Here is a 144179-nt window from a genome sequence, read left to right on the forward strand (position 1 = left end):
ACAAATTACACATTGTAAAATCAAACATGAAAAGCAGTCATACAATCAATACATACATGTGCCATCATGTGTACAAGGAAGCTGCCATTGCTTCTAACTCCCTGGTGCTTTTTACACATATGACTGGCTGGATAAGCAGATGTTTGCCTACCTATATTGCATTGTAAGGTGAACACTATAAAGTAAAACATGTCACAGCAGAGTGTTTCTGGGATTACCCGGAGTGACGCTAAGATTTTCACATTTTAAAAAGCCCAGGTCATTTCTAATTTAAACCACAGCTTTCTATTTTAGGGAGGCTTTGAGAAGTCAAGAATATCCCCGAAGCAAAATATCAGAGATAGTCATTATAATGCTTTGAGTCTCCTAAGATTTTATATCCTTAGATGCCAGACATGGACAGTGCTAAAGTGTAGTTAATATTTCTTTGTTGTTGGGTTTTTGTTTTTTTTGTTTTTTTTTTGGGGGGGGGGTTGAAGCCTGTCAGTATATGGCAGTAGTTTCCAACCTGTTGTCCATGGACCTCCAGTGGTCCCCAAGAACTAAAATGTGGTCTGCGGCCTCACCATTACTACATCATTGTAATGAGAGTGACTCGTCTCAGCAAACCTCCTGACTACTGCTTCTCCTCCTCCTCCCTCCCCCTGAGCGGAGCCATTCCCTATGGCGCCTTGAAGCCCCAGGAAATGTTTTTAAGCCCTGTTCCTGGGGTTATTTGGGGTGCTGACTCAGAAAATTGCATTGGATAGACCACATCAGCTTTAGATTATTAAATACTGTGGGCGAGCACATGGCGACTTCTGGGTGGCATATGTTCTGTATCAGAAACTAGAACTGATGTGGTCTATCCAATGCAGTTTTCTGAATTAGCACCCCAAATAACCAAACGAATCTAAAGGTGCCCAAAAACCAATTTTTAACCCTTTTGGTACTAATGTTGGAGAGTGATCCCTGATCGAAGTGGTCCCTGGTCAAAAAAAAGTTGAGAACTATTGGTCTATGGCTTGTACAGACAACATATTTTGAATATGTAATAGCATTCCTTGATTTCCAGTAGGACATGTATGGATCAAAAGTCCATAGCTGAACACAGCAATGTGCCACAGAAAGTTCTGCCATTAGGCAGGAAAGGAATGCTTATTCTTAAGTGAAAAGTGAACCCAGCTTTTACTGTTATTATTCAGCCTCTACACACAGTGCAAAATAGAGTCTAAAGTGCAAAGATGATAGTACAGACATCAAAACATGATTGGAAGGAGCCTATAATTACAATTGATGAAAATGTCAGCAAGAATGTTGATGTTTCATCCCAGTTCCCTACTGCACCAAAACCCTCCCTCCCCCAAAAACATGTACCAAATTTGAGATGATACAGATGGGAAGAATATGCCTTTTCTTTACACTTGACGCAACCTGGAAGTCATTTGGAGTATATTGCGGTTTCATCTGCATCCTTTCTTATTAAACTGTTGTTTGTGTAGGAGAACTCCCAGAGTTTTACTTTTGAACTGACAACATAACAGGAAGGATGTGGTGAATAGCATAGGATGCTGAAATTGAGGGACAGGAAGGCAGCCACTTTGAGAGAGCCCTTGGACAAAAGACCCAGAGGCAACAAGGATGATGTTAGAGGTTGCTGCACAATCTGGTTCTGCTTGGGAGCTGGTCTGCTTCCAGTAGAGTAAACTTTCATAGATCTCTGCATGTTTTAGAGGAGATCACAAAGGGCTTAATCTTCTCGATTATGAAATATATTCACAAAAGGGTTTTTTAAAACAGCATCCCCTGTTTGCATAAAGGAGTAGACTGGGGATTGTGTGTGTGTATAATGTGTGTGTGTGTGTGTGTATATAAGTATTATGTGTTCAATTTTGACATATAAGATGCACAATTAGGATGCATATGTGAGCATTGGCACTTTGCTATTTCATTTTAAATATCTTTCTGAAATTTGCCCAATCCCGTAATAATTGGATGATCAAATCAGAGTGAATTTTCAGTAGAAGTTTATAATGGTTAAGTGACATTAGATTAATGTGATTTTCCTGAATGTAGGGATGGGCTAATTTCCAAAGCATGGAATGATATAATGTTGGAGTTGGAGTTATTCCCATTGGTACCTCTTTTCCTACTACTACTACTACTACTACTAGTATACTTATATCCCACATTTCTCTCAAACACAATCATACACTAGTCTGATATATTGTTAATTTGTGTTAAATACAATAATATCAACTCATTGTTTTTCTTCTTTTTGATATATATACATAGTATATGTATATGTGTGTGTGTATTTGGTTTTATCATACTTATTTACTGTATTACTATAAGTGCCTTGTTTAACTTACTACATAGAGTTTTATTACATTGTATCAAGCTTTGTTGTTTGGTTCGGTATGGTGATATGGCCTAAGAGCTAATCAATAAAATATAATTTATTATTCTTTATTTTTTCTTTCTAGTTGCTTTCCTGTCAAAGCCACAGGATCCTGTAACGCCAAAGAAGGAAGGAAATGGGAGAAAAAGGAGGAAGGGGAAAGGAAGAAAGAGAGACCCCTGCTTGCGAAAATACAGAGATTATTGTTTTCATGGAGAGTGCAAATACATCAAAGCTCTAAAAGCTCCATCTTGCATGTAAGTCTGTCACAGCACTTCTGTCCTAAGAATGTTTCTGCAGATTAAAAGTTATTCATTTGGATCTTTTTTGTGTTAATATCAGGAACATGCCATCCTTTTTCACTTGCTCATGAAATAGAAATCCAGATATGTCAAAAGCTTCTTTCTAATAAAAAAAACTGGGGTGTGTGTACACCATGGTTCTAGACAGAGGGGCAGGGTCAGTGTTTCAGCATCTGAGGGCCCTTCCAGACAGGCCCTACATCCCAGGATTTGATCCCAGGTTTTCTGTTTATCCCAGATTATCGGGTGGTGTGGACTCATATAATCCAGTTTAAAGCAGAAGATCTGGGATCAAATCCTGGGATATAGGGCCTGTCTGGAGGGGCCCTCATTGAAAGGTGACAGAAAAAGTGGAGATACACACTTTACACAGTAATTACACAGTAAAGCCTATAGTATGAAATCATAAGAATTAGTCCAAAAATAACCCTCATTTTTAATATATAGTAAAGGTAAAGGTTTTCCCTTGACGTTAAGTCTAGTCGAGTCCAACTCTGGGGGTTGGTGCTCATCTCCATTTCTAAGCCAAAGAGCCGGCATTGTCTGTAGATGCCTCCATGTGGCTGGCATGGCTGCATGGAGCGCCGTTACCTTCCTGCCTAAGTGGTACCTATTGATCTACTCACATTTGCATGTTTTTGAACTGCTAGTTGGCAGAATCTGCGGCTAACAACAGGAGTTCACCCCATCTCATAGATTCAAACCACCAACCTTCCAGTCAGCAAGTTCTGCAGTTTAGCGGTTTAACCCACTGTGCCACCGTGGCCCCTTTTCATTGTATAAATATCCAATAAGTGATTAGAGAATTGCAGCCTTGCTGTAATTCTGAGATAAAGAACTACAGTGTGGCAGTACATGGTTCTCAAAGTAAAATTGGAAAATGAGCATTTTAAGAAGTTCACCAAAGGATATGGGTGTTATGAGGAGTGAAGTAAAAGTTGTCACATACTCTTCATTGATGAAATACTGCCTTTTGTCAAAGTCCCCTCCTCTGCCCCCAATACCTTGCAACATCGATCCTGGCACAAGGCCCAAGATCCTGGGCCACACTCACTAAAATATAACAGATACAGTACTTCTAATTGCATTCTTAGCTTGCTGTTCTAGTGCCAGGGTGCCTTCTCAGAGTCATTTGGTGGCCAGAGGATGAGGGTGGCCAGGCAGTGATGTCATTCACCAGAGGACTGCCCAGGCTGCCCAAGCTGGTTGCTGACGCACAACCAGCTGTTGCTACATCCATGGTTCCCTAGCCACCCAATGCCTGGGGGGAGCACCTTGGCAACAGAACCATAAATTAAGGGTGTGGTAGGGTTGTTATGGATCAGTGCTGAATATTGTTCTCTGCACCATCCTTATATAGTATTTGGATGATGCAAAGAACAAGATTATTTACATTGTATTTATGGGGACGGTGCAAAGAACAATATTCAGCACCCTGATACACATGCACATATACATAGGTGTAATTTAGCACTGCCCCTGTGTATGTCACTAACAAGCTTCCAACCTTGATTTTCTTAAAATCAGAATCATGTCTCCTCAGGTATTCAAATATGCAGGCCAGTTTTGCACAGGGGAAGGAGCCTTTTTGGCTATTATCTCATATCAAAAGCATTGCATAAATTAGTATAAAACTGATAAAAATAGAAGGAGAACAAGCAGCTAAATATCTTTTGACAAAAAATGGGCAAAAGCGACCGCATTGTCTGTAGCTTCAATTTTTCCTCTGTACAGGAGGAAGGACATGGCAGGCAGGCATACAGATGTGGAGTTGTTTGTTCTGCTCCGCAGTCGCACGAATCTTTTAGGTAGTGCCATTTTGCCAGGTTGTCTTATGATCTGCCCACTCCACTTCTGAGTCTGTTCAGGGAAATCTAAGTTGCCCATTCTTGGTTAGCCCCTGGAGGAAGACCCTTGTGGGGGGCCATCCAATTGGGATTGCTTGGTTTAGCTGCTTAGAGGGATACTCTTGCTTTAGCCTTTTCAGCTGAAGAGTGGCGTATAAATGTTATAAATGAATACATAAAAGAACCCTGCAACTTTCCAGGTGAGATAGGACTGCAACTTTCAGCATATCTCACTGTTTGCTGTGCTTGAATGTGTTATCCAACAGCCACAGGATGACTGCAGGATTCACACTCTTATTTTAGCAAAGAGCTGCTGTCTGCAGCTGAGTCTTTTATTGTCTTTCCCACCTGCCTACTCAATGCCAGAACAGACACATCATGAATCATTTGGGATGGTAGACAGAGGTTGGTTAATTTTTGGCTCAGAAGAGCAGTGGGCATTTGCTTACTGGAAACTATATTGTCACTCATCACCATCCTGTTTTCCCCTTGGTTTCCTTTATAGTCTTGACTATCAAAGCTTGAAAGTGACCCTGATGAGTGGAATGGGCTGCTTTCGTCTTCCTAATCATGAGCAAGGCAGGCGGGTTTTTCTATTTGGGAAGTTTGCTTCTGTCCCAAAAGAGGACTTGGAATTATTCATACTAAAGAGGACATTAAAAAAGAGAGAGCATGAGTCAATTGTGGTCTCTTTTAAGAATGAAGTTTCCTAACCAAAGGGATGTGAACCAAGAGTCTGGTGGATATAAACCTTTGACTTTAGCTAAAACTTTTAACAACTCAATCTTCACTGAAGTTTGCACACTCATCTTCTCTCTGGGGGCTACAACTTGGCCTGGCTAATGTTACTATAAAAGGATCCATGAACACTAATGATGCTGAATAAACTATGACTAACGAGAATACCAAATTACTTCTGCTCACAGAGCTCATGTCACTTTTGAAGATTGGGGGATTTCAGAGATCAAACACTACCTCAATCACTGCACACCAAATTAACTTTAGTGCCAGAATAGGTTTCTCTGTGGACTATCCTGGATGTGGACTGTTGACCGCTAGTGAAAATCTCATCAGGAGAGTCAAACAGAAGAGGTTCAGTACACAGAGAGGAGGCGGATGTGTGCAATACATTTACGGCCCTTTCACATTGTACAAGGTTCCTACTTCCACATTGTATAGGTTCCTACTTTGCTATGTCTGGCAGATCCCTACTGTGTCTGGCTGACAACTCTAAATGCCTTTTCCTAAGCGTCAGATCCCAGGATCTCATAGAATATTGCCATGGTATGGTAATTAAAGTGGAATCATAGTGCTACAATTGTGTAGTGTGAAAGGGTCCTTATCTGAGAAGAGACCAAATGGTTACCACTTTACTGCCTGGAATGAGTCTTACACCTTGTTTTTTCATTCCTAGATGCCATTCAGGGTACCATGGGGAGAGATGCCATGCTCTTAGTCTTCCAGTGGAAAAACACCGCCACAGTTACGACCACACAACTATACTAGCCGTCACGGCAGTTGTTCTGTCATCCCTGTGTCTTATCATCATTGCTGCATTACTGATGCTCAGGTAAGCTATTTGGTGTGATGGAAAGCTGAGGTGTAGGTGTGCCATCATCTGGAAGTGCAGGTCCCATGAGAAGACTGCAGACTTGAAAGGGGCTTAGAAATATATTAAATAAATAAGAATTGTATCATTTAAATATTAGTCTATCCTTTCTTCTGAGGAGTTCAGAAAGACATAGGTCAGATTCCAGACACTTCCTTTCCCAAGGCACTGTAATAAAATCGTGATACATCTTAATACTATAAGCGAGGAACAGACCTTGACAGCCTTGCACTTTATCCCATGCCCTCATCCTATGGTTACAGCTTTTACTTATCCCATTCCCTGTCCGATTGTTCACAGCCTGGCCACCTTTACACATTTACAGTAGCTTACTGCCATTGGTTGATGAGCACTCTTTCAATTGAGTTTTAAATTGTTGTTTTATATGCTTATATGTTTTATTCAACTGTATTTTTAAATTGTGTTTTATTTTATGTTCTGTTTTTAGCACTTTGTGCCATGTGTAAGCCATCCCGAGTCCCTTTGGGGAAATGGTGGTGGAATGCAAGATGATGATGAGGAGGATGATGATGATGATGATTATTATTATTATTATTATTATTGAAACAAATACAGAGTATGACACAGCAAACGAGATAGATATGCTGGATTTCGTATCACAGAATCACAAGTCGAACACTTCCTAAGCGTTTCGAACTGTGTGGTGTATTATTATTATTATTATTATTATTATTATTATTATTATTATTATTATCTCTTCCTGAGACCACCTAGAAAGTAACACTTTGGGATTTGAACAAAGTTCAGTGCAATCCCTCTGCCCGTTTGTTTTGACTAGTGTTCAGTTGGTCTTTTGGGTACTGCAGGTGAAGTCCTTGTGGCATTTAATTTGGTGTCAACTTTGTAGCAAGTCATGTTTTGGTCTTGCCAGTTGGAGTAGATGGCTTTGAAAATCTCTTCCTGTTCAGCGACTTTGTAGATGGTGTACCAGCCCTTCTATGGTCTTGAGGATAATGCTGAGGTGGCTTGGGCTGGAAGCCAACAAATTAAGGACTGAAGTCCAGTTTTAGTCCAAGGTACTCCACGTCTTGTGACTGGTATCATGCCCAGAAATGCAGGGTTCTCAGTTTCTCATACCAGAAGGGAACAGTAATTCATCTTTTTTTTTTTTTTTGCCTAAGGATAATGTTGTATCAATGTTGCTTTTCCCATTCAGAGTTCAGGTTGTTCTTTATCTTGAACCTCCTTCTCTTTGGCTTTTCCAGGTGCCACAAACAAGGTGTATATGATGTGGAGAGCGAAGAAAAGGTGAAACTGGGCAACACTAGCAACCATTGAGACATACTGGAACTGCAAGGTAATGCTTCAAGTGATGTGTTGGCTAGAAGGGATTACAATGACTTCTGTTCTTTCCTTGCTCCGAAGCAAAACCTTTCTCTTCTGGTAGGCTAAGATAAAATTGGAGATGCTTGTATTATTGGGAGGATGTCAGTCCTTGAGAAGAAATGAATATGTTGGGTAGTTCCCCCCCCTCCCCAAATCTCTGCACTGCATTGCTGATCCCATCACCAGCCATAACATATTTACTGTGGATTTTGGCGATTACCTTCCAAATGATGTGATTTCTTCCCAGTACCTTTATACAGCTCTCTCTTTTTGCTAATGTCTTTTCTGCTGCATCTATGGCAACTGGTTTGTACCTCTTCTGTGATAGAGACTTCTCCTTCTGAGTCACTTTTCTGTTTCCACTTTTGCTTTGGGAAATATTTTTCAGCTCTCTGTCCCCTTTCCTGGAGGCTGCAGATTAAAGTGGTTGTGTCTCTTGAAAACAGATGTTCATTGCCCCACTCTGAGAATGTTATTTTAGTATGGATTTGGGCATAAATGGCAAATTAGGAATAAAATAGTTCCCCAAGACAATCTTTGTATAATATTTCTTTTATCAAGATAAAGTCTTCAGGAAGAATATATAGTTCCATAGGCTGAGAAGACATGCAAGGAATTAACAAAGAGTGATACTTGCCAAATCCTCTTAGATTCCATGGCAATATACTATCTTAGACCTTTGTTTACTCTGCTTGAGTCCTAGTGGCTCAAATTTTAACAGGGTTGTTTAGAGATCCTTGCATTAACAATAACAGTAAGTGTCGTCGAAGGCTTTCATGGCGGGAATCACTGGGTTGCTGTGAGTTTTCCGAGCTGTATGGCCATGTTTCAGAAGCATTCTTCTCTCCTGACGTTTCACCCACATCTATGCCAGGCATCCTCAGAGGTTGTGAGGTCTGTTGACTACCAGTATTTAAAAAAACTCTAAAATCAGGACAGTATATAAAGAACAACACTCAGAAAAACAGGGGAATTCCAGACAGGAAACAATCAGTGCCAGCTAACATCTCCTAACAAATAATAATAATAATAATAATAATAATAATAATAATAATAACAACAACAACAACAACAACAACAACAACAACAACTTAATTTTTATACCCTTCCTCCATCTTCCTGAAGGACTTGGGGCGGCTCACAAGGGGACAAGCCCGAACACAAAAGATTCCCTCACACAGGAAATAGCTAGGCTTTGAAGCTGAAAGGCTTTTCAGTGCTAATCAAGGTGGCCAATTACAACATTCACACTTGCCTCCAACAGACAAGAGTTCTTTCTCCCACCCTGGGCCTTCCACAGATATATAAACCTCCCTTGTCTAGTTTCCAGTATATCTCAAAACCTCCGAAGATGCCTGCCATAGATGTGGGTGAATGTCAGGAGAGAATGCTTTTGGAACATGGCCATACAGCCCGGAAAACTTACAGCAAGACAATAAGAGTAAGAATAGAATGCTTCCCAAGGTTACTGGAATTTAAGCTTTTTAAAATTGAATTTTGTAACATTTGTGTAGTGCATATTGTGTAGTGTTATGCAGTACATATTTAGCTGTGATGTGAACGATCCTTTCCTTATGTTTTAGGATTCAGCAGTGGGAAGATCTACTTCAACAACCCAAAGGATAAAGCTCATTTTGTGGGACACATGTCAAAGTTTAAAGGGAGCTTGTATGAGCGGAAGGAAGTGCTCTTTTCCCAAGGGGATAATGACAGTTATTTGCTTTGTTGAAAAAGCAATTTGCCGTCCCCAAATTGGAAGGATTTTCCAAACAAACCTAAGAGAGACACTTCTCTGCAAAAGGTGCATCCCTGATGTGGAGCCACAGCGTTAGGAGAAAAGCCGGACTTTGCCTTGGCACCATTTTAAAGTGATATCTTCGCAAGCAAAGAAACGACAAACCTGCAAACTGGATTCGACAAGCACCTGCTGAGGATATAACTGTGAAAAGACTTACAATCTGCCGAAGAAGTCTAATTTTCAACTTAATTAAATGGGGAAAATATTTAACAAATATTTCATTTTAAATTATATATTTATTTTAGATACATTGTATATATTATTTATTTAGGGGTTGATCCTGTCTGAAGTCAGAGACAGGAAGATTGTGCAGTGTAACATCCTAATAAATAACCCTTTGTTATACTTGCTGTTACATGAAAACTAATTTTGGGGTGCATGGATTAAAATAGCTGAAAAGCAAGCATTTCTAATAACACTTCCTTATAATGTCTTATGTTTGTGCAGTGTTCTCATGGAGACATTTATGCTTTGTGGGCTCTCTTCTGGACTATTTCCCTGGACAAATCTGTCACAGCTGGAGATAACTTTTGATTTTGCTTAGAGGTTGCCATGAATCAGTTTGGCAGTCTGGTTGCAAACCACATAATGTTTCCTTCTAATTTAAGATGAACCATGCAAGTTATGTATCCAGTGTTCCCGTTTAATTTCTATTGTAAATGCTGATGCCCTAACCATGTTGAATCCTGCACTATCATTTTTTCTAAGCATATAATTTTGTCAGTAGACACGGCAGAGAAAATAGCAACAGCTGCACTTGCCGAATTTTAAGCACATTTTCCACTAAGGTGGCAAAGCTGGGTTGATTCCAAACCACTCCAACGTACATGTGGGGTGAACATTAATAAATGTTCTTTTCTATGAGCAAAGTGCATTCCTCAAAATGGAAACATAGGCCCCTTCTACACTGTCATATAATCCAAATTATCAAATCACAAATTATCAAATCAGATAATCCACGTTATCTGCTTTGAACTGGATTATATGAGTCTACATTGCCATATAATCCAATTCAAATCAGATAATCTGGATTTTATATAGCTGTGTAGAAGGCGCCTTAAATAGTAGGGGAAATCCTTTTTTGTGTACTGCTTATTTTACGTTTTGAGGAATGAACACATACACATTCAAGACTGAATTCCTAGACACAGCTCTCACAAGCTAAATGGGAAATAGACCTTTATCTTGTGTACCACAAATATTGTTGTTTAACTCAAGGTTCTAGAATAGGAGATGACTCCCAATAACTGAATGCAATGCATTTTTTCTTGAAAGGGATGTGAGCAGGGTGTGCGTTAAACAGACATTTAGCTGAGATTCTGATATGAATGGTTTGACTTCATATAAAAACATACTTGTTGACTTTTTAAAAAAGCATTGCTCATTCTCCCTAGAGCAATAGCATCCTGCAGAGAGGAGCTGTTGGCAGCCTTTGCATGTCAGATTTGGGGTGGGGACATCAGAACATCAATGAGATGACTGTAGAGAAACCACCAGGCCCCTTGGGAGTCACTCCCTAAGGAAGAAAAAAAAAACAGGATCTGGGCCTCCTTAATAATTTGGTTGGAAAAGTTGACTGGTGCTGCCAGAGGACTAGAGTCTGCCCTTGAAATAACCAATCTACCAGACACTCACATAGCTTTGCGTTGTGAGTTTTTCGGGCTTCTAACAGACCTCACAACCTCTGAGGATGCCTATCATAGATGTGCGTGAAACGACAGGAGAAAATGCTTCTGAAACATGGCCATACAGCCCTGAAAACTCACAGCAACCTCTCTTAGCTTTCTTCCTCCACAGTATTGAGCAATACTGTTTGTTTATTTATCGTGTCGGAAGCAAATTGAAAATACAGTTATAATGTATAGAAAAACCACAAACAAATTAAAAACTTGGCATTATGCTAGATTTCCTTTGACCAGAAGCTGGCCACTTGGAGTGCCTCTGGTGTCGCTGTGAGAAGATCCTCCGTTGTGCATGTGGCAGGGCTCAGACTGCATTGTAGTAAGCCGTCTGTGGTTTGCTTTTCTCCACACTTGCATGTCGTCAACTCTAGTTATACTGTTGATTTGATTGTTTGAGATACAAAATATGACTAAAACAAACGGGATAAACGGGATGATAAAATATTGCTGTTGCATTGGAAGCTCAGCAAGGTAGAAGGAAGTCTAAATGTTCTTAGGAAGGAATTCCATAATTAAGGTATTGATACAGAGAAAGCTCATCATAAATCTGAAATTTTGGCCCTTTTAAATAAGAAAGTCAGCAAAAATCCTAAATTGGGAGTTTGAAAGGATTGATCAACCTCACATTTTGGGGAGAAAAGACATTCAACAGAACCCTAGCAGAAGATCTGCAGTTCTGGTCTGGCTGAAGTGGCTCAATCTTTTCAAGTAACCTAGCCTGTCAGTAGAGTTGTTTGAAGACTTACAGTTTATTAAGAGGACAAGAAATCTTCCATTTGCTGAGCATGTAAGGGAAGATTAAATACTGCTTTTTTTCTAGGGATAAAAGGGTGCATTTTGAATGCTATTGAAGTATGTTTCTCCATAATAGAAAGCATGTGCTCCCCACTGGGCATTTAGATAAATCTTAATTAGAAAAATAAGGTCAACAGGATGGAAATAGATTAGCGCAGAGAATGTGCTCTGGGGTCAAGAAAGGTGGGGATAAAATAATAATAATAATAATAATAATAATAATAATAATAATAATAATAATGCCTTCTGATCTTCACCTCAGAGTCTTCTCAAAAATGAGAGAAGATTTCTCTCAGCTTTTAAGCCATGGCTTTCCATTTAACTGATTGCTGATGAAACAATGTTGGTCATTGGATCCTGCCTAATAGTATATCTTAACAATACACTAAAGCAGTGGTTCTCAACCTGAATCCCCAGATGTTTTGGCCTTCAACTCCCAGAAATCATAGCAGCTGGTAAACTGGCTGGGATTTCTGGGAGGAGTAGGCCAAAACACCTGGAGACCCACAGGTTGAGAACCACTGCACTAAAGTATTTGCAAGCAAGGTAGGAGGCTTGGTACTGAATTCTCCTAATCTGTGAGTCTGCAACCCCATTGTGGGAGCTGAAATCCAAAACACCTGGAGGACCAAAGGTTGGGAACCACTGATCTAGTAGTAGGGCAAAACTATCCTAACTGTTGGACCAAATTTGTTCTGCACTAACCATCGTGACTGAGTTTGGAAGTGCTTTTACACTTCAGGTTAGAATAATATTATTGCACTTGTTGTCACCTTTGCCTTTGCTCCACCAAGAGGTTGGTTCACCTAGATGAGTCCACAAGAGTCCTTTTCCACCCAGCAGGACAAGCAAACCAGGCTGTCTTGTCAGTCTACTCCCCTGTAAACCAAAAACACAATCTAGGTTTTGTCTATCTCATCAGATCAGTATGATGTTGTTGATATGACAACTTCAGGCAACTCTCTCCAGCTGTTCCAGGGCTATGGGGGATTCTGGTTGAACTCTGTTGTGAAGCTCCCAAACTTCATCTAAGGCCCCTTCTACACAGCTGAATAAAATCCCACATTATCTGCTTTGAACTGGAATATATGGCAGTGTGGACTCAGATAACCCAGTTCAAAGCAGATATTGTGGGATTTTCTGCCTTAATATTCTGGGATATAGGGCGGTGTGGAAAGGTCTTGCTGTATGGCACCCAGGCTCTTGGGCTTGGCAGACATGCCGTTTCTGGTCCACAGCGTTCCTTCCTCACTCCTTGGTGGGGCTTCAGCTCCTGCCCTGTGAGCAGCCAGTGCGGGCATTCCTTGATTAATAGCTTGGTGACATCACCCGCTTAGCCAGTGGTGAGCCCTTCTGAAGCTATCTGGCATTTTATGTTAATGTCAGCTGTGGGCGGTTAACAAAGAGGACTGGTGCTCAAAATCAGTAAAAGCGTATAAAGCCTTCCCCTGTTTCAAACCCTTAAGACACGACAATAGTCAAAGTGTTTAGAAGCCAAGGGTTTTCCATTAGCCTGAGGGAAAGTAAGATAATGATCTCAGTCCACCAACTATCTGTACTGAATCCACATCACTGTTCTCTCATTGGTATTGACAATGTCAGCAGAGAGCGAAGGGGGCTTTTTCCATCCTTCCTCCACAATGTAGAGTTTACATAGAAAGCAGGAGGATTGTTTCAAACAAGTGTGTTAGTTAGAACATATTTCTATGACAGACAGTATCAAATGAGCTGAAGCTCTCTAAAGGGCCAGATTCCAGCACAGAATGATTGGAAGTGGCAATTACTATTAATGCACCTTTAGGTCAACTCTGCCTTATGGTGACTCTTATCATAGGGCATTCTTGCTAAGATTTCTTCAGAGGAGATTTGCCATCGCCTTACTGTTAGACTGAGATAGTATAACTCGCCAGAGGTCACACTGACTTTATACAGAGGCAAAACAAGTAATTAAAATATTTGGAACAGACTATGGCTCCCTGGTGATCAGATCAATATGTGCAGTATGATGCTGGGAAAATCAAATCCACATTATTGTTGAGCCACCGCACCCCCCCCTTCCCAAATTAATTTATACATTTGAAGAACTTAGTACAAAATATATTATGTTATTTTTCTTTTTTAAACCTTTTCTGTTATATCAATGTTTAGCTGTTCTGAAGCTGCTGAAAGCTCCAAGAGGACCCAGCAGCAACTGTACCCCAAACTATATCAAAACAAAACCCATCAATAAATGTACTAAATGTTATTTTTTGTGTAACTTGTATTAATTGTGTGACATATTAATTCCTAAGTTTATAAAGTTAAAATCAATTGTACTGTGAAGGCATCTGTTCCCCCAGTGCCCTCTAGTAACATAAGCTCCTGAGAATGGAAATCTCTGAGCCATCAGGAAATATCCCTTCAGCGATCTTCCAGACCAGATAAAACAATATCTTTTGTATATATGTGAAAGACAGATAATCCCTTTATCATGTGTTTTATACTGTTTACTTGACCGGATGTGTCCAGAGGCTTATACTTCACATGGAAGAGAAGGCTAAAACAAAGATGAATGAATTAGCCCTTTAAAAGGACAGCCAAGTCTCTAGTTATCCAGCATTTCCACCTTTTGTTTTCCATGTCTTGCACCTTTGTCTTTTTTGAACTGGACACTTAAGTTAAGGAATCATCTGCATACACACATAATCATCCTCTTTGGCTTTACGCACTTCACGGGGGTGTCTCTGCAACGGACTGGACCTTTAAACAAACAAGCTGTTCTTCTTCCCACTGTGGGGATCCCGTCCTCCCATCTGTGATGAAATAGAAACCCGCGGCCAATGTCTGCACAGATCCTAGCCGATTTGTTTTTCAGCCAATCGGGGAGGCGTCAGAAGTCTGAATAGCTGTCAAAATGTATACAATGTATTGCATTTATCTGTGAAGATGTGCTTGTACATTTTCAAGTGGTGGCTTGCATCCTTTTTGGCCAAACAGTAAGAAACCTTTGTAGTATGCCTTCAAATCCGGAGTACTTTGTTCTACATCAGGATGATTTGGTTTATCGAAAATTCACCGGGCAAGGACTCTTTAACCGTGATCCTAGCTGAAATCACTACAAGAGGGCCTTGCAAATAAATCTTAGAGGAGACATGTATTTCAGTTAATTTCAGAAATATTCAAACTTCCAAATCTGAGGAAACTCGGATGTAAGGAAGTCCAGGACAAAGTAGTTGAGTTTCATGACTTTGGCTCTACTACAGAACTGTTTTGCATTTAAATGACTGATCTCTCATGAGCATCGATAACAGGACATATAGCAAGGGAAACTCAAAATAAGTGAAATCTCTCCAGATCACTAAAAGAGCAGTGAGAAGATTTCTTTTGCTCACTTTTATCCTTCCCATTCCAATCCTTTTAGCTTACTTGGTAGCCGAGAATCGTGTTTTGTTTTAGTTTCTTCCTCTCTTGTTAGAGTAAAAGGTAAAGGTTTCCCCTTGACATTAAGTCTAGTCGAGTCTGACTCTGGGGGTTGGTGCTCATCTCCATTTCTAAGCCAAAGAGCCAGCATTGTCTAGAAACGCTTCCAAGGTCATGTGGCCGGCATGACTGCATGGAATGCCATTACCTTCCCGCCAAAGCGGTACCTATTGATCTACTTACAGTTGCATGTTTTCAAACTGCTAGGTTGGCAGAAGCTGGGGCTAACAGTGGGAGCTCACCCCGCTCTCCAGATTTGAACTGCCAGCCTTCCGATCAGCAAGTTCTGAAGCTCAGCGGTTTAACCTGCTGCGCCGCTTGGGGCATAGTTTGAGTAGTGTTATTGTGTATCTGTCTCTGTGTGGTTATGTAATGAAAGTTCTCTTTTGTGCTGCAATTGGCATTAGTTTTTAGGATAGAAGCCTGGTTTCCTTTTTTGAATCTGATTTTTGTTATGAAAGTCTAGAGTCATAGATAAGAAGGACCTCCTGTTACAGCATGTAACTGTCCAGTCTCATTTTGAATATGTCCACAGAAAAGGCCTTGCCTGCACTCTAAGCAACTGATTATATTGCCAAAACACTCCAAATAGGTTCCTTATACTGTTCAAACAAAATCTACTCTCCTGCAGGTGATGCTTTCAGTGTATTCATGCCATTCAGGGATTGAAACTTCCAATGTCATTTTACTGTTTCAAAATTGGATCTTTGGATTTGTTTAGACTACTTTTAGGAGTGTTTAAAGAGTACGTGTTTAAAGAGTATGTGTTTTATAATGCTCATTATTATTATTATTATTATTATTATTATTATTATTATTATTGACTCAAGGACACAGTATGACACAGCAAACGAGGTATATATGCTGGATTTCGTATGACAAAATCACAAGTCGAACACTTCCCAAGCATTTAGGACTGTGTGATGTATTTTCGGATGATGCGCGCAGATCCCAGTAAGGTGGCCTTTTGCAGTTGACAGATCGTAATTTTGTCAATGTTTATTGTTTCCAAATGCCGGCTGAGATCTTTCGGCACGGCACCCAGTGCGCCAGTTACCACCGGGACTACCTGTACTGGTTTATGCCAGAGCCTTTGCAGTTCGATCTTTAGGTCTTGATAACGGTTGAATTTTTCTTGTTGTTTTTCATCCATTCGACTGTCACCTGGTATGGCGACATCAATAATCCAAACTTTTTTCTTTTCCACAACCGTGAGGTCTGGTGTATTGTGTTCCAGAACTTCATCAGTCTGGACTCAAAAGTCCCACAATATTTTTGAGTGTTCATTTTCCAATACCTTTGCGATCCCACCAGTTCTTTACTACTGGCAGATGGTATTTGTGACATAAATTCCAGTGAATCATTTGGGCCACATAGTTATGCCTCTGTTTGTAGTTTGTCTGTGTGATTTTCTTATAGCAGCTGAGGATATGATCCATGGTTTCATCCGCTTCCTTGCACAGTATCAATTTTGGGTCATCAGCTGATATTTTATCTTATCCCTAATTGCATTTGTTCTGATGGCTTGCTCCTGGGCTGCAAGAATCAGGCCTTCTGTCTCCTTCTTCAGTGTTCCATTCGTCAGCCATAGCCAGGTCTTCTCCTTATCAACCTTTCCTTCAATTTTGTCAAGGAACTGCTCGTGCAGTGCTTTGTTGTGCCAGCTGTCAGCTCTAGTTTGTAGTGCAGTCTTCTTGTACTGATTCTTTGTCTGCTGTGCTTTGAGAAGTTTTTGATTTTTGACCTCAATCAAAGCAGGTTCTTCACTTTTCTTTACATGTTTCACTTTTCTTTGCACATTTCTTTACATCATCATCATCATCATCATCATCATCATTTGTTTATTGCCTTGGGAGCCCTAGTGGGCTGGGAGGCAATACAGAAATACAGCATGTTTAAAAATTTCTGACCTGATTTGAAAGTGCGATATTGCTGCAAACATGAATCACCCATGAATCAAATCCTTACCAATTAAAAGGGTGGGGATTACCACTGGACGCCTCTTTCAGAGCACAAACAGCCCCAAGCTTTGCTCTTTGAAAGAGCATTTCTCATTGGTACTGACAATTTGAGGAAATTGGCTGTTTATTAAAGAAGGATAGCACAAAGGAACCACACACTTTAGAGGAAAACTTGATACTTCACACAACCATTTGCCACTTTTTGTGTAATTGTAACATATTGCCGTTATGAAATACACTTCACTAAAATTGGGCCTGTCTTTTTGTAAATAAATAAATACAATCTTCAAAAGAAAAAGGTTAAATAATTATAGCAGCTTTGTTGCTTATTACACCTGTATGGAACCAAATAAAACATAAACTGAAATAAATTACAACCTTATTAACAACTGTGGAACAGTTTGTTGGGCCCATAAGGTTTGCTCAGATCCAACAGTTCCTCTCCAGGCAGGCAGAGAGGCCTGCCAGTCAGCCAGCTAGCTAGCTACTTGGTCTAACTGTGTTCATGCCTACGGGACAGTCCAGCATTGTTTAATCACATAGCTCACTATTTTCAGGCACCCATTAATTTTATTGCCTCAAAGGCGCTATGTGGAAAGGGGATCCTGCCTGCAGGAGATTCAGCAATTTGTGCTAGGGTGTGTTCATGGGCATCTCCCCAGAAGCATGTTTTTGTGGGTGAGGAGTATAAGCAGCAAATAGCAAGGTCAGAGTATGCCTCTCTTTCCAAGTTTCCCCTGAACTCAAGTTCACTAGCTGCTGTCTATAGTTGTCTGGGTCATCTATTTTGGACTTCGGTTACCCAGTTTCATTTTGACTCCAAGTTTGTCTTTAATGCTCTGAAGGCACACACCATAATCATATCTACGGATCTTTTTGTAGTAACGGTGAAAGAACTAATTGGCGGCAATTAAAGGATTTTTTTAAGGGGGACTGCATTCCTGCCAAAAATTATTTTAATGTGCCTCAATTATTGTACAGTTAATTCCTTAAACACTGCTGAAAGGGCCACCACTGCCTAAAATAAATTTGGCTGTATTTTATAGACAACTAGCTTGGGGACCCGGCGGTGCCCGGGTTATTAGTAGAGGGCAATGAGTTGTTTTGGATATTATGAATGGGCGGATCTGTGGCCGATGGGGTTTGCAGTGGGAGGCGATTTGGATGAAGGTAGTGCAAATACCATAATCCTTGGTCCATCCTCCCCCAAACCGCTGCAGGGTGTAAAGTGTCATTTGGGATATGTGTGCCAAGTTTGGTTCGATTCTGTCATTTGTGGCAGGTGCAGTGGTCTCAGGAAGTGAGTGAAGGTATTGTAAATCCCATCATGCATGGTCCGGTGTCCCTTAAATCGCAGCAGGAGATAAAGTGGGTGATGAGGGGTATGTGTGCCAAGTTTGGTCTTGATCAGTCATTGGAGTGGGTTGCAGTGGTCTGAGGAAGTGTGTAAAGGTACTGTAAATCCCATCTTCCCTAGTTCGTTGTTCCCTCACACCGCAGGGAAGTGGGCTAGATTGCACCTTTGTGTCCAGTTTGGTACAATTTCGTCATTCATGGGCATCACAGTGGTCTGTGGGAGGTTAATTGGATGAAGGTACTGCAAATCCCATCATCCTTGGTCCATCCCTCCGCAAACCGCACCAAGATGTAAAGTGGGTCACATCGCAGCTGTGTTTCATGTTTGGTACAGTTTCGTCATTCATGCGTATCACAGTGGTCAGTGGAAGGTGAATTGGGTGAAGGTATTGCAAATCCCATCATCCTTGGTCTGGTCTTCTGCAAACTGCAGCAGGACGTGAAGTGGGCCACATTGCACCTGTGTGTCATGTTTGGTAGAGTTTCGTCATTCATGGGTATCACAGTGATCTGTGGGAGGTGAATCGGGTGAAGGTACTGCAAATCCTATAATCCTTTGTCCATCCTCTACCAAAATACTGCAGCAGGTAAAGTATGTCATTTGGGATATGTATACCAAGTTTGGTTCAGTTCTGTCATTCGTGGCAGTTGCAGTGGTCTGAAGAAGTGAGTGAAGGTACTGTAAGTCCCATCATTCTTGGTCTGTCCTCCCCCAAACTGTCCCAGGACGTAAAGGGGGTCATGGGAGTTCTGCCTGCCAAGTTTTGTCCAGTTACGTCACTGGTGGGCATCGCAGTGGTCTGTGGAAGGGAAAGCAATTGAAAGTACTGCATATCCCATCATCCGTGGCCCATCATCCCAAAAACGGCACTAGGGCATAAAATGGGTCATAGGAGTTATGTGTGCCAAGTTTGGGCCAGGTCCGTCATTCCTTGTGGTCAGAGTTGTCTGTGAAAGTGGGAGCCAATCAGAACGCTGTTACATACTCCGCCGCATACAAACATTCACTTTTATTATATAGATAGATATTGGTGTTCTCAGGAGGCACAGTTCTGGTACAAATAATTTCCTATCTGTGAGACCTGTTTTAGAGTACATCTACATTGTAGAATTAACACAATTTGACATCACTTTAATACCCATGGCTTAATGCTAGGGAATAATTGGAGTTGTAGTTTTACAAGGTCTTTAGCCTTCTCTAACAAAAAGAAATGCATTATCAAACTAGGCAGCGGTGAGAGGTGTGGGCTCTTGCAATTCAACAGTATTTGGAATGTCACAGTTTGCCCACCTCTTGGAAAGGACCAGTTTTAATCTTTCATATCCTCCCAAAATGACACAAATGGCTTGCTTTTCCCTGCTCAGTGAAGAAAAGGGAGATGGTGGTAGCAGCAGATAACTTGTTTGTTGGGCGAGTGGGCTCATTAACAAAAGACCCTCCTCATAAATGTATAGCAAAGAAACTTATTTGCACCAGTAGCCAAAAGTGATAAATAGAACAAAAAACACACAGACCAATGTTATCTCTTCCTTGGGAAGCTTTTGTTTGTAGCAAAATAATATGGTTGCACTATTTATTTGTGTTTCCATAACTCAAATAAAGTTCTTTATACTTCCTTCTTTGCTTCCATGCTGGGCTTCTTTTTCATGCAGATACAGTAAACAGCTTTGCTCTCACAGAGCCTCCTCTCACACCAAACTTACACAGGAGCTTCACACAGTAGCTTTACACACAGCAGCCTTCACACTGGGGTTTCACACCAGGCCTTCTCATACTGAGGCCTACTAAGCTACAGGCACATCTGCTTATATTGAACTATAGCTTTTGCTGAATCATTGCATCCATTTAACCCTTTCAGTGCTTAACTCTCATTTTTGTAATTAAAAATACCTAGTTAATTTTTAATATTTCTGACATAGTTAACTCTGGTTCAACTGATATAGTCCTGTCCTCATGCAAAATTAAATAGCACAACATACCACAGTTGAGGATCGTTTCCCTTTACCAAGAAACCAAATGCAAGATCAATCAGGTGAAGCCCATCACACACAGGTAGTGGGGTTTTATTGGACAGGGGGATTCTGGAAAATGTTTAAACTTTTTATAACAGTGTGCAGTAGCCCCAGTCTGGATGAGGCCTATACTTCCTTATGAAATAAAAACACACAGAGTCCTCCATTTGGATGTTGGCATCAGTTTTCTCTCACTGGCATCGGTTTCCCAAGCTTTCAGATATGAATCTTGTCCAGCCTTACCTCAAGATGGCAGAGATGGAACCTGGGACCTTTGCAAGCATAAATTGTCCTGTGATTAGGTTCCCCTACCCATCCTTGCTTTGTCCCAGCCTTGCCTTATTGCCTGCTCTCTTTTGGTGTTTTTCTTGGTACTCTCTGCTTCTTCCTCTGGTCGAAGTTTCTTGCTTCTTCCATCTGCTGATTCAATCAGGAAATACTGTGGCTTGTGACAAATAGGGAATTTCTTTTGCATTTTTGACCCTGCTTCTGCGCTCAAGAAAGAACGTGCCAGAAGATGTGCATCAATAGTGAAGGAGGTTTGAGCTTGCATTCCTGCATATTTTAATGAACTGTGTATCATGCTTGGCAATTGCTGTATTCAGCCTCTGTCCTGGCAGACAAAGAGGGGATCAGCGTCACCAGACTGGAAAATGCTGTTGGAGTTGAGGGTCTCTCCACGCAGTCTACAATGATAAGGTCAGGAGTCAAGCAGTGCATGCCAAAAGAATGGTAAAGCATTCTTCCAGGGTGGCACATTTTGACCTGAAGCAGAACAGAGGGTTCTTTCTTGCCTCTGCTGCACAAGGGCACCTCACCACGCTGAGCCATGGCAACAAGGAGAGCCGGGAGGGAGGGAAGTCTGCATTGCTTTGAGGAGTGTGGCCAAGCTGCAATCAGGTGCTTCTCAGACTTTTAAATTTTCCACTGGTTCTTTTGTTGGACGCTGTCCTGGTACGGAATTTGTTCCCCTGGAACCCTTTGATATTTTGCTGTCTATCTTCTATATCTATATACCGTGTTTCCCCGAAAATATGACAGTGTCTTAAATTAATTTTTTCTCCCAAAGATGTGCTAGGTCTTATTTTCAGGGGATGTCTTATTTTTCCATGAAGAAGAATTCACATTTATTGTTGAACAAAAAAAATGAACATATTATACTATACAGTAGTTGTCATCACAAACCAACATAACCAGACAAACTGTGAATCCTATCAAGAATTTCCTGTTACTACCATTATTTCCATGTACAACTGGTATGTACATTTACCAATCCTGCATGCTCTGGTGTTCTGTTTGGCAGGCGCCAGGCATGCTTCCAAACAAAAACTTTGCTAGGTCTTACTTTTAGGGGAGGCCTTATATTTAGTAATTCAGCAAAACCTTTACTAGGTCTTATTTTCCGAGGATGTCTTATTTTTGGGGAAACAGGGTATATAATAACAGTCAGTGTATGTATGTATATGGGTATGTATGTGGGTATCTGTATATGTGGCAGCTTTCTGATTGGCTCCCACTTCCACAGGCCACTGTGACCACCACGAATGACGGAGCTGGACCAAACTTGGCAGACATAACCCCCATAACCCACTTTACATGCTGGTGCAGTTTAGGGGAGGATGGACCATGGATGATGGGATTTGCAGTAATTTCAATCGCTTCGGCTCCCACAGACCACTGCAACGTCCACCAATCATGGAACTGGACCAAACTTGGAAGACAGAACCTCCATGACCCACTTTACACCCTGGTGCAGTTTGGAGGAGGATGTACCATGGATGATGGGACTTGCAATACCCTCACTCACTTCCAGAGACCACAACTCCCACCAATGACGAATAACGACCAAACTTGACACACTGAGCCCCCATGATCCACTCTACGTTCTGGTGCGGTTTGGAAGAGTTTGGACCATGGATGATAGGACTTCCATATGGGAGTTGTAGTTCACCCACACCCACTGAACCCAGCTGACATTGGATCTCGACTAAACTTGGAACATAGGCAAACAGTGCCTTTTTCAGATTATATGAATGAATGAATGAATGAATGAATGAATGAGAATTTTTTTCTATCCCACCCTATCTCCCCAGTGGGGATTCAGGCTTACACATATAGAGAGGCAAACATTCAATGCCATATAAAAATACAAAATAATATAAACCAAAATATAAGACCCAACGTACAATTATACAAACAACAAAGAGTATCGGATAATTAAACAGACCAACAAATTCATATTATAACCATTTCATATTTAATAGATTTTTAAATTTTAGAGTTTAAAAGATGAAATTAAAAGCCAAATGGTAGTAGAGACTTATATAATGCAGTTCAAAGAAGATAACCTGGGATCAGATTATGGGACAGTATAGAAGGGGCAATAGAGTGGAAGTTTAAAATTAATCATTTAAAACTGTCTGGGTAGGCCTGCCGGTAGAGACTGGTCTTCACTTGTGTCTTAAATTCCGACAGTTGATCTCGCTGTCAGAGCTCTACTGGCAGAGCGTTCCAAGTTTAAATACAAAATTAATTTATATTTCATATATACATTATACAAATAGCCTGTATAATTTAATTAAGACATGATTGCAAAGAGAAAAAAAGGAATGGCAGTATGAGTGGGAATTAAGTTCAGCAGATACTGTCTCTTCTTCTTTCCCTTCAGCAATAGGGCAGTGGCAGTCGATGTGGATGGAGGACCTTTCATCGGCTTCTGGGACCAAGCCTCTGTGCCTGCCTCCTTCTCTCCCTTCGAGGCCAGGGCAGTGGTGTTTGGGAGGAAAGGTAGTAGATCATTGGATGCCAATTTTATTGTTATCTGATGTTGTTAATATTTCAGTTGACATAAAGATGTCTGAATTATAAGAAATTATCCCTCAAGGTAATAGGAAACTCATGTAAAAATGTAATTTTAATACACCTGTAAAAGATAACAGCTGCAATTTTAAGGAGGTTAATTCATCAGAAACAGGTATGAGTAACATGGAAACACATATTAGCAAACTTTAGGTAAAGTAAACTTTAGGCAAAGTAAACACTAAAAAACCAGCTTGACTTCCTGCTTTTGTTCTTTTGTTTTAATTTTAACTTCCATCTCAAAGGCTGCTACAGCTGTGCCATGAAGAGTCCAGCAGGTCTCATATTTGTAAGAGTGGAGTATAGTAATTACTTCGATGAGAGGGTGCAAGGAAAACTCATATGTATGGTAGGAAGTGATGTGAATGATTCATTTATTGGCACCCATTCACTATGAGTCACTATTAAATCAATAGCCCTGAGCAGCAATCGTGGGTACTCTGCAGCTGGGGGAATCTATTTTCCAGATGCCATAAACCAAGATGCTGACCACAGCATTTTTCACGGCTTTTCAAATGCTAGCTGGAAAAAACGCCTTCTGAGGAAATTACAACAGCCCACTTCTCCAACATCCTCCTTGGTGTAAAAGTATGCTCAATGGAAAAAGCAACACCCAACCCGACTCAACACATCCTACACTTGTTTCTGTGCAAAAGGCACAAATGTTTACATTTCTGTCCCTTTTATCTTCAGTTGATACCTGAAGAGTTTAAAAAAAAAACAAGACAAACATAAAGAAGAAGAAAATTGTCAGAGAGCAAGTTCCTGTAAGTTTTCTTTGTGAGGATAGTCCATTAATGGTACATTCATTGCTGAGACTGACTCTTCCTATGCATTGATCTCAACCTAACTGATACACAGATAACTTCTTAGCTGATATGGGACTTATGTATCAGAAGTACTACTTTCACTTGTGTCCTTGTAAACTCATGACTGATATTTTCACTATGCCAACTGAAAATTGTCCTGATCTTGTGGCTCATTTTCAAATACAGCCCTTACTGCAATACAGAAAAGGATTAGAATGTTAATGGTTTCTATATTAGGATATTAGGAACCTATCCAGACTACCACATTTGCCATGATGCAGCATTTCCTATTACTCTTCCTATCACTCTTATTTCCGATATCCAAATAAAGTTTCCTTTGTGCTGCTAATTCCTATCAATGACTGGCTTTTTGTTCTTCCCCAGCTGACTGCAGTAATTTCTTTTGTTCCAGTATATTTTGGTAAATTTTGATAAAGTCATGACGACATTGTATTAAAGTTAGTTTAAAGATGTACATAGAATCCAGATTTTATACTATAGTAGAGTCTCTTATCCAAGATAAATGGACCGGCAGAACATTAGATAAGCGAAAATCTTGGATAATAAGGACAGATTAAGAAAAAAAGCCTCTTAAACATAAAATTACATTAAGATTTTATAAATTACTAGCTGTGCCCGACCACGCATTGCTGTGGCAAAGTGGTGGTGGTATTGGTTAAAAATTATGTAATTTTTATTTGACGTTATTTGTATTTTTTAATTAATTTTATTGTAAGTTATCTTTTTATTTATTATATTTTATTATTTTATTGTATTATTTTAGTTATTTTCTGTTATTATAGTATTTTATTGTATTCATTTTTTAGTGTTTTTAATTTTTTTAGTGTTTTTTTATTATTTTTTATTGGGTTGCTAGGAGACCAAGTTGGAGGAGCTTAGCCTTCTAACTGGCAGCAATTGGATAAAAGCAATTATTCCTCTCTCTCTAATTAGGACCTTATTTTTGTTTTCTTTTTGTTGTATCAACCTAGAGGCGTGGATGATGGGTTGTGTTGTCAAATTTCGAGGTTGGGGGGCCTGTAGTTTTGTTGTTTTGTGGGTCGCCGTGATGCCATCACTCTTTTATATATATAGAAGCACCAAAACATCATATTTTACAAGGACCCCCGGTGGAGTAGTGGGTTAAAGCCTTGTGACTTGAAGGTTGGGCTGCTGATATGCAAGCTGCCAGGTTCGAATCCCACCCGGGGAGAGTGCGGATGAGCTCCCTCTATCAGCTCCAGCTCCATGCGGGGACATGAGAGAAGCCTCCCACAAGGATGGTAAAACATCAAAAACATCCGGACGTGCCCTGGGCAACGTCCTTGCAGACAGCCAATTCTCTCACTCCAGAAACGACTTGCAGTTTCTCAAGTCACTCCTGACATGAAAAAAAATATTTTACAAGAAATTGACAGAAAAAGCAGTTCAATACACAGTAATGTTATGTAGTAATTACTGTATTTACGAATTTAGCACCAAAACATTGCAACATTTACTACAGAAACAATTGTAGCGGAAACCAGATTTCCCCTCTTCCCGGCTTCTCGTGTGTCTGTGCGGACGCAGTGGAAGTAGGAGACAGACAACTGGAGGTTTTTTCCAAAGAAAGCAGTTTACTAAAGTTCCTGCAGCTGCAGAGGTTCATCCCACGCACAACTAGATGCTGAAAAGGGAGAACCCCGCAGACAGGGTCAAGTGTCTATTTATACAATTCAGTGGGTTCAGTTTACGACCGCCCACATATCAAACCATTGGTGCATATTTGTGGTGCAGTATTACATTTCATTACTTTCGTTTCTCTCAAAACACATGATTTCAGGGAAATCATGTGATAACCCATCGGCTGTGTTCCTGGCCTGCTCGTACCTCCTTATATGGCCATTTCCTCCTACCCCTTCATTCCTGCCTTATTCCCCCATTTTTTTTTTTTTTTTTTTTTTTTTTGCGAAGCGTGTATACAAAAGCTGAAGCAAACCAAATGAGCAGACTTATGGGTCCCTCCAATCCCTTCTCGCTTGCAGCCAAGCTATCTTTTCAGTGGAAAATGAGCGCAGAATAGCATTTGTACATAGTTTCATCACCAGAGGTAAACAACACACGAGGATTAAAAATATTAATCAGGTTTTAGAAAGGATATAGTCCACAGTAGAATTCTGATCTAGCCCAGTCATTTGGCTTCTTCCGATGATGGATTTGTTGCTATGGCCAGAGGTGGCCATTCACATACATGTCCAACTTTCAGGTCTTTTCAGTCTTTGGCATAAAGTCAAACTGGGGGTGTGTTTCCTCTTCCTTGATCAAAGGAATAATGTTCAGTTAATTTGAAGAAAGTCTCTTTGTCCAATCAAGTCTCTAGTCTCTAAGAATTGTCTCTGTGTAAAGATAAAGTCTGTAAAGAAAATCTCCATCTCTCACAGGGCTTTAGCTGTCATACCCAGCATACCCAGTGTGTGGCGTGGGGTAGACTTAAACTCCTGCGGGTTTTGGATTCCAAAACAGGCCTTCCAGTAATAATGCCTTATGGATCTCCATTTTGGAAAACAGGCCTCTCAGTAACAATGCCTTATGGATCTCCAATTTAGGAACAGGAGTCCAAAAAAAAGCTGAAAAAGAAAGCAGGAAGACAGTGAGAGAGAATGGGGGAGGGGGAACGGATTACCCATCTGTCGATCATCCTGTTCGGCATCACTTTTGTCTCAGCCAATCTTGTTGAAATCCCTTGTCTCTCCACGGGTGGGGCAGGTAGGCCACTATTCAGCTCCCAAACGACCCCTCCATGGCCTCTTGAGAAATGATTCCTCCATGGGCCTTCTTTCGCGATCTGCAGTAATCCTTTTTACTCTGGTCCTGCTGCAATGGTTAACTTATTTTATTCTTTGTCACATTGCCTCCGTGCTATATCCTCCTTTTGGCTTAAAAAGCAAGGTTGTTAGATGGCATATGAAAAAGTCCCTCATTGTCTCTCAAATCCGGCAAAAATCCGAATTATTTGCAATGTCCCATTACAAAAGGTCCTATCCAGGAGAGTTGGGTCAAAATAGAAAATTGTATGTTGTTGAGTTGGTCAGCCCTTACAGCCTCCAGCCTGATGCCACACTCCATCACAGCCTTAACACTCAGCAACACCTATAGGCCCTCCCAGGCCTCTCAATAAACATGTCTCATAGACTTCTGGGTTTATCCCATACAGGAGTTCAGGACCTGTAGCAAAAAAAAACAATGAGAGGGAAAAGAAGGGGAGAGAAATACTCATCCTTCCAGGCTGTATGGCTCTTGAAGCACTCTCTCTAGTCGTTTCGCTCACATCCACGGCAGGCCTCCTCAGAGGTTGTGCCTTTGACAACACACTCATCTGTCTTGAAATCCAACAAAATCTTTCTTCTCCACATCTTTTTCTTTTCTTTTCCGCAAACGATTTAACAATCGTCTATCCACTTGCTGCAATGCAATCTTCCACTCCAGTCCTGCTGCAGTGTTAAACTTACTCAATTCCCCTTTTACACCGACTCGTTGAACAGATCAAAATTTGTTAGTAACACACGTTGAAAAGCCTCCTGCCGCTTCTCAAATCTGGCAAAATCCAGGCTGGGGGCGATGGAAAAATGCCCCTATTTGCATGATCTAATGTCCCGTTTACAAAAGTCCTAGTCCTTCCTTTCCGTAACCTTTAGAAAGAGTTGGGCCAAAATCACAAAGTCCAGAATCCAAATCTCACAAAATTATTATGAAGCAACATGAGAAGTAGCCAATTATATCATGTCTTTGGTTCTCAAAAGGATAACTTTTTATCACTTGGGCACTAGCTCCCTTTTTGAATAAAATGTCAATCAAAAATTTAAAAATCAATGTCAGTTCTTAATCCTTCTGTGTCAGAAATATGGGATCAATTTTTTTTTCCAAAAATAAATATTATTATTTTTTTTTTCAAAAATAATTTTTTTTTGCACTGCCACCTTGTGACAGTTTTCCATACAAAGTCTCTACAACCAATAACTCCTCTCCTTGTCCTCTCCCTTCAGCATCCATCTCCTTTCCAAAACATTCATTCACATTCCTTCTCCTTCTTCTTGACTCACCAAGATCACCTGTATTCCAAAGTGCTGCAAAAAAGAACCTCCAACATTTCCCTATAACCTGTAAGGGGTTTAAAGTCTGTAGAACAGAAAAAAAAGGGGGAGTAGCCCACAGAGGCTTGAGTTTTCAAAAGTGCACTTGTTCAGGCTCATTTTTTTTTTTGAGATTCAATTTTTGGGCAGATGTCCAGCTCTTATCTGTTGTATCACCATGTTCTCTAAAAACACTGAAGCATTGTTCTTTCAAAACAAGGATTTTTTTTTCTTCAAGCCTAAGACCATTTTTTTTCCAAAAAAAAAATATCTACAGCTTCCGAATTGCTTCTGAACAAATCTACTAACATTGTTTATAACTCTTTATGCATTTTGAATTCAACACATACATCTCATTCACACAAGGTCCACAGGAATTCTGATTAGTGGTTAGTTGTTTAGATAAAGTCACACACTCTCTCTCAGCTCATGAAACATTCTCACCCAGTTGTCCCAAAACAAGTTCAAAGCAAGGATTTAAGTTCCAGGTGAAAGACAGAACCCCAATAATATATATATATATATACACACATTTACATCATCATTTTCTTTCTTTCTTTTTTTCATATTAAATTCACATTACATTTTTAAAACTTCACTAGTTCACAGCGGCTTTCATTGACCTTGGCTGTCCACTGGAATTCCATTATCTTTCTCTGGGCATTTCGCCTGAGTTTAACCAGAATGACAGGGAAGAAACATTCTAACAGACTTATCGTTTTTACCTTGGGCTGTCTGCCAAGATTTTCCCACTATCTTTTTGGCATGAGGCCCAGGTGCAAAGGAAAACTTTTTAAGAAAACAGCCTTTGTTCCTCAGAAATAACAAGGAAAACTTTCTGAGCCTCAACACCACTTTAACAGCCTCCCTCCCTTTTTCTCGCCTCTCTGCAGCTTGTCAGCAAAAGCAAACTAACACAGACCCTCCTCGAATCAGATTTTTTCAACCGTAATAAAACATTTCTAGATATTTGTGCTCAACATTTTTTGTGTAAATCTATAGACTCATTTTTCATTTTCACTTCAATATTACCACGAAACATGCAGAACTTGAAACTCATTATTCCCCACACATGACAAAGAAATCAAACAGTTTTTTTTTTCCTTTCCCCGGGAGTTGCGACTCCTCATGAGCCCTGCACGACTTGGTCTTGGGGCACCCTCACAAGTCTTGTTCTCTGGGGAATTCCTTCTACGGCTCTACTTGCAACTGAGCCGAAATTGTCTAACATACACTGTAATGGGGTGGTGGATTTGAACCCACTGCCTCCCATCCTGCCTAATAGAGGGGACTGCCTTGGACTGGGCACCTGGACACTCAACGGTGTGTGTCAGGAATCACAAGACAGAACCCCTTTATACCTCCCTGGGAACCTTTGTGTCCCTCCCGGCGCTGGTAACTGTGTTCCCTTAGTGTCTCATTTAACCACTATACTTGCCAGATTTCTGTAGACGTCGGACCAACCTTCGCCCCTGGACTTTTCCCTGGATCCTTTTCCTCCTGGCTGGTTTCTTTGGAACCTCGCTGTCGTTGCGGCTCCCACCGTCAGCCGGCGTTGGCATCAGAGGCAAGTACCGCAGCCGGTCTTACAATATTCAGGGGCCCCTTCTCGTCTCACGGTAGTTGCCTCTGGCCCCCACCGCCGAGTTGGGACCGTCCCGCCAACGGGATCCGTCTCCGATCTCCTGGCCCGTCTTATTGTGGAATCACGTCGGGGTCACCAGAAAATGTAGCGGAAACCAGATTTCCCCTCTTCCCGGCTTCTCGTGTGTCTGTGCGGACGCAGTGGAAGTAGGAGACAGACAACTGGAGGTTTTTTCCAAAGAAAGCAGTTTACTAAAGTTCCTGCAGCTGCAGAGGTTCATCCCACGCACAACTAGATGCTGAAAAGGGAGAACCCCGCAGACAGGGTCAAGTGTCTATTTATACAATTCAGTGGGTTCAGTTTACGACCGCCCACATATCAAACCATTGGTGCATATTTGTGGTGCAGTATTACATTTCATTACTTTCGTTTCTCTCAAAACACATGATTTCAGGGAAATCATGTGATAACCCATCGGCTGTGTTCCTGGCCTGCTCGTACCTCCTTATATGGCCATTTCCTCCTACCCCTTCATTCCTGCCTTACAATGACTGTATTATCCAAGGTAAACTGCCTTGGATAATACAGAACCTTGGATAAGTGAAGCTTGGATAAGTGAGACTCTACCGTATATAGCAATAACCAAGCAGAAACAAAGAAGATTTGAGAACCAGAACTGCATAGACTTCAAAGGTTTCCTTTCCTCACAGAGATTTTATAGTATCAACCAAGGGGAAAAGAAGTGCAATTTGTCTATTAATAAAATATTTTAATTTGCCAAATACAGTCTCCAATCTGTCCTTTGTGCTACAGTGCCTTCCAGTTTACTTAGTTAAGCATGGAGGAAGAACTGGAGCGTAAAGGGAGCCATCAGAACTGGGGCGTAAATCCACATGCATGCCAAATGTTTCCCATCTTTTATTTCAAACCAATGCCCAACAATGCTTTTATGGATCACTTCTTGGTCTTATTTCATTTTCTCACTTCACCAAAGGTTCTTTCACACTGCATAATTGTAGCACTGTGATTCCACATTGACTCCCATTGCAACAGCTTTTTTACAGTTTCAGGGGTGACCATTTAGTATTCTCTTCCAAACAGCTCTGGTGCCTCAACAAACTACAAGCACATGAATTCAGTAGGATGTAGCTATGGCAGTTAAACTGGGATCATAATGCTATAATTGTGTTCCAAATACATCTTGAAGGAAATGTCTCTCACCCCCTGTAGAGGGAAAAATATTAAAAGTACAGCGATACCTTGGCTTAAGAGTTTAATTTGTTCCGTATTTGAACTCTTAACTCAAAATGCTCTTATCTAAAAGCAAATTTCCCCATTGAAATACTATTAATCTGTCCCAGCCCCAACCCCCTCCCAATTTTTTGTTATGTGTGTGGCGCAGGCTGGTGAGCAGCCTGCTGCAATAAATCACTCTGACCATGAGGTCATGAGTTCGAGGCCAGCCCGTGGTGGGGTGAGCACCCGTCAATTAAAAAATAAAAAATAGCCCCTGCTCGTTGCTGACCTAGCAACCCGAAAGATAGTTGCATCTATCAAGTAGGAAGTAAGGTACCACTTATAAAGTGGGGAGGCAAATTTAACTAATTTACGACGTTGGAACGAGGAAGTGCCGTCACAGTGGATGATGAAGCAGCTGCTCCCCCCTGTGGCCAGAATCGAACATCCCCTCAGGAGAAGGTTAAATTGCCTCTGCGTCTGTTTCTGTCTCGGTTCTATGTGTATATGGGCATTGAATGTTTGCCCTATATGTATATAATGTGATCTGCCCTGAGTCCCCTTCGGGGTGAGAAGGGCGGAATATAAATACTGCAAATAAATAAATAAATAAATAAGAAAATGTACTTTATAAATAACAAATAAATGTATACATGCACATTCACGTGGAACAATAAAAAAGAAAAATCAACTTCCTCCCTCTCTTGCACTCTCTCCCCCTCTCCTCATGAAGCCAAACATACCAGGAATAAAACCTACACAAAATCAACTAACCCAAAGTTCCTCAAAGCGGACAAGAGCAAAGCGGACAGGAGTCTCCCAAAGGAGACAAGAGTACGAGGCATGGAAGCACATAATATCCCCTGATGGTGCAGTGTGTTAAAGTGCTGAGCTGCTGAACTTCTGGACTGAAAGGCCGCAGGTTTGAATTGGGGGAGTGGAGAGAGCCCCCATTGTTAGCCCCAGCTTCTGCCAACCCAGACGTTCAAAACATGCAAATGTGAGTGCATCAATAGGTACTGCTCCGGCGGGAAGGTAATGCCGCTCCATGCAGTCATCCCACATGACCTTGGAGGAGTTTACGGACAACGCTGGCTCTTTGGCTTAGAAATGGAGATGAGCCCCAACCCCTAGAATCAGACACTACTGAACTTAATGTCAGGGGAAAATCTTTACCCTTTACCTTAACTACCACCAATTCCTTAATACTTTATTTCCCATACCACCATACTTCGCCACAGCAACGCATGGCCGGGCACAGCTAGTAACAAATATAACTGCAACAAGAAAGCAACTACAAGAGGTTTTGCTTCAAATGCATGCCTTTTGTGATTAAATTCTCCTTTTACCATTGGAACGCTCAAATTGTAGTTGTTTGTTTTCAGTTCAATACATGTATTGATGAAAAGCAAGGGCTGGAAAAATTACCTTTTTTTTAGAACTTTTACTTAATAAAGAGATTTGATTAAGACAATTGTTTTTACTAAAAGCCTGAAAACATGCTTCTTGTTTTTTTTAAAAAGAGGTACATTATGGCTGAATTTTAACTGGGAATGACGTATATTTGGGCTATACTGTACAGCATCCCCCAGCTCAGGCTGACTCTGAGCAGGGGCATCACCTAGCACCCAAACAACAGTATCCAATCTCAACCACAATACTCAGCTCTAGCCTGGATTCCCCTACTACGCATGCGCAAGCGCGGGGCATGTGAACGCGAAGGGAACGCCGTCGATTGAACGGCTTGCTCAGCGCGCAGGCGCAGTCTAGTTCAAAGCAGGCAAAATGGCAGCGCCCGTGGATCTTGAGCTGAAAAAGGTATGGGGTGGGGATGGGGAGGGATGAACGAAGCTCAGGCCCAGAGCTGTGTGAGGCCGTTGTCGTTTGAGGCGAGTCTTTTCGGGAGCGGAGCTCCTCAGGTGCTCATGGAAGCACCAGAGGCCCTGTTTGAGCCTTTGCAGTAAAGACGAAGCGCCTTTACCTGGAGTGTGCACAAGGAAACTCAGAGGATCCCTTCAGGATGGGGCCGCCTATCTAGGCCTTAGGAAGGCGGTTTGAGTGTTAGGCGAGAGCAGTGGGAGGCCATTCTCACCTTGAGCAGGTGACTCTCTCTGAGCCACAAAACCAATCCCCTCACGACTCATTCTGCCAAGAAAACCCGGTGTAAACGGCCGCCGTAGGCTTTCATCAACATCAGACTATGGCCCACAATATCTGCTTTGAATTGGCTTATCTGAGTCTACACTCATATAATGTGGGATCTTCTGCCTTGATATTCTGGGATATAGGGCTGTGTGGAAGGGCCCTGAGTCCCCACTGCCATATAATCTGGGATAATATAGGGGCAGTGTGGAAGGGCTCCCAGGCCCCTTCACTGCCATATAATCCAGATTATTAAAGCACATAATTCACATTACCCACTTTGAACTGGATTATCTGAATCTACATTGCCATATAATCCAGTTCAAAGCAGATAATATGGATTTTATATGGCAGTGTTTATATAGCTGTGTAGAAGGGGCCCAGTTCCTTCCTCAGAAATATCAACCTACTTTGAACTGGATTTTCTAAGGGCTCTTCCAGACAGGCCCTTTATCTCAGGATCTGATCCCAGGTTTTCTGTTTATCTCATTTCATCTGGCATTGGGGATTTATTTAATCCAGTTTAAAACAGAAAACCTGGGATCAAATCCTGGGATATAGGGCCTGTCTGGAAGAGCCCTGACTCCACACTGCTTTATAAACAAGTTCAGTGTGGATTTATACAGTTGTGTGGAAGGTGCCCCAGATTATCTGGAAATGTAGACTCCTATAATTCATTTCAAAGCAGATAATCTGGAGCCAGATCTTGGAATACAGGGCAGTGTAGATCCAGCCTGAACCATTCATAAAATCATGATGTTAACAATGAGTATTCCTAATACGCATCAGAAAGTGCACACATGAGCATCACTGGGTATGTACACTAATATAAAATATATTTGCCATATATAAAATATTTGAATGGCTTACCACAAGCAATTCTGCTTGATATCGTGCTGCCTAATAAAGGACTACCCCTTAGAACAGTAGTTCTCAACCTTCCTAATACAGTTCCTCATGTTGTGGTGACCCCCAACCATAAAATTATTTTTGTTGCTATTTCATAACTGCAATTTTGCTATTGTTATGAATCGTAATGTAAATATCTGATATGCAGGATATATTTTCATTCACTGGACCAAATTTGGCACAAATACCTGATACGCCCAGATTTGAATACTTTTGGTGGGAGGATTCGCCATTTGTTTCCAAAAAGGAAGAGAAGGACAGGCGGAGAGATCGTCAGCCTTCTCTGCCAAAGGGAGAGACCATCAGAAATATGTGTTTACTGATGGTCTTTGGTGACCCCTCTGACACCCCTCTCGCGGGGGCCCCAGGCATCCCGAACCCCAGGTTGAGAAATGCTGCTTTAAAACATTGTTGGTCTATAATTAATTGCATAGATTTTGACTTGTGAATTTCATTGAATGTTTCTGTGCAGACAGTATTTTACTGGACAAACAAGATGATTATTGCTATGGCCATTTACCCGAGGATGTGTGGTGGGTAGGACAGCCATTCTTCTTGCTAGTTATATGTGATCATATCTAGAACTGGTTTTGTATGTCACAGTATTACAGCTTCTTGGCAGGGGGTTGGACTGGTTGGCCTGTGAGTTCTCTTCCAACTCTGTGATTCTAAAGGGGGATAGCTGTTGAAGACATGCTGCCGTATGAATGCTGTGTGTAGTGAATACTAGTGCTACAATATGGAACACATTATTTTAAAAAAAGATCACGGGAGGGGTTGAAATTATAACGGCAATATGAGCCTGTCCTGAACTCATTCACATGATAATTCCATCTCTGTTTGACTTGCTGTGGGTCTTCTAGATCTCAGTCAGAAATATATCCTAGCCTTGCTATCTGAGATACTAATTACTGAAGGTTCAGCCTAGAATCATCAGCATGGAAAGCATGTCTGCAATATGCCTTATCATAATTTCTCATAATTAAATGGTGGCCTAAATCATCTTGGTTGTCCTGACTACTGTAACCCCATTTAAGCCTTTTGTTTTATCTAATCAACAGTTAATTCAGTGAGTCTATTTAGGAGTGGCTGGCATTCTGTTAGAGTCATATGCATGTGTAGCTGACCCTTATGCACGTGGATGTCCTTTCATTCCATTCTTCATGCTATGATGAGAGGATAGGAGGAGCATCTGACTACATCCTCAGATCTACTTATGTGACCATTCTGCATCTGGCCTTGGGGAGTTAGCCAGGTGTTTCGTCAATCCTGCCTGCTTTTTGCAAAGCCCAAAATGGCCATTCAGGATGGCTTCAAGGGGTTTAGCCTGCAAAGGAACTATACGACTCAAAGAAACATAGATCTGCATGTGAATATTTTCACAATGCTGAGGGAATGTTGGATTGAGGCCACATTGTGTTAAACATAATGGTAATTGGTGGTGTTGTGGGCTCTTCTGGTTGCCATGGGTAGACTGTGTTTAGAAGCATGAAGGCCCCTACCCAACATTCTGTTCCAATCTCCCAGTATTTTGTAATTAAAAATGTTGACTAACAAATGAAACCAAAAATGGTGTTGTTCTATTTGTCAATGACTGGTTCATGAAGGATAGGGAGTAGATTTGCTGTCCACACTAATTTTGTCCCTGAATCTACCTCTTTACCATATAAGTGAACGATTTGGGGCTGTACTATGGGCAAAATTAAAGCCATCTCCCAAGGAATAATTGACGATTAAAGAAGACTTTCACTCCTGGCTTCCATGTATTTTTAAGCATTGCTTGTAAAAATATGGACTATTAAAATATATGCACTATAAATTATTGTCTTATATTAGTGCCTATATTTTATTTGGTTTATGTAACCTCAATAACCTTTTTTGTTCTGAATATTTGAGATCAGATTTTCACTGAATATGATTGTAATTTTTTCTTCTATTCCACCCATATTTATTATCACACCACAGTTGTGCATGTATTTTATATTATGTATGTAAAAGTAATTCTGCTTTGTCTGTAGAGATTCTTTGATGTTGAGACAAAATACATTGGTAGAATTACCTTGATTTTCTGCTGAAAATAAAATGTATTTGATTCTAGAAATATTTCTGAATAGGTTTTGTTGCAGTATTTACATGATAGCACTGATTTTTGTAAGAATATATAATGGCATGAAAAGGATACAGTGAAAGGATGAGTGTCAACATCCACAATTTTGTCACACTAACCTGATATATTCAAGACAGTAAAATGCATGTTAGACATTACGCTGCACATTGAACGGTTGCAGCTGTGCCATCTTTTACTACTGCTATAATTATACTAACCATGCATTTAGTGGGCAAGTGTGTGTTAACACTGAACCTCCTGAAAACTTATGCTCTTAGCTCATGAAGCTTAGGCTCAGCATGGCTATAGTAGTTTTCCCTTCACAGCAATTAAATGGTGTTAAGTTCCCTCCCTACCTACAGTTGCTGTGTAATGAAAACTTTCTCTGCTTGTTGAATGAAGGGAGGTGACTGGGAGAACACTTCCCTAGCTAAGTAAATATCAATGAATGAGTCAGGCCAGCTGTTTTACTAGAGAGAGATTATAGTAGATGACATAAATATAGGTTGCTTAGGCAGCTATTGGATAATTATTTTTATTTTTGGTGTAATCTTTGATTAATTACGTTGACACATAGTTTGTAATCATTATTTAACTCAAGGCAGAGCAGAGGGAGATGCTAGTTATCTGACTTAATTCCGGTCAGTTGGCAAGAGTTTCTGACTTAATTTCTTTGAACAACATAGCAATTTTTAAAATTACCCTCATTCTCTAAATTAGGTTTCTGAAGAACATGTGGAAGGGGAGACCAGAGTAAGCTGTTGTGGGAAAGAATTTGTGGTATTATACTGATAACAAATACTTGGTCTAATTCTCAGATGTGACCTGTCCCCTTTTTCCTAGAGTGTGGCTTGAGTATTTTGTACTTATTGCTGGTTGCTGGATTTCAGGATTCTTGTAAATATGTGCTAGAAAAATATTCAGTTAGAAACATATTTATTTATGCAAACCTTCCCCGTTTAATCCAAGCTAATATCCGTTTGTTGGATCACATGAAACTGGGAGATAAACTCCAAATTCTATATTTGCAGCTCTTGAGGACACCTGTGCAAGCTTCTGGGCCCCTATTAAAAACTAGACTTTTGTGGTCTTATAATCATAGAAAAGTGTTAGAAGTTAGAAGAAGCAAAATACTTTGATGTCATGTCACTAACAATTTAGGTGCATTGCTACAATATGGTCCCTGGGAGGTGAAAAGCAGCCCCTGCTTTTGATGAAGTTGTACACCCAGACAGAAAAAGTATGTTATTTTATATACTGTATAGTGTAGTTACTTTATATGTTATCCTAGTACTGTGTAAATATTTGTAAGTAAATAAGTAAACTCTAACAAATTAGATCTCACAATCTTGACATCTGCCCACTCCTGCTTTAGTTGAATAAAATGTTCTGCTGACTTACTGAATAACAGGAGTACAAGTTTGTTGTTGACTGTGGCCAAGTCAGTGTCTAGTTATGCTATCCTGTGTCATCAGATCTTGAAAACTCAGTACTATGACTTTTCTCATTGAATCTATTTACCTGAAATGTTGCCTTCTAGTTTTCCTACTGTCTTTTACCTTGCCAAGCATTATTAAGACAGTAATTAAGATATTAAAACACTATAAAGACAATACCTTCTAGTCAATTATGTCTTCTTACTTTGTGTCCAAACTTAGGAACCTTTCCACATAGCCCTATATCCCAGAATATCAAGTTCAATGTCTGCTTTGAACTGGGTTATCTGAGTTCAACCTGACATATATTCCAGTTCAAAGCAGATAATGTGGGATTTTATTCAGATGTGTGGAAGGGGCCTCAGCTTTCCATTGCCATTGATGGCTGAGTGAAAATGTAGAAAATCTTGCTTTCCGCTGAGGCGTAAATTGTAAAAGAGAGTAAAAGTGTTGATTAGGTCAGGAAACATAGGAAAATCATTTCCTACTTCATCTGAGCCCTGTTCACATTGATTCACCATCTTTCTTTCCTCGTTTTCTTTATTCTTTCCATCATGCATGCAGATAAACATAAGTTTTGTTAAATTGGGTTGTGGAAATACTAATACTGTATACTAGTATGTGAGCTTTTTAAAAATCAGTCTGGGAAGGAACCACTTTCTAGTGGAAATGCTCACCTCTTACCAACCAGTACTGCCCACCATTAACTCCTCCCCCTAGTGACACAGCAAATGGTGCTACCTGGAGGAGCAGCCACACATCTAAAAGTCTGGATTTTCTGCAAAACCACAAGGTAAAAGGCAAGGATTTTTGAAATGGTTTGAAGATCAAAGATACACAGTATAAATGAGTGATCATTGACCCTGTGTGTCAGGATTAGAACCCTGAGGGGTGTGTATAATGTTTTTAGCCCGTGTAGACAAGTCCCAAGTTTGGTTTGTTATCCCTGTATAGAAGAGCAGGTCACTGTTGGGAAGAATTAAATAGGAGGCCCCTTTAGACTTTCAGGTATTGTCCAGCCTTTCTGACACCTTTTAACAGTGGGCTGATCACTGGACTCTTTCACTCAGAAGTGGCTAAAAAAGGTAAAAGGACAAACTTTGATGCCTGATGGTGTATTAATGTAACTCTTAAGGCAGGGCAAATTCAGTCTTTGATTGTTTTGCTAACTGTATCTTTATTTGTGTATTTCCCCTATCAGGCATTTACTGAACTTCAAGCTAAGGTCATTGATACTCAGCAAAAGGTGAAACTTGCAGACCTACAGATAGATCAACTGAACAGGACAAAAAAGCATGCACATCTTACTGATACGGAAATTATGACACTGGCTGATGAAACACGAATGTATGAAGGTGTAGGAAGAATGTAAGTAATTATTCTTGTTATAAGTAATGTTGTGAATATTCCGTGTTATAATTGACTTATAAAGTCTCAGGTGGTATTTAATGTTTCCCATTGCAGCTAATGTCAAAATGTGCTATCTTCACTTTTCACACATGCTCAATAAAGGATTCTGGAGTAGTTTACCTTGCCTGTTACAAGGATTAGCTAGAATAGATTATCTTTCTTTCCCATCTCAAGCTGTATTTTGTTATTTACCACAAATATGCTGCTGCCACTCTGTCTTGAAAAATCTGTTTCTTGACTCTTCCTCCACCATACTCCCAAGAGTGATGCTGCTAAAAAAACTTCCAACTAGAAGGGAAAATGAGAGGAGGAAATAAGGTGGATAGTTGTTGAAAGGATTTGTGAAAAGAAGTCCCTTTTTCAGAGGCTTCATTAACTGAACTAAGCCTGTATTAAAATGTGACAAGTCTGTCTTGCATAGTTTAAAATTAATGTTCAAAACATTATTGTGATAATATAAACACAACTTTCACTTCCTTAAGTGTTTCTGAAGTTTATTTTTTATTTGTTGAGAAAGGACATGCAGCGAACTCCTGATGACCTTGATCAATGAACACGTTTTTAATGTTGAATATATAGTTCACCTCTAAAAAACACAGGACATCTATTAAGAATTTAGAGTGTTTTAATGTAGAGTGTTTTAAAATGCTTTACCCAGTTTCAAAGCCGCATATTTCATAATGGCAACATGTTACAATTACAGGAAACATGACAAACAGTTACATGAATTATGAAGTTATCAAGTTTTACTAACCATTTTGAGCCAGAAACACAACTGCAAATGGAAAATATCTCATAAGGTCTTGTGTTAACAGGGTTGTAATCTTGTGAATGCGTGAGCCTAGGGGCTGTTTATGTACTAGGAGAGGGATCTACTGATAATCATTCATAGAATCATAATTGGAAGAGACCACATGGGCAATCTAGTTCAACCCCCTGCCATGTAGGAAAAGCACAAAGTACCCCTGACAGATGGCAATCTGTTCTCTGTGCAAAACCCTCCAAAGAAGAATCTACCACTATTCTCCAAGACAGTGAGTTTCACTATTGAACAGCTCTCATGGTCAAGAAGTCCTTCTTAATGTTCAGGTGGAATCTCTTCCTGTAATTTGAAGCCATTGCTTTGAGTCCATTCAAAACTCTTTCATTTGTAGGAGTTTCATTTGTGGGTGGTTTGTGCTTCAAAGATACAATAATTTCAAATTGGGTCCATCTTTTTGTAACAGCCTATACTTTTCCATCAAAGGGAAGGGTTTGGTGGAAGCATGGAACTAGGGAGCTAAGTGCCACATTTTTTTTTCCTATATAGGTAGATGATGAGGCTAGTTTACAAAGGATGAATGCAGTGTGAGGAGACAGCTCCTAGTTATTTAAAACAATGGGAGAGGGTATTAGTGATGGTGGTGGCAAGTTGATTGGAAGGGAGACTTGAAAAGACAAGTACAGGGGTGGACAACTGTGGAAGGCTAAGGGCTTCATTAGCTTTCCAGGAGAGCTTGGGAGAGCTACTCCCTCTAATTGTACCTGCTTCCCCCCTCCCCAAAAAACAAAACCAGCTTGGCCACAACAAGTGCTCCCCAAACATGTAGGTGAAATTCCCACCTTGTTTTTGGACCTTCAGTTTGAAGCCAACTCGCCCCCCCCAAGCCTCCCCCCCCCTTTTTCTGAATACTTTTGCAAACCTCTGTCTTGACTCTGGGTTGCGGAACAAGGGGTCTTCAAATGTGGTAGAATTGCCTTTTCCATCTAGAGGTCATTTTGGAGCAAAACAACTGGGAGAGAAGGCCTGAAAAATGGCCCTGGTCACTGCGTGTGGCCTGTGGGCTGCATCTGGCTCCCCTCTGAAACATCAGGAGGGAGAGAATTGAAGAATCATGATGTCACAGTCACCAGAAATGAAGACAACAACTTTTCAAAATGTGTGGTAGTTGCTTTCTGCCTCAGAAATAGATTCCCTGTCCCTCTAATTGAAATAGGAATGGACCGATATTCACATGTGGGTCATTTAGGGGCTCTCAGTGTCTGTCTGTGACACTGTGTGGCATTTTAATTTTAATTCATGGAGCACTGTTCTTAGCTTCTGCAGCCGTGCAAGCAGTGGGGTTTGACCCCGAGCAATATAACAGTTATATCCTTGGGCCATCATTGGAAATCCAGAATAAGTCCCTGTAACAGAACAGAGGAAATTGCCTATAACAGTTTTGACATTTCAAGGCAAGAAATGCTGTGGAGCTTTATACGGCAAAGACGATAAGTATTTATTTATCCCGACATTCTGCTAATGATATACATACTCAAATAGTGTCAAAGGAAATGTCTGCAAGTATTCATTCAGAGCATTAGGAATCTAAACTTTCATCATAGGTCTTAAAGTAAAGAGTTGATGTCAGTGCACAAATAGTTTAAGCAGCAAAACTAGACATTGGTGTATGTGAGTGTATCAGGCTACATAACAAGCCTTTCAAAAGACTATGAACTAACAGAATTAAAATGTACTGGCAAGATGCCAAGATCCCGAAGTGTCTCCTGAGCAACAGATACTAGTCGCTTACAATTATACCAATTCATCATCCCCTTCTGTGCATTGCTGGCTTTTCTTATATGAAGCCAAAAATAACTATCCTGGGAGAAAGAGTATTTTTACTTCTCAAGCTTTCTAAGACTAGGGAGGAATGGGTAGACTAAAAGTCTGTACATGGGATATGTTGATGCTTCTGTTCTGCTGTTTGCAGGTACTTGATGGCATGTAATGGAATGTGTGATTTCAGTAGGACTTCATTGCACTCATTTTTCTTACCACATTTTAAAGTAAACTTGCATAAGCCTCCTATAGACTGTTAGGTCCAGTGAACCCTCAAGTATGTGATGATTGTAGCCTTCATATACTCTTGTTTTTGTTTTATTTTTTGATGTACTGAAAGTCATGCCAGGCAACTTGAAGACAACAGCTGCAGGGTCCTTTTTGTATGTCTGAACCAATAAACATGTGCTAGCTGTCTGCCTCCTCTTTGCCCCATTCCCATTGATAATGGTTTTTACAGGCTACCTGTATAGCAAACTGATATTTATAAAATAAACATTGATTCTACTTCAATACTCCATAGCAGCATCATTTCAGTCTAGCGTTTTGTTTAGCATTCAAGTATTTAGTAGAAGTCATTCATTATGAATAACATTGTTTAAATCAAAGTTTGAACTTGTAGTATATGATAAAAAGACAGTGGAATACTAGGCTGGCCCACAAAGGCAGAAAATGACATACAACCCACCGTCCATATCCATTTGGAGGGAATAAGAATTATGCATAAATCAACCAGAGTTATTGGGGTTGGTTTTTTACTAAAATTTCTAGATTTATATATGAGTATGTATAGTAGGACTCATAGTATAATAGTCCCCTCCTTTTCTTATCCTTGAATTGGTTTCACTTACTAGGGTGAACAAACTGTGAGTGTTCTAAGAACTGAATTAATGATAAGGGCCTGGGCTTTAAATGTTATTTCCCAACTGTCAGTGGATATTTTGGTAGACTTTAAGAGGCTATTTTGAGGTGTGGGAATATTATTTTACATATTCTGAAACACTATCTTTAATTTTTCGTTAGATTCTTTAGATGTTTCCAATTCTTTCTGCAGTTGTTAAATGTTTCTTTCTAATCTGCTAGGAGAGCCAGAGTGGTATAGTAGCTTGAGTGTTGGATATTGACATTGGGACAAGAGTTCAAATTCCCACTCAAAACCTCCTACATCATTTGGGAGCTGATAGTATTTCTAGCAATATCCAGGACTGTGTAGCATTATGGAGAGCCTGGTGCAGTGGTTTGAGAGTAGGGTTCAAATTCCCATGCAGTCATGGAAACCCACTGAGTGGCCTTATAAATGTCACACTCTCTCAAAGGAAGGCAAAGCCAAACCCACCTCTGAACAATTCTTGCCAAGAAACCCCCTTGACAGGTTTTCCTTAGCGTCACCATAACTTGGAATTAACTTGATGTCATACGACTAACAAGAACGCTCCGCAAGACCTTAAGAGTTGATTTTAAGAAAGAGTTGTTGAATGCTATATTATGTGAATTGGCAGGACAACAGGCCTCAACTTCTTTTTAAATTGGACCTTTCTAATTCCAAAAGACCTGTTGCAAAAATGTGAGAATCTAACTTAATTGTAATGCGGTATAACAGAGTAGCAAATCTGGGATTCCTGTTCATCCCTCTCTTTGTTTTCCAAAGAATGTCCCCTTTACATTATTACTGTCTGATAGAGGTTAAAGTAAGGGAACAATTTTCAACAGTAAAGTTATCTTGATGACAGCTGCTATTCTTCGTACCCAAAGATACTTCGCCTTAGTCTAACTAACATGTTTTTGTGAGTAATGTCTTAAATTTTATGTTGTAGATCCTATTCATGTTAAAAATGAGGGTTTTTTATGTTAACGTCAAAATCTATGAACTGTTTAAAGAATGAGCTTCAGAAGCAGAAGCCCATTTAAAGAATAAGCTTCTGCGTTTGAAGATTTCTAGCAGATTTGTCTCATTGATTTTAAAATCTTGACCAGATAAAGTTTGGAGAGTGTGGATAAACTGAGGTATACAAAAAGAGTATTGGGTTACATGCAGCCCTGGGAGGCAACCCTGAATTAGAGAATAAGAATAAGAATTATCTTATGAATTAATAACTAGACATAAGGACAGTTCTTGCAGTGAAAAGATGCAAAAAGTGTGGATAGGATCAGTATTTGAAGTGGTGCTTTGTAATTTGTTTTGAAATGGGCTGAAGGTGAGCTGTCTGGTAGCCAGGTGTGAGACTGACACCAAATGATACAAGATGATAAAAATAAGTGATTGCAAGTGTTTCAAAAGAGGCTAGTGTTGTTCAAAGTATGAAATAATTCACATTGGAAGAAAAGAAGTTGTAGTACATTTATGTAGTCATGTAGGGATTAAATTGGCAAGGACAGTAGATCATGACAGAGATGCTATTACTGTACTTGGAAGACTCTGTACCTTGTTACCACCTGGCTCACGAATAGACTCATCCTTTTTATAGATGTGCTTTAAATATAACCATTCCTTGAAATATGTATGGTATGTTGTATATATTTCAGTAGCATTACTCTGATATTTTGGCTGGAGAATCCACTTGTTCTAGTAGGCGTAAACTGAAAATGTGTTTGGAGAGTTACTGGGAAGGTTCCGAATTGCTGCAAAGATATCAATATACATCCGTCTTCATTAGATTAATGTGTAACCATGAAAACATGCTTGGCTGCTTAATGCTAACTGACTGCTTATCTGACTGCGCCATAATAGTAGTTTTAAATTTGCTGGTTTGAGGCCCTGGCAAAAGGTTTGATTTGGTCCACAATCTGGTGAGGACATTGGTGGACTTGTTTGTGCTATTCCAGCATTGTCCCTGCAGGTAGTCCTGTATCTTGTGTGTTGTCCTTCATTTATCCCTTTGGGCATTATGACATATTGTCCAATTAATAAACTCTAATTTTTCTTGCTACAAAAACAAAGAACCCAGAACAATAATTTCCACTTTTCCAGACCTAAATGCTTCCCGGGGAAAGAGTTTGTGTTGATAGATGAGCTGGATGCCTCTTTTACTGTGTTGGGGGAGGGGGGCAAGTTTTGCTACACCATGACAACTTGAGCCTGAGTGAGACAGCATGTTGTTGAATGTGATTTAAATAGTTTTATTGGTTCTGCTGCATTCTCTCGCACTGCTGTGTGCCTCTGTTGCTCCATGGACCTTTTAACAGTGCTGCTATTTTTATTATACAAATAGAAACTATACATAGAAGAATATGTAAAAGATAGTAATGCATATTGAGATGTTTTTAATCGATCCCTGTATTTACTTTCCTTCTACCTCACCTGTTTTTCACATAGCTGCTCATCATTGTAGCATCACAGTTTAGATTTGCTCTCTGCGCAAAATTGATTGCACTAAAATTGTAAATAATCGTACATTGGCACTGAAGACTTAAAATATTACTTTAAGTATCCACTATCAAAGCAGTGGAAATAATAGAGACTAATCACCACTGTGTATATTCCCAAATACATTGAGCTTTGTATAGTGTATTTCATACATGTGTGTCTCCATAACAGTGAACATGATTTTTATCCTGTTTTCAGTATTATGTTGATTGCACCTCTATTACAAAGTCATGTCTTTTGGCTTCAAGAGTATTCACTAAAGCTTTGGTGGTTCATTTGAGTCTAAAGGGCACGTGTGTTTACCCTTACATTCTCCATCCAGGGTTCAAGAGATTAAAATTAGCCACTCTTTAGTAGAGAAATCCAGAGATTAATGATGAACCTGAACAAAAACTTACTGATGTTAATACAGATAGCATGGTCTGTCATAACAGATGGCAATTCTGTGTGCTGTAGTGCCAACTTGTAGGACTTGTCAGCCAAAGGAGTGAAACTGAATATCAGTCTATTGGAATGGAAATCTGTAAAACTGACTTTGTGGAATGTTGAGTCTTAGGTACATCACCCCCTTATGTTCATTCAAACTGACATTGCTGTGAAGGCCTGCATAAACAACCAAGGAGGCATAAAATGTGATAGAACGAACTGAAATTGTCTTGTGAGCCAGTTGTTATCTGTTTTTCATGACATTTCATCTTGTAGTGATGTTCAACACAATAGCTGAGTTTTCAAGCAGGTTAAGAGGCAGAGCGAGGCCAAGTGATGAACAAGTTGGCTGACAATTTTGTTCTCCGCCTGCTGAGAAATAAGACTAGCTGTAAAACACTTGTTAAAATGATTTGAAAAACTGCATTGATCAGGATGAGGCAGGCAACAGAATTAATTCAGGACCAAGGCATATCTTTCTTTCATCAAAAGCTGACTGAATCCTTGCAAACCAGTTGATTAAGAGGGACCTACTAAGAAAACATTAGTAAATATTCTCATGTCCACACCAGTTGTGCTCTTAGGCTTCAGGTAGGTTCACGTAGGGAGATATTATATGTCAGATAGTCTAGACCAAAGCCATACAGAGCTTTATAGGAATAGCCCAACAGTGGAACTAAAGCTTGTAGATATAGATAACAACTTTACATTAAAAAAAACTGGAACTGCAAACAAGGCATTCTATGTAAGCATATCTCAAAAGAAAAAAAATGTTAACAGGCCTTCAAGAATTGATAAGTGAATTGTAAAGCAGATTGCATGTTTTTGAAAAACAAGACTGAGGTTAACTTTTTGCAACATTCTTGATGATGTAGAACCTGATAATGTGACTAATGGTTAAACAATGTTTGTTTAGCATTGCATATCTCAGAAATGTTTTGAATGAGTCCAGAGGCCTGCAATGCAGAGACTTCAGAAACCAAATGAAGCATAAGACATTGTTGCAGGATTTACAAAGAAAAACACAAATCCTTCAGCTTTCCACAAACAGTACTCGTCAGAATGTGGAGGTGTTAAAATCCTAATCTTTCAGGATCTAACTTTACAAATGTTATGAAAACCACTGAACCCCTTCAGAGATACCGCAAGAGGAGTGAGTCAGTTATGACTGGACCTTCTGTGTTATTTGAGCATCCATCATGGAAAACAAATAAACAAACCAAAGAACAAACCTCAGCTATCAGAGCACTAGATATAACTATAAGTACAGTAGAGTCTCACTTATCCAACATTCGCTTATCCAACGCATTTTTGTAGTCAATGTTTTTAATACATTGTGATATTTTGGTGCTAAATCCGTAAATACAGTAATTACTACATAGTATTACTGCTTATTGAACAACTTTTTCTGTCATATTTGTTGTATAACATGTTTTGGTGCTTAATTTGTGAAATCATAACCTAATTTGGTGTTTAATAGGCTTCTCCTTAATCTCTCCTTATTATCCAACATATTCGCTTATCCAACGTTCTGCTGGCCCGTTTATGTTGGATAAGTGAGACTCTACTGTAGCAGTATAGAGAATTTAAAACAGAATAAATACAAGACAGTTGTGGAAAATGCTGAGGGGGAAAGAGAAATGTGGACATTATCTTGATGTTTCTGGTGCATCTTCATTGCTTGATATCGAATCATCTTGTTATCTGTTCTCTTCCTGCCTTTTTACTACTTTCTCTTCTTTCCTTTTCTTAGTACAGCTTTTTAATATTTTTGTTCCCTCTCTTTTTATATTTGTTTTCCAATTTAAAATTAATAAAATACCTTGTTGAAATACTTATCATGGGGAAAAGGTGTCTCAACTAAATCTTTAGCACTTATCCTTGTTTCCACAAGCCAAATTTTTCAAAATCCAATTATTATAGGGACAGAAAGTGAGGTGAAATGTTCTTAACAGGGGCACGGACAGCAAAACAAACACCACAGGGGTGTTAGCCCTTCCCTATGCGATCCAAAACTTGTGTGTGTGTGTTTGTGTGTGTGTGTGTGTGTGCATGCATGCATGCATGTATATGTATGTCTGACTGGAGTTACATTTTAAAAATGTACATGTTTCGACTTACATACAAATTCAACTGAAGAACAAACCTACAGAACCTATCTTGTTCGTAACTTGGGGATTACCTGTATGCATGTGATGATTCTTATCTCTCCCAAGTATTCTGTGCAAATTGAAACATTCAGCAATGCAGTACAAGCAGAAGCCAAAATTACATTATCTGGATCTGTGTCAATTATATCCGACTCAGAGTACATCTGAGCAATTTTATCTGCAAAATGTCATGTGAAAAGTCACAAAAGTTTTTTGAGTGCTCTGCATTCTTTCTGTGTGGAACAGAATGTAGAAGACCCCATACCACTCAAGGCATCTTTGCTGGGTGACACTGTGCCGGTCCAATGGTGGCAAAAAGTACAATTTCCACCATGCTACCATCACTACTGTTTGAAAATAACAGGGACTCCTCTTCTCTGAGAAGAGTTGGGCCTTTGTAGGACAGGCCAGTGCAGAATATCTAACACACCAGAATAGGCTCCCAAGATGAATGTTCCCTCATCAAGAATGTCTTATAAAAATCATAAAGAATTGTGTTTCATTATTTTTATTGTGTTTAGTATGATATGGGCTCTTCTTGCAACCCTCCCTCACCCCCAACTGAAAGATGTACAAACCCATGGAACTGTATATTGTAGCCAGGAGATCTTTCTCATATTTCTGTGTCCCACATGAATGGATTTGCCCAGGAAGCATTTGGTTCTACATGTTTGAGTTAGCTTGGAATATCATTCACTTCTGATTTATTGAAAGCACTTGCAAATTAAACTCATTTAGAATTCTCATCTGCTGAATGAGTTTAATTTGTGGGGAGGGAGGCCAATGTTTACCTCATGTCTACTGAACATTAAAGAGAAACAACATTAATTTAATTTCAAGTGGTTTTTAAAAACAGTTAAATATGAACTTCAATAATAAGGCTAATTGATGCCATACTACCTTTTCAAAGTCAGCCATTTCCTTGTGCCAGTATTATGCTTTCACAAATGCTATTTTAGAGATGTTCTTCTATTTTTTAGAAGGGTGAAGTATGAACAATGGTATAAATCTACCATGTAGTTAAGCGTCTAGCAATGCAAAAATCCTCATTTGGAAGCTGTGTGGTTATTTCTGTTTGCTTAAGTAATGTAATATGTTAGAGTTGTAAACCAGAGCTGCCTCCCTGAGCAAGCTAATGCAAATGAGAGAGATGTTGCTTCGTAGTCTTGGAACAAATAATAATAATAATAAACCTGCAAAAGTATTGGAAAATGAGCACACAAAGATACTGTGGACTTCCGAATCCAGACTGACAAAGTTCTGGAACACAACACACCAGGCATCATAGTTGTGGAAAAGAAAAAGGTTTGAATCATTGATGTCGCCATCCGCATTGACGAAAAACAACAGGAAAAACATCAGTACCTCAAGATTGAACTTCAAAGACTCTGGCAGAAACCAGTACAGGTGGTCCCGGTGGTGATGGGCACATTGGGTGCTGTGCCAAAAGATCTCAGCCGGCATTTGGAAACAATAGACATTGACAAAATTACAATCTGCCAACTGCAAAAGGCCACCCTACTGGGATCTGCGCGCATCATCCGAAAATACATCACACAGTCCTAGACACTTGGGAAGTGTTCGACTTGTGATTTTGTGATACAAAATCCAGCATATCTATCTTGTTTGCTGTGTCATAATAAAATGATGATGATGATGATGATGATGATGATGATGCTTTATTTTTAACCGCCCTCTCTCCCCAAAGGGACTCAGGGCAGCTTCCAAAGTTAAAAAAAAATGGCAAACATTCAATGTCAACTGTTTTTTAAAATTATTTTCTTGCAATAGTTTAGGACATAAAATTTACTGTAAATACCAAATTTTTGCTCCTCTATTATGGAAATTGTGTCATTTTTTAAAAATACAGGAAATAGGATTCCTCATTTATGTCATAATTTATGGGAGGACTCCATATGGGTGTTTTAGATGGAGTTATACTACCCCTGAAAATGCAGGTTTGTAATTTAGAGATATTCCTGGATTCATCCCTGAAATTGAACACCTAGGATAGTTTCAGGTAACCAAGAGTTAGAGTTTGTGTGCCAGCTTGTACTCATTTCTTGAGATGTTGAATCTGGCCACAGTGATGCACACCTTAGTTACATTCTGGATGGATTATTTCAATGTGTTCTATGTAGGTCTGCTTTTGCGGCATTTGTGGAAGCTTTAGCTCAGGGGTCCCCAAAATTTTGAAACAGGGGGCCAGTTCACGGTCCCTCAGACCGTTGGAGGGCCAGACTATAGTTTTTTTAAAAAACTATGAACAAATTCCTATGCAGTGCACACTGTACATATCTTATTTTGAAGTAAAACAAAAAACAAAACAGGAATAAATACAGCCTCAATGTTAATCATAATCATAATAAAAATAATAAAGGTTGGAAGAGACCCCTTGGGCCATTTAGTCCAACCTCCTTCTGCCTTTGTGCACCAAAAGCACTAGCAAAGCACCCCTTAATAATAATTAATTAAATAATAATTAAAATACCATTATAAACAAGCAAAGCTTTGGAAGGCATGCACCAGGCGAGGGAGGAGACGGGAAAGGTGCATGCCTTTCCTTCCTACCCCGCGCTGCACGCACCTTCCTTGGCAGAGGAGGAGGGATCTGCTGCCACAGGGGCCGGATAAATGGCTTCGATGGGCCGCATGTGGCCCCCGGGCCTTAGTTTGGGAACCCCTGCTTTAGCTGATCCAAAGAGTTGAAGCCAGATTATTAACTGGGGCAAGCTCAAAGGAGCACACAACTCTTTTGTTGCAACAGCTCCACTGGCTGCCGCTTTGTTTCCAAGCACAATGCAAAGTGCCATTTTTCACCCATAAAGCCCAATAAGGCTTCAGTCCAGGCTATTTGTAGATTGTATCTTTCTTTATGAAGCCCTTTGATGCTTCTGGGATGACTCTACTCTGTGTCTCAGGCTCCTTTGGGGGCTAGGGAACAAGGTCCTCCTGGATAGCTGTTCCCAGTCCTTGGAATTTTCTCTCTAAGGAGGCCAAGATGGCTCCCTCCTTGCACTCCTGCCAGCAATTGATTCATTCTTGTACCAACAGCCTACAATTTTAATATTTAAAAAATTAGTCCAACTACAATTCAATGTTCAGCCTTGAAAGCCCATTAAGTGACCCTGGACAAGTCATATTCTCTCAGTCTCAGAGGATAACAACTTGTCAAGATGACTATGTGATGGGTTTGCCTTAGGATCACTGTATGTAGGAAACTACCTTGATATCACACATCAACAGGAATCTCTTAGCATTGTAAATGTTTTTCATGTTTCTTTTTTTAATTTATGAATCATTTAATTGCTTTTGAACGATGTTTATATTTCTACTTTTATCCAAGTTTTTGTATGGTTTTTAATAATGCATTGTTTTAAGTATATTGTTAGGAATCTTGAATCTCATTTCTGGAACAAAAGTGGGATATATTTGATAATAACAACAGTCAAACTCATAGCATGGCTAGTTTAATATACTGAGATGGACACACCAACAGCTCCACCTACATGCAATACAATCATCCACCAACATCACTGCAGCAGAAGTGAAGAACCTTTGTCAGCCTGAGTGCACAAATGCCCCAGCTCAGTATTTCAGGAACTATTTCTGTATAGCTGGCAAGGAACTCCTTGTGTGTTTGCACACGTTCACCTATTCACCTTTATCTGTGCACAACTCAGACCTTATTTATATAGAGTTCCACCACATTTACAACCACCCCCCAGGTACCACATGAAAAAGCAGTGAGGGGATCAAAGACCGGAGAGTGTTTTATTTCCCACATGAGCAATTCATTTCCTTTCTGTACTTTTCAACTTTTCCCAGCCAAGTGCTGAAAAAAAGGTGTCTTGGCAGCTCCGTCCAGTGTATACCTAGCCAAAAAAAGCAAGATTAGATGGTATTAAAAATGTCAGGCATGCTCACATTATTTCTGGAAACATTATTTCTAATGCTCACCAGTGTAGAACTGTGCTTCTGCAGGTTGCCCCCATACAGATGGACTCTGTGAGCTGGCATTGATGAGAATATACCTCTAAGGCAAATCCTACATCACCACCCAAAGCGGCCACACCAGATTGCTCTATTCCATAGGTTGTAGTGTCACAGCTAACAATGACCTTGCTATTGCCGCTTCCTAGGCAGAGTTTGAAACTCTTTGTGCTTTTCACAATTAGTGTTGTGAGATGAGAAGGTTTTCAAGAAATTCTTAGTAATTCTTTGGAGACTATTCTCAGATATTATTTTCAGAATTTTTCCAAAAGATCATTCTCTGAGAATTTTTAATGTTTCTTTACCTTTTCAAATAATATATTGTATTTAAAGTCTGGATTCTTCTTGGATATTATGGAGCTGCTTTGAACATTCTTGATACTTTGAGAACTTTATAGCACATTTCCAGAATGTTATGGAACATTCTCCACAACCCTAAAATGCATGCTTCCCCTCTCTTACTCTCATCTTCCCACCTGCTGCTTTCCTGACCATGCATTTCCCTCCTTGCTGCTGCTCTCCTCCATCTCCTCCTCCTTCCATTTCTCATAAGATGAAGGAAAAGAGGATTTTGCCATCACCAGAAACAGCTCCCCACAGGCCTAGTTGCTTCCTGTCTCATTTTCACTCAACCTGGGTTGACATGGGAAGATACATGTGCAGGAGTTTTAGTAACTGAAATGAATATTTTGTTCATTTTTTCTTATCTTTTTCTCATGTGGATTGTAACAGTTGAAAAACATGATTTAAAATTGTATTAAAGACTCGTACAACTTAATAAATAGTAAAATGGCTTACTATGACAAATGTTCTAGCAAATTATCAAAATTGTTTTGTTGGAAAATATGTTTGTGAATAGTATATACAAAAATATGTTTGAGGATTTTGCAACAATATTTCAAATTTCACAGCCACTCTTTTTGAACACAATAAAAAGAGAAGTTAGGAGAGTCTACCCATAACGTTATCCATGGTTTGTAGCCTCAGTAAAAGTTCAGTTTCTACTCAGAAACCTGCAAGAAGCTGTTCTTCTTTGTCTGAAGTTATTAACATTATTCTGAAGCCACTCTGTGGAGTATTGATTATGTGGAATTCACTGGCAGACTTACATTATGAAAGATGTTCCATAGGGAATGGATGGGTTTACAGATGGCAAGCAGGAACTGGAGGATAAGAAGTACAGTAGAGTCTTACTTATCCAAGCTAAACGGGCCGGCAGGACCTTGGATAAGTGAATATCTTGGATAATAAGGAGGGATTAAGGAAAAGCCTATTAAACATCAAATTAGGTTATGATTTTTCAAATTAAGCACCAAAACATCATGTTATACAACAAATTTGTCAGAAAAAGTAGTTCAATATGCAGTAATGGTATGTTGTAATTACTATGACAGGACTTAACGTCAGGGGAAACCTTTACCTTAATTACTGTATTTACAAATTTAGCACCAAAATATCAAGATATATTGAAAACATTGACTACAAAAATGCCTTGGATAATCCAGAACCTTGGGTAAGCGAGTCTTGGATAAGTGAGACTCTACTGTATTGCAATGACCACATGAGAGCAAAGTGTACAAGTTGTTTTGAATTGCAGTTTTAGTGGAATTAATATGGGATGGATGCCATGGTGAATGTTTTTGCTGTGAAACAAGGTAGAACAACAAAATTCTCCACATAGCCTAAGCTCCAACAACAAACTGGATGTTAATTTTGTTTATAGACACTATCAGGATTACCTTTCCTTTAAAAAATAATTGTCACCAACCCTCCACCTGTTTGATTAGCACAGTTTTTGTTCCTGTGTTATAAATGTTATTTCCTAACTGGTTCTATCATAAAAACATGGAAATAGTTTGTGGTAGCCACAAAAATGGAGTTTCTGGAGTGTAATAACTACTTTCAAAGTAGGTATCACAAAATTAAATAGGAAATAACATTTTCAAACCAGGAACAGAAATTTGTTACATAGTATTATTGTACTGAATATGCATTTATCTTGTCCAGCCAGGAGACTATATTTCAGACAAGTTCAGTACCCTCAGTTTTAGTATTGCAAACTGAAACAAGCCTGTGATCTTTAGCATCTAAGTGCTGTGTTCCTTGTTAAGAGTTTGCTCAGTTATTTAAATAATTTAATTCTTCAATGTATAATAAACAAGTTTGTTCTCTCCTCCCACCACTTCTGTTTCTGTAGGTTTATCCTTCAGTCTAAAGGAGTAATTCACAACCAACTGCTAGAAAAACAGAAGATAGCAGAAGATAAAATTAAAGAACTGGAGGTACATTTTAAATCCTTAAAATCATTGTCTTCTGTCACAGCTTTTATTTTTTTATTTCCATAGTGCTTTTCTCCTCTAAATGAGGATGTTGAAACAAAAGTCTATTTGCATAACTGTTAATGGCATGTTTGCTTTTTAAAGTTGCAGTGCATTTATCATGCATTATCCTCACTGGACATTTCTTGAAGATATCCTGTTGCAGAAATTTCTTTTCCAAAAGGCCAGTATGCCAATCTATCCCCTCTTGTATAATTGCTGAAAGAACCTTCCTTGTCAACATTTGATAATCTGAGTCTTAAACATAGGTCAGTGAAATGTTTCTCCTTGACAAAGACAGTGGCATGGCAAATATGTTTGTGGCAGCGTAAATATATTTAAAAAGGTCCTTCATTGAGGGAGGTCTTCTGGCACTTTCCAATCGGTGAGCGTCTAATTTTAGCGATTTGTTTAAAATGGAAAGAAGGGAATAGATATCTTCGGGGACAACTGTGCTAATGATATGAAGTAAGTTAACATTTTAATAACATTTGGTACTAAATGTCAGGTCTGATCATATAAAGACAAAGTCCACTTGACTCGTCAGCTAAGGACAGCCTTGGCGGCCAGTGCAGGTCAGATGCCCTACAGGAAAAATGGCAGACATGTTAGAGCTATATTTGCTCCTCTTTCAAAAATGTATTTGTGAATAACAGCTGTCATTTCTCTGTGATGGTAGCCATAGTGACCTCATTGCTATGACAGTTGGAAATAGTTAAGGGCCAGTACCCCAAAGAAAGCTTCATTTCTATTGCTCTGCTGGTCTTGTGGTAGTCTGGAATACCCTTGTTTAGTGCACTACAAAATATGAAATGATATCTGTAGCCATGTTATGAAGTTTTATGGCAGCATGAAATGGTATGGTGGTTTAATTGATACAGTAGAGTCTCACTTATCAAACACTCGCTTATCCAACGTTCTGGATTATCCAACACATTTTTGTAGTCAATGTTTTCAATACATTATGATATTTTGGTGCTAAATTTGTAAATACAGTAATTACTACATAGCATTACTGCGTATTGAACTACTTTTTCTGTCAAATTTGTTGTATAACATGATGTTTTGGTGCTTAATTTGTAAAATCATAACCTAATTTGATGTTTAATAGGCTTTTCCTTAATCCCTCCTTATTATCCAACATATTCGCTTATCCAACGTTCTGCCGGCCTGTTTATGTTGGATAAGTGAGACTCTACTGTATATTATAATGGGGAAACATTTAAGACGGCAAGTGTACACCAAAGACCTTGAGATTGCATACTAAAGTGTCCCATTATTGCTACATTTTTCAGAACACATTTAAGCAATAGCACTTCTTTCACGCCTTTCCAGTATTCTGTATAGGTGGCATTTACTCAGTATCGAACTACCATCAGACATTGTTTCTAAGGGTTTCTTTCATTCATTTAAAACGTCTAACTTGACTTCCCAAGGCAACCTGTAGCCATAAAAATATACACTTGTTGCAGCTGGTTAGGATAATTGTTATCCAGAATTTTAAAACCCACTTATAAAACAGCAGTTAACACTTGTTACAAGTGTTCTTCTGCAGGAAATGATATGAACAGAGAGCTTGCTAGCCTAAACAGAAAGGATGGATCTCTTTTTCAGCTCTGTTTTTAATAGCCTTGGACAGCACAGCTGGCCTCTTCTGTCCTGCTTGGGGTACAACTTTTGGGTACAACTGTTTTCAGATCACTGTCAATTAAAATTCCTTTGGCTACCTTATTTTCTTGACTTCATTTTGCATACTTTCCAGCTTTGAATGCCCTCTCCTTGCTCTTCTTAAGACTTGCAAAACACATAGTTTACTTGTCTTGCTTTTTGAACCTCCTGCATAATTGAACGGAATGGAATTACAGAAAGATTATAGTGGTTTGAGCTTTATAACTTTAGAGATCAGGGTTCAAAACCTGCCATGGAACCTTAGAAAAGTCACACATTTTCAACCTCAGAAGCAGGCAAAGGCAGACTCTCTGTGAACAGATCTTGTGAAGAAGACCTTGTGATAGGTTTGTCTTAGAGTTAACATAACTCTGAAACTACTTTGAAGGACACACAAACAACAATAACAGTGGAATTGCAACTAGCTCTCCATATGCATGAATTCTGCATCCATGGATTCAACTACTTATGGCTTGAAAATCCCCCCCCCCCCAAAAAAATCCAAAAGACAAACCTTAATTTTGCAACGTACATGTTAGTTTTGATTTGGAAAATAAAGCATGGGTAAAGATGGAACATTATCAATGAATACCAGGTACTATAGGCTATATTTTTAGTGGCAAAAACCACCTTTGAATATTCATTGTATAAGAAAATCCTATGAAATCCATTGGGTTGGCATTCATCATTTACCTGAAGATCTCTAAGGTATTGGATTGATCTTCTAACCCTGCTATTGGAAATCCTTTACTGCTATGAACACTTGATAATATTGCTTGTTCTTGATTTATTTTATTAAGGTGTATATTGTGGAAAGGGGAGAGTTGTATTTTGGAATGTAGCAATGATGCAGGTACCTCCTTCTCGCTTTTGTTAAAATCTGCTGGCAAAAAGTCACATTTCTCCCTTGTTTTTAAAGAAAAATGATCCACAAATTGTAGGAAAACTTGGTTTCAGAAAAGTATAATCCATTTTCCCCGTAGTACTTGTGTTTAAGTGTGGTGTAACTTTTTGATATCAAAGGAATGGGAAACGCCCATTCCTCCTTATGGAAGGAAGTGGTTGTACTTGTGTTTTCTGTTAGTACTTGATATATCCTTTTTCCCCCTTTACTATTCTCAGCCTGCTTAGTTGTTGGGCGTTGTCAGATGAAGTAGCTAAAAATAACTAATAAGGGGGAGGCTGTTATAAGGTGGATTTCTGCACTGCTACCACTGATGGATTTGTATTTGCCATAGGAATGGGCAGGGGAACCAAGCCTCTTGGCATTTTTGATAAATGGGATGTCTGTTTTTATACTGCAGTCAAGCCCCTTGCTTTTTGTTTCATGCTTCATTATGTATAGAAATGGCTGTCCATAAGGATTGCTGTACTCTTTTGTCTTCCGCCAGAATTCTTGTCCTATGAAACTACTGGAATAAAGATTCCAATTCTTTCTAAGCTGCAGCTAAACTGTTCTAGTCTATGAAGGTCATCCCTTGATGAGTTTTAGCAGGCTTATAGTATAAAGTGGCTTCAGTTTAAAATGAGTAGAGATGTTATCAGATCTAGATTTCCTTCTTCAGTTTAATTATTTACTTTTACTGTGAGATCTGAGTTCTGCAAATTTTGTGAATTATTTTAAATGTTGTGGTGTTCAGCTAATTATTAGTTTAAATAATCAATTTAATAATAAAATTTAATAATTAGCAGGGCATTGTAATTAATTTGTATTGTCTTCAAAACGATGAGCATAGAAAGCTTTCTCTAATCAAAAGAATAACAACTTGCCAGGCTTCATTTCATAACATTGTAAAACATTTCCTACTGTACGCAGAAGGCAAATTCTCATATAGATTTTAATTCTAAATTTGTTTTCTTTTTTGGCTTAATAATAATACTACACATTTTTTTGTTTCTGTGCTATAAATGTCATTTCCTAATTGGTTCTATAATAAAAACATAGAAAAGGTGTATTAAATTACAAAAACTTTGTTTTTGCGGGACATCCTGCAGCACATTTTGCTATAGTTTTTCAATGAATATCTCATCTAATCTCAACCAATTCCACATAGTTTGTGTCAGCCACAAAAACAAAGTTTCTGTTGTATAACAACTACTTTCAAAATAAATACCACACAATTAAACAGGAAATAACGCTTTCAAACCGTGAACAGATTTTTTTTCAAATGTTGTTACACAGTGTCTATGTATATGTTCATCTTTGCTTACAAAACCAGTGATTTAATCGGGTGCGCTTGGGATCACCTTTGACTTGATTCAATGTTTTAGGAAAATGTGCTTTCCTCCTTTTATAACTTTCCAATGGAAAAGACTTTAAAAACAAATCCCCTTCCCCTCACGGCCAAGTAAAACTAATTATTTATGCCACTCACCTCCACCAAAAATACCACTCTCCCTTGGCAGTTGTGTTCTGCCTGTATTTTAATTTGGGCATCCTGATGTTGACCCAGCTGCATAGTCATGATAACAAGGAGGGTGGGTGGGAATTTCCTGTATGTTTTTATTAATTTTATGGGGAGGGGGGACCCCTGTTTTTCCACCTCTAAACTGTGTTTCATGACATTAGAAGGATGCCTTTGAGACTAGTTGTGGTAGTGTTGATGGTGAGGCACCTGCTCTTCCTCCTCTCCAAAGTGCATCTCATTTCACTGATTTAACAGGAGTTTGCTTGTTTATTTATTTAATTTATATACCGCTCTTCTCCCCCAGGGGAATCAAGAGCAGTCTTACACAATGACAGAATTAAATGCCACATATAATTCAACATGTAATAAAACCAAACATAAAACACAATTAAAAGCCGATATCCAAAGCAAATTAAAACAATTAAAACCATGTGACCATTACAACAGGGGCAGTTTTGAGCCACAGTTAAAGCCAGTCCGTGTTCGACTTAATATTAATTCACAGAATCCATCAGATCATATCAACTCATATCTTAGGATGGGCCAATAACTTGGTCCCACAGCCAGGACTTCAGCTGCTTCCTAAAAGACATGAGTGGGGGGGGGGGGCTCCCCTAATCTCCCTTAGCAAGGAGTTCCACAGCCACCACTGAAAAAACCCTGTCTCTCGTCCCCACCAACCTCACCTGTGATGGTGGCGGGACCGAGAGCAGGGCCTCACTCGAAGATCTTAATCTGCGGGATGGCCCGTAGGGGGAGATGCGTTCTGAGAGGTAAGTTGGACCAGAGCCGTTTAAGGTTTTGTAGGCCAAATCCAGCACTTTGAATTGTGCCTGGTAGCTAACAGGCAGCCAGTGGAGCTGCTTCAACAGAGGAGTTGTATGCTCCCTGAATGGCGCTCCAGTTAGTAATCTGGCTGCAAAACGTTGGACCAGCTTCCAAACAGTCTTCAAAGGCAACCTCACGTAGAGTGTGTTGCAATAGTCCAAACGAGATGTAACAAGAGCCTGGACCACCATGGCCAAGTCAGGCTTCCCAAGGTACAGGCACAGTTGGCGCCCAAGTTTGAGTTGTTCGAAGGCCCCCCTGGCAACTGCTGAAACCTGGGGTTCCAGACTCAGCAATGAGTCCAGGAGGACTCCCAAACTGCGAACCTGCGCCTTTAGAGGGAGTGTGACCCCATCCAGCACAGGCTGTAACCCTATACCCTGTTCGGCCTTGCGACTGACCAGGAGTACCTCTGTGTTGTCTGGATTCAACTTCAATTTGTTCTTCCTCATCCAGTCCGACACAGCAGCCAGGCACTGGTTCAGGATTTGGACGGCCTCCTTGGATGCTGGAAAAAAGGAGTGATAGAGTTGGACATCATCCGCGTACAGATGACACTGAACTCCAAAACTTTGGATGATCTCACCCAGCGGCTTCATGTAGTTGTTAAACAACAGAGGAGACAGTACTGAACCCTGTGGGACTTCACAAGACGATGGTTGTGGGGTCGAACAGCTGTCCCATATCAACACCTTCTGGGTACGGTCCTCAAGGAAGGACTGGAGCCACTGCAAAACAGTACCCCCAAGGCCCATTCCAGCAAGGCAACCGTGGTCTACAGTATCAAAGGCTGCTGAGAGATCCAGGAAAACCAGCAGGGACACACTCCCGCTGTCCAGCTCTCTGCGGAGATCATCCACCAAGGAGACCAAGGCCATTTCAGTTCCATGCCCCGGTCTGAAGCTAGACTGTGCCGGGTCCAGATAATCAGTTTCCTCGAAGAATCCCTGGAGTTGCGAGGCAACCATACGTTCCACATCTTTGCCCAGAAAGGGAAGATTGGAAACAGGCTGGAAATTATTTCAATTAGTGGGATCAAGTGATGGCTTCTTCAACAGCAGTTTTATTATGGCTTGTTTAAGGCCGGCTGGAAGTCCACCTTCTACCCTTACCCATTCGACCAACCCCCCCTCTGGCTTCTTTAATCAGGTAGGATGGGCAGGGGTCTAGGATGCATGTGGCCACTCTCGCTTCTCCAAGGATCTTCTCCACATCCTCGGGTGGCACAAATGGAAATGAATCCATCAAAATTGGACAAGCAGGTGCTCTCGTTACATCTTTGGAGATTGTATCAACTGCAATGTCAAGCTCGGAACGAATCAAAGTGATTTTATTTGAAAATAACTGGGAAAAGGCTTCACATTTCTCTGCCAAGTTGTTTGTGGGTGCAGTTTGAGGGGTGTTATTAAGCAGCCCTCTGACTGTTCTAAAAAGCTCGGCAGGGCAGTTTTTGGATGCCTCAATTCTAGAACTACGAGGGCTATCCAGAAAGTACATTACGTTTTGGAATTAAAAATGAACAAAGTATATAGGAAAAAACATTTACCATATGCAGTTGAAAGCCACACCCAAATACCACATCTCATGTAGTCGCCATTCAAATCTAGGCACTTATCATAGAGATAAATGAGCTTGGAAACTCCTTCCCCACTAAATTCTACCACCTCCGTCGTCAACCCTTTCCCTTTCCGCAGCTGCGCAGTGTCGCCAAAGCGCAGCGTTGCCAGCCACGCCCCCATGGTTGGAAACAAGTGGTATTCTCTCCTTTGGGCTTTAACCCATTCTAAATTTGATTTGCTCTGTTACTTTCGCCACACACTCTCTAGGCGCCTCGTCTCACACTTCATCGCTGCCAACTCCATGGAGAACCAAGGCGCTAGTTTAGCTCTGCGCATTGCAAGGGGCCGCTCCGGAGTGATCGTGTCTATTGCCCTGGCCATCTTCCCATTGTAGAGAGTGACCAGAGCATCAACAGAATCACCGGCCGAGGAGGTATCTGTTGTTGTGGCCAGAACCAAAGGCATGGGTTTTCGCCTCCTTAGCAAATTGATATTTTGGTATTAAAACATCTCCATTCTGCTAAGTCGCTAAGTTTCTGTTTTTAATATTTAGACGTCAACAACATAGTATGTCAGTATGTGGAAAGTGTCATTTTTTGAAACTATCGACAAATGCCGTATGTATAATTCAACCTCATATGTAAGTTGAGGACATGTTTAGAGGACAACATTATAGTTTTTTATTTGGCCCATGGTTCAGTTGAGGTCCATTCCACAGAATGGAGAAAGCATGAAGACCACATCAGGGAGCCAGTTGTTCGTGTTCACTATCACTGCCATTTTTCCAACTAGGATTTTAAAAAGGTCACAAGATAAGTTGCAGTGGATAGAGTAGACAGGATTGGCACTTCTTCTACTTTCTCCCAGGATAGACTAAGCGCTAGCCTTTCACCAGTTTACTCCTTTCACATACACTAGGGATTGTTTTACAGTATTACGAAAGAAAGAGAAACCTGGCAAGTTATTATTCTTTTGAGCTGAGAGAATTTTCTACTGTCATTATTTGAAAGCCTATGGTTCCTTTTTAGATAAGGGTTCAGATACAGTATTTATGTTGACCTGTAAATAGGTCAACCCAGTTTTGTGGATTTTTTTAAACTAGATATTTTAGATTTATATATGCGTATATAGTAATTGAAAAGTTTAAGATGGTGAAAAAGTATGGTTTTGAACAGGATAAATTTGAATTTAAAATACAATTATGCATGGACAATTAACATGTGAATGTGAATGTATAATCTTTTTTTTAAAGCTGAGTATGGTAAAATGGGCTCAGAATGTTGGATATAACATGCAGGTGGAACAATATGGTCAAAGGGGTTGAAACTGACTTTGTGTTACGATCTTAAGGAGAATGTGTATAAAACAATATATAAATGGTATATAACCCCAGAAAAATGGTCCAGAATGCATAAAGATATTTTGAGTTTATGTTTGAAATGTAAACAACATCTGAGGACAGTTTATTGTATGTGGCTGATGTGTGGAAAAGCCAAAAGGTTTTCAGTTCAAATACACATTTTAATACAGACGATTTTGAAGATTAAAATTCAGTTTAAGCCTGAACTATTTCTATGGGGACTGCTGGATGAACAACTGGAAAGGAAACATGAAATATTATATAGGCCATAGCAGCAAGACTACTATATGCACAAAAATGGAAGACTAAAGTAATAACAAATGAGAATTGTTAACACTGATTTGTTTAGCTGACAAACCATTTTGATGAGAGAAAAGTCATTGGTAATATTTTTAAAAGACTGGGAACAGTTGATTGTCTTTTTGTAGAGAAAGGAAAATGGTATGATTATTTTAGGTTTTGATCTTTAGTAGATTTGAATTAGGTGTACTTTTTTAGTGAAGAAGTTAGAGATTTCATATACAATTTTTAGACCTATAGTCACTGTAAAGCCATGGCTGGTTTCCTTCAATTTGCTGATGGCTGTGTCCTCCCTCCCTCTCTTTCTTCCATCCATCCATCCTTCCATCTTTCTTTCTTTCTTTCTTTCTGTCTGTCTGTCTGTCTGTCTGTCTTTCCTTCTTTCCCTCTCTCCCTCCCTCCCTTCCTTCCTTCCTTTTGTTTGTAAAACTTTAATACACCAGAAAACTTTAAATAAAAAATACAGTTGTCCCATATATTATATGAGTTCGTGTTATGTGGTTTCAGTTATCTATGAAGACTTTCCATTGGTGAAGGCAAAAACAGTGGCAGACCAGGTTGGTTACATTGAGCTCCCAAAAGCAGCTTCCTTCTTGAGTGTCAAATTGAGATGAAAGTCCAACCATGCAGAGCCGTAATACTTTATTTATTTAATTACTATATTTTTACCCTGCTCTATCTCAACACCGAAACTTACAACTGTTTGTTGTAAGAGACCAAATTCAAGATCATGAACTCAAGATCCAAAGCATCAGTATTACATCAGCTCCAAATTGATATAGGATCCTTTGTTGTGTATAGGTGAACTGCCCTGTGTCTGTTTGGACTTCTGAAAACTCTGTCTCCACTGACAACAAGAAGCCCATGGTCCTTAGAACCTCAACTTTAGCCACAATCACTACCCAACACTCGGGAAGAGGTTCTTTAACATTCTTCCTATGAATAATACTGACAGGCAATAAAGGTCTTGCATAGTGTTCATGCATCACTTTTTGCCTAGAGAGAAAATGGGAGAAACTAGAAGTTTTCAACAATACATCACTTTATGATTTGGGTGGTGAAGCTAGTTTACACAAGAAAGAAGGTTCTCAGCCTTTTTAATAGTCAGTAGGGTTCTCAGCCTTCTTAATAAAGACAACAGAAACATCCTGGACTTGAAAAGAATTGAATGCCTTCTAAAGGAGCAGAAGTTCCAGGTGGAACTAGTATGTTTATTCTGTGAAATCCTCAGAAGAGGTTACCTTCTCACTGCCTGCACACTACCTTTGGATCAACCCATTGGAGGTTTTTCTTCTTTTATTATGAGAAGGACCATTTAAGCTCTTACTCCTCAGGTTGGTGATGGCATCAGATATGTTAATGAAGATCCTGGATGCCTTTGTGTACCATGGTATACTGATATACCCTTACAGACAACCTTCTGATCACTTTGCACTTCTATAATTACTGTGTATACAGAACATGAAGAAAGTGCTAGTTTTCCTCTAGTCACATGAGGTTTTTCCATGGGAGTCACTGTTGAATCTGGGAGTGAACCTTAAACACAGTTTTCTAGGTATCAGTGTCCTAACTGGCGTAGAAAATTCAGGAGAATCAACATGCTATTTTCTAAGTAAGATTATGTCTTTTTGGGACCTTTTCTAGTAGACAGGATTTTACTTGAGATTCCTTCATACTTTCATGCTGAAAAGGGTTTTTTTCTTGTGTCAGGAGCGACTTGAGAAACTGCAAGTCGCTTCTGGTGTGAGAGAATTAGCCATCTGTAAGGATGTCACCCAGGTGATGCCCGGATGTTTGATGTTTTACCATCCTGTGGGAGGCTTTTCTTATGTTCCTGCATAGGAAGCTAGAGCTGACAGATGGGAGCTCATCCCACTTCCCGGATTCAAAACACCGAACTTTCGGTCAGCAGTCCTGCCGGCACATGAATTTAACCCATTGTGCCACCGAGGATCAGAGTGAGTAGATGGAAAACTAAGATATGCATAGATCCAGTGTTCATATTCTTCTTGAGAAGAATTTGAGAAGGTGGTGCTGGAGAGATTATGTTAGATGTCACGGTTGTTGCCTTGTGATATATCTCAAAATTCCATTTTGTCTCGCACACTATTTAGCATATACACAGACCTGCTAGAAGGATTTAGCTGACCATGTCTTTTGTTGATCTGTTCTTAACGTCCATTTTCAATTTATTTTGAAGTTGCATTTAAATAAGATTTTGTTTTTAATTTGCATTTTATTGCTTGCACTAGTTTGGGTTGAAAGCAAAGAAACAAGTTTAGTTCATAAATAAACTAGATCTTCTAATTCATTGCTCTAAGCCATGTCCTGTCAGTCATTGCTCAATTAAGCACTACCCTCATCAGTATTGCATTGAACAATTTGTATTTACCTTATATGATGTCCTTTCCAAAGTGGAAAAGTTGAACAAGTTTGGACAACTTGAGAAGGGCTTTTTGGCATTCTCTTGAGACGGAATTGACAAAGCCTTGAATCATCATTGCCAAAACACACCTTAGCTTTCAGGTATGTGACTGCAGCATCACAGCTTCCTGTCTAGCTCATGCCTATCCCTTTCAAACACCTTTTACGCTGCTTCCTACTATACATTAATAGGGAAAGCTTTCTTCCTTTCTATTGTACATAACTACCAGGCACATAAAAGTTCAGACAGGTGTGTGCCAGGAAGGTGTGGCTTTTTATTGACTGACATTTGACTTTGATCTATGACTAATTTCATACCAATGTATGTCTAAAATAAAATGATTTCAAACTATGAGAAGCACTTAGTATAAGCCTGCAAAAAAGCAATAACTTCTTAAACCTTTTTAAATTTCAAAATGGTTTGATCAGAATGTTCTGCCATTTTGAAACACCTGAATTCTGTATGGGTTACTGACACAGCACATTGTAATAGAAAAACTCTGTTTATGGTCTTGTTTGTACTTCATTTATTAGTTTAATTGCCATATTGATTCATTGGCAAATTCAGTCAGTACCTTGCTTTCCTTAACTCCGAAATGTTTCCCCAAATGCAATTATATTTTTAAGGCATTCTATTTCCCCATCCCAAGATTAAACCTCCCATATTTTAGACAGATTGATCAAAAGCTGTGTATTTTACTTTCAATAAAAGGGCTAATGCCCTATAATCTCCTCATGATTTCTAAGAATAATCTATTTCTTCCGATTATCAGCTACAGGATTTCAAAGGCATGTTCTAAATCTTGAGATGTTGTAACTTTGTTTGCAGAGCTATAAATATTTCTTTTATCTATAATGCCTGCAGTACTTGGGAGAGCTTATCAGTGTACACTAAGGCAAATCGTTCTTAATCAGAGCCAAGGGAAATTATAAGAAATGTCTTAAAATGTTTTATGACAGCTTGATTCCTCATGGACTAAATGTGATATGGCACTAACCTTTAGTAGAAAGGTGGGATATACATGTACAGTAATTAGCAAGTGTGAGGTATGTGAATGCATGTTTGCATGCATGAGTGATAAAGGATCGAGAGGGAAAATGTAGAAATATAATGATTCATGATATAATGTAGGTAGGGCTATGGCTAAATGGGGATTATGTTACACTCCTTTTACTGGAAAGAGAGCACAGTTAGTAATCTATGCAGTCTAGTATTCTCCAGTTTCCTGTTTTCTTTAGGTGTGTGTGGGATAGGAAGTATAATGCTTTGCCAGCATATTTTCCCTGCCTCACCTCAACCTACCTGTTTCATGCTAGATCATGTCAATGTGACCAATTCTTGACTGGAGCATGGTAGAATGTGTGAATTGCATGGAATCATAAAAACAGAGTTGGAAGAGATCAAGGGCCATAGTCCCCTGCCATGCAAGAATATATATGCAAAGCACCCCTGACAAATGGCTATCCAATTCCTGTTTAAAAAACCTCGAGAGAAGAAGACTCCACACATTCTGAGGCAGCATATTTGACTGTCAAACAGCTCACCATCAGGACATTGTCCTTATAATATTCCAGTGGAATCCCTTTTCCTGTCCTAATCTCTAGAACAGAACTTTCCTAACTTTGTATCATATGTTAGTGTGTTGGCTGCATTATATAGGCATGTCGCATTAATGTAATGAGAAATGGCAAAATCTTGGAAACCTATTATCTTAGGTAGGTAAAGGTTTTCCCCAACATTAAGTTTAGTCATGTCCAACTCTGGGGGTTGATGCTTATCTCCATTTCTGAGCTGAAGAGCTGGCGTTGTCCATAGACACCTCCAAGTTCATGTGGCTGGCATGACTGCATGAAGTGCCGCTACCTTCCCACCAGAGCGGTACTTATTGATGTATTCATATTTGCATGTTTTCAAACTGCTAGGTTGGCAGAAGCTGCGCTAACAGCGGGAGCTCACCCCACTATCCGGATTCGAACTGCTGACCTTTCGGTCAACAAGTTCAGCAGCTCAGTGGTTTAAATCATTGTGCCACTGGGGGCACCCCCATATTATCATTAAAATTATGTAATTTTCAATATATAGTGCTGATTATTATCCTTAAAGCCATATACAGCTTGGGTTTAGGGTATCTGGAGGAGTATATTCTTCCATATGAGCCTGATATCTTTTCTCTATCCTATCATCCTGTGGTCCATGGAAAGAAATGCACCGCTGTAGCCAGTGAGTATAAATATGGTTCTGAGCCGTGGCATACTTGTAAAGGGGGCAGATTTCCAGTTCCTCACATTAAATAATTTAAGAAGCACTGATCTAAACTTTTTGCATTCCAATTCTGTCCTACCTCATAATATGCAAGTACTCTGTAGCCTATGTATATGCACCCGTCAGCTTGGTAAGAAAAGTGCTTTAAGGAAGTGGATTTTATCCATGAAAACAAATGACACAGGGCATGTGTTAGTCTTTTAGATACCATAAGATTCTTTCAAATAGACTGGTATCAATAGTTTTGGAAGAAAGGGAATTGCCCTATGGTCTAGCATCTGTCATTGTTGCAGTGTGTTGTTGGTGGAGGACATGTGCTTATTTTTCCTGTTAAAGGAAATTTGTGATTACTTTATTTTAAATTTGAGTATTTAATTGCTTGTTCTGTATGTCTTTAAGATAATTTTAGAGCGCAAGTCATTTCCTTACATTCCTTCATATTAGTATAATTAGAAGAGCTTTTCTGGTCCCTCTCCTTGACTGTTACTGTAATGTCATTGTTTGTTATTTTCTCTCTTTTGATTAAAAAGCAGGTGGTTAATCGTCTCAATAAACTAATTTGCACAGATCATGGGATACTTAACAATATTTTATTGCTCTGAAAAGAATGTAGCAAAGTATCTTTTTCCACTCAGCAGGGGCTATGTGGGCAATTTTAGGCATTTCAAGGACGGCAGCAATCCCAGCAACCAAATAGAGCCATGGTAACCTCACACTGTTCCTGTCTACCACCTCAGTGTGGAGCAGGAGTATTACTCTCTCTTCCCCCCCTAGGTTTGGATGCCAGGCAGAAATGCTCTCTAGACAATCAAGGGTGCTGAGCTATGTCTGAAGATACAGCAATCACTTTCCTGAAGAGTGTTCTCACACAGGAATGTCAAAAATGAGAAGTATCTAGAGATTCAGAAACTATAGGCCAGACATTTTTTTTGAGACTGTGTCACAAGACTGTTTACATCAGGGGATTTTATTCACGGCAATTGTATCATGCCTGAGGATTCCAAGCGTTCATAGTTGATGGCATCTGAGCATCAGATCAAACAGGCTGACACTTCAAAATGTGATGCCTATGCTTAAGAGAAGCATCTTCAGAAAGGAATGTTGCTTTTTCTGTTTAGGTCTAGAGATGCAGGGATGCTGACAAGTCATCTTTGGACCAGACCATGGAGCATTCGGCTGGTACTTGAAACCTATAACTGAGACTAGCTAGTCTGTCCACATTGTTAGGTCTGCAAACTACAGCAAACCTCATAAACTGTTCAGAGGCCATTTTAGGGAAGAAATTGTGCATGTTCCTTGTAGAACTTTAAGCCTTTGGTTCCTAGTCTTGAGTTCCCAAATATTGCTTTGCTGCCGACCACTGACTGTAGGCCGTGCTTTCTGGGAGTTGAAGTCCAAAGAGATATGGAGATCTAAGTTTGGAAATCACTGATTCAGGCTCTAATCTGTAAAGAGCTGCTGTGCCAAAAGCTCCAATCACAATGGTAATAGCTAGGTGCTCCTTAGCAGTGGCCGTGTAAACATAATATGGTGCCCTACCCAAGCAAGAATCAAGAGTTCATTACTCTCCTGTCTGATTCAGCATATGATAGGTGCAGGCAAGGCAGTCTTCTGTTAGGAAATTGTGTGCTTTGTTTTTAGAGGCTAGTCATTGTGGAATTCTGAGTCATGGGTGTTTCCTGTGTGTGTGGAATTCCTGCAGAATGACTGGCTTTGATCTTTTTTCTGTGTACTTGTTTGAGTGGCAGCTAATTGTGGATTTTATTAGAAAAATAGCTTTGATGATCAAATGGGAGCCAGAAATATGGTAGCTACAGGATATTATCTGATTACAGCCCTGTACAAATTGTGAGCCACAAAGCTTAGCACAGCCCACCAGCCATGTATGGCAATGTACCAAGAGCTCTTGTCTGGGACAACTTTAGCTTTGTCACAAGCTGTTCAAGACCAGCTAAGTAAGAAACCAATCATGTCTTGGCAGGGAATGTAAGGGAATAAGTAAGTAGTCTGTCTAATCAGCATCTCCTGAAAGCAGCTGGCTGAAAGTTATGAATTCTCCTCTGCAGGATGTGGTGGTGGTTTCACCGGAGAACTCGGAGTTATCCTTTTTCGGAATGGTTGATTTCTGTTTAAGATATCCTTGGACAATTGAAAGTAACCATGTGGTTTTATCATATTGATCCATCATGATGAACTATTTTTCAAGCTTTTCTCATATTGTGGACTCGCTAGTCATCGTTGCTCATCCACAGCTGGCTCCTATTTTCCAGGCAGGCTTCGCCCGTGAAGTTTTGATATTTGTGATCTTCTCTGTAAAGTTATTCATCATAATGTGGTCATTACCTCTCAACACGTCAGTGAATGTCACACTGGAAAATTCATTCAGAAGTGTTAGGGATTTCTCATTTGGTGAAAAATATGTCTATGTCTTTTGTGTGGCACAGTTTAAATAGACTCATTCTTGCTACTAGCTTGGAAATGAGTCCCCCCCCCCCCCAAAACAATGGTCCCTATTCTTATTGACAGCATGTGTTGCAGGGAAAAAGATTGAAGCTAGTAAGAAGAGAGAGAATAGTCATCCTCCTGAACAACCACTCCATAATTTGTGGGGAGCAGGGGGAACATGGGAGAAGCAAAGAGGTGAAAGGACTGAAATTGTGCCCAGAGGAGATATTTCCCTTAAAGTACAAGGTGACTATGCAGCTATTTTGATTGCCACTCACTGTTCTATTTAACACAAGTGATGGACAAAGCCATTCAGATGGCACCCAGAAGGCCTCCTTTTCCAGGCAGTGATTGAAGTCTGTTGGCTTTGCTCCCCCTGCATTTATTCTGATTTGGAGTTAGGAGGAACAGCGTGTATCCAGCTTCAGCCTCAAGGCGCAGGCTGAGAGGTTGCATCTGAACCCAAAGCCAGTTGCACCTCTCCCATTCCTAGGACCATAGAAGAACCTGTAGTATTTGGTCATGTCCATGATATGCTCCCATAGAATTGAGAACCAGTCTGGTAGACCAAAGCTCTCCCTACCCAGGAGTTTCCCATACTGACCTAGGTTTGAAGCAAGGATGGCAAAGTCTGTTCTGTGGGCCAAATATTCCACACCTTCAATGGAGGACATCTTAGCCATGTTACTGACTCACTAGGTTGTGTTAACCCAAAGAGAGAGAAATTATTTGAAAAGGGAATAATAGTGACTTCTTCACTGCTTCCTGTTGTTAAACTAAACGACTTCTGCACTGCTTCCTGTTGTTAAAGCATCTCTTGGGCCTAATGCAACTCCCAGAAATCCCAGCCAGTTTACCAGCTGTTAGGATTTCTGAGAGTTGAAGGCCAAAACGTCTGGGGACCCATAGGTTGAGAACGACTGCTCTAATGTAACACAGGAGAGTTTAAAAAACATAGCAAAAATGCTATACTCACCTTTTTGAGGGCATTGGGAGCAAAAAACACAGTTGAATTATTTTTCAGGAGAGGTCCAGCAGGAGTTGTAGCCCTCCAATCTATGCCCCCTCATAAGTATAATCCCCAACAGTTTTCCACCCGTGCATTTCCTCAACCATTGAAGAAATCCTGAAAGCAGGATACTATTATATTAATACATCAACATGCAATTTGCTTCATATAAATAAGAAAAAAGTTGTTTCCAGGAGGCATCTTTGATTTGATCTTGGGTTTGCCTGTTCCATAATTTTCCAGCCTTTTGTACCATTTGCACTTTTGAGAGTTGATGTACAAATGAGAAGAGATTTGGTAAAATATTTTGAGACACCAGATAATTTTTTTTGGAAATAATTCCAAGTAATGTGACATCTTGCACATTACAGTAAAGTCTCACTTATCCAACATAAATGGGCCAGCAGAATGTTGGATAAGCGAATATGTTGGATAAGCGAATATGTTGGATAATAAGGAGAGATTAAGGAAAAGCCCATTAAAAATCAAATTACGTTATGATTTTACAAATTAAGCACCAAAACATCATGTTATACAACAAATTTGACAGAAAAAGTAGTTCGTTTTACAGTAATGCTTTGTAGTAATTACTGTATTTACGAATTTAGCATTGAAAATATTGACTACAAAAATATGTTGGATAATCCAGAACATTGGATAAGTGAGACTCTACTGTACTTGGAATTGCCTCACCAGAGAGGCTTTATTTCTTTGTAAAGGTCTTTTTCATCTCTTTACTGTTCTGATATTGTGTTATGCTGGTGGGGGCTTTAAATGAATTGAGGGGGGGGGGCAGTGGCACCCAAACATGCCTATGAGGCTGCATGAGGCACAGAGCCACACTTTGTCTGTCCATCAGCTATAGTTTATTTTTGTTGTATCACAGTGGTTATTTTATATGGTTGATGTAAATAATAGATGTTTTGGACACTTTTTTGGAGTTGTAGAGTAGGGTGGAATTTTTTATTAAAGCAGGAAATGCTGTTGCCACCATGAAAACTCCTTTGTGAATAGATTCTGCCAGTAAAACTTTGTGGGAAGGTTGCCATAGATCAGAAATTACCCGAAGGCACAGAATAAGAAGAATGCTTTATAAACACCCCAAATAAAGATTAATTAATAAATAATCTGAAACACATTCAGAGAAAGGTGACCAAAATGATCAAATGTGAGGGATGATTAAGGAAGTTGGATATGTTAATGTTGGAAAAGAGAAGACAGAGAGGTGACTTGATAGCTATCTTTAGCTATAAAGCTTTATAAACTATATCTGAAGGATTTCATGCAGAAGATAGAGGAGGGTTGTTTCCCACTGCTTCAAAAATGAGCACATAAACTAATTGATTCTTCCTAAACCGTCCTAAACTTTTTTGTTTAGAGCTGCTTTTCAGTAGAATACACTGCCTTGGAGGTCAGTGGGCTTATTTCAAACAGAGGTTGGATGGACATCTTTCAGGAGTGGGGTTATTTGTATATTCTGTCATAACAAGGCATAGATTAGATGACCCTTAAGTTTTTAATCTCAAATCCTCTATTGCTTTTTGCAATCCCGCCACTCTTCTGCTCCCCTCCTACACATTCCCCATGCCTTACCAACCTGGTAAGGTCTGTATTAGATGATCTATGCCTGTGAGTAACTGTTTGCTGTTCTAGCAGAGAAAATAAGTCAGCAATGTGGTGTACAGATTTGTGTAAATTGTCTACCTTGGCCTTGGCTTGCAAAGCAGAAATACTTTGCTGATGTGTCAAGCACTTTTACTCAGTTGTGATACTTCTTAAGGGTGCTTGAGTCAAAAGTCCTGATATCATTTACTTAGATATCATTTAGCTTAGAAAAACACAAGTCAGTCATTACGGAGGCAGCAGTATGTTCAGTTATTTAAGACAGGTTTACACTTCTCCTGAGAGACTTTATACTAATATATTACATACATAAGTATTGCTAGATTAATATGGTATTTCAATGTATGCTTGCTTAGGGGGGAAGATAGATATTTTGAAAAAATTATGCTCTGTATTCTGGAATGTGTAGATGTGTAGGTGTTTGCCTGTTTCCTTTCTGAGAGGAGAGATGTCTTTTGTTGGGCACAGAGAAGTATAAAAGTCATACAAGCATGAAGTGTTTGCAAGAGCCATCTGACCCAGTCCCCTGCCATGCAGAAATACACAATTAAAACACTCCAGAGAGATGGTCATCCAGTGCCTGTTTATACATATGTTAGATGGCGGTATATCAAAAATAAATAAGCAAATAAATAAATAAATGGTGGGGTTGGTGCTCATCCGTAGACACCCCCAAGGTCATGTGGCCGGTATGACTGCATGGAGCACCGTTACCTTCCTGCCAGAGTGGTACCTATAGATCTACTCACATTTGCATGTTTTCAAACTGCTAGGTTGGCAAAAGCTGGGGCTAACAGCGGGAGCTCACCTCACTCCCCGGATTTGAACCACCGACCTTTCTGTCAGCAATTGCTGCGCCACCGGGGGCTCCCTCATGTACTGTATATCCCTCGAATTGTTCCCCACCTCACTTGCTGCTTATTACTGTGATAAATGCAAAGTGGAGTGTGATCTACTAGTGGTGTTGGTATTGACACATTTGACCATTGACATTGACAAGTTTTAATGTTTTAAATTTCCCGACCCTTACACCTGATGTGTTTGTGCGGGACTGTGTTCCTCTTCTTATAAGCTGGTCATTGACTGTAATAAATTAAACTTGAACTTGACATGTGAATCCCAAAAGTTACTATGCCTTATGTCCAGCTTACAATCTTGTAAATACAGAACAAAGATAGCAGCCACAGTATTGTCCAGAGGAATATCTCATGGTGCTTCCTCCATTTTAGCAGGAGAAAGTTTCAGCTGTTGTTGTGGTTCTGGAACTGGATCCTAGTATACATTTCTTTAACTTTCAATGTGTTTTGTCTCCCCCTCCGTTTGCATGTTTCAGCAGCGAAAATCATACCTGGAACGGAGTGTAAAGGAAGCTGAAGATAACATCCGGGAGATGCTGATGGCAAGAAGAGCACAATAAGGTTTTTTGCTTCAGCAGTGCTTGCTATCTGCATTTGGACTGAACAACTGAAAGCAGAGCATACTGGGAGCCTTAGCCCCTAGACCCCTGCATATTGAAAATATACGGACGTTGGCTTATCTTAACTGTGTTATGTGAGAACAAATAAATTCTACCTGGACCTGGTCTAGGTTTTGTTTCAACATTTGTGGTTAGCTATTTGGATGTCACTTTCTTTTTCCTATGGGAAGATATTTCTTCAACTTTCTACAGATCTTTATCTTGGAAAAAATATGAGTAAGTGGCAAATAGACTGGAACAGCAAATAACACCTTTGCCTGGTCTGGCTTTCCACCATCAGTATTGTGTAAGATTTAGGCAAAAAGGTCTTGCTTCTCTATCAAAATAAAACGTGGTGCAAATGGATGTCACATTAGCCAGTTCCAGAAAAAAAATTGTGTGGCTTATGGATTGAGTAAGTGAAAGTACAAGTCAACCTCCCGCTTGGAGTTCAGGGATTCTTACTTTCAGATTGTCTATTCTTATAATTGAGGGTGGGGGATCTTGCTAAGGACAACAAAAAAGGACCAAAGGTGAATTACCACACACATACATACACACACACATGTACACACATATATTAGATGTGCACTGGATGGATTTTGTAGTGCTAAAGCTCCAGGCAGCTTGCTATAGTGAAAGCTGTCAATCATTTGCTGCCCCAAATACTATAAAACTATTATATCCAAGGCCATTGAAGGATACACAGGAGACTGTAATATTGCTGCCACCTTATGGTTAATATTTGTAATACAGTAGAGTCTCACTTATCCAACATAAACAGGCCGGCAGAACATTGGATAAGCAAAAATGCTGGATAATAAGGAGGGATTAAGGAAAAGCATATTAAACATCAAATTATGTTATGATTTTACAAATTAAGCACCAAAACATCATGCTTTACAACAAATGGATAGAAAACGCAGTTCAATACAGTAATAATTACTGTATTTATGAATTTAGCACCAAAATTTCACAATTTATTGAAACATTGACTACAAAAACATTGACTACTAAAAGGCAAACTGCGTCGGATAATACAGAACCTTGGATAAGCGAGACTCTACTGTATTTCCATTTCTTACCATCCTACTTCCAAGAATAATGTTCATGATTCTTTATTTCTCTCATTTTATCTTCATAGAAACTATGTGAGGAAGCACAAAAAGCAAAGGTAGGATGGGCAACTGTACTGGCAAGCAGCCAAACAAAACAGAAAAAAAAAAAAACATAAGAAGACCTACGTTAAGACAGCACAGTTGCAACATCAAACTGTACAACATTTTAAGTTATTTTCTTCATCAAGCAAAATGATAAAGCAGATAAAAAGGGAAATAAACATAGATGTTTAAGACATGTAGTCTTTGTCTAGGTTTGCTCTGGGTACAAACTTGCCTGATTCTGGACAATAATAAAGCTTGCACAGTATTTGATTTTCATTTCACTTTATTAAGGTATTCTGCTGATGTGGATCCTGGATCCTGTAATGTATCGCAGGCCATGAGGTAACGACTCACAGTTCTGGTTTAGTTCTGTACCTCCTGGCTTATCATTCTTCCCAGTATTGCCTAGAAAATTTGTTTGCCCCAGACCTGAATGAAAGCCCCTTTCTGGGGCAAGCTGAAGACAGTAGCAGTTGTTCAAGTTGTTTGACAGTGAAGTATGTTACCTCGGAGTATGGTGGAGTCTTTTTCTCTGGAGGCGTTTGAATACAGGCTGGATGGCCATCTGTCAGGGTGTGCTTGATTGTGTTTCCTGCATGGCAGAATTGGGTTGGACTGGGTAGCCCTTGCGGTCTCTTTCAACTCTATGATTGTGCTCAAGAAATGCTCTACTACCTTTGGTTATCACTTTTAATTTATGGGGAGTAGCTTTTCAGTGAGGAAAATGTTGGAGAAAAAGTCTGTGAGTGCCTTGGACCGCAAGATGATCCAACCAGCCCATACTCCAGGAAATAATGCCCGGCTGATCACTGGAGGGAAGCATATTAGAGGCAAAGATGAAGTACTTTGACCACATAATGAGAAGACAGGAAGGGTTGGAGAAGAGAGTGATGCTGGGGAAAATGGAAGGAAAAAGGAAGAGTGGCCGACCAAGGGCAAGATGGATGGAGCTTCCTTGGAGTGACTGGCTTGACCTTGAAGGAGCTGGGAGTGGTGACAGCCAACAGGAAGCTCTGGCGTGGGCTGGTCTATGAGGTCAGAAAGAGTCGGAAGCAACTGAACGAATAAACAACAACAAAAAGCTTTTCAAGGACTGGCCGAAAACACACCTAAAGTAGGGTGCTGTCTTGTTATTTCTCACCCTGTGTTCAGAAATGGAATTATTCTAAATTTAATCAACTATCCTATTTTCAGGATGTGGAAAAATGCTCCCGCCTAACAGAGACCTGAATAAGGCTTCACTGTGACTTGGCAGGCGGTATGAGCACTGAGCAATATCTACCCCGATTCCAAGACAGGTGAAACTGAGGAAAAAAAGAATCTAAGATCACTATTCTTTGTAATTTGTATTATTGAATCAGGCTGCCTTTTGTTTTAGTCCTTTGTAGAAACTAGGGCCTGCTTACTGCAAAATAAAATTGGAACAGAAATAGTACAGTAAGGTAAAGGTAAAGGTTTCCCCTGACGTTAAGTCCAGTCATGTCTGACTCTGGGGGTTGGTGCTCATCTCCAGTTCTAAGCCGAAGAGCCGGCGTTGTCCGTAGACACCTCCAAGGTCATGTGGCCGGCATGACTCCATGGAGTGCTTACTGCAAAATAAAATTGGAACAGAAATAGGAGTACAGTACCATGAGGTAATCCAATGCTGCCATCTGTTGGTGAAAATATATTTTTATTCGGTCTCAATGTGTTTGGTTATTTCGACTGTACTAATCAAGTCTCCATGTAAGTACCGTGTTTCCCCGAAAATAAGACAGTGTCTTATATTAATTTTTGCTCCCAAAGATGCTCTTGGTCTTATTTTTAGGGGATGTCTTATTTTTCCATGAAGAAGAATTCACATTTATTGTTGAACAAAAAATGAACATTTATTATATACTGTACAGTAGTTGTCATCACAAACCAGCATCACCAGACAAACTGAATCCTATCAAGAATTTCTTGTTACTACCATTATTTCCATGTACAACACATTTATCGATCCTGCATGCTCTGGTGTTCTGTTTGGCGGGCATACTTCCAAACTAAACCTTTGCTAGGTCTTACTTTCGGGGGAGGCCTTATATTTAGCAATTCAGCAAAACCTCTACTAGGTCCTAATTTTCTAGGGATGCCTTATTTTAGGGAAACGGTACTTTGACAAGGGGTGCTTTCAGACAGGACTATGATGGGGAGCATCAAAAACGGCCAGTGGCAAGGCTTGGCCTTGAGTGTTCCCACCTTGATTAGATAGAATCATTTTAGAATCCGAAAGGAAGCTGAAATGATTCTGCGTCTGAATTGTGGCATCAAGATGGTCAAAACCATGATTTGCTCAAATATGAGATGGAAACACCACTTGAACTATATTGGTATATTTAGATTAGATATATTTAAAGTATTTATATATCGCATCGCAGGCCACAAGGCCTTTCAGCGTATAGTGTTTGTAGTCATTTTAGTCAAGCAACACTGAAAGCACAAAGATTTGTAACGAAAAGGGCAAAGTCATGCTCTTTTAGTTCATGTGAGTTGTATGGAAACCAGTCCTGCAATTAGCAGAACCTCAAAAGTCTACCTGGTAAAAATTACCAAAACTGCCAGCCTCTCTCCCTTTGGATTTCTTTTCTTGCTGAAAAACTATCTGCAGAACATCTCTTCCATTTTCACCTGCTCACCTCAATTAAATATCAACCAGAACAGATGGAAAACTGAAAATAACAAAGGGGAAGGACACTTTAAATCCTTCCAGGGTTGTATCCTGAAACAAATTGCAATGCAGCTACTTCCCATACTTCATTTAGAGACTTACCTTAAAAAGTAAATACTTAATTGCTTCCTTATTAAATACATTCTTGGAAATATTTTTTTAAAACTTTAATTGACATTTTAACCTGGTTTCCAGCATTTTATAGTGCCATTTTTTCTTGAAAAGATATTTTTAAAGGCTGGATGTAATCAGACCACTTACATTTAAAATGGTTGAGCTATAACAAATTACTTTTTTTTGTGTCAGGTGCAACTTGAGTCATTTCTGGAGTGAGAGAATTGGCCGTCTGCAAGGACGTTGCCCAGGGGACGCCCGGATGTTTTGATGTTTTACCATCCTTCTGGGAGGCTTCTCTCATGTCCCCGCATGGAGCTGGAGCTGATAGAGGGAGCTCATCTGCACTCTCCCTGGGTGGGATTCGAACCAGGCAGCTTTCAGGTCAGCAACCCAACCTTCAAGTCACTTAGTCCACTACGACATCTGCTTCTGAGATACTCATATATAAACTTTTTAAAGCACACTGGGCTTTATTTCTTTATAGATTGGCAGCAGTACTTCAATGGTTAAGTGTTTGATAATGGTATCCTTTAAGAATTTTTTTAAAGAAAAAAACAAAATTAAACACACAAGCACCATTTAGTTATTGATTTGTTTATCTGAATTTCCTGACTCGGAGAAACAAAGGCAGAGTAATTCTTGGACAAGGTTTTAAGTGTGTGTGTCAGGAGGATTTCACTATAAACTGTAGTAAGCTATTCCTTTGGAAAATAAAGAATTTGAGGGTGGCATGGTCTCATCAAGACCCCAAAGATCCACTCCTGATGAAGATGGAAACTAGTAGAACTGGTAAATGGACTGTGAGCTGTTTGTTCTCTTCTGCTGTTTGGAAACAAATTGTGGCCTTCTCTCCCATTTCTTACGCTGCCGCGTGTGTTCAGCTAAAGTTCAGCAAGTTCACAACTGTAACTGACTTCACCTGACATGATTGTCAGCTGATCCTAATGAATTATGAACTGTTGCCCTTTAGAGTGATACTCCATCCACATATAAAGGCAGTCTCATGTCTCCTTGTGGACGTAGCTGTGGGGACCCAAATGATGTGTGAATCATGGAATCTTAGAGTTGGAAGAGACCCTAAGGGCCATCCAGCCCAGTGCTATTCTTCCATGCACTCCAACAGATGGCCAGTTAGCCTCTACTTAGAAACTCCAGAAAAGGAGACTCTGCCACTCTCAGTGCCTGCAATTTAAAATTTACTGTGTGACAATGTCTCCCTAGGTCTTGGAAGAGGGGAAAGCATCATTCCAAGAAAAAAATACATCCAGTTGTTCTCAAGGAACAATTTTCTAGCACGAGACTGGGGAATGGATGGCTTCTCCTGCATTCGGTCATCAGATACTAAGAGACTCAACAATGCTGTCTGTCAAGGTTCACAGGGTTGCAGTTATAACTTATAGGCCATTAAGAGGAAGAGGAAGATTATCTTAATTTTTAGGTCAGCCTCCACAGATGCCTCTGTTGTGTCATTTCTCATTCGAATGAGCCTAATGTGTCCTGAAACTCACTAAAAGCATTTCAGTGTACTATTTTTATATGCTAGAACATTTATCCTACTTTTCCACTTCCAAAAGCAGAAGTTAGAGTTGGGAGTAAAATTACTGAGTGTATGAAACAATTGATAGCAGACATAGCAGAACAATAATAATTGCCATTATTGTCATCCACTGCATTCCATTGTGAATTGGGAACTTCCGGTGGTAGAGGGATGACTTTCTCCAACCCTCTGAATTACTGTGGGATCAACTTCTTGCTGCAACTACATTTTTGTATGAATTTTGGTCCTACAGGAGCAGTAGAAGAAAACACAGGATTTGATTTTAAATCTGTAACCACACCTTGATGTTAAGAGAACCTATGCTTCTCCCTACAGACCTTTTAGTCAAACTTCAGCTTTTGGAAACAGTGCAGCAGGTAATTCAGATGTGTTTGTGCAGTGTACCTACCACTGCTTAAACACCATAAATGAAACTAATCAGAGCTGCACTGGACTGCTAAAATTTGGATTGTAAACTCTTGAAAGTCACTCCTAGAATTAGCCGTGGGGGGTGGGAGATCTTTGGGTTTCTAAACAGATTTGTTATGTTGAAAAATCCTCAAGTGCAATTGAAATTATATATATATTCATATACCTTGAACTTAAGAAGAGTTGTGCTGTCATAATTAGGATGTGGAAAGTTTCAAAACTTGAATTACCATCCTCTGTCTTGCTACATTTCTTATGGAAAAAGTCCAAACTGGTTTTATTTTACTTAAAATATTTATCTTCTACTCCCGATATCAACGTGGAGGATCTCCAAAGCAGCCTAGTAATAGTTTAATCGTTACAGATAAGATGACTGTGGTTTCATTCAGATTAGTGAATAGTCTTTGTACAGAACTGAGGGTGACAGGGAATGGAATCCCTTTTGAATCCCTCCGCTTGCCACCAATATGTACAGAGGTGAGGTGCCTGACAGGAATGTGTGACAGAGATGGAATCTTTTTGATCCCCCCCCCCACACACAGATACCACCACTTAATAAAGATGTCTTATGAGAGATGATGTTAATTGATTATTTATTTGACTATCTTCTTCGCTGCCACCAATGGAAGAGACATCAGGCAGATGGCACTGGTTCTTTTAAGCTGTTTCTATTTGTTTTACTCCAGATGTTGTTGTTGCTTAACTTAATATAAGAGTATGACAGAGGCTTGATTTGAATAAAATCAAAACAAGTTTATTGCAGGTACAGAGCTTGATGGTTTCAGATAACTTGTTAAAGGCACTTCGCTTAATGGTTACAAACGGATATGAGGTGGTCAAACTTTCAAAATATTTCTTTCTCTGGATTACACTAAACCCTGATCCTCCTGGATCCCCTGGGATTAACTTTCCCTAATCCACAGGCTCTATAAATGACCCTAAACAAGCCACCTAACTTGCCTAGTCTGGTCCAACTTAGATCTGACTCAAATCCTTCTATTTGAGCCAACCTGATTCTCCTCACAAGAATCAGATCCTCCACTGTGACTAGAAAATCACAGACTGCCTGGGTTTTTAAAACATTCCCCCTTTTCCTTTCCAAACTGCGGTTGGCTCCGCCCGTGTTGCTATGGTAACCTGCCTTAAGATGGCTACCTTCCCCCATACATCATCAACTCAAATACTCACCATTTTAAATTTAGCCAAACCTGACTGTTCAAACAAAATCAAATACACATGTCATCTATAAACAAAATATAATTATACACTTCTTCACACACCTCCAAACCCATAAAGATTATTTTTGACTTTTCTATAACTTAGAATGGTCAAAAATAATAATGTGGATTGTAATTAAAAATATACAACAATACATATTAACACACTCTTAACATATAAGATCAACACATTATCATGCAACATATATAAACACAAACCTTTACTGTTGCAACCTCTAATACGTCCTGGAAAGTGAATCCGCTACAATGTTGTTTTTACCTTTTACATGTTTTATCTCAAAGGAGTAATCCTGTAGTAACAGGCTCCATCGGAGAAGCTTGTTATTAGTTCCCTTGGTGTTATCTAGCCATTTTAATGGGGCATGATCAGTTTGGAGGGTAAACCTCCTCCCCCATAAATAAGGTCTTAATTTTTGTATAGCCCAAACTATGGCTAAGCACTCCTTTTCGATAGTTGACATGCTGCACTCTCGAGGAAGTAATTTTTTACTCAGAAAGAGGATTGGACGATTTTCCCCTTCTGTGTCAACCTGACTTAAGACGGCTTCTAATCCAGTATCAGAAGCGTCACAGGTCAAAATAAAAGGTGCGTCAAAATCTGGGGCTTTTAAAACAGAATTTGATGTAAGGGCCTGTTTTAATTGTTCCATGGACTTCTGACATTCAGGGGACCAAATTACTTGATTGGGGCAGTTCTTTCTAGTGAGATCAGTTAGAGGGGCTGCTAAAGTGCTAAATGATGGTATAAATTTCCGGTAATATCCTGCTAAACCAAGAAATGATCTTACTTGCTTTTTGGTTTTTGGGATAGGCCATTGGTGGATGGCTTCAACCTTGGTTAGCTCCGGTCCGATACTTCCACAACCTACTATATGACCTAAATATTTGGTTGTGCGGTTTCCTATCCGGCACTTGGAAGCCTTGATAGTTAGACCTGCCTCCTTTAACCGACTCAACACCTGATTGAGGTGTTTCAAGTGATCTTCCCAACTCGAACTAAAAATCCCTATGTCGTCCATGTAAGCCACACAGAAATCTCCCATACCACTAAGTATTCTGTCCACTAAACGTTGAAACATGGCTGGACTATTTTTTAATCCAAAAGGTAAAACGGTGAACTCATATAATCCCGCATGAGTCCTAAAAGCTGTCTTTGCCTGGTCCTGAGGTGCCATAGGTACCTGCCAAAATCCCTTGGTTAAATCCAGGCTGCTGATAAAATTGGCCTTCCCCATCCTCTCTAACAGATCATCTAGCCGAGGCATAGGGTAGGTATCTGATTGTGTTACCTTGTTTAAGAGTCGATAGTCCACACAGAATCTTATGGTGTTATCAGGCTTTTGAACCAAAACAATTGGTGAGGCCCATGGGCTGCTTGATGGTACTACAATGCCCATGGCCAACATTTCTTTTACCTCCCTCTCAATGCATTTAGTTATTCTGCCTGGAACTCGATATGGAGGAGACGCTATGGGTGGAGTATCACCAGTGATGATTTGATGATAAATCCCCTATACTCTCCCTAGGAGATCAGAAAATAAATGGTCATACTTATTTAATAATTTCCTAACTTGTTTCTGTTGACTCTGGGACAATCCCTCGTCAACCTTTACTTGCTCGCTGCTTCTATAGGCTTTCCTATTTCCTTCCCAAAAGGGAAAAGTACCTGTTTCCTCCCCTGAAATTATCATACATACATTTACAGATCTATTTACATATGGCTTTAACATATTTACATGCACCAGCTTTTCTACATTAGACTGTTCATCATATATAGAATAGTTCACGCCACTGTGTCTTTTGATGACTTTCCACGGTCCAGTCCAATCTACTTGGAGCTTGTTGGCCTTGGTTGGTGTGAGATACAGGACCTCATCCCCTATCTCGAAGCTCTTGCATCTGGCAGTTGAATCGTAGTGAGCTTTCTGTCTTTGCTGGGCTGTCGCTAGATGTTCTCGGGCGGTGTTCCTGGCCATTTCCATTGTTGACTGTAGATCTTTGATGTATTTGGTCACTGAAACAGGTTCCGGTCTTGGACATGCTTCCCAGAATTCTCGGATTAAATCAAGCGGTCCTCGCACTCGCCTCCCGTACAACAATTCAAAGGGGCTATAGCCAGTGCTGTCCTGGGGAACTTCCCTATAGGCAAATAATAATTGCTGGAGCTTGATGTCCCAGTCATGTGGGTGTTGCTGACTGTAAGACTTAATCATGCGAACCAAGGTCTTATTTAGGTTTTCAACAAGGCCATTGGTTTGTGGATGATAGGCTGATGATGTCAAATGCCTTATTCCACACAGTTCCAGCAATCTTTCCATTAATCTAGAAGTGAACTGGGTTCCCAAATCCGATACTAGCTCTTTAGGGTAACCTGTTCTTCCCCATATTGAGAGCAGTGCATTGGCTATGGTTGTTGTCTCGATGTTTGTTAGGGCTACTGCCTCAGGATAACGAGTTGCGTAGTCAATCATAGTCAGGATATATCTGCATCCTCTCCTACTTGGTTTTGGAAGAGGACCGATGATATCTATGCCCACTCTAGAAAAAGGTTCCCCAATTAGTGGCATTGGAACTAATGGAGCCTTAAGTTTATCTCTCCCTGAGCTGATTCTCTGGCATGTGTCACAGGATTGACAAAACCTTTTAATTTGCTGGTACATGCCAGGCCAAAAGAAATTTTTAGTGATTCTTTGAGTGGTCCGTCTAATTCCTAAATGTCCCCCTTGTGGGCTGTCATGGGCTACCTCCATCAACTGTTCTCTATACTTTTGAGGTACCACAATCTGCGTATAGGAAGCGGACATCTCCGGGGCTTTTTGATTTAAAACTTCCCTGTACAAAACTCCATTTTTACTAATGAACCTGGTGGGCTTCTCTAAAGTTAAATCTTCCTCAGTGTTTTCGGCTTGCTCAAACAAAGGCTGCAATGTGTCATCAGACTTTTGCTCCCTCAGGATTTCTCTTTCCCCTTCAGTTTTATTTATCAAATCAGCCATTACAGAACTTGCCTCAGGATTTTCTTTTAAGTTCTGTTGTATAGGTAAACAGACAACTTCTTTATCAGATTTTTCCTCTTTACATTCACCCTCATTAAGAGTCTTTGTTAACTTTTTGACTTCTCTGGCAAGGTCATTACCAATTAGGCATTTATATGGAATATCAGAACTAATAGCAAAGTCCCATACTCCTTCCCACTTGCCATATTGAACAGGTAAAGAAACCACTTCGCTTGGGATCACGGGACCCAAACCTTTTAAATTAACTTGATAAGTAGGGTGTTGGCATTTTGATGGTACTAATTCAGGTCTAATGATACAGACTTCTGAACCTGTGTCCCTCCATCCTTGTATTTGGTTTCCATCAATGTTGATGTTTTCCAAATATTCATCTGATGTTTGATCTAACAAAACAAACAGACATTGCCTCTCCTTTTGAATTTCCTGAGGTAAATCTTTTTGAACCTTAGCTGGTTATTTAGTTATCTCTTTGGTTGGGACTTTCTTAACATAGAAAGAAGGTTTTTCTTTCTTTAAAAGACCACATTGGGACTTAAAATGTCCTGCCTTCCCACAGTGAAAGCATTGAATATTTCCCTCAGTTTTGGCAGGGTTCATTACACTAGCCATCCTCCAGGTGGTGTTTTCTATGGAAGCTCCTCTCCCTTGCTGTGCGCGCGTGAGGGAAAAAAATGGCTGTTTAAACTGTTTTTCTTTAAATCCTCCTTCTTCCCTTTTAAACCCTTCCTTCAATGTAATTAGCTGGTCCACCATCCCAGCTGCTTCATTAGCAGTCTGAGGCTTTCTATCTTGTACCAGCCATCGATAATCTGATGGAACTTGCTGGTATAGCTGCTCTAATTTTATTAAATCTTTCAGCTGCTGGAAGTCTTTTACCTCAGAATTTCTCAACCAACTCTCAAAATATTGTGCCTGTTTGGCAGCTAGTTGTAAGAAACTTTCATTTTTCTCTCTCCTCAGCGTTCTGAATTTTGTTCTATAAAATTCAGGAGTCAGCTGTAATCTCTGTTGTACCAGCTGTTTAAATATAGTGTAATTTCTGCGTTCTTCTTCCACCATTTTGCTATAGATCTCTAATAGCTTTCCACAAATCTGTGGCCTGAGGTAAATCATCCAATTTTCCTCAGCTATTTCCAGATCTTTACAACACCATTCAAACGAAATTAAAAACTGCTCCACATCATCCTCCTTGTTGTATTTAGGAAACCTCTTTAAGGCTGAATCAACAGGATTAATGATGGGAGTCCCTGGTTGTGCCTCCACAGAAGGCTGAGACAGTGTCAGCTTCTGTCTTTCCCATTCAATCTCCATCTTTCTCATCTCTATCTCTTTTTCCAATTTCATCTTCTCCATCTGTGCCTGTCTCTCTTTCTCTTTTTCCTGTGCTTCTAATTCTGATTTCCTCAACTCTAATTGATATTTCATCACTGCTTCTGACATGGTGGTCTGTTGTTCAGAATCTGAACTCTCTTCCTCTTGGTACACCTCTACCTCTCCTGCTCCTCTTTTCTGTTTTCTGGTGGCCATTGTCTACAACTTTTACCTCAGAAATTTTAATGAGCGATCTCAGGCACCAAATTAGGGAAGTTATACGTATCCCGCCGCTGCTCCACCAAAATTGTACAGAACTGAGGGTGACAGGGAATGGAATCCCTTTTGAATCCCTCCGCTTGCCACCAATATGTACAGAGGTGAGGTGCCTGACAGGAATGTATGACAGAGATGGAATCTTTTTGATCCCCCCCACACACACACAGATACCACCACTTAATAAAGATGTCTTATGAGAGATGATGTTAAATTGATTATTTATTTGACTATCTTCTTCGCTGCCACCAATGGAAGAGACGTCAGGCAGATGGCACTGGTTCTTTTAAGCTGTTTCTATTTGTTTTACTCCAGATGTTGTTGTTGCTTAACTTAATATAAGAGTATGACAGAGGCTTGATTTGAATAAAATCAAAACAAGTTTATTGCAGGTACAGAGCTTGATGGTTTCATATAACTTGTTAAAGGCACTTCGCTTAATGGTTACAAACGGATATGAGGTGGTCAAACTTTCAAAATATTTCTTTCTCTGGATTACACTAAACCCTGATCCTCCTGGATCCCCTGGGATTAACTTTCCCTAATCCACAGGCTCTATAAATGACCCTAAACAAGCCACCTAACTTGCCTAGTCTGGTCCAATTTGGATCTGACTCAAATCCTTCTATTTGAGCCAACCTGATTCTCCTCACAAGAATCAGATCCTCCACTGTGACTAGAAAATCACAGACTGCCTGGGTTTTTAAAACATTCCCCCTTTTCCTTTCCAAACGGCGGTTGGCTCCGCCCCTGTTGCTATGGTAACCTGCCTTAAGATGGCTACCTTCCCCTCAAATACTCACCATTTTAAACTTAGCCAAACCTGACTGTTCAAACAAAATCAAATACACATGTCATCTATAAACAAAATATAATTATACACTTCTTCACAGTCTTGTTCCTTGTTCCTCCTCCTATTAGTTTCAGTTCATGCTGCTGTCTTTTTGCGTAATAAAATATTTGCTTGCTCTAGAATAGATGGATATACAGTACACAGAGAAGGTGTTGCACACCACCTCAGAGCCAATGCTGAGTAGATTAATCAACTTGACAAGTTAAATGTTAATCCTCCTGGCCTGTTAATTTAGATACTCTGTTATCTCTCATCTATCAAATTTTAGTTTTAGAAAATGTTAACAGCGAGTTTAAAACTCTGTATGTTTGTTGCAAAATGATATTGTTTTTCCAGAAACTTGAATACCACCTTTACATACATTTGGGGGGGGGGGGGGTGGCACTTCCTTATCAAACCTAAACTTCACTGTTTGAACAACATAAGGTATAGGTTGTTGTATCACATTCTAGTATTTGTTATTTTTAAGCAATTTACAGTGCAAGTGTACTGAGAAGGAAGAGACACTTTCTTTTAGTAGAAACAAAGGTGAATGGTGTTGCAACCTGAAAAGTCAAAGTGCCTTAGTTTTGTTCAGGGAGAGCAGGAAGTATACCCTGTGCAAGAAGGAGCGACCCACGGTCTTGCCCTATGCTGCCCAAGGACATACATCTTGGAATTTGCCATCTGAGAAGTAGGAAAACAGAGAAGTTGAAAATAGAATCCATTCGCTCATTCTTAGATTTGTCTCTTCTCATTATATACAACAATTATCATATTCAAACAAGGGTCAAATATAATTCTTTCTCACTTAAATTTCATATGTAGTGTTTCTTCTCTTCCACATTTTTTTAGTCATTAACTTGAGAATAGTCAAGTAACACCCACATTCCTTCCCCCACATACTTCTCAGAACTGTTCTCTTTTTCAGTGTGTATCATACTGTTGGGCGCAACTAAAGAGAAAGTCTTCCTACTCTGTAGAATACAGTGCCTTTGTTCTTCCTGAAATTTCCTAAGTTCTCTAAGGTTCAGGCTCCCTTGCTTTCCTGACCCTTCCTTCCTTGAGAATATATTCCCAGTTCTGTTTAGCCCTAGATATTAACAGCAACCAAGAAACAGGGTACAGAATGATGTCATGGTTCAGCAAACTTGCATTCTGCTCTGCCTAAAATATCTCGTGGGTGTACTGTGCACACATTGCTAGCCTTTCTGGCTAAACAGCAGTTTGTTCAACATACATGAGACTAATAAGCAATTCTTTGGAAATCCCCATGGCTAAAACTGCCTGCCTTATAAAGCAGATCATCAGTTTGAAACCCCTTCAGTAGAAACAAGTTTTGCTTTGAAGTAGCTTTTTGTATATACTTATAAAAGCCTTTGTTTCTAATCATAGGGGTTTTGCGCTGTTTATTAAAGCCTGGAGCCTATTGTTAGTTTTAGCTAGAGTAGACCCATTAATCAATTAGACTTATATAATCATTGACATTCCAAGTTACCACTGAATCAATGGGTCTGCTCCAATTAGGACTAACATGATTTAGGTCGAACTTAGCAGCAAACAATGGAGCACAGCTAATCAGCTATTGAGAAATCGTAGGAGTTGCCATTTACTACCTAGAGGGCTACATGAATCCCACCCTGCCATAGGACTCTCCCAAGAGATGCTCAGTTTATATGGCTGCCAGGCTAAAGAACAAGTGCTTTCAGTAGCTTGCATGCTTGGGTTTGAATGGAGCAGATATCCCCCAACTGCGGCCCTCCAGCTGTTTGGGTCTCCAATTCCCAGAAGCCCTAGCCAGCTTATTCAATGGTCAGGGATTCTGGGATTGGGAGGCCCAAACAACTGGAAGGCCACAGGTTAGGTGTGCCTGGTGTGGCAGAACGTAAGCATCCTCTGTTGTCCTTCTTTCTGCTTAGGATATAAAGCAATACAATATTTGCAGGCATAAAGGACAACAAGATTATCCAGACTAATCCTCTTTGAGAACAATGAGGAATCAGTCCCATATACCCTCCAAGTCAGTTCAAGGATTCTATTATGCAGAGCACTTTTGTTGCACCTAAGCCTGAACAAAAACCACTTGGCCAGCAACTGTATACATCTTCATCTGGGACTGTACTGCCCTTGCTTTATTTAACATCAATTTTCTACTTTTTTGGGAGAAATTTATCAGAAGTAATTACCACTGAATTACTTCCTAGAGCAGAGGGCCCATAATAAAACAGTGAAATAAATGGCTTGAAATTTGGAAGCGAGGAAGAATATTTGATGTTGTTGGCTTTGAGTATCTTGCAAACACATAAGAAAAAACTGACTCATTTGAGGCCCTTATCTTTACTGGACGAAATTTATTAAAACAGAAGTGGAAGCAAGTAAGAAAAACAGAAATGATTGACTTAAATTATTGCATATTATTCCATTTCTAACAATGGTAAAAATTATAAATACATAATTTGTAGTAAAAGCCAAAAAAAGGTATTTAGCACATTCTTTAGAGAACAACCAAAAGGTCTTAAAAACATAGGCTATAAAGAGGTGGGCAAGTGAATTTTTCCTCCATTGAAACTAAAAAGTGCATAACCAACATCATGGTGCTATTTCTATGGCAGACCTGTTTCTGTCGCCTGTGCAAAGCGGATCATTTATTACAGTACTAAAAAGCTGTTGAGGAGAAGGAAGAGAAGGAGAAAAAGAATGCATAGCACTCTGAAGTAGAGGTATCAAGAGGCTTGGCTTCTCAGGGCACTCAGGTCAGCATGTCCCAAAGGCAGCAGCAGCACAGGGCGGTCCAACAGGCAGTCAGGCAGGCACTTTCACCCGTGTCATCCCTTCGCCGCTCTTCCACAACATACACTGCGAAGAAGAAATATCTGTCAGAGGAACTGCATCCATTTTTTTCTCACACAGCCACGTTTGATCATTACAAGAAAGGGCCTGTGGCCGTCTGCTCTATAGAGTTATCTTTCCATGACAATTTGGATGCTGTCTTCATGTTTAGAAAGAACAGGTGGTGAAGTACGGTCAATGTTAATTCAGCAATTTTTGGGAACAGTGTTCCTTGGAAAGGAAGAATGCAGAGAAACCCATCCTTCTCATCTTTTGGCACAGGTGTAAATGAACTTTCTAAACACAACTATGTCAAGGTTTTCCTAATCCTACCCATCTCAGATATTACATACTTTTGCTAATGGAAATAAGACTGCTCCCCAATTTAAAAAAAATACATTAAAAGGTTAATTGAACTATAAGGGTATTGTTAAAACAGTTTCACTGAAAATGATGTTCATTAGCTGAAAATATATTAAAGATCAACTCAGGTGCTCATTGAGATATTATTACCATTATTATTATTATTACCCACCTTCTCATGGCTTGAGGTGGGATACAATACAGTCAAAACATAAAATATATACATCAAACACATGATATAAAGATCAAAATACAGCAAATCCCTGATGTTTATTTTGATGCTGTCTTCAGAGCACTTTTTTGGACCACTCTCCAAACAGCCTTTCTGGCCGTGAGCCTGTTTCAGCTTAATGGATTCAGTCAATGGCTGGACCAAAGCAGCCTGAAACTAATTGAACAGGTTTGTCTTGAAATCTATCTGGGCCTTCTTTTGTGTCTCCTTAGGCTAAATGAATACAGAAAGTCTAGCAAATACCATTTCTGTTTGCCTGCACACAGAAGACACATTGTTTATGTTAGACTCCAGCATCAGCTGTCTTGACAGCAGATCCATTTAACACTAGCTCTGCATCTTGGCTGGTATAGCCCTTGATGGCTTACAGTTACTCCAGGATAGCCTTCCCCATTCTGGTGGCCTCTAAATGGGATGTAAATGAGCCTATATGTCTTACTCCTACTATTCCTGTGAGCAACTTTACATATTGGCTTGTTGGAGTGTGCAATAACAAGAACGGCTTCAGCTGAGGCTTCATATAATACTAGCTTCTTGCCATGAGTGTGTCTACCCCTTCCCTTCCAGAGAGTATGGCAGACTGCCAATCTTACTCTAAGATTTGCACCTCAAGAGGTGGCTAGAAAACATCCAGGTAACTGACCTGTCTTTTCCAAAGCTGGGACAAATGGTGGGGTGGGTTTGGCATCTACATGATGAAGGCATCAAAGAGCTTTAGTCTCGCAAGACCAAGAAGTCACCAACTCTCACTGCTTCAGGCTGGCCCTTTTTGCTATGATGCACATAGGCTATGCAGGGAGTACTGGACACTATTATCTGAAGGGTTTTTTGCCAGGCATGTACACACACACACACACACCCTGCCCTTTCTTTAAAAGGCAGATTGGAGGGATAACAGAAAAAGCTTCCATGGGGAGGCCAATTTAAAATGGAAGATAATGAATGGGGGAAGGATCAAAGAGGCCAGTGGACCTGCTGTCCCCAGTACTCCACCCATTAGATAAGAAAAATGTATGCTGACGAAACACAATCATTTTATTCCATGCAATATCTAGTTTGACACTCAGACCTAACTTGGAGGGTTGTTTTAGCCAGCAAAACTAAAAAAAAAATGGGACAGAATCCTGTAGGCTTATACAACAGTATGATATGATTTCAAAAAGAGGGAGAGCATCCCTTCCATGGATCCCCAAACAATGAAGGTATCTTGATCCCAATAGACAGGGGGCTGGCAGAGCCTAGAAATGCTGGCTAGGGGATTCTGGGTGTTTTTACATGATTACAAAAGTGGCATCCTTGTCTACTGTTTTATAAGTTGTTTGGTGTCTTGCATTTTTGCAAGTGAAAAATAATACATCAAGTTTACAAGACTTGTACAAGGCAGTGCTCCTTTAACATTCTCCAACTGGCATGTTTCCAGAGTAAGCAAGCATATCAAAGACTAATGCAGTCTCTTTTGGTCCCTTGGGAATGGGATGGGTGTGGACCAGGAGTTAAAAAGAGCATACAAGACTGATCCCTGACACAATTAGATACCATACTGCTTAGAAACAAGTGACTGAAAGAGAGTAATATGCTAGGTGGGCCTGCAGCACTGCATTGTAGGAGGAAATGGGTGGGTGCAAGGAACATTGAGGAGATGCAAGCATCCAGGTAGATGATGAGAACAGCTGCCACGCCGTTGACCAGGGGTGCGCTGCCTGAAGAAGCCTCCATTTTCTGTGGAGGCCCTTTGGTAAGATCTGTCCGACATTTGGCCTTGGTTAACACAAGAGTAGAGAACTGGCAATTCTTGCTCCTTCTCTGATCAAAATGACTATCTGCCCAAAGACAATCTTCACACTTCAAAGTAATCCTCTCTAAACTATAAATCCCAGGATTCCATATGATGTTGCCATAGCAGTTAAAGTGCTCTAACTGTAAAATGTGAAAGGGCTCCTGTTGTGAAGGTGTCTTGCTTCACTTGGACCTCAACTGTCCCTGCAAGTTGCCACACTATGCAACAGCCAAGCAGATGCAAACAGTATATCTTTCAACTATACAACACAGTTTATGATCTGAAAGGGTAATGAACAGCTCATGTTTTATTGCAAGTGAATCAGGAAGCACATGTGATCTAAGCTAAAAGATGGTGGGAAATCTGTAATTCCATCTCTGGCCGTTTTCTGGTCTTGTCCACAGTTGTTTGGGGCAGAGAGAAGGTAGAGGGGAGAAGCAGATGGAGTGGGATTTATTTTCAGCCTACACTTTTCCCATTCTAAAACAATATTTGTTTTCTCCATGGCATTTTTGAGCCAAGTGTCCAGGCAGACACACTTGAGAGATCAAAACTTCTCAGGCCATCTATTCAGGAATCCATGAGATATAGGCTACAATAAATCTGTTGAATCAGTTAAATTTATCTACCTGTTGATTCACCATTCAACAATCTATTGAAGATTCCAGCCCAATAGCATGTTCCAAATAAGGTCCCTTGCCCACAATATGATCATGGAAGGGAAAGATATCATTAACAACATCAGCCAACACAAAGGAAGTTGGCAGAACAACTGGGGTCACTGCATGCTGGCAAGATAGATCACCAATGTCATCTCTCTCCCTCCAAGTAATCATTGTTGAAAGGAGCTCTTCCTGCACATATATCCCATCATGTTACCAAATTAGAGAAAGATAAAATAAATTTAACAAACCATAAATGCACTAAGTTGTTTAAAAGGCGTAACACACACACATACAAAGACTGAAAAGCAGACTTATGCAAGATGACTGCTGTCAGTAGAACCCACAACACACATTCCTTGCAACTTCTATTTTTGCCTGCTGGAAACTCTACACTTACTTCACCCCAGAAATAAACATACTGAGTAGGCATGCGCGCAACACTGTTCCCGGAGTTGATAGCAAAGGTAATGTGAGCCTGTGCCAATACCTTTTGTAAGAAGATCTGTACCTTGCATGTTCCAAAACATCTTGAGAGAAAGGTTTCCCTTTTGCACGCTTTTTCCAGTTATATCTCTCTAACAACTGTAACTTGTGCAAGAATCTTCTTGGTTCGTGTAAAATTTCTTACCCAATGTCAACATCTGGCCTTTAAAAAAAACAACAACATAATAGCCCACTCACTGGACTATAAGCTTCAATGGTTTCCTTCAAGGTTTCTCAAGGAAAGGAAGAAAGCAAGAAGCAAGGAGAAAGGAGAAAGGACAGTGGCTTGGCTGATTGCAGTAGAGATAGTGTAACAGGGATCTTACCAAAACCAATAGTTTTTTAATAACTGCCTTCTGGTGCTTGCTATATTTTGCGTGGAAGTCACTGTTATCTTCTAAGTAAAATAAAATGGCAGCTAATTTAAGGCCAAACTATGAGGATCAGATCCAGATCTCAGAACAAGTCTAACTACCTGATTTTGGATGGTCACCTACCTGGCACAAAGAAAATACTGGGTTGCTGGGTGAGCCAGCAAACAAAGATTGTCATGCTCTTTATCTAATACTGGTTGGTTGTCTAGCCCTGTTAAAATATTGAGATGAATGTGTTGCAGCAGCCAATTGGGTTCCAAACTCTCAACCCCTTCTGCGGAAGTTGCACCCTCGTCCAAGGAGAATAACTCCAAAACAAAACTGTTCTTTGGTAAAGAAAGATTTATATAAACAAAACATACAAAACAGTCCTTTGCTTTTATCAGCAGCAAAAACAAAGCTTTCTTATCTTCAAGCTTTAACCTCTGTGGTCTCTGGACTCTCCGTCTTCAAACCTCTCTTCGGTTTCACTTCAGTAGCTCTTCAGCAGCAATAACATCTTTGCCACCATCACAGCACACACTACAACACTGCACTTTACAACACCATCACAACACTTTAACAACACTACTATAACACACAACGCACTAACAACACTAACACAAGACTTACTCAGACTCTATTAATAGCCCTCAATCTAAAGCAGGTGTCTTAATTGCTGCTGATCAAACACAGATGGGACATGATTCCTGCAAACACTTATTCATTTTCACTTAAGAAATGACCCAAATAATATAAAACTCTGACAGAATGTGTGACTGGTAAGCACAAGGATGCATGTACCAACTCCACTCCATATGCTGTCCCTGTCAAAATCAATCCCAACATCCCCCATGTCTTTAGCTTTTTCTTTGGTCGAAAATCACTGCAATTTCGCAGTGGATTCAAATCTGTTTCTGACTCAGCTACTAGCACAACTTATCGACATTTAATAATTCTGCTTAGAGTTTGTGGAATTGAATCCCACAAAAACAGAAGTTCAGCTCACAACTTTCCCATCACATCATTATCACCACTGCCATTTGTGTTGGCTTTCCTTCTAGACCATGTCCATGGCAAAAACAATTACTGCGAATAGTGGGAAGATCTTTTCTCTGAAGGAAACAGCATGCATTGATTCCAGTTTTTGCCAGTCATGAGAATCTTTCTCCAAGACAACACTGACATTCACAGGCCTGACAGGCTTTCCAGTGTTTCCTGAGGCCACAAATTGGTCTCTGTGAACACACTGTGCTGTCTTTCCCCTCCCTCTCTGAGCAGCAGGAGAACAACTTACACAGAGGGATATTTCCAACTGCTTATTCTTTGGAAGCCAACTGCCTATAATTTTTCAAATTAAAAAGAGTCACCTGCATCTGAAGTACCGCCACCTTGGGATCTTGTTATCCTATGTACTGCAGGTCAAAAGGGAGTGCTACTTTATCATCTATGGGTGTGGACATTATTGGCAAGTACCAGTCCGTACAATAAGCACAGGTTAATTTGAAAAGGAAATGCATTACCTTTGTCTTACTACAGAGGTCCTTATCTTGGGTACCCACACAGTTTCTGCTTGTACAGATAATTAGTTAATGATTAACTTTAGGGGGAAAATGGATTGTTGAGGTCTTTAAACTCTGAATTATGAAAAGTAACTTTAATGCATATAGGAAGATGATCACCTTAAATAAACATAGGGAGCAAGCCACTATGCTGCTTGTCCACAACGAGGAGGAACCATTTATCCAAAAACCTTATCCGCTCTGTGGGCCAGTCTCAATAGCGGACTTGCATGAACATCTGCTTCACCATGTACAGTAGCCAGAGCTTAGGAATTTTTTCTTTTTCTTTTTTGAGTAACAACTCCCAGAATCCTGCTGATTGCCATCAAGGTACCTCATTCAATAGACAACTAATGCACAGTAGCTTTCCTACTCAAGGGATGTGCACTATTTGTGTGAATATTGATCATACAAGTGGTATAAAATATTTTAAATAAATACAATTAACAAGCAGCCAGTGTCAGGACCTTATCATGGGGCTTTCCTGTAATTTGGCCCACAGCACTGCTTTGTTCAACTGTACTCATTGATGGGCAAGCACCCCCAAGAGTGCAAAGTCTTTGATTTCCAGGGTATTTTAGGGGTTGAAAGCTACTAATGCTTTGGAGCTTACTGGCAAGCAGACATTATCGGTGGCTTTGAAACAAATCTCCCTTCAAACTCCAAGACAGTTTGGTTTTGTTTAAGATGGATATACAAAGCAAAATAAAAATACCAACTCAAACAGTCTTAAAACATAGCAAGATTTCATGCACTATATAAAAGCCATTCTACAGAATCAAAAGGCTTGGGTGGGGGAGAAGAAGTATCTGTGACCCCCCTGATTTGAACTGGAATTTCTTAGTCTACACTTCCATATAATCCAAAGCAGATAATGTGGATTTTATACAGCTGTGTAGAAGGAGCCTGTGCCTGTAGCCAAAAGGGCAACAAATAGGAACCAGACAGACCTCTTCTGTAATTGGTAAAAGACTGCAAAAAGGCCAACTCTTTAGTAGCCTTCTTTCTGAATTCAAAAGATAGGGAGATCTTCATAAGGCCTTCTACTAAAATTCTGGAAAAGCTGACATAGAACTAGGATGGCCTTGCTCCTAAGCAGTGAAGCAGTTTAATGGCAACGCACTGTAGGAGCAGCATGCTTTGGTTGTAATCTTCAGTCCTATTCAATAATCTACTTGCTGTTTTTGAACTATAATTCTGTCTTCAATGACAAATCCAAGTAAAGCACATAGTCTAAGTTGGTAGCCACCAAACCAGGGATCATTGAGATGAGGCTATCTCCGTCTATGTGGGGTAGCAGTTGGTGTATTTTACTTAAATGTATACAGAAAAGCAAGTTTAAGTATATGGTCAGAGCCGGCCCTAGATATTTTTCAAGTGTAGGCGAACAGAATTTTGGTGCCCCCCCCCCCAAACCAATCACTGAAAAATAAAAGTGTTGGATGAGCGAAAATGTTGGATAATAAGGAAAGATAAAGGAAAAGCCTATTAAACATCAAATTACATTATGATTTTACAAATTAAGCACCAAAACATCATGTTTTACAACAAATCAATAGAAAAAGCAGTTCAATACATGGTAATGTTATGTAGGAATTACTATATTTGCGAATTTAGCACTAAACATTGAACAAGGATATAGGGCAGTGTGGACTTAGATAACCCAGATAGCCCTCAGTATTAAAAAAAAACACTCTAAAATCAGGACAATAAATAAAGAACAACACTCTGAAAACAGAAGAAATCCAGACAGTAAACAATCAGGGACAGCTAACTCCTCCCAAAAAAAGATTCTCCCAGGCAAGAAGCCAGGCCTTGAAGCCACAGGGGCATTAAATGCTAATCAAGGTGATTAATTACAACATTCACACCTGCTTCAAAGAAAAGTTCTTTCTCCCACCCTGGACCTTCTACAGATATATAAACCCCACATACCTAGCTTCCAAGTTCCCACAGACCTCACAATTTCTTTTTTTTTTAAATAATTTTTATTAAGTATTTTTGCATACAGGTTTAAAATAGTGGGGTTCCAAAATGGGAGAGGGAAGTAGGGGGTAGGGAGGAGGGGGTGGGGCTGGGAGAGAGGTTATAGAAGAGGGGGGAGGAAAAAGGGGAAAGGAGGAGAAACAAAAGCAAAGGAGGTGGGTTTTAGGAGGGTGGGAGGGGGGAGGGGGCTAGAGAGAGGCCCGGGAGAGTCGGTTGAGTCTTTGGATGTCAGAGAGTAGTCCCCTTGTGGTGTCGGCTAGTCCATGGGTAACTGTCCATTTGGGTGGGGGGGGGGGGTCCGTTTGCCTCCTGAAGCGACATGTTGTGTTGCTAGATTTGTATATTTCTGGTTGTTCTTGTGGAATTTCTTTGAGGTATGTCAGTCTTTTCCTTATGTATTCTTCAAATATTGACCAGTCGGTTTCTTTTATTGGTTGTCCATGGTGTTTCTTCATCAGGAAGGTTAGTCTGTCCATGGTCTTTATTTCCCATACTTTTAATAGCCATTGATTGATTGAAGGGATCTGGTTTGTTCTCCATAATTTGGCGAAGGCAATCCTGGCTCCTATAACCAGATAGTTTAGAATTTTTTCCTCATCTGTGTTCAATTTCAAATTTTTAAGGCCCAATAGGTATAGTTCTGGTCTCATATGTAGTTTCTTTCCCATTATTTTTACACATTCTTCATGGATTTTTTTCCAGTACCTCTTTGTTTCGGGACAGGACCACCACATGTGGTAGAAACTGCCCTCATTCACCTGGCACTTCCAACATTTTATTTGAATATTTTTGTTGTAATGGCTTTTTTTTTTGGAGTGATGTACCATCTATAAATCATTTTGTATTAATTTTCTTTTAAGTCGGTTGCATATGTGTGTTTTATATTTTTCTTCCAGATTGATTCCCATTCCTCATATCTTATAGGCCTTCCTATGTCTTTGGACCATTGCACCATGCTTCCCTTAATTTGTTCTTCCTCGGTATTCCACTCCAAGAGTTTCTTATATATCTTTGTAATTAATTTGTTTTCAGACTCTAGAATTTTGTCCCATTCCAAGTCTTTCTTCATGAAGCCATCTTGTTTATCCTTAATATATTCTTCCTTTAGTTGCCTGTAGTGGATCCATGATAAGTGACCGAATGATTTCAATACTTCTTCTTGTGATTTTAGTACGTATTCATTTTCTTGACTTGTGAGGACATCTCTGTATGTGGGCCAGTTTATGTTGCTTTGGATACTCTTCTGAGTTATTGCTAGTGGCGATAGCCACATTGGAGTTTTGGTGAACATTCTTATTTTATATTTCTCCCATATGTTGTTTAGTGAAGTTCTTATTATATGGTTTCTGAATATTTTCTTATTGTTTTTGTCTGCTTTGTGCCATATATATAAATGCCAGTCGGCTTTTAGGTCGAAACCTTCTAGATTTAAGATTTTCTTGTTCCTTAGAAATAGCCAATCTTTGATCCAAGTTAAGGCACAAGATTCGTAGACCTCACGATTTCTGAAGGCCCCGAAGGTGGGCTCCCGTGGTGCAAAGGTGGGTCTGCGCCGGCCGGAAAGCCCAGCACGGGCACTGGGAGGCCCAGTGTGGCTACAGGAAGGCCCAAAAGAGAAGAAGGTGGAGAGTGGTGCCCTCCTCCCAGGACGATGGCGCCCCTGGGACGATGGCGCCACAGGCAAGTGCCTAGTTCGCCTTATGGTTGGACCGCCTCTGTATATGGTGTAGTAACTGGCATGGCACCCTTAGGAATGGACTCAATTATTTTGTTTTCAAGGTTTTGGAAGCATTGCTTTCCATTTGATTGTCACATCATGGGTTAAATTGTTTTAGAAATGGGTCCACCTGAAAATTCATATTTTTATATGCATGACTGCTTATGCATATGAATGGGAAAAGATATTAAAGGATCTATAGCAAAGGTAAAGGTTTTCTCCTGACATTAAGTCTAGTTGAGTCCGACTCTGGGGGTTGGTGCTCATCTCCATTTCTAAGTCAAAGAGCCGGCATTGACCGTAGACATCTCCAAGGTCATGTGGATGGCATGACTACATGGAGCGCCATTACCTTCCAGCCGGAGCGGTACCTATTGATCTACTCACATTAGCATGTTTTCTAACTGCTAGGTTGGCATATCAGAGGTATATTAATTTCCTGAGGTATGCACATTTAATTGAATCATTGAATAGAATAACAGAGTTGGAAGAGACCGCATGGGCCATCTAGTCTTGCAGGAAAAACACATTTAAAGCACTCCCAAAAGATCGCCATCCCGCCTCCTCTCCTTCAAGAAACAACTATAAATTTACTTTGATATGATAGCTTATGGAGAGAATAGTTCACTATCAATCCCACCTTGTCTGACAATGTTGACAATGATTACCCTAACTTATTGAAGAGCTATATTTTAGAGATATTTTAACTATTTATTTATGATGCTTGACTGATTTATATCTTTTAGCCAAGGTGTTTAATTTGTTTTAATTGTCTCTTTTAATGTTGTGTTCTGTTATTGGCCATGGCATTGAATATTTGCCATTTTTCGCCTTTGGAAACTGCTCTGAGTCCCTTCGGGGAGAGAGGGTAGGTTAAAAATAATAATTATTATTGTTGTTATTGTTATTATTATTATTATTATATGAGGAATCTGGACCTTTTAACCTGATTGTGTGAATAAACAGTAGAGTCTCACTTATCCAACACTCACTTATCCAACGTTCTGGATTATCCAACGCATTTTTGTAGTCCATGATTTCAAAACATTGTGATATTTTGGTGCTAAATTCGTAAATACAGTAATTACAACATAGCATTACTGTGTATTGAACTACTTTTTCTGTCAAATGTGTTGTAAAACATGATGTTTTGGTGCTTAATTTGTAAAATCATAACCTCATTTGATGTTTAATAGGCTTTTCCTTAATCCCTCCTTATTATCCAACATATTCACTTATCCAATGTTCTGCCAGCCCGTTTATGTTGGATAAGTGAGACTCTACTGTATTTATTTCAGTCAATGATCAGCAATCTTGTGTGAATATATTTTTCCACATTAATCGATTCTTGCTGATAAAGGTAAGTGGTCTTATACTATAAATATGTGCATGCATGTACATTGGACAATCCATGGTTTTTTAACCATAAATCTCTTTCCTTATCATGACAGATGCAATTGGTCCCCACCCTGACAATTGCTGGCATCCTGGTAAGGGAAGTAGAAGCCAGAATTTCCCAGATTAATGATAACAGGCACTGCCAGATAACTGCTGCACCTATTATCATTAATCTGGGAAGTTCTGGCTTCTACTTCCCTTACCAGGACGCCAGCAATTGTCAGGATGGGGACCAATTGTATCTATCATGAATAAGGAAAGTTCTGAATGCTTTATTGGTCCTGAGAAGAAAGGGATGAGTGGTGACATATCTAGGTATTTTCTCAAAACTGGATCTGCTGCTAGGATGTCATCTGCAGGGGGCTTGTAAGGACCTCCAGAGATCTCTGCAGGTGCCTTTCACAGCATGTCCAGCTACAAGAAAATAGCAGGATACATGCTCACTCATTCCCCGTCCAACAACATAAAAACGACTGTGGTGGGGAAACTGCACTACTTAGAAGGCAAGTCATATACTTCTCCAGATGCAGGATCTCTGCCAATGTATATAATAATAATAATAATAATAATAATAATAATAATAATAATATTATTTTTTATCCCACCACCATCTCCTCGAAGGGACTCGGGGTGGCTTACAACAGGGGCAAGCCCAAACAACAACATAACTTAACATACAACAAAATTTAAAAACAGTAATTTAAAACATATCAGTAAAATAACAATAAATATAACAATACCTTTAACCTGAGCCACATCGCTACATGCAACAAATTATTACACAGCACCAGGAGGGTCCGTAGATAAAATCAAAATAAGTAGGGAGAGAACGAGGGAAATGGTTCCATTAAAGTACTGAAGCATATAGAGTGAGGAGTAATGATAAAGTGCACAATAGATTTGTAAACAGATTACATATCTGATAGGCTTGTTTATTCAAAAATGCTCCGGAACATCCAAGTTTTCAGTTCTCAGCAAAAGATGGGCAAGGAAGGAGCCTGCCTGATCTCCCTGGGAAGAGAGTTCCAGAGCTTGGGGGGGGGGGGGTCACCACCGAGAAGGCCCTCTCCCTCATCCCCACCAACCACATTTGAGACAGAGGTGGGAGCGAGAGAAGGGCCTCTCCAGATGATGTTAAGATCTGTGTAGGTTAGTAGGGGAGGAGGCGATCGCGGAGATAGGCAGGTCCTGAACTGTTTAAGGCTTTACAGGTAATAACCTGCACCTTGAATTGGGCCCGGAATCATATCGGAGCTGCTTGAACAAGAGGGTTGACCGCTTTATGTAGCTTGCTCCGATTATTAATCTGGCTGCTGATCTTTGTATCAACTGTAGTTTCCGAGCCGTCTTCAAAAGCAGCCCCACGTAGAGTGCAGGACCCCCAAGCTGTAAATTTTAAAACCCTCTAATTTTAAACCCTATTATGAAAATTTACCTGAGGTGAGGTACTACGTGGCAAATCAAGATTCATAAAGGCAACCATCTCAGTCTAATGTTGGACTTTCCCCACTACCTAGAACAATGACAAGCAAAGGAGAAGGGAGCAAAGTCCACTATTGCTTTAGCACTATATGCAGAAATACAAGACTGCCTGTTCATGACTAGGGAAACTGTTCTGGCTACTCTTTTGAAGCACTACGTCCAAATAATCTGAATTCTCCTGCCCAGAGCTAGCTCATTGCTTATTGTTTCATAGCAGAATTTGAAACTGAAAGTGATATGAAAGGACAGCAGGGCTCTGTGTCCTGACTAATGTGAGATCACACTGTCATTCACATATGCAGATCAACACCTGATGCTGCAATCATCAAGGAGTGAATGTGGACAAATATAGGACAAGTTAAGTAATATACCAGAGCCGACATGGCATAGTTGTTTGAGTGCTGGGCTACAGCTTCGGAGATCAGGACTGAAATCCTGTCCCCCTGGATGATCTTGGGTAAATCCCACCCTCTCATACTCAGAGAAAGGAAAAGACAAATTCCTGAACAAAATTTGCCAGGATAGATTCTCCTTAGGGTTGTCATAAATCAGAAACACACAGCTGCACCAAAGTTTTACAGAACTGATGCCTCTGGGCTTTTCACCTCCTAGAATTCTGTATTTGTCTGCCATGGAAAGCAATGATCATGCAGTGGCAAGAAACCTGCCATCCAGGGTTTTCATTCTTCTATTTTAAAGAGTCAGATTATGTTTATGGCCAAAAGATCCAGACACAAAGCTTTGATAGCACAGCTTCGTTTAAAATTGGACTGCTCTATGGTGGGATATCGTTTTTAGTCATGTAGCATAGAGACATCTCAGTCCACAATTAAGGGGCTTTAAGGCTGTGCACAAACATATCCCAGAAGGGAAGCCACCCACAAACCTCCTGCATAGTTCTCCAGTCAGTCTATTATGTCAGCAGTACTGAATGATCACATTCCATGGCACTTTATTCCTGCACTGTTTGGTCAGGCATTTCAGTGTTATCGAAATAATGCCGCCAAGTGATTCTTGTCCAGAGATAAATCTAAAAGGAAGGCAATTATGATTACTGACACCTAGGGTGCAATTAAGGGTATTTGGACCATAATAAAATGTTGTTGTCGTTGATTACTATGCCCTTAATTACATTGTGCTAAAAAGTCCCTCTTCAACATGTGACATTCTTGATTTTGACTGAAAAGAAGATAGAAGAAAGTGATGAAGGAAGTAATGATAAACGTTATTAATGCAAACACTCAGGAATAGAGATTACAGATTAAGAAAGCCGAGTATTAAAAGGAAACTTTAGGAGGGAATCAGACATACAATCAAACAAACAGATAAAAGACATTAAGAGCTGTTGATCAAAGAAGGTTATGGGTATGGATCCATCAAGATGGATAAGGCAAACTAGAAAGTAGGCTTAAACGTTTTTGTGCTGGGAGCTGTCTCTCCAGGGACTAAAAGAAGGCCTTCATATGTTCTGTGCACAAAGAAGTGATTTGGGCTGAAGAAGAGGAGAGACTCAGGTGTGAACGGGAGTTTATGGAGATTTTTTGCCACAGTCAAGGCACAAGATTAGAAGAAGATTAGAAGAATGGCTGGATGTTGGCCATGTGCTACTTGAAGGCAGTGATTGGCAACTGAGTATAGGAAGCAAAGGCAAGGGGATGGATGAGAAATGGTTCACAGGATTATCACATCTTCAAAAAATAAAGAATGAATGACTTGCAACTCAGCCTTGAATAGAGGCTGAATCTGAAAGGAGTGAGGAAACACCCAAGAATATATTTCAGACAGGTGTTTAGAGTTATCATTGAATACAATGTTCTGAGATACAGAGACCTGTAAACTAAACATAACATGAGCATCATTTCACTATAATTTAAGTCAGTGGCTCTGAACCTTTGACTCTCCAGATGTTTTGGACCCCAACTCTCAGAATCCCTGACACTACTGAAGAATTCTTGAAGCAGCAGTCCAAAACATCTGGAAGGACAATGGTTTAGAATAACTGATTGAAATGATCTCGGCAAGACACACTAATGATTTTGAAATAGAAAGTGACTATCTATCAATTAATATAAATTATATATATAAATTAAAAAATGGCTGTGAACAGTGAGAGAGGAGATACATAACCCAAACAGAAATCTCATAATCCGTCAAGGGACTAGGAGAACATAAAAGCATAGCAAGTCTGAGGAGTGCCTTCTCATGTTATTAGGCCTCTTTCATTAGAGTGCTTGGGAGCTTGCTCAGTTCTATAACAGAAGGAAATGCACTAAATCAAACAGAGTTCCATGTACACACGCACTCCATATATATATGTATATGTATGTATATATTTTACCTGTATTTTTGGGTCCATCTGCATAGACTGGTCCTGGAGGAGGAGGAGCATTCTGCCATCCATACTGTGGGTAGCCTTGGTAGCCTGGCCCTGGCGGCCCCGGAGGCCCTGGAGGCCCCGGTGGGTAGCCAGGGTAGGGGCCGGGACCCGGTGGTCCACCTGGTTGCTGAGTATAAGGTGGATACGGGGCAGCTGGATGCGGGCCAGAATACGGCGGAGGATTTTCGTAGTCCATGTAGGATGTGAAGTGTTACCTAAGAATACAGAAATAGGTTTTATTTGGAGTTTTTGTTATTTCAGCCATAAACCAAAAAAATGCATTATTAATCATTTATATACCACATTTTTTATGTTTACTGCTTAACTTTGATCCCTCTTGGAGCTGTCTGAGTGCAAACTGCTGGGTGACAAATTACAGGACACCCTCTAAAAGGAAGATTGCCCAGTGCAAAGTAAGACAAACAGCCTCTCGACTTGAAGTCCTATAAAAAACTGTATTGCCCCAAAGGAGGAGCCAAAGCCAAGTCACTAAATATGGAGCCTAAGTTGAACAGGTCATAATTTAAATCTGATATATATTTTCTGTGCATACAAAATATTAAACTGTCCATCACTCTGTGCTTAACAGACTGCAAATGTACATATGAGAATCAGGGGAATCCATCCCCTCCTATCACGCTACCGTCATATAATAATCATAAGCTACACACATGTTCATGTACATATTATCCCATTACAAACAAACATTATAAATACTCCAGGCTTCCATCCTATCCCCACATACACCTGAGGTTGGCTACTCAGGCAAAAAAAGTATTTGAGCAAGAACAAATATTTCCTCTATAAACACAAAAAGGACACTTATCCCCAATATGACATCTCTAAAGTACACTAAAATTTGCTATCCATCTTAATGTTTGCAATTAATGGCTGAAAACTAATTTTAAATAAGCAATTAACATCAGTTCCTAAATATATAATAGAACTCTTACTTCATTTTTGAATCAGCTGTACTTGAAACTGAAAAATAAATTGCTGTATCTCCAATACACTGCTTTTAAAATTAAGTAGGGTCTGTGGTGTATTCTACAATACTTTAATATAGAGTTAGGACAAAAAACCAACTGTGCATTTCTTTAATATATTGCATGGAAATATGTGCTCAACCTTCTCAAACCTTCTCAAATCAATCTAGTTTGAAACAAACTGGACATAAAATCAAAGGTCTACATTTATAATCTTTTAAGAAATGATTATACCATAGATACTCGAGCATAAGCCTAGTTTTCCAGCCCTTTTTAGGACTGAAAAAGCTCCCCCCGGCTTATTCTCGAGTGAGGGCCCTGGCCAGCTTATATTCAGGTTGGCTTATACTCGAGTATATAGGTAATCAGAGTTGGACAGTCTTATCTTATTAAAGCCTTTTTATTATCTTATATTACGGTTTTATGTAAATATTCAAAAACATTTAACCTACTGATGCCTCAATTAATGTAATTCTATTAATATCTATTTTTATTTTTATAATTAGGTTATTTTCATAACCTAATTTAATGTTTAATAGGCTTTTCCTTAATCTCTCCTTATTATCCAAGATATTTGCTTATCCAAGCTTCTGCTGGCCCGTTTAGCTTGGATAAGTGAGACTCTACTGTACTCGAGTATATACGGTAATCTCTTGACCATCAGACTGAGCTAAAGGTATGCTCTTTTAAAGTAAAGAACTACTATGAGAGAAAATGTTTGATCAGAGATTAAGTACTATAAATGAAACAGGAAGTAATGCATTGCATTTAATATTTTTTCCTATTGGAGTGAGGGATTACAGAAGTCCTCATAATGGTCAAATATAAACAGGGTTATTTGGGCACTGCCCAGTAGTGACCTTATGACTCCAAGCTCTGTGATGTGTTCATTTCTCAAATTTTATACAATATGCCACAGTACCACAATATACAACATACTATAGTGGTATTTACTCCACATCTCTGTTAGATAGGATTTTTAGTTGCCCCTGCAACCTGATCCTCTGTTTACTACTTTAGGCAGTCTTGCAGTATGTTTTACAGAAACCAAAACAATTCTGTCTCATGTCACTGAGTAAATGGAATTCTCCAAAACATGGACTTTATAACAAAAGAGTCTGGGTTGAGCTCTTAGGCTATATTAACAACTTCATAAAAAGGCAAAATGAAAATAACATTATTGTTATTATCACCATCTTCCTGAACATTTTTATTAGGCCTCTGCTTCTGATCAAAGACCAACCTGAGATGCATATATCCAGAACTGGCCAAGTCTTGCTGGGAAATGCATACCTTGTTTAAATGAGCTTGGACAAGCCACTACTGGTTTTATGTGAAATTTTAAATCTTCCTTACTTTTATACCTTAAAGGGCAAGCTGTTTTAAGGCAGAAACTGGCAAAACAGTGTGTGTTTGTGTGGGCGCACACCAAGAACATATGAGCAGCTTCAAATTGTGGTGCCTTTTTCCAGCTACCTTACTGCATCCCCCCACTGGGAAAGTCAGTCAGGCTCCGAGACAGTGGGAGTAGGGACACATCTGTCATGTCACTACATAAAATTACTTCAAGCCATAATTTAGCTGGCCTTTACTGTAGATCAGGGGTCCCCAAACTTTTTAAACATGGGGCCAGTTCACGGTCCCTCAGACTGTTGGAGGGCCAGACTAGAGTTTTTTTTTAAAAAAACTATGAACAAATTCCTATGCACTCTGCACATGCCTCATTTTGAAGTAAAAAAACAAAAACAAAACGGGAACAAATACAGCCTTGATGATGATGATAATAATAATAATAATAATAATAATAATAATAATAATAACAACAACAACAACAACAAGAAAGAGGGTTGGAAGAGAGCCCTTGGGCCACTGAGTCCAGCCCCCTTCTGCCTTTGTGCACCTAAAGCACAAGCAAAGCAAAGCTGACAGATGGCCTCCCAGCCTCAATGTTAATAATAATAATAATAATAATAATAATAATAATAATAATAATAATAATAATAAAAAAAGAGGGTTGGAAGAGAGCCCTTGGGCCATTGAGTCCAACTCCTTCTGCCTTTGTGCACCCAAAGCACAAGCAAAGCAACGCTAACAGATGGCCTCCCAGCCTCAATGTTAATAATAATAATAATAATAATAATAATAATAATAATAATAATAAAAGAGGGTTGGAAGAGAGCCCTTGGGCCATTGAGTCCAACTCCTTCTGCCTTTGTGCACCCAAAGCACAAGCAAAGCAACGCTAACAGATGGCCTCCCAGCCTCAATGTTAATAATAATAATAATAATAATAATAATAATAATAATAATAATAATAATAAAAAAGAGGGTTGGAAGAGAGCCCTTGGGCCATTGAGTCCAACTCCTTCTGCCTTTGTGCACCCAAAGCACAAGCAAAGTACACCTGACAGATGGCCACCCAGCCTCAATTTTAATAATAATAATAATAATAATAATAATAATAATAATAATAATAATAATAAAAAAGAGGGTTGGAAGAGAGCCCTTGGGCCATTGAGTCCAACTCCTTCTGCCTTTGTGCACCCAAAGCACAAGCAAAGTACACCTGACAGATGGCCACCCAGCCTCAATTTTAATAATAATAATAATAATAATAATAATAATAATAATAATAATAATAATAAGGTTTGTAAGAGAATAAGAGACCCCTTGGGCCATTTAGCCCAACCCCCTTCTGCCCTTGTGCTGTGGGGGCCGGATAAATGGCTTCGATGGGCCGCATCCGGCCCCCGGGCCATAGTTTGGGGACCCCTGCTCTAGATGATCTGTGCCTGTAAATGAGGGAGAAGGAAGGACGTTCTGTGCATTTTAAAAAAACAGCCACGGAGAGCCAGCAGTTTGCCTCCAGCAGTCTCATGTATGCTATGCATCATTACATTGCTTACTAAGGTGTTGTGCAATCCTAGGCACAGGTGTTAGTTCATCTAGCTGTTAGTGTGGGATGTCATCCTTAGGAAGACGTTATTTATACTGCTCTAAAGAATCTTAATCAAAGCAACCTGTTTAGTCACATAGTAGTTCTTCCCAATCAGTTATGACTGAAGGGAACAGGTTTTATACCATATTTGACCCTCAACTCATATTTAACAACAAATACCAGGGAGCTAGTTTCATGGTTGCACAAGTTCACTTCAATATTCCACTTAAATCTGTCATAAGCAACAATGCATTTTCATGGTTAATGCCAAGTTCTGCTTGCACATTCTATTTGTAGTGTCATCTCAAGAGGAAGACTGCATGCCATTTCCCCAAGGTACAATTCTTGGCTTATTTACCAGATACCCTTGCTTAGATATTCATCAGCACAAGACATTTTTTCTATGTGCCGCCTGCCTACCTACGTCTGCAGCTAATGGGGCTTTGCCTTTGTGTAGCTCCCTTGATTTGATTTGCTCACAATCTCTAGAAGCTACAGCAAGTGCCACACCCAAAGTAGCCATTATTTGCACACATCACTGTTGGTAAGTGTAGGCCAGGCAGTAAAAGAGATTGTACATTAAAAGCATATAATTCCCCATGCTCTTAAGCTGTGAATTGCACAAAAACGAAATAAAACAGAAAGATCACAATGTTAAACAGAAAGGGAAGGGAAACCTCTCTTACCTAGTTTCCAATATACCTCATAACCTCTGAGGATGCTTGCCATAGATGTGGGCGAAATGTCAGGAGATAATGATTCTGGTACATGGCCATACAGCCCAGAAAACTCATAGCAATCCAGAAAGGGAAGCATTTGTTGTTCATTTGTACATTAATTGGGGGAAATGCCTACTTAATCCATTTCACACAGTAAAATGCTCCCTACTCCACATCACTGGCTTAGGCAAGGAAACACAAGACATTTGGACATTATACTAATGTTACAGGGAGATTGAAAACCTGAAAGGCATCTCTTGTCTTGATGACAGCCCCATATGGAGAGTAAGTCACACCTGCTTTCTCTGTTAACTGGGACTTTGTAAACTCTACGTTTTTCTTCGTTGGGGTGGTGGCTTGACTAAGGGCTACTGAGGAAATTCACATCAAGTTAAAATTAGATCTGGGAATTTCCTCAACTCTAACGTAGCCACTAGATTCCATTAGCTATTGATGAACCTCACCATATCATTTTACCTTATGTTATAACTCATCTCGAAGTCTAACAACAAAGTTTTGGCATTTTAAGCTAGGATGTCTGAGCGCTAAGACAGAAACTAAAAGTACTTCATCATCATGGGAAAGCCTATCTGGGGTGTTAACAAGATTCTAGCTTTTATTACTGGAAGTACCAAGTTAAATTCTTAAAGCTTTCCTGAGTTAAGTCAGGTCACTAAATGGCAAATGGCCGGAGAGTAATAATGGGGCACAATACTAATGAGCATTTCTAGTAAATATTCTATTTATTTTTATTTTAAAAAATCTGTTTCTTAAATAATGGTATATACTTTGAGTCAATTAATAAGAATGAATCTGGTTGAAAATGGCAGACTGATTTCACACACTTAGAAGATAATATACCAGGTATAAAATAACCTTACCTTACAAAATTATAAACCCAAAGATTTATGAAACATAAAGTGAAGAGTTTTTTTTTAAAAGGCAAGCTAAGCAAAAACACCAATTTCTAGTAAATGAAGAACAACAAAATGAGTGAAAACATTTGTCCTCTTTCAAGATCAACTCTCAACCCACACTTCATTAGGTCAAATGGCTTTCTGGAAAAAGAATCCATGTAAAGGTACTCAAAAATGCTGTTGAATTTGTTTGTAAAATGCATTTACAAAAATTGGGCAGATATTTTGAATGCTAAAAATACTGTATAAAGTATGTAGATAAATTTTAGTCACATACATAAAAGACCCATCATTACTTTTGCTCTCTAAACATACTTAAAAGTCCACATGACCAATAAGAGAATGTGAATCAAAAATGCTTGTGGATTTTAGCCAGCCAGAATTGGTCTGCTAAATTAATTTTTTATCTAACTTATATTTTGTATCTTCTGTTCTGGTTGCTAATGCCTTCCAAGCAATTAATGTGCATGTTATAATAGAGCAGAATGATGACCAAGCAACTCATAAACTCATTCCTCTTATTTTGGAGTAATCATATTGCCTTACTTCAGCAACTACAGTGAAATAACTTATTTCAGTAACTTTTAGTGGACAATTTCAGATAGGATTAATGCAATTTTACATCTGGCAGTTTACAGCTGCTCCGATTTTAATTCTCTATGCACATATTGCACACACATATCTAAAGAAAACAATAGCCACTCCCATCCTCAGCACCTTTTCCTTATTGTAATAAAGGTGAAAACTCAATCTTCTGACGCAGTTATTTTCAGCATAGGTTTCATTGTACCATGAGCACGCCCTGCTTTTGATTCCCCTATCTGACAATGCCCCCTCCAAGTGGTGATGGTGTCGAACAGAGACCCCCCTTTTTGCACAAAAAAATTGATTTATAATAAGGTTCACATATAAATATGTGAAACCAAGGTAGACCAGTAAAATAGGTTGGGATCTAAGTAGCATGAGACAAAGTGACCTTTTGGCTTGGCCAAAACTCTAACGACCCAGCTATTGTCTGAGCTGGTAAAAGAAAATTTGCATCTCTATACATCTGGGTTGATCTCTAGGGTCGCAGAAGAAGAAAAACCAGAAAAACAAGTGTTGTGTCTACTTCCAATGAGACTTTATAATGTTGCAACTATTTCAAACCTAAAATTGTTTCACCTATCTGCTTACATTTCATTTCTATATATCTATATATATACAGTAGAGTCTCGCTTATCCAACGTAAACGGGCCGGCAGAACGTTGGATAAGTAAATATGTTGGATAATAAGGAGAGATTAAGGAAAAGCCTACTAAACATCAAATTAGGTTATGATTTTACAAATTAAGCACCAAAACATCATGTTATACAACAAATTTGACAGGAAAAGTAGTTCAATACGTAGTAATGCTATGTAGTAATTACTGTATTTACGAATTCAGCACCAAAATATCACAATATATTGAAAACATTGACTATAAAATGCGTTGGATAATCCAGAACGTTGGATAAGCGAGTGTTGGATAAGTGAGACTCTACTGTACATACCCTTTCCTCACCGTGCCCTTTCTTTTCTCTCTCTCAGCGTGCCCAACATCTCCACTAACCCCCCCCCCCCCCCCCGGCCATGTTGTAACCAAATCTTTAGCAAAAATGTATCTTTTCAACCTTTCACTGTTGCTTGTATTACCATATACAGTAGAGTCTCACTTATTTATTTATTTATTTGCGACATTTATATACCGCCCTTCTCACCCCGAAGGGGACTCAGGGCGGTTTACAAGTATATATACATACAATATATTACATACATACACTTATCCAACACTCACTTATCCAACGTTCTGGATTATCCAAAGCATTTTTGTAGTCAATGTTTTCAATGCATTGTGATATTTTGGTACTAAATTCGTAAATATGTCATCGAGATCTCAGCAGACATAGCATTACTGCATACTGAACTACTTTTTCTGTCAAATTTATTGTTAAACATGATGTTTTGTTGCTTAATTTGTAAAATCATAACCTATTTTGATGTTTAATAGGCTTTTTCTTAATCTCTCCTTATTATCCAACATATTCACTTATCCAACGTTCTGCTGGCCCATTTATGTTGGATAAGTGAGACTCTACTGTATCTCTCTTTTCTGATTCTGGGGTTAGGGATTCCCTCTTCCCTCCCTTTGAGCCCCAAAAGGCTCTATCTCTCCATCTCTCCCCGCAGCACCCATTCTGGGCTGCACTAACCCTTGGGAAACTATAACTTACCCTCCACCCTGCTTTTCCTTTCAACCAGCTCCATGGGACGTTGGATTCACCTCAAAAATTCTCCCCATGGAGTTCTTCGCATTTATTATTATTGTTATATTACTATTATTATTTCTTATTGCCTATATTACCTTTCCTGGCTGCAATGTCATTCCCCCATGTATGTATATATATATGAACTTACCCTGGACTCTTTGGGAAGTGGGAGTGGGTGAATATGATTTCTGATCCTATGAATGTATCCCTATATGTTTCCCTTCCTTTGCCCCCATATGTGAACTATGAAATGAAGTGAAATATGAAGAGTCACCTCTGCATGACCTGGCTGCAAGGAAGTTCATTTCGAAGGGAGGAATTATCCCTTCTCAAAAGGACTTAATCAAAATACTTTTGCATGAACAATAACAATGAACGTTTCCTCTTGGGTCTTGGAGCATGACCGGCCCCGGGGGGGGGGGGGGGGCGTCCAACTGGTATTCTTATCACATTCCTATACGGGACAATCAGCCTTTGGAAAGCCAAGATTGTCCCAATCCGTTTCTTCCTTTGTCTTCATACTTGGCCGGAACATCTGACGGGATCACACTTATCTGTTTACATATAGAAAAGCAGGATTCTGGAAGCCATGCCAGATCCAAAAATGCATATTCTCACTGCTAGAAATAATACCAGACTGTCTTGAGGACCCCCAGGGTACTCGACAATCATTAGGCACACTATAGTCATCTTAATCCATTCATAATCCGCTCTCCAGTCCATTGTTTATGGCTTAGACCGCCCCCTCGCTCCTGATTGGCTGAGAAGCCGAAGCGTGGCTGGCTCTCTGATTGGGCGAGGCATTCGCGCCTCTCCTCCAGCTGATAGACACAACCAATCAGAAAGAAGCCGGCTGAAGTGGAGGGAGCGGGAAATTCAAACCTCGCCGCCCCGTTTCTTTGCTATAAAGTGTGCTGTATTCTGTTGTATGTCATGTCTTCTTGACAAATGATTGCGGTTGACACCTTTCTAACTGGATCGCATTAAACATCTCGGTAGTTCTTTCTTCAGCCTATGGTGAGATTTATTTGGGATCTGGGAAATTCTGATTCTAGCGGCTCTCTCCTTCTTGCCAGAGGTGATGAACCCTTTTGGGGGTCTCAGGTCTTCCTCCATCGGAAGAGGACCTCCAAATTCTAGCTCAATTTCAGTGACACTCTGACCCCATTAGCAAAGTCCTGCCTCTCTCGTCTCCCCATCATATTATTATCTAGAATTTTTTGGCTGAATTTCTTCTGTTATCATTTATGTCAGGAAACCTGTGGTTCCCTTGTCACAGGTCTTGTCTCCTGTTTTCAGCAAAGAGTTGAGGCAGCAGAAGTTCACGCACGTTAGAAAGAGACATGTTTACTGTATTTCTAAATAAACTTTGTCCCAGCTTATCCACACTTCCTGTGCCTTGCTGCTTGCTGAGATACAAAACTTAATTATTTTTGGTTTTAAGTGTTTCTTCTCTTCTTATCATTTCCTGGAGCACAGATACTGCTTTCCACTAAGAAACCTTCCATGAGACCTACCGGTGTACTTTTGGGAACATGCCTGAGGTTTCTGATTGGCTTCTAGAAGGCAGAAGAGGAAAGCTGAGCTAATGTGTGTTTGTGTGTAGAAATAAACTTCCCTAGCTGTCTGTCTGGAGGAGATGTGAGCTCTGTTTCAGAAGTGGGGAGAGGAGTGCATTCCTCAACATCAAATTTGGACTTGTGGGGTAGGGGAGAGTCTATTTCTTTCTGTTTCTCAGGCTGGAGAAAAGTCAAGAGAAAGATGAGAGGTCTACCCATCCAGGAGCACCCACCTGCGCCCCTATGCCCCTTTTCTCTGTGAGAAACAGAATAATAAGTAACTGCAACAAACACACTTTTCCTTCCCCCAATAGAATGAGAGTAGTCAAAAGTGCCAGTGAGGTTTAACTGAGAAGTATGCAAATGAAGTTTCAATTCCAAATAAAGAGGATTACATCAGGTTAGTAAGCATTATACAGTGTGCACATAATGGTTATTTGTTGGGCAACAGATAGGCAATGTTGATAGTGCCACAGGATTATTCCTGCTCTTAGCCATTCCCAGGTTAAAAGGGTCAAAACATCAAATGCAAGATTAAAACTCATATGTGGCAGTAATAAAGGGGATGTTTCTGAAAAGTAATGAATATATAGCTACATTGATTTAATGTAAAAATATTAAAATTCTGGTGCATTTGTAATCATGGGGTATATCTATGTGTAGATTTAACCAGGGGATCAAATACTATATTCTGAAATGCTCCAACTTCAATTGCTGTTTTCTTTCAGATCCACTTACTTCTAGTCTACATATAATTTTTAAGGACTGCAAGAGGTACTTAAATTTGCACTCTTATCACCCCTACAAATTACTTGCCAGTTCATCTGAAACTACTAGGTTACCATAGCAGAAACTTCTTGAACACACTGCCTTAGTTCTCTATACATGTAACAAGTGAGTAGCTTAAGGGCACCAGTTTAATTACTCACTCACTGATTTGTGGCTATTTATGGGCTGTCAGAGTCAGTTACCAAACACAGTTCCTCCTTAGGTCATACCTTTTTAAAGCTACCCCATGGGAATTCCAGTTACTGGTAACTCCTGGAATAATACTCTGACACCTAATCAAGCTGTCAATGGAATACAGCTTTGCTTGTTCCATTTGCAACTTGTAGTTAAGGTTTATGCAACCCCAATATGCTAACGAATACACTATAAAGCACAGATGAGGAACCTCCACTCACATACTTAATTTGGCTCACACAAATGTCACCAGTTAGGTATATTTTCTTCCCTGAATAAGTTTCAGAGATATATCAGCAATTGGTTCAAGGAAACTAGGAAAAGTGTATGTGCATGTATGAATGGAGCCTATGTGAGAGAAGCTGATCATATAACATTAGTTTCTGACCACACTCTGCTGGCATGAACCCCCTCCCTTGTAAGTTTCCCAGAGTGAAAACTGAAATAGTTACCTGGTTGTGTGACAAGGAACATATCTTACAAAACTATTAAAATTACAGAAGCTGTCTCCAGTTTTCAGTCTGGAAGACCTATTTCCAAGATTGCCATCTTCACCTCAGGTCAAAAAGGAGGCCCATGACATTCTAAAGATTTCATCTCAAGTCAAGAACTGGTTTTGTCAATATTACAATCTCTCCTCTCAAAAGACAAACCAAGACCTGAAAGGCCTTAACTCAAAGTCATTTTACCAATTCTGCCATTCTCCTTCCACATCTAAGTGGACAAAGATTGGGTCAGGAATCACATCCCAGAGGGCCAGATTTGGGATGTTAATGCTGGAGCTACACTGCCCTATATCCCAGGATTTGATTCCAGCTTTATCTGCTTTGAACTGGATTATATGAGTCTACACTGCCAGATAATCTTGGATAAGCAGATAATCTGGGATCAAATCCTAGGATATAGGGAAGTGTAGATGCAGCCTTAGTGATATACACAGGATCTACAAGATGTGACTACATTTGGTCGTCAGCAATTCTAACTGGCAGCTGTTGCCCCCCTCCCTTCCTTTTCTTGCTTCACATGTTTGCCACAGGCCAGTCCCATTAAGAACATTACAGAAAACTACAATAAGGTATCTCAAGGCAAGCCAACTTTTGTCAGGAGACCACATGACTGCAGAAATGAAATCAGGCCTTTCCGTTCAGTTTTCTACTCCTTCTTCCAAGGTGAGGTGCCATGTTAATATGTTTTAATTGCAAGCTGCAAAGGCAGCTAAGTAATTAAACATGCTCCAGAAATATCCCCCCCTTTTTATACAAGGTAGAAAAGAAAAGGCTGTGGCAGGATAATTGCTTATACCTAAATACATACAGAGTGTATTTCCCTTGACACTTGGTAACTACAACACATAAGTTCCCAGATGTCTTAATTGTTGTGAGCAAGTGAAGAACCCTGTATTGGCAGCAAAAGATTAAAAATATAAAATGGCATGCAGAATGAAATTAAGGTTGAAATCCCATTCATCTTTAGTTAAATATAAATTCTGATTAACTTAAATTAGTGTTTCTTACAAGTAATAATACACATAATTCAGCTATAGGAGAGAGGAATGTATAGCATGCTTGAGCAATTTAAGATTTAAAAAGCAAAAAGATTTTGGTTGTAGATGCAATAAATAACTGGGGCCTTCTACACTGCCATATAACCCAGATTATCAAATCAGATAATCCAGATTATTTTCTTTGAACTGGATTATATGAGTCTACCATGTAATCCAGTTCAAAGCAGATAATCTGGATTTTATATGGCAGTGTAGAAGGGGCCTAAGAGAAGGTGAAGAAGGTCAAACTACATCTTACATTAATAATGTAACTAGCTGCTACAAAAGCATTGCAATGTGTTAAACAATAATTACAGGTAGTCCCCAAGTTTCAAACATCCTACTTATAAACGACTTATAGTTATGAACAGGGTGAAACAACAGAAAGTGAGAGAAATCTACTCCTAGGTAGGGAAATTCACACCTGGAAGAGGTATCATGGGGAAAGGTATTTCCACTAAGCTTTAACACCTATCCTTGTTTCCACAACAAGCCCATTTTTTCAAATCACAGCGACTGAACGTGTGAAATCTTCTGAAAAGGGGCACAGATAGCAAAGCAAATTCCACAGGGGTGTTAGCCCTTACCTATGGTATCTAAAGCTAATACTGTATATATGTTTATATTTGGCTGGAGCTACACTTTAAATTGTACCTGTTTTGACTTAAATACAAATTCAACTTAAGAACAAATCTCGTCTGTAACTTGGGGACTGCTTGTACAGGTGAAATTTTCCATCACAATGCTGGCACATGGGATGTGGTTTTATTCTTTCCTTACTGGTTGGATACAAAGCCTATTAAGCAGTTAGTATAAAACACAGCTCTCACTGCCATCCAAAGGACCATGTTCTTTAAGGTTAATTGTTGTGAAAGAAGATAACTGCATGGGACCACATATTGTAATCTTCCTCAACATACCTGTTTAAAATGATCAAGATAGTTACACAATCAGCAATATTTTATAATATGAGGCTACAAAGTTACACAAATTAACATTTGGTTCAGAATATGTATGCAGAGGAGAACAAATTCTGTACTTGAAAAGTCTCACAATACAGGGTTAATTCCACAGACTGGAACAGCTGACTTTGCTTTTGAGGTCAGGAAGCAGATACAGAAGAGACATACTCCCTTCTGTATTCACGGAAAATGACTTCAAGTTATTGGATTTGTCCATTATATTTTAGAGGCAACTCTCAATTTTTTCCCACTGTTGGATTGGGTGGTGTAATGAAGTGTGATTTTTTTTGGTTTACAGATGTCATGTTTAATTGTGTTTTAAAAGGGCCAATATTTCAGTTATGGCATCTCTGCACTCAAGAGTTGGTTGCCATGGAGAAGTGGGCGGAGCCAACTGCCCTTTTGGTGGGGAAGTGCAGGTTTGAAAAAGCAGCAGTTAGTCTGTGCCCTGATGAGGTACAGTGAAGACTGACCCTAAGTTGAAGGGATCAGGGAGACTCAAGTGCTTATTTTTGAGTCAGTTTAAAATAGGTTTGGTGACTAATTTTAAGGTAGTCTGTCTCCTGATGAGGAACAGATAATCTGTGAATGTAATTCACAGGGTGACTGCTGGTAAAAGCAGTAGAGAAAGAAGTGACATTTTAAAGAGTTTGAAACACCTCATTCTAGCTTTGCAACTGTTAACTAAAGTGCCTCTAAAGAGAAAGTGACTGTAACCATTAAGCTTTGTGCCTGAATAAACGTGTTATTGTTCTTTTAAACATCTCAGCTTCTGTCATATATATTACCATCAATAGCAAACAAGAAGAAAGAAGAAAAACAAAATTCAAAAGGTCTCCTCTCTGAGTAGCTACTGTCTACATCTTCCCATAGTGGTGGCAAGCGTTGATAATCCCCTTTACATCTGGTGGCCGCATTATAAACATCTTTGCATTTGGTGGCAGCGGTTATAATATAATAATATAATATTTTATATGTATATATATATATATATATATATATATATATATATACACAGCAACATCTCCACAGGTGGGATGGGTGAGTGGGAAAAGTCTAAAAGAATCAGTAGCCAAATGAACTGTGGCCCTTTCCACACAGCTGAATAAAATCCCACATTTTCTGCTTTGAACTGGAATATATGGCAGCGTGGACTCAGATAACCTAATTCAAAGCAGATATTGTGGGATTTTCTGTCTTGATATTCTGAGTTATATGGCTGTGTGGAAGAACCCTATATGGCAATCAGTTCAAATCTGTGATTTCGGGTGGTTGAGATATGCCCTTAAAGATTCCAGTTTAAAAAAAAACACTTCTAAAAAGGAAAATTGGAAGTCAAGAAAAGAAAGTTACATGCTCTCTCAGACCTTCTATGAATCAAAGCCTCTGCTCCTTCTAAACACATGAATGTTTCATAAATGGAGCAAAGAAAGAGGGAGAAATGCAACATTGCTCTATGTGGGCTCAAGGATTTCTAGGCCCAAATCTACTACCTAGAGCTGGGAAGTATCCCAGAATATGGATAGAGCTTTTTTAAGAAAGGGGGAGGAGGGAGTCTTGGCTTGGTGGCTCTATAGCAGTGGTTCCCAACCTTTGGTTCCCTAGCTGTTTTGGACTTCAGCTCCCAAAATTCCTAACAGCCAGTAAGCTGGCTGGGAGCCAACATCCAAAACAACTAGAGAACCAAAGGTTAGGAACCACTCTCAACAGAGAATGATTTTCAAGGAATGGGTGTAGGTGAGAATGAAAGCGTTAATCCATCCACCTGATAACAGAACTGAGTCGGGGAGCTTTCAAGCTATGGAAAAGAAGAAGGGAAATAGGTTGGGAGGGAGACAAGGGTGGAAAAAGAAAAAAGAGAAATATGATTACTGCCCTTCTAAAAGATTACCAATTTGTACAAAAGGCCCTGCTGTGTTGGATCCTGGCCTTGAGTGGGGTTGCTATTGGCTCCTTATGACCTTTGTGTCTCTCCCTGCCCTGTATGGTGACAGGGATTCTTGATAAGGGGCATCTGAGCTTAGTTAGGGGAGGGGGTTCAAGTCCATACCAAATGAAACAGCAGTCCTAGAAACCTTTCAATGGAGAAAGGTTGGAGTCTCCCTTCCAGCATCTGCTCCCTTGCCTGCATTTCCCCCATTCCAACCTTTTTTCTGTCTCCTTCATGCTGGCCCGTCTTTACCGCATCCCTCTGCTCTGCACCTTGGAGACTGATTTGTTTTTTTTTGGGGGGGGGGGGGGCACACACACAGAATGACTGTGGATTGAAAAAAGTACTTTTCTCCCCAATCTGAACTCTTAAAATGCTACACAGCCCAATTTGTGATACTTATAGATTTTTAGGGCTCAGGCTGACAGATTTTGGAGATTATGCCCTGTTCTCCAGAGGCTTTTTTCCCCATTAGGGAAAATACATCTATATTTTTTTCTCATGATGGACAACAGTAAGCGGCTTTTAGTGAGGACAATGATTTACATTGGAAAAGTGGTGCAACCTCCTTTCTCTCAGTGCTGTGCCCTTTGTTTGCAGTGGGCCTCTCAACTGCTTGTAAAAACCATTTAAGAATGAGGAGATAAGGCTCCAGAGACAGAACGGAAAGCTCAGAACTGTAAATTACAGGTAGGGCATCTCCTTACCATTTTCAATTCTTGCAGCCCTAGAAGGCAACCTTTTTCCCAAATAATTGAGAAATAAAACATTAACAAGTTCTACAGATTTGATAGTGAGGCAGAATGTGCCTGTTATTCCCAAGTAAGAATCAAAACTCCCTCAGGATCTACTTAATGGTAAAAACATCCACTTTGAAACAAACCACAGAGGCATAAAGCTCTGGGCAGGCATTTGAATGAATAGGTGAGAACATCAATACATTACCTTTACATTATGTATGTAACTATGTAGGTAAAGGTAAAGGTTTCCCCTGACGTTAAGTCCAGTCGTGACCGACTCTGGGGGTTGGTGCTCATCTCCATTTCTAAGCCGAAGAGCCGCCGTTGTCCGTAGACACCTCCAAGGTCATGTGGCCGGCATGACTGCATGGAGCACCGTTACCTTCCCACCGGAGCGGTACCTATTGATCTACTCACATTGGCATGTTTTCAAACTGCTAGGTTGGCAGGAGCTGGGGCTAGTAGTGGGCGCTCATTCCGCTCCTGAGATTTGAACCTGGGACCTTTCAGTCTGTAAGTTCAGCAGCTCAGCGCTTTAACGCACTGCGCCACCACCAGGGGCCCATGTAACTATGTACATAATGGTAAAATCATGTTGCATAGTTCAGAACACTTTCAATTAAAAGTACAGAGGATCTTTCAGATTGCTCTTTTCTTTTTATATATTGTAGTAGAAAACATACAAGGACACAATCCTAGGGACAATCCTGTCCAACTCAGGACCCTTCTACACTGCCATATAATCCAGATTATCTGCTTTGGATTATATGAGTCTACACTGCCATGTGATCCAGTTTAAAGCAGATAATCTGGATTTTATATGGCAGTATAGAAGGGGCTTCTGCAGAATCTTAAAATTTAGCTAGTGCTCATGTTGATTTAAGCTTGTCCACATGCGGAAGTACAGTTCCACCAGACTTATTGTTCCATCAGAATTTGTTTCAGATGTCGCAAGAAATCTATTTTCTGTCTACAGAATAAATGTTGGCACAGTCTTCCCTCCTTTCTATATATATAAAAGAGTGATGGCATTACGGCGACTCACAAAACAACAAAAGTACAGGCCCCCCCAACCTAGAAATTTGACAACACAACCCATCATCCATGCCTCCAGGTTGATACAACAAAAAGAAAAGAAAAACAAAGTCCTAATTAGAGGGAGAGCAATAATTTTTTTTATCCAATTGCTGCCAGTTTAGAGGGCTAATCTCTGCCCATTTGGTTGCCTAGCAACCAGCCAAGGGACAGCCAGGGTTCAGTTAGGGGACAGGCAAATTTAGGCTTCTTCCACAGATTATCTAATTTGCACTGGATTATATGGCAGTGTAGACTCAAGGCCCTTCCACACAGCTATAGAACCCATTTAGAATCTTATATTATCTGCTTTGCACTGGATTATCTTGACTCCACACTACCATATAATCCACTTCAGTGTGCATTTTATACAGCTGTGAAGAAGGGGCCTCATATAATCCAGTTCTAAGCAGATAATATAAGATTATCAATAAAAAGTAGACTCTCACTTATCCAACATAAACAGTCTGGCAGGATAAGTGAATATGTTGGATAATAAGAAGGGATTAAGGAAAAGCCTATTAAACATCAAATTAGGTAATCGTTATACAAATTAAGCACCAAAACATCATATTATACAACAAATTTGACAGAAAAAGTAGTTCCATGCGCAGTAATGCTGTTTAGTAATTACAGTAGAGTCTCACTTATCCAACACTCGCTTATCCAATGTTCTGGATTATCCAATGCATTTTTGTAGTCAATGTTTTCAATATATCGTGATATTTTGGTGCTAAATTCATAAATACAGTAATTACTACATAGCATTAAGGCATATTGAACTACTTTTTCTGCCAAATTTGTTGTCTAACATGATATTTTGGTGCTTCATTTGTAAAATCATAACCTAATTTGATGTTTAATAGGCTTTTCCTTAATGCCTCCTTATTATCCAACATATTCGCTTATCCAATATTCTGCCGGCCCGTTTATGTTGGATAAGTGAGACTCTACTGTAATGTATTTGCAAATTTACCACTAAAATATCACAATGAATTTAAAACACTGACTACAAAAACATTGATTATGAAAAGGCAGACTGCGTTGGATAATCCAGAACATTGTATAAGTGAATGTTGGATAAGTGAGAGTCTACTTTAATATAAAATAATTACTGGGATAAAATAATGCAGAACAATATAATCTCTAAAACCAGGACAGTAAATAAACAGAGAAATTCCACACAGGAAACAATCAGGGCCAGCTAACACCTCCCAACAAAGTATTCCCATCATCAAAGTCTGGCAAATCCTCTGTTTTCTCAGGGCCACAGACAGTAGAAGCACATAAAATATCGCAAACAACACCACTCTGAAAACAAGGGAATTCCAGACAGGAAAGAATCAGGGCCAACTAACACCTCCCAACAAAAAATTCACTCAGGGAGGAAACAGACAGGCTTTAAAGCTGCAAGGCCATTACATCCTAATCATTTTTCCTAATTGCAGCATTCATACTTGCCTCCAACAGACAAAAAAAACAATCAGAAATATTGTATATTCACAACCTTTAGGAAATAATATCCCCTGATGGTGTAGCGTGTTAAAGCGCTGAGCTGCTGAACTTCTGGACCGAAAGGCCGCAGGTTTGAATTGGGGGAGCGGAGAGAGCCCCCACTGTTAGCCCCAGCTTCTGCCAACCCAGAAGTTCAAAAACATGCAAATGTGAGTACATCAATAGGTACTGCTCCGGCAGGAAGGTAACGTCGCTCCATGCAGTCATCCCACATGACCTTGGAGGAGTCTACGGACAACGCCGGCTCTTCGGCTTAGAAATGTAGATGAACACCAACCCCCAGAGTAAGACACGACTGGACTTAATGTCAGGGGAAAACTTTTACCCTTTACCTTAACTACCACCAATTCCTCAATACTTTATTTCCCATACCACCAGACTTCGCCACAGCAACGCGTGGCCGGGCACAGCTAGTTGTACTCTAAAAGACCAAAACTGCCTGCGGTATTTTAAACCAACAATATTTCTATGAGATATCTGGACTTCTGAAATGTCATTTAGGCAAAACGAATCATGATCTGAAAACACCTTTTGGACAGTTGAAACTCAATTGTTTCCCCAAAGTACCACTTGGTCATCCTTCCAACACAGCAGCTGAGTGCCTATAAATATAACAAATTTTGGGAGTCCTCTGTGATCTAGAACACAGTGGGCTTTCTTCTCCTAAGTGGTCTGGCACCCAACTCATCAAGATATAACATTGCTGTTACATTTTATGGTAACAATATCCAGTTATTTCAAGAACATTTTACTATATTGCAGATCCTTCTGCCATGAAAAGAGAAAAAATATTTGCAATGAATCAGTGTATATGTGTCTTAAGACTCCTTCTACACTTCCAAATAAAATGCAGATCATCTGCTTTGAACTGGATTATATGGCAGTGTAGACTCATATAATCCAATTCAAAGCAGGTAATGTGGATTATCTGATTTGATAATCTGGATTATATGGCAGTGTAGAAGGGGCCTTAGATAAAGAGGGAGGTACAAAGGCTGTCTTCACACCTTCCAATGCCAAACTTTCCTTTTTATGCCCCAATCTAATGGTTAATTCCAACTAAACTGATGGGATTTACTTAAGTGATGACTTAGCAATTTCCTGTTGGTTCCTCCCGTTAGGAAGAACAATTAATTTTTCACTTCAGAAGCCTAGCTAGATGAACATAGTTTTTTCCATTAAACATTTTAATGTCTTCCTACATCAGTTGCAATAATGGGACTCAATGTTCAGTTTTGAAGAGAAGAAGGGCTTTTTAAAGTTTTTATGTAGCTTTCCTGGAAACCAATTGTCCTAACTTGTTTACCTCCACCTGTTCTGATAGTTCAGTCTCCATTAGAGTCTAACACAGTGATTCCCGAAATGGGCACTACCGCCCCCCGGTGGGCGCTGCAGCGATCCAGGGGGCAGTGATGGCACCTATTAGGACATGAGGCGGGGCCAGGGGAGGGGCAAGGCCTCTTCCCAAGTGCCAGAGACAGGACTGAGCACCTGAGGTGCCTGTTATGACACAGGGGGCAGAGCTCGAGGAGTGGGCATGGCTTCTTCCCAAGAGCCCGAGACAGGGCTGAGGATCTATACTTCTCCTGAGGTGCCTGTTAGGACACAGAGGGCGGAGCTAGGGAAGGGGGCGGGGCCTCCTTCCAAGAGTCCAAGGCAGGGCTGAGCCTATACCTCTCCTGAGAGGCCTTTTAGGATTAAAGGGCAGGGCTAGGGGCAGGGCGGGGCCTCTTCCCAAGAGCGTGAGACGGGGCTGAGCCTCTGTATAGTTCCCCTGAGGCACTTGTTAGAACACGGAGGTGGGGTATAGAGGTTCAGCCCCGTCAGGCACTTGGCAAGAGGCCCTGCCCCCTCCTCTAGCCCCGCCCCCTGTTTCCTGGCAGGCACCGCAGGACAGGGATAGAAGCTCAGCCCTGCCTCAGAGCTCGTAACTCCACCCATCCCAGTCCTGCCTGCCCATTTTTGGCCCCGCCCCCTCCCCCTCCCAGTCCTGCATCTTGGACTAGGGGAAAGGCTCAGCCCCATCCTCTTGAGCAGGAGCCACACCCACCCCTCTAGGCCATGTCCCCCTTTCCAGGGGCCGCTGAGTCATATTTTTTTCTGGAAAGGGGACGGTAGGCCAAATAAATTAGGAAACCACTGGTCTAACAGAAGCAGGCTGAAATAGGAACAAAATGTTACTCAACTTTTTTAATCCAAACTCAAATTGGTCTCAAGGACCACAAAGTTCAACTTCCTAAAAGTTACCTTGATACAAAAGGCTATTTTTGCCATGTTCGCTGTATGCAATTATTTTTTATCACTTGGCCATATCAGCTTTGGGTTGTTGTTTTTCTTAATCCTGGCATGCATCAAGCAATACAGTGTTCCCTCACTTATTGCTGGGGTTAGGTTCCAGGACCACCCGCAATAATTGAAAATCTGCAAAATAGGGACACTATATTTATTTTAAGATTTATACATTATTTTAGTAGTTATACACTATTTTAAGTCTTTATCAACCAATCGTGTGTTTATAAATCACCTCTTCCTCCCGTTGCCACTTGGGCTCCTTTTCTCTACCTTCGGCTTCTCCTTCCTCCCTTCCTTAGGCTATAAACTGTCATTTTTTATGATTTATAATAGTCTTTTAGAGTTTATTGAAAAACCGCAAAACAGCGAATCCGCAAAAAGTGAACCGTGAAGTAGTGAGGGAACACTGTAATAGCCTTTCTTGTTTCCCTATCAATTTTACCACCCACCCACTCCCATCAGACAGCTACCCTGTCCAATCCACCTTTCCCTCCCTTAGGCCATGCATTTTAGGGGAAACTCCTTTTAACACTGTTTTATCTGCTACTGAATTGGCTGTTTACATCCAGGCTTTCATTTTATGTTTTCGTTGTATTTGTTATTTAATTACTGTAATTTGATTGCACTATCATGTGGCTATCTATATATATAAAAGGGTAATGAAATTTCGGCCTAGGACAAAACAACAAAACTACACATCCCAGAAACTCTAAACTTGGCAGCACAACCTCTTATCCATGCCTCTACATTCATACAACAAAAAGCTCCAGCTACTCCAGAAAACGGCCAGGCTTTGAGACTGCGAGGCTATTCACTGCTATTCCACCTGGCCAACAAAGGATTCCCATAAGCCACAGCAACGCGTGGCCGGGCAAAGCTAGTTCCCTATAACAGATAGTGATCTAAAAAACAGTTCTTAAATGTTTGAAACAAATAGATTAACAAATAATATGGGCACAAGCAAAGAGCTTCTGCACAAACTTTATGAAACAAGAGAGAGACAGCAAGTGGGAAAGGAAGAGAGGAAAAGGAGGCAGCAGTACAATGTCACTGCCATGGCAGAGTATAATGTTAACCAGCAATGTAATTGCCACATCTTTGCTGAACTACAGAGGTAAAATTTCACTGTGGCTCCCTATAAATAAGCTTTTAACTGGGTTAAAGAGAACCAGGAGAGGACCAGGCATAGATTACTCATCCAATCACTGCAATTCATGAGAACACCTAGCCTATATTTAATGAGCATCTTCCCCGTGATCCAAAAGTAGAACAGGATGTTGTATAAAACAGGGGTTATATTCTAATACAATGTGAAATAGGTGAAAGGTAAACACATTCATCTCAACCTGAGGGCAAAATGGGGAAATGGGACCTGGCCAGGAAACAAGTTGCTGAGGAATCCAGGAAGTGAGTTTGACCAAAAGCCATGCCACCAAATATAGGAAAGTGCCAGAATAAATTATTGTTTTTCAAAACTGAATTCATTTCAAGAAGCAGTAGGTAGAGAAAAAGAAACTGAAGTCCAGGAACATTACTTGTTACCAGATAAAGGACAGGCACAGAGAAACAGACACAAAGGAAACAAATATTGACGAAACACAAGAACCTGTACTCATTCCATAGGCAATACTTTTATCAGTGGCACTTTTTATATACAGTACTTACCACAGGATTTGTGCTAACAAAACTGAATCCAAACTGGTATGGAAGCTGTGGTGAATTTCACCTAAAATTCTGTAATATTATTTCTTCAAGAATAACATCTTTAAACTGCCTTCTTATATTTGCTCAGCTGGCTGGACATTAAAACACTGCAGTTACAAGGCTCTCAGTGCATGTTTGATTCATTGTATTCCCATCTTGCAGGAAGCATATATATTCTCACCCTAACCACACCCAGTTCTATCTCTGTGACAACCTTGTAACATAAGTTCAAACTAGACTAAGGTGACTGAGGGCCCTACCACACAGCCATATAACCCAGTATATCAAGGCAGATTATTCACAGTATCTGCTTTGAACTGGGTTATCTAGTCCACATTGCCATATATTCCAGTTCAGTGTAAATTTTCTACAGCTGTGTGGAAGGGGTCTGAGTCTCTCGCCCATGGACCTACCAATCCTGCTTTGAATCACTTCACCTTTTTTAGCCCCTCTGGCTAACAGGTGGCAATTTACACCCTTCACCCATCCCACTGCCCTTGTAAATAATAGGGCTTCCAAAAAAGACACTGTTCCAGGATGAAGGATTAAATTGGATTAAATGACAGTGTAGACTCAGATAACCCAGTTCAAAGTAGATATTGTAGGTTATCTGCCTTGATGTTCTGGGTTATATGGCTCTGTGGAAGGGCCCCATTTCAAAGCAGATATTGTGAGATTTTTTTTGCCTTGATATTCTAGGTTATATGGCTGTATGGAAGGGCCCAACATCTTCAATATTCACTGCTGTTAAGGGCACAGGAGGACCCTTCCCCGCAAAAAAAGGGGAAACACCAAATAAATTGCTATTTTTTTTAACCTAACAGGATATTTTGGGCTGCTGACCTGAAGGTTGCTGGTTTGAATCTGCAAGATGGGGTGAGCTCCTGTCTGTCAGCTCTAGCTTGTGGGGAACATGAGAGAAGCCTCCCAGTAGCCTTCTCTGATAGGAGTGTCTTATAAAACTACACTTCCCAGATACCATGGCAGTCAAAGCAGTGTCAAACTGCATTAATTCCACAGTGGAGATGAGAACCAAGCATTAGGTGGAGGAAAGAGGGAGAGGGACAGACCAAAGGGATGACCCTCAAGCCTTGTCCTGGTGCCCTTTCCAGAGAAACAAGTGGGAGCTTCAGGAAGATTAATTACTCCTTGGCCAATCGTTGTTTCTACCAGACCAGGAAGGCATAGGTTTTATGCAGAGGAAAACTCAGGCTTGATCTACACTACAGTGTGTCCCAGGAGTTTCTATACAGAGTCTTGCTTATCCAACATTCTGTATTATCCAGTGTTTTTGTAGTCAACGTTTTCAATACATTGTGATGTTTTGGCGCTAAATTCGTAAATACAGTAATTACTACATAACATTATCATGTCCTTAACTGCTTTTTCTGTCGATTTGTTGTAAAACATGATGTTTTGGTGTTTAATTCGTAAAATCATAACGTAATTTGATGTTTAATAGGCTTTCCCTTAATCCCTCCTTATTACCCAACATATTCGCTTATAGTTTGTCGAAGGCTTTCATGGCCGGGATCACAGGGTTGTTGTATGTTTTCCGGGCTGTATGGCCATGTTCTAGAAGTATTCTCTCCTGACGTTTCGCCCACATCTATGGCAAGCATCCTCAGAGGTTGTGAGGTACCTGCCATAGATGTGGGCGAAACGTCAGGAGAGAATACTTCTAGAACATGGCCATACAGCCCGGAAAACATACAACAACCATATTCGCTTCCACCGGCCTGTTTATGTTGGATAAGCAAGACTCTACTGTATAGGGAAAACAAACCACCTCATATTCTGGGTTGCTGCGAGCTTGACAAGACAACCTCATATTCTGTTATGTTACATTGCCAACACGCAGAGAATATTTTGTCCATATTTTGCAAAATGAATACAAAAACTTGGTAAATAAAGTTTCCCCCATTTTTCCCTAGACTTTGCGGGACACCCTATACACTGCCAAGCAATGCAGTTTGAGCTGCATGGTATATGGTCATATCACACTGCATTCTTTGGGTCTACAGCAGGCACGGGCCAACTTGGGCCCTCCAGGTGTTTTGGACTTCAATTCTCACCATTCCTAACCGCCTCAGGCCCTTTCCTTTTCCCCCTCAGTCGCTAAGCGGTTATGAATGGTGGGAGTTGAAGTCCAAAACACCTGGAGGGCCCAAGTTGGCCCGTGCCTGTATAACGCAGCTCGAAGTGCCTCATTTGCCTGCCTTCAGGCGGGATGGGGGGGGGGGGCGCTTACCTCTCGCTTCCCGCCTTCTGCTCCTCCGTCCCGCTTCTCCCTCAGCGCCGAGCCGACTGCGCGTGCAGCTCCTGTCAGAGCCGTTCCTCCCTCAAGAGCCGCAGAGCGTCCGCCGTGACGTCACTCCAAGGCGTTGTGGTCCCTCCGACGGCGAAAGGGGAGGAGGGAGGGAGAGGGAGGGCGCTGCGTCACCGCCTCTGCTCAGCCCCGCCCACTAGAGGAGCCTCGAGCAGTGCACGCGCGTCGTCGGTCTGGGCTCGTGACCGGCGCGCGACCCGCCTTGGAGGGGAAAAGGAAAGGGAGGGGGGGAGAGCATAGACCCCGCAATCTCCCTCTGTCTTTAATTGCCGACCTTGAACCCTGCTCCCTCAGTAGGCCGTTTCCTTCTCCCTCTAGCGGTGGCAGAATCAATCCCGTATTGTCCATAGCATGTACTATACTACAAGTTATGATATACAGTAGAGTCTCACTTATCCAACACTCGCTTATCCAACGCATTTTTGTAGTCAATGTTTTCAATACATAGTGATATTTTGGTGCTAAATTCGTAAATACAGTAATTACAACATAACATTACTGCGTATTGAACTGCTTTTTCTGTCAAATTTGTTGTAAAACATGATGTTTTGGTACTTAACTTGTAAAATCATAACCAAATTTAATGTTTAATAGGCGTTTCCTTCATCTCTCCTTATTATCCAACATATTCACTTATCCAACGTTCTGCTGGCCCGTTTACGTTGGATAAGCGAGACTCTACTGTAGTACAATATATTATATAATACTAATAGTATAATATACTGGAAGTTTATTTTATATATATACTAGCTTGGGGACCTGGCGGTGCCCGGGTCATTTGAGAATGGTATTATTTGTCTTTCAATGTTATGTATTCTGTTTGGAGTGGGTGAACTACAGTTCCCAGAATCGTGGCTCAGTCCTGCCCAAACCCTGCCAGTATGAAAAGTTGGCCATTTTGGGCCTGTGTACCAAGTGTGGTCCAGATCTGTCGTTGGCTGGTCATTGCCTGGCTGCAGTGCTCTCTGGATGGGGGTGAACGACTACAACTCCCAAAGTCCTGGGGCAATTGTCTCGAAACATCTGTCAGTATCCATAGCAGGCAATGTTCAGTCAGTGTGCCAAGTTTGGTCCAGATCCGTCATTGGCTGGGTTCAGTGGTGTTTGGACGCAGGTGAACTACAACTCCCAAAATAAAGGCCCCTTCCCACAAACACCTGCAGTATGTTCAGTTGGTCATGAGGCTTCTCTATGCGAAGTGTGGTCTTGGTCCATTGTCAGTGGGGGTCACTGTTTCTCTGGATGCAGGTGAACTATAACTCCCTTTTCCTGAAACTTGTCCAATATGTTCTATTGGTTATGGGGACTTTGTGTGCCAAGTTTGCTCCTGGTCCATCCTCTGTGGGGTTCAAAGTGCTCATTCATTGCAGGTGAACTATAAATCCCAGTACCTACTATTCCCAAATGTCCAGGCCAATTCCCCTCCAAACCCACCAGTATTCAAATCATGGCAAGTTTGGTCCAGACCCATCATTGTTTGGGTTCATAGTGCGTTTTGGGTGTAGGTGAACTACAACTCCTCTAAATTCCCCAGTAGGAGTCACAGTGCTCTGGCTCGATGCAGGGTGAACTACAACTTCCACCATGTGCAGTCAATCCCCAAACTCCTCCAGTAAGTTTAGGGTTTAGTTGCAGCTCAGTTCTGTTCTGTTATGCAGTCAGATTTGAAAGGGAAGGGCAGTGGGCAGGGCCATGCAAATTCCACATCAATGGAGAACCCTGGGATGCCTGCCTGTGGTGGAAGAAAAAGCAAAATGTAGGATGAAATGGTCCCCAAATGAAAGCATTCCTTGGAGGGTGGGTTGTAGTGTTTGGGGAGGCCATTGGCAGGGGCTGGGCTGCATGTTCATGGCGCTCACTGTAGCCTGCAATGTCAGTGCAAAGGAGTGACTTGCTGGCTTCTCAGCCCTGGGAACTGTAGCCTGTTTGTGGAGGCCTGAGGCTGTCTGTGTGAAGATACCCATGCCACATACACACATAATAGCTTCCCGTCAGAGCAGTACCTATTGATCTACTCACATTTGCATGTTTTCAAACTGCTAGGTTGACAGAAGCTGGGGCTAACAGCAGGCGCTCACTCCGCTCCCCGGATTTGAACCTGCAACCTTTTGGTCCGCAAGTTCAGCAGCTCAGCGCTTTAACACGCTGCGCCATCTGGGGGCTCCCATCTATACATAGAATAAAAGTGAAAAATGTATATGTGTGTATGTGGAGGAAGTATCCAGTCGCACAGACAGCCTCCTGCCTCCACAAACAGCTCTAGTTCCCACTGAGCAGGAGACACCAATGGCCCACCCTCCACTGACATGCAAGTTATAGTGAGCGCCATGAACATAGAGCCATAATAATAATAATAATAATAATAATAATAACAACAACAACAACAACAACAACAACAACACAAACATCCAATTCACCATGGAAAAAGAAAAGGAAGGAAAACTGCCCTTTCTAGATGTCCTGGTCATCTGCAAACCCAATCAACAATTTGGCCACACAGTTTACAGAAAACCTACACACACAGATAGATACCTTCATAAAAACTCCAACCATCACCCAAGTCAAAAAAGAAGCACAGTCAAAGCCCTGACAGACGGTGCACAAAGAATCTGCGAACCTCACCTCCTCCAACGTGAACTAAACCACCTAAACTGGGCTCTACAGGCCAATGGAGACTCCACCACAGACATCAGAAGAGCTGCAAGGCCAAGAACAAGCCATGAGAGTCAAGACAAAGATCCACCCAGAGGAAAGGTGGTCTTACCATACATCAAGGGAACCACTGACCGCATAGGCAAACTGATGAAGAAGCACAACCTACAAACCATCTACAGACCCACAAAGAAAATCCAACAAATGCTACGGTCAGCGAAGGACAAGAGGGATCCTCTCTCCTCTGCAGGAGTCTACCGGATACCATACAGCTGTGGACAAGTCTACATAGGGACCACCAAACGCAGCGCCCAAACAAGAGTCAAAGAACATGAAAGGCACTGCAGACTAATTCAACCAGAGAAATCAGCCATAGCAGAGCACTTGATGAACCAGCCTGGACACAGTATATTATTTGAGAACACATAAATGCTGGACCACTCCAACAATTATAATATCAGACTACACAGTGAACCATTGAAATCCACAAGCATGTGGACAACTTCAACAAAAAGGAGGAAACCATGAAAATGAACAAAATCTGGCTGCCAGTATTTAAAAACTCTAAAATCAAAACAGTAGATGGGAACCAACACTCTGAGGGCAGAGGAGCCCCAAGGACGGCTAATGACTGAACAAAGGATGCCCTCCAGGCAAGAGACAAAACCTTTCCAATGCTAATTAGGGTGATTAACTGAAACATTAATGCTGGCTTCCCAGTGACAAAGGACTCTTGCCACACCCTGGACTCTCCACAGACATATATTTTTTTCCTTTCCTTGCCTAGTTTATCCATACCTCACAACCTCTGAGGATGCCTGCCATAGATGTTGGTGAAACGTCAGGAGAGAATACTTCTGGAACATGGCCACACAGCCCGAAAGACATACAACAACCCAACAACAATTTATATTCCACCCTATCTCCCCAAGGAGACTCAGGACGGATCACAGTACACATACACGGCAACATTCAATGCAGTTTGGAGACAGGACAGAACAGAATAAGATAGACAGAAGGAGGTATGTAGTCTTGAAATCCAGTTTTTTTGGTGCCTTGAAGGTTGACGTTGCACTCGGATTCAGTCACAGGGAGTGCTGTTGCTTCATTCTCTATGACGAAGAGCCATCGGGACTTCCTCTTTCCACCTTCCTCTCAGTCAGTGCATTTCTGTTCTTGTTGTACTTGATCTACATCCAGAGACCACTGTTCAGCCAACCAACGATGGCTCTGGTCCAAACTTCCCACAGATGATGGGACTTGCAGTACCTTCACTGATACTGTGACCCCCACTGACAATGGACTAGGCCCAACTTGGCACAGGGAATCCCCATGACCAACTGAACCTACTGCAGGGGATAGTGGGAATGGGCCTTGATTATGGGAGTTATAGTTCACCTACATCCAGAAAGCAGTGAACCCAGCTGACGACGGATCTGGACCAAACTTGGCACACAGACCCAACATGGCCAATTGTGCATACAGGGCTGGTTTGGGGGCAATTACCCTGCAATCTGGGAATTGTAGTTCACCCTTATCCAGACATCATTGAACCCAGCCAACAACGGATCTGGACCAAACTTAAGTGACATTACCTTACATCCCAAAACAAACAATGCCTTCTGCTAATAAACGGGCACTGCTGGGTCCCCAAGCTAGTCTATATATATAAAAGGATAAAGTTGTTTGCACAGTGATTATAACAACAAAACTAAACGTCCCAGAAATACGAAACTTGGCAACACAACACAAAAGCCTTCCCTCCCAGTTGTAACAACACAACCACACCACAAAACCACAATCCAGACCCACAAAACTCACAACAACGCATCGTGACTATAACCACACAACTAAGCGCCCCAGAAATACGAAACTTGGCACACAACTAAACGCCCCAGAAATACAAAACTTGGCAACACAATGCAAAAGCCTTGCCTCCCAGTTGTAACAACACAACCACGCCACAAAACCACAATCCGGACCCACAAAAATCACAACAACGCATCGTGACTATAACAACCAACTAAACACCTCAGAAATACGAAACTTGGCAACACAATGCAAAAGCCTTCCCTCTCGGTTGTAATAACACAACCACACCACAAAACCACAATCCGGACTCACAACAATGCATTGTGACTATAACAACACAACTAAATCGGATGGCCATCTCTCTAAGGGTGGGGTCTTCCTCCATGACAAAAAGAAAGAAAGGGGTTGGACTGGATGCAAACTACAAATCCCAGCACCCCATGGCATGGAGTCCATGCATTTCAATTAGAGGCCTATTCCTTTTCCCTTTCCCTGCCATCCAACCCACTGACCCAGTTCCATGGCTCCACAGGCAGGAAAGGCTGGGACGGATAGAACGAAGGAAGGAGGGAGGGAAGGGAAGCGAAGGAACGCCAAGAGCCCTCCCTCTCTGCCCGGAAGGCCAAGAACAAAAGGGAGAGAAAGACCATTGATCCGGTTATATTTACCCTCCTTTCTGACCAGTGTGTTCTTATCAGCAAGCTCAGGATCGGAGCAGAGAAAGTGAACAAAGGAAACAAGGAGAGCACCCACTCTATCTATCCATCCATTCATCTATCCATCCACTCACCCACTAATAAACACCTACACAGGCAAGAATCAGCCATGCACTGAGGCTACAAGGCCATTCAGTGCTCATCCACCTCCCCAATCCCTACATTCACACTTGGTCTCTAAAAAAAAAATTACAATAATAACAATGACAATGACAACAATAAGAATCAACACCATCACAGGCAAGAAGCAGCTAGGCACTGAGGCTGAGAGACCAGTCAGTGCTACACTGGGTCTAAAAAAACCCCAATACAATAGCATCTAACTTATCCAACCTTCATGACCACTACAACAGCAACAATAATAAACACCTACACAGGCAAAACAAAAAAAGACTATTGTACCACAATAAAAATATAAACCGCACTCAGCAGAATCAGACATCACGATTAACAACAAACCAAAAACAACAGGGATCTCAAGCAATTATCAATCAACACAAAAATTGAAGAAGGTAACAGACTTCAAATACTACTACTAATGTGAGTATAAAGAAGGGTGGAGGTCACAGCATAAATACAACCTAATGTAGACTGACCAACACCACCAGACTAAACCACAGCAACGCGTGGCCGGGCACAGCTAGTCTATATATATAAATGAGTGATGGCATCACGGCGACCCACAAAACAACAAAACTACAGGCCCTCCAACCTCGAAATTTGACAACACAACCCATCATCCACGCCTCTAGGTTGATACAACAAAAAGCAAAGAAAAATAAAGTCCTAATTAGAGGGAGAGCAATAATTGTTTTTATCCAACTGCTGCCAGTTTAGAGGGCTAATCTCTGCCCACTTGGTCTCCTAGCAACCAAATCAGCCAAGGGACAGCCAGGGTTCAGTTAGGGGACAGGCAGATTTAGGCCTCACTTAGGCTTCTTCCACAGATTATCTAATTTGCACTGGATTATATGGCAGTGTAGACTCAAGGCCCTTCCACACAGCTATATAACCCATTTATAATCTTATATTATCTGCTTTGCACTGGATTATCTTGACTCCACACTACCATATAATCCACTTCAGTGTGCATTTTATACAGCTGTGAAGAAGGGGCCTCATATAATCCAGTTCTAAGCAGATAATATAAGATTATCAATAAAAAGTAGACTCTCACTTATCCAACATAAACAGGCCGGCAGGATAAGTGAATATGTTGGATAATAAGAAGGGATTCAGGAAAAGCCGATTAAACATCAAATTAGGTCATTGTTATACAAATTAAGCACCAAAACATCATATTATACAACAAATTTGATAGAAAAAGTAGTTCCATGTGCAGTAATGCTATGTAGTAATTACAGTAGAGTCTCACTTATCCAACACTCGCTTATCCAACGTTCTGGATTATCCAACGCATTTTTGTAGTCAATGTTTTCAATATATCGTGATATTTTGGTGCTAAATTCATAAATACAGTAATTACTACATAGCATTACTGCGTATTGAACTACTTTTTCTGCCAAATTTGTTGTCTAACATGATGTTTTGGTGCTTCATTTGTAAAATCATAACCTAATTTGATGTTTAATAGGCTTTTCCTCAATGCCTCCTTCTTATCCCACATATTCGCTTATCCAACATTCTGCCAGCCCGTTTATGTTGGATAAGTGAGACTCTACTGTACTGTATTTACAAATTTTAAACACTGACTACAAAAACATTGATTATGAAAAGGCAGACTGCGTTGGATAATCCAGAACATTGTATAAGCGAATGTTGGATAAGTGAGATTCTACTTTAATATGAAATAATTACTGGGATAGAATAATGCAGAACAATATAATCTCTAAAACCAGGACAGGAAATAAAGACCAACAGTCTGAAAGCAGGGAAATTGGAAATTCCACAAAGGAAACAATCAGGGCCAGCTAACACCTCCCAAGAAAGGATTCTTCCAGAAAGGAAGCTGAGAAGGGAGTGAAGCACTGTGTATTACCAAAGTCATTATTATTACTATTATTATTATTATTATTATTATTATTATTATTATTATTATTATTATGTTGCGGTCAACCGTGAAAATGAATACGATCTCGCTCCAAGTATTCAAAAACACTAAAATCAGAATATATAAAAATTAATGTGGTATAATAAAACAGAACAATACAATCTCTAAAATCAGAACACTAAATAAAGAACAACACTCTGAAAACAGGGGAATTCCACACAGGAAACAATCAGGGCCAGCTAACACCTCCCAACAAAGTATTCTTATCATCAAAGTCTGGCAAATCCTCTGTTTTCTCAGGGCCACAGACAGTAGAAGCACATAAAATATCACAAAGAATACCACTCTGAAAACAAGGGAATTCCAGACAGGAAACAATCAGGGCCAGCTAACACCTCCCAACAAAAAATTCACTCAGGGAGTAAACAGCCAGGCTTTAAAACTGCAAGGCCATTGCATCCTAATCATTTTTCCTAATTGCAGCATTCATACTTGCCTCCAACAGACAAAAAAAAACAATCAGAAATATTGTATATTCACAACCATTAGGAAATAATATCCCCTGATGGCGCAGCGTGTTAAAGCGCTGAGCTGCTGAACTTCTGGACCGAAAGGCCGCAGGTTTGAACTGGGGGAGCGGAGAGCCCCCACTGTTAGCCCCAGCTTCTGCCAACCCAGAAGTTCAAAAACATGCAAATGTGAGTGCATCAATAGGTACTGCTCCGACGGGAAGGTAACGCCGCTCCTTGCAGTCATCCCACATGACCTTGGAGGAATCTACGGACAATGCCGGCTCTTTGGCTTAGAAATGGAGATGAGCACCAACCCCCTGAGTCAGACACGACTGGACTTAATGTTGGGGAGAAACGTTTACCCTTTTCCTTAACTACCACCAATTCCTCAATACTTTATTTCCCATACCACCATACTTCGCCACAGCAACGCGTGGCCGGGCACAGCTAGTATATTATATTGTATTAATAGTATAATATACTGGTAGTGTACTCTATATATATTGTGGTATAATAATACATAATATAATTGAGTTGCTGTGAGTTTTCCGGGCTGTCTGTCCATGTTCCAGAAGCATTCTCTTCTGATGTTTTGCCCACATTTATTGTAGGCATCCTCAGAGGTTGCAAAGTCTGTTGGAAATTAGCCAAGAGGGGTTTATATATCTCTGGAAAGTCCAGGATGGGAGAAAGAACTCTTGTCTGTTTCAGACAAGTGTTAATGTAGCAATTGGCCACCTTGATTAACATTGAATAGCCTTGCAGATCCAAGGACTGGCTATTTTCTCCCACCCTGGACTTCCCACAGATATATAAACCCCTCTTACCTAGTTTTCGGGCATTACCCAAATCTGCCTTTTCTAAAGCCATGTATTGGAAATACCCATTGCTAGCTATGGAAAATGTATACCTGGCCAACTCTAAGGGCCCTTACACACAGATAATCCACAATATCTACTTTGAACTGGATTATCTGAGTTCACACTGCCATATAATCCAGTTCAGTGTGGATTTTATACAGCTGTGTGGAAAGGGCTTGAGAGGGACTCCTAGACACCTTCTACACTGCTATACAAAATCCAGTCTATCTGCTTTGAACTGGATTCTGTGACAGTGTGCAAGGGGCCAGAGTGTCTCCTTGCGGACGCTGTAGCCCTCTCCAATTTGTCATCTCTCCCTCTGAGGTAGTCTTGCTATCTATATATAGTGTCCTCTTATGGTTATGCATGCATACATATTTTGGGGCCCCTGAAAAGAATGTTTTTTTAAGTTGAAACTCTGCCAGTATTTTAAGTTAGGAAATGAAGAGTATGTGTACCATGTTTCGTCCAGATCCATGAAGCCTTTGTGGAACAAAGATACATATTGACAAACATATATACATTCCCTCTCACACATACACTTGTTTATATCTCACCTTTCACCTTTTAAAGGATCTGGGCTGGTTTACAAGCATTGTAACAACAGGAACAGTTTGTAAAATAGTTCATACAAAGGCTTTAAAACAATTAAATGACAGGTAAGTTCAAAAACACAAGGTTAAAATAACAGGAAACACAATTAAAACATAGTTAAAAACATAAAAACACATCCCCATTGAAAGCTTCTTCTTCTTCTTCTTCTTTTTTGCAGTATAAATCGTAAGACAAAGGCCTGCTTAAATAAAAAAGATATTTGCCTGCAAAGGAAAGGAGAGATACCAAATCTATAAATTATTGTTATTAGGACCAACTACAATGTCACAAAATTTTCCAAGGTTTCAGCTCGGCAGCTCGGCAGGCCCGAAGCTCTCAAATCTTCTTACATATATTTGTCACATTTTGGGTTCATGCAAATAAAAATTACGATTTTTTAATTTCGCAGAACTGGAACAATATATTATAGAGTTGCTGATGATGGACAAAATAACGATACACTTAAGAGGAGAACCTTTAGATAACTTTGTTAATGAATGGCAACCAATGATCCAACATTTCAATGTAAAATTAATCTAAAAATGTACATAGAGGAAGCTAATAGACTGAAGGCAGGGAGGAAACGGATATAAATTTGGAACTTATAATATTTTTATATGTACTATTCAAATAGAAGACTGTGACCCCTTATTGAAAATATATTGCCTGAGAAATTATTATGAAAGACTAATAGATGAAAGTATTGCACTGTATGCAACAAACACTTGCAATGTATGTATATTTGAATGAACGAAAATAAATAAACATTATATATATATATATATATATATATATATATATATATATATATATATAAAATTATGATTTTTGGTTTATAAAGAAGACCCTTTGGATTGCTATGCTTGAAAAAGAGCCAATGAACACCAGAGGAGTTGTGTGCTTCATGGCAACTGTATGAGAATTTTACCATTTTGAATACTTGGGAGACTGCAACTGGGATGCCCAACTTGGAGAGGTGTTTTTGCTGCCCTGTTGGAAAGTAACAACAACAAGAACAATAATGCTTTATTTATATCCCGCCCCCTCTCCCCAAGGGAACTGGGGATGGCTTACAACAAAGAAGATACAGTATAAATATATGATATATATTTGTGTGTAACATTTCAGGTTACAGAGATGAAACAGAAATAAGCTCTGTGCCACGCTACTCACAGCCACATTTGGCATGATCTATAAAAGAAGCTCCATGTTGAGATGTCTCTGTTGGAATGGAAGAAGTGCCTGTGTTGCCCCTGAGGTTCAAAAGTGGGAGGCAAAGTACATACCAGTCTGTTATCAAATATATCCTAACATCAAGAGAGAGAAAGGGAGTGATTTAAATTGCAGAAATGGTACTATCCACATTTACAAAACTATCCATGTATATTCATGGAGTCTCCATCCTGAAGTCTCCACTGTGTTTGCTGTGGATGGCTTTTTTACACACAGTTCTTAAATGGTAATGGATTGCTGAAAATCAGCCAATGTGATGTATGAGTTACCATTACTTTTTAAGAAGTGTTCCTATGGCAAATCCTTTAAAGTACCCTGGTTACTAGAACAGAGCTTTCCAAACATTTCATGTTGGCGACACACTTTTCAGACAGGCATCATTTCACAACACAGGAGTGGGAGATTGAAATAAATATACATGTATATTCATGTATTCACTTTTATTGTACACAGTTGCTCACTAATCTAAAAACAGTTCCCCTCTGGTAGCATTGATGCAATGGGTTAAACCCATGTGCCGGCAGGACTGCTGGCCAATAGGTCAGCAGTTTGAATCCAGAGAGAGTGGATGAGCTCCCTTTGTCAGCTCCAGCTCCCCATGCGAGGACATGAGAGAAGCCTCCCACAAGGATGGTAGAACATCAAACATCCAGGTTTCCCCTGGGCAATGACTTTGCAGATGGCCAATTCTCTCACATTAGAAGCAACCTGCAGTTTCTCAAGTTGCTCCTGACATGAAAAAAAAATCATAATATGCACTGTATTAACTAAAGTGGCTCACGTGTTTCCTAACCTTATAGTTAGCAACTAAGGTAGGACAATGAAATTCTTGGTCAGAATTCTATTTAATCCTAATGAGAGTGAAGTCCCCTTTATATGAGAGTTATCCAGAAAACACATTATGTTTTGGAATTAAATATGAACAAAGTATAGGATAAAACATTTACCATATGCAGTTGAAAGCCACACCCAAATACCACATCTCACATAGTCGCCATTCACATCTAGGCACTTATCAGAGTGATAAATGAGCTTGGAAACTCCTTCCCCACTAAATTCTGCCGCCTCTGTCCTCAACCCTTCCCTCTCCCGCAGCTGCGCAGCATCGCCAAAACGCTGCGTTGCCAGCCATGCCCCCATTGTTGGAAACAAGAGGTTGAGGACGGAGGCGGCAGAATTTAGTGGGGAAGGAGTTGCAAAGCTCATTCATTGCTATGATAAGTGCCTAGATTTGAATGGCGACTATGTTGAGAAGTGGTATTTGGGTGTGGCTTTCAACTGCGTATGGTAAATGTTTTCTCCTATACTTTGTTCATTTTTAATTCCAAAATGTAATGTACTTTCTGGATAGCCCTTGTAGATGTAACATTTCTAGAACCTATTAAGCAAATGGGACTAACAATCTTCTTGCCTGCATTCTTCTTGTAGGGAATGAAAAATTAGAGAAAATTGAATAAATGCGATATTAGATCCAAAAACGGTTTGAAAATCATTTTGTTAGTTTAAGAACATGGCATCTATCATATTATACCTAATTTGGTTTGGCCCAACATTATAATTTTTCCAACAGTATAAGTATAGCTTATTGAGCAACAATCACAAAGCTGTATGTGGGTTGGGTCCAGGTTATTTGAAGGACCATATCTTCCTGGTGGCGAAGTGTGTTAAAGCACTGAGCTGTTGAACTTGCAGACCGAAAGGTTCCAGGTTCAAATCCCGGGAGCAGAGTGAGCGCCCGCTGTTAGCTCCAGCTTCTGCCAACCTAAAAGTTCGAAAACATGCCAATGTGAATAGATCAATAGGTACCACTCCGGCGGGAAGGTAACGGCGCTCCATGCAGTCATGCCGGCCACATGACCTTGGAGGTGTCTACGGACAACGCCGGCTCTTCGGCTTAGAAATGGAGATGAGCACCAACCCCCAGAGTCAGACATGACTGGACTTAACGTCAGGAGAAACCTTTACCTTTATCTTTATCTTTATCTTTCCTTATCTACAGAGATACTCACAGGAACACCTCAGCAAGTGAGAATCCAAAAGTGGTAAGCTAAAACCCAGAACCTCAATCCATGGCTGATTCCAGATAAGAAACTATCTCCTGAGCACACAGAAGACTGGGCGACTTGGAAGGTGCTCAACAGCCTGTACTCTGGAACCATGAGATGCAAAGCCAATCTTAAGAAATGGGCTACAGTCCACAACATGCTAATAATAATAATAATAATAAGCTGCAAAAGGCCACCCTACTGGGATCTGCACGTATCATCCGAAAATACATCACACAGTCCTAGACACTTGGGAAGTGTTCGACTTGTGATTTTGTGATATGAAATCAAGCATATCTATCTTGTTTGCTGTGTCATAATAAAATAATAATAATAATAATAATAATAATAATAATAATAATAATAATAATTTAAAAATTTTATTTATACCCCACTCCATCTCCCGAAGGACTTGGGGTGGCTTACACTGGGACAAGCCCAAAACAGTATTACATCAATAAAAACACTAACACAATAAAATCACAATATAATAACACATCTTACAAAAGTTAAAATAACTTAAAACATAGACAGTAATCCCAATCAGTAGTCAAGCACCATAGGACAAGGGCCATTTTAAGGGGAAAAGGAAACCCGAAAGTGCATATTCTTCGGTGTCTAGGGATGGGAGCAACTGAAGGTAATAAAGCGTATGGACAATTAATTATCAGTTATGAGAAGGCACCTGTGAACATCCAAGTTTTCAGATTCTTCTGGAAGAAATCCAGGGTGGGAGCTAATCTAATCTCCTTTGGGAGGGAGTTCCAGAGCCTGAGGGCTACCATTGAGAAGGCCTTCTCTCTCGTCCCCACCAACTGCGCTTGAGACGGAGGTGGGATCGAGAGGAAGGCCTCCCCAGCAGATCTTAAAGCCTGTGTGGGTTCATAGGGGAAATTGCGTTCACAAAGACAGGCAGGTCCTGAGCCATTTAGGACTTTATAGGTGAAGAATGGTTGAGATATAAGAGGAAATATAATGTGAAGAAGAGCAAATCACAGACCACTTACTACAATGCAGTCTGAGCCCTGCCACATGCACAATGGAGGACCTTCTACAGCGACACCAGAGGCACTCCAAGCACTGAAAGGGTTAAATGGGTGCAATGACTCAGCAAGAATTGTAGTTCAATATAAGCAAGTGTGCCTCTGGCTTAGTAGGCCCCAGTGTGAGAAAGGTATTCCAAGGAAAGGTATTCCAATGCTCTGATCCTATACAAAATGTTCATTAAGAAAATTCTTCCAGTTACATAGCTATTAGAAATCGTTCTGGAGAACAGCTTATCTTGAAAGATAACAACCCTGTGATTCCGGCCATGAAAGCCTTCAACAAGACATTGAAAGATTTCTCACCCTAAAATAAATGTACCATTATTCATTTGTTCCAGTGGGAGAAAAATACTTTTGGAAACTTCCCTTTTCATTCCACCGCTCAGGGTTTCCCATCTTTAGTCCCTTCACTTTTTTCAGTCTTTATGTTCAGTTAGGAAATGTTGCCCCTTGTGGCACAGCGGATTAAACCGCTGAGCTACTGAACTTGTTGACCGAAAGGTTGTCGGTTTGAATCTGGGGAGTGAGGTAAGCTCCCGCTGTTAGCCCCAGGTCTGCCAACCTAGCAGTTCGAAAACATGCAAATGTGAGTAGATTAATAGGTACCACTTCAGTGGGAAAGTAACAGCATTCCATGCAGTCATGCCGGCCACATGACATTGGAGGCGTCTACAGACAACACCGGCTCTTCGGCTTAGAAATTGAGATGAGCACCAACCCCCAGATTTAATGTCGGGAAAACCTTTACCTTTACCTTTGTAAGAGTTGAGCCCAGTTTCCACTAACTTACCTTTGTCTATTGAAGACGTAACTTGTTCCTCCTCCGAATAAATCACAAAGTTAAATGGTTTAGTAGAAGCTTCCAGATTTGTTCTGCTCCTGGTTAAGGACATCATCAAACTAAGCATGTTGACCTGGAAAAGGTGACACACATCGGTCCTCCTCCTTTTAAAATGTTAGCCATGCTGGGAAAATTCTGATCCATAATATGTTATAGAAAACAGGTTATCAGCTGAGAAGTAGTGACAAGGGGCAGCAGCAGCAGGGGAACTGTCAGTGTTGAAATCATGGAAAAACTAGAGTTTCTTTTGTTGAACCCTCCCCCCTAAATAGCACGTGGGGATTCTGCATTTTTGATGTCGAGGGAGATACTGTGACTTCAGTTTATGCTTCAATCATGCCTAGAACAGGCCCTCTGAGGTGGATGGGTTTGTTCTAAGGGTTTACTTTAAACATGACTAATCTGAATCCAACCTCATTTCCTCCCTGTGTTCCAGATGGCCTGTAAATGATGAAACAGCATAATATCTACAAAATCACACACGTCAGATATAACAAAGTCCTGCTAGAGAGCTGTAAAAACATTAGCCTGTTATGCTCGAAAGACCTTTAAAATGTGCTTTGGACTTCATTCTGAATAATAAAAGAAAACTGCATTGGTTCAGTTCCTCCTGCCAATAAAAGAAATGGCATGGCTTGCACTGGTGCCTTCCACCAGAAACAGCAGCATGAAGGCCAGTGCAATTGCCTACTAATGGCTGGCAGTTTGCATATGCTATTAAAGAGATGGCTAAAAGGGTCATTTAAAAACTGGCTACCTTACTGGACGCTAACCGGCAGCCAGCACACGGGCACAAAGCTAGGTCCATGTTTTCCCCAGGATCAATGTATCCAAACTATTGAAGTAATTGGCAAAAGACGTGGGTATCAAGAAAGGAAAGCTGAAGTAATTCTCCTACTGAGTTAAACTCAGTTATTTGATTGCAGCTCACAGAATCACTCTGGCCATAAAATCCCGGGAGTTGCAGTCCAAAAAACCCCCCTTCAATCTCTGATTTTGCGGGAGGAAACTCGAGCATGAATCCACTTTAAATTTGGTTTCTACCTCCTGCAGAATTCTGAGGTTTGTAGTTTGGTCAGGCCCGGGACCTGTCTGTCTGAGCTTTAAAGCCCCCTCCCTAAAGTGGATTTAAAGTGGATCCAAGCTGTAGTGTGATTAGTTCCCTAGAACTGTGTTTCTCAACCTGGGGGTCAGGACCCCTGGGGGGGGGGGGGTTGCCAAAGACCATCAGGAAACACATATTTCTGATGAACTTAGGAATCCCTTTGACAGAGAAGGCTGGATGTAGATGAACTACAACTCCAAAACCCAAGGTCAATGCCCACCAAACCCTTCCAGTATTTACTGTTGGTCATGGGAGTTCCGTTTGTTCCAAGTTTGGTTCAATTCCATTGTTGCTGGAGTTCAGAATGCTTTTTGATTGTAGGTTAACTATCCCAGCAACTACAACTTCCAAATGACAAAATCAACCTCCACCCCAACCCCACTAGTATTCAAATTTGAGTGCATCAAGTACTTGTGCCAAATTTGGTCCAGTGAATGAAAATGCATCCTGCATATCAAATATTTACATTACAATTCATAACAGTAGCAAAATGACAGTTATGAAGTAGCAGCAAAAATAATTTTATGGTTGGGGTCACCATAACATGAGGAATTGTATTAAGGGGTCGCAGCATTAGGAAGGCTGAGAACCATTGCCTAGATGGTTAACTGCTATCCCAACAGATGGTAGGTTTACAGGTTTTAAGAGGTGCTAGGATTTTTCAGAAGCTGCTCTTCCATTTTCTTCAGGTTTAATCTATTCTTCAGGTTTAATCCACCTAGGGTGCACCTAAGGCCCCTTCCACACAACTGAATAAAATCACAGGATTTTATCAGACACAGCCTTGCCGGTTAAAGTGGAGTCATAGTACAGAAATTGCAAAAGGTGAAAGAAAGCCAGCTTATTTGTTAACCGGTTTCCTGCTGTTATTTTTTTATTGCTGTGAAGGTAAACATTCTTTTATTGTGCAAATGTAAAAATCCATTGAATTGTCTATTGCATTTGAAGTACTTTGAACTGTATGAAATTGCCCATATAAATTCTTTAGTGTTGTTGTTGTTATAATTGAAAACAGGATTCTGTGATCTGGGGCCCCTTCAACACTGCCATATAATCCAGAACATCAAAGCAGATAATTCACACTACCTGCTTTGAACTGGATTATATGAGTTCACACTACCATATGATTCAGT

General features: G+C 40.2%; 3 protein-coding genes across 3 annotated transcripts in view; 2 read left to right on the forward strand and 1 right to left on the reverse strand.

Annotated features, from left to right (window-relative positions):
• hbegf (heparin binding EGF like growth factor) overlaps positions 1 to 9701 on the forward strand; it is a 19248-nt gene extending 9547 nt beyond the window's left edge. Inside the window, exons 3-6 of the mRNA XM_008109036.3 lie at positions 2466 to 2637; positions 5944 to 6099; positions 7365 to 7456; positions 9069 to 9701. Coding sequence (XP_008107243.1) covers positions 2466 to 2637; positions 5944 to 6099; positions 7365 to 7437 — 401 coding nt within the window. The 3' untranslated portion in view covers positions 7438 to 7456; positions 9069 to 9701. The remainder of the gene's footprint in view (positions 1 to 2465; positions 2638 to 5943; positions 6100 to 7364; positions 7457 to 9068) is intronic.
• A 23110-nt stretch (positions 9702 to 32811) lies between these two features.
• pfdn1 (prefoldin subunit 1) lies at positions 32812 to 73469 on the forward strand. Its single transcript, XM_003219894.4, has 4 exons — positions 32812 to 32965; positions 38943 to 39109; positions 53863 to 53947; positions 73204 to 73469. The coding sequence occupies exons 1-4, from the start codon at positions 32933 to 32935 to the stop codon at positions 73285 to 73287; spliced, it is 369 nt and encodes a 122-aa protein (XP_003219942.1). The 5' UTR covers positions 32812 to 32932; the 3' UTR covers positions 73288 to 73469.
• A 14797-nt stretch (positions 73470 to 88266) lies between these two features.
• cystm1 (cysteine rich transmembrane module containing 1) lies at positions 88267 to 127698 on the reverse strand. Its single transcript, XM_062977884.1, has 3 exons — positions 127542 to 127698; positions 103121 to 103374; positions 88267 to 88791 (listed from the first exon to the last, which is right to left on the reverse strand). Exons 2-3 carry the CDS (start codon positions 103353 to 103355, stop codon positions 88685 to 88687), a joined length of 342 nt encoding a protein of 113 aa, XP_062833954.1. The 5' UTR covers positions 103356 to 103374; positions 127542 to 127698; the 3' UTR covers positions 88267 to 88684.
• Between the last annotated feature and the right edge of the window lie 16481 nt (positions 127699 to 144179).

This window comes from Anolis carolinensis, chromosome 4 (assembly GCF_035594765.1).
Source record: "Anolis carolinensis isolate JA03-04 chromosome 4, rAnoCar3.1.pri, whole genome shotgun sequence".
NCBI lineage: Eukaryota > Metazoa > Chordata > Lepidosauria > Squamata > Dactyloidae > Anolis > Anolis carolinensis.

Excerpts from the sequence above, each read along its gene's own strand:
- pfdn1 (XM_003219894.4), top strand. The coding sequence starts at position 32,933 with ATGGCAGCGCCCGTGGATCTTGAGCTGAAAAAG. Across the intron at positions 32,966-38,942 it reads TGGATCTTGAGCTGAAAAAG|GCATTTACTGAACTTCAAGC; the intron begins GTATGGGGTGGG and ends TTCCCCTATCAG. Across the intron at positions 53,948-73,203 it reads ATAAAATTAAAGAACTGGAG|CAGCGAAAATCATACCTGGA; the intron begins GTACATTTTAAA and ends TGCATGTTTCAG.
- cystm1 (XM_062977884.1), bottom strand. The coding sequence starts at position 103,355 with ATGGACTACGAAAATCCTCCGCCGTATTCTGGCCCGCATCCAGCTGCC. Across the intron at positions 88,792-103,120 it reads AGATGGACCCAAAAATACAG|TGTATGTTGTGGAAGAGCGG; the intron begins GTAAAATATATA and ends TCTTCTTCGCAG.